The sequence below is a fragment of the Pseudophryne corroboree genome, chromosome 3 (assembly GCF_028390025.1).
Source record: "Pseudophryne corroboree isolate aPseCor3 chromosome 3, aPseCor3.hap2, whole genome shotgun sequence".
NCBI lineage: Eukaryota > Metazoa > Chordata > Amphibia > Anura > Myobatrachidae > Pseudophryne > Pseudophryne corroboree.
In genome coordinates, this window is record NC_086446.1 from 365,573,403 (window position 1) to 365,695,298 (window position 121,896).

At 44.2% G+C, this 121,896-nt stretch overlaps 1 protein-coding gene across 2 annotated transcripts; it reads right to left on the reverse strand.

The window, feature by feature from the left end:
- Positions 1–28,037: 28,037 nt before the first annotated feature.
- TMEM98 (transmembrane protein 98) lies at positions 28,038–116,525 on the reverse strand. 2 transcript variants are annotated; one of them, XM_063959848.1, is made up of 7 exons: positions 116,441–116,525; positions 82,909–83,087; positions 71,563–71,694; positions 61,534–61,567; positions 51,743–51,858; positions 40,555–40,614; positions 28,038–29,939 (listed from the first exon to the last, which is right to left on the reverse strand). In XM_063959848.1, exons 2-7 carry the CDS (start codon positions 83,037–83,039, stop codon positions 29,732–29,734), a joined length of 681 nt encoding a protein of 226 aa, XP_063815918.1. In that variant the 5' UTR covers positions 83,040–83,087; positions 116,441–116,525; the 3' UTR covers positions 28,038–29,731. The 2 variants fall into 2 exon arrangements, with proteins under 2 accessions (XP_063815918.1, XP_063815917.1); XM_063959847.1 differs by lacking the exon at positions 116,441–116,525 and adding an exon at positions 110,216–110,307.
- Between the last annotated feature and the right edge of the window lie 5,371 nt (positions 116,526–121,896).

The following is a 121,896-nucleotide window of genomic DNA, read 5'->3' on the forward strand; positions in this document are numbered from 1 at the left end:
CATGGTCAGAAGAGATTTCAGCTTCTAACTCCAAGGCCCATGCTTCAATAGCCTCTGCAGCCCATGTACTGTAGCTGCGATAGTGGGCCTTTGTGCAGCCCCTGTGAGGGTGTAAATCGCTTTCAGACAACCCTCCACACGTTTATCAGTAGGCTCTTTTAGAAACGTGGCGGTAGTGACAGGTAGAGCTGAGGAAACCACCATCCTAGCCATATGCGAGTCCACTGGAGGGGGCGTTTCCCAATTTTTAGACAGCTCTGGCGCAAGGGGATAGCGAGCCAGCATCTTCTTTTGAGGCACAAACTTCGTACCCGGGTTTTCCCAGGGTTCCTGACGTATATCCACTAGGTGGTCAGAGTGAGGTAAAACTTGTTTAACCACCGTCTGACGCTTGAACCTATCTGGTTTCTTAGGAGGGACGGATGGCTCGGGATCATCCGTAATCTGCAGAATTAACTTAATAGCCTCCAAAAGATCAGGAACATCCACATGTGAACTACCCTCCCCATCAGCCGTATCTGAGTCAGAACCTGAGGGGTCAGTATATGTGCCGTCTTCATCAGACGAGGTGTCAGTGACAGCAGTGGATTGTGAGGAGATAAGTTCGCTTAGAGGACCTCTTGGACCTAGGCGAGCGTTAGTCAGACTTTTTAGTAGTCAAGGACTGGTTCAACTTCTTTAATAGAGCAGATAAATTGTCCGCCCACGGCGGGTTAGCTGCAGGGACCACATACGGTTGTACCGGCATTGGGGGTCCCATAGGGGGTGTCAGTTTATGAACTAGCGTATGCAGAAGCGTGGAAAAAGCAGCCCATGGCGGGTCATTATTTGCCCCCGTTGCCACCGTCCCACTGGGGGGCAAGGAGCCCCCAGAACCAGAGCCCAAAGCTGCTATATTCTCCTCATAGTTATCTGCGGCTTCAGCAACACCGGCAGTGTGTTCAGCCCCAGAACCGTTACCCTCAGAAGCAGACATGATATAACTTGCAGTATGAGGTAACACAGTACAATTATCAGCAGCACTATACCTCTAAACCAAAACCCCTGCACAGTGTAGTCAGCACTAGCAGAGATAAAGGAGAGATATGGTGACTAAATCACAGAGAAAAATACGTAATACAGTATATCTTTGTGAAAATACTATATTAGATAACACCTGACGCACCAAGCCCCCTCAGGTTATGGAATATAGGGATAGCAGGTTGAGTGAAAGACAGAAATGGACACCACTCAGCTATCAAATGCACACACAGAAAGTCACAGTTTGTACAATGCAGAGGTTATTACTGACAATAATACTGCACTGGACTAGCTTACACAGCTAAATAACAATAGATATAACAGTACACAGTAAGAACTGGATGTATATCACAGGGTGATTGTACTATAAAACCCTAACTAAATGCACTCTTTCTTAACTATCACTGTCTAAAAAGGCAGGTAGAATACTTAAGTGTCATGTAAAGGCACAGCGCTGACAACCAGGCGGCTTTCCATAGGAGGATTTGCCCAAGCAGTCCCAGGAACAGTGAGCTGAGGGATAATGGCTCCGCAGACACTGACAGGGAGTGAGGAAAAGACAGATATGCAGCTCCAGGGCGGGAACACTTGCTAGAAATGGCGCCCTGGGGCTGGGGGAGGGGCTTCAGGTCTAAGCCTTATCCCAGGCTTTTTCAACCAGTGTGCCGTGGCACACTAGTGTGCCGCGACCAGTTGCAAGGTGTGCCGCGGAGCCAGAGCAGCTTCCTGCACCTTCAGAGTGAACTGTTGGCCCGGGCTCTTCTTAGTGGATCATTCATGCTCTGGCTGTGACGTATGCCTTGATGATGCGGCGGTGTGATATCATAGGTCTGGCCGCTGCATCTCACCACCCAGCCAGCCCACCCGCCTGCATACACATCTTCCATTTCCCGCCTGCATCGACAGCTTTCCTTGCCCACCCACATCCACACATCTGCAGGACTGCCCGCTGCTCAGTATTCGCAGCACTCCACTATGAACAACCCCCACCAGGGACAGGGGGGAGGACAGCTGACCGGTAGGGGGTAATATTTGTTATGTTATTTCTCCTGTGGGGAGCAATAGGATTTATGGGGGGGAACAATGTGAATAATTCATGTGGGGAGCAATATGATTTATGTGGGGAGAAATGTGATTTATGTGTGAGCAACATGATTTATGAGGGGAGCAATGTGATTGTAGTTTCTGTGTAGGCCAATGTATTACCCCTTTTCCACTAGCTCAAAAAACACGGGTAAATGCACGGGGGCGCGCATTTACCTGTGTTTTTTGCAAGTGGAAAAGGGTCCCCCCAAATAATCCCAGATCAAGTGACCCGTGAATCCTACCTAGGTAACTACCTGGGTAGGACACAGGGATAATCCGGGTAGGGTTGTAGTGTAAACGGGAGCCGTGTCGATGCGACATGACTCCCGTTTACACTGTATGGAAGGGCGGTGCTGGGAGATCATGTGATCTCCCAGCGCCGCCCCTGCCGCGTCACTAGCAGCGTCACCAACCTGGCAATATGCCGGGTTGGTGACTGCTGATGGGAAATGGGGCTGAGCACGGGCCGCAGCCGGGTAGCACCCGTGTCAGGCTCCCGGCTGCGACCCGTGCTCATAGGTGGAAAAGGGGTATAAGTGTAGATTTTTTTATTACTGTGAGGGCCAATGTGTGTTTTTTTTTTTTTTTTTCTGTGGGGAACGGATGGTGTGCCTTGGCAATTATAAAATATTGGGGGTAATTCCAAGTTGATCGCAGCAGGAATTTTGTTAGCAGTTGGGCAAAAACCATGTGCACTGTAGGGGGGGCAGATCTAACATGTGCAGAAAGAGTTAGATTTGGGTGGGTTATTTTGTTTCTGTGCAGGGTAAATACTGGCTGCTTTATTTTTACACTGCAAATTAGATTGCAGATTGAACACACCACACCCAAATCTAACACTCTCTACACATGTTAAATCTGCCTCCCCTGCAGTGCACATGGTTTTGCCCAGCTGCTAACAAAATTCCTGCTGCGATCAACTTGGAATTACCCCCATTATTTGGTGTGCCGCGAGTAAAAAAAGGTTGAAAATCACTGCCTTATCCCCTCTCCTGGCAAAACCACCGGGTACTGTGGGCGATATAAGAATTGGTTTAGAGAGAAAACCTGACCTGCGCCCATGCCCTGGTGATCTAGTGGGATCGCCTGTACTGCCACAGTGTCTACCGCCAGCGCGTGTGGCCCGCCTCCCACTGACCGCGCAGGATCGCGATAAAGACCGGGTCCCGCAAGCGGGACCCACTTACCACCTCTTGAAGCGCGGCCACACGATCCTGGAGAGCCCCAGCCGTGTGTGTCTAACATGAAGAAAACCGGAGCCTCCGCTGTAGGTACCCGGCAACCAGGGCTCGGGGGTGTACAGCGCCGCTGGGGAGAGCTGGAGCTGCAGCAGTGAATGTCACAAGACATTTACCACCGCTGCTGCCCTTGAAGTCTTCACTTTTTACCTTATAAAAAGCTTTTCTTAGGGCTGCTTGGAGCAGCCCCTCTGTTAAGTGCCGGCTTACTGCAGAACCAACTTACAAAACTGAGCTCCTGTGCTGGGAGGCGGGGTGATATAGGAGGAAGAGCTGTGCATTCTGGGAACAGTCAAAGCTTTGAGCCTGTTGGTGCCTTAGATCAAGATCCTACTCTACACCCCATTGTCCAATCCTTGTGGAGCCCAGTGTACCCCGAAGCAGAAAATTAGCATATATTAAAATTACTGCCACTTAGCCTGTGATTGCAGATAATCTAGTGCAGGGGTGGCCAACTAGTCAGAGGCAAAGAGCCAGAAAAGATCTGTAGTCAAGGGCAAGAGCCAGTATCATGCGCGCGCCAAAGGTGCGCGCGCAAAAATGGGGGTGTGGCCTAGTTTTCACAAAGCCACACCCCATTTTGTGCGCACACCTTTCTTTATGACATTTGTAGGAATATGACCTTGTGTCATAACTTCGTTTTTAGTCATGTTGTAAAGTGCCAAATACATATAATGTCCCAGTACAGTGCCACATACATATAAAAGTGTCAAAAAATGGGTGCCTCCACACTGCCAGAAACATATGTCCCCACAGTGCCACATACACATATGTCCCCGCAGTGCCAGATACATATATGCCTCACAGTGCCCGATATACATGTCCCCCCAGTGCCAGATATACATTTCCCCCCAGTGCCAGATATGCCCCCAGTGCCAGATATATATGTCCCCAAAGTGCCTGCTATGCCCCCAATGCCAGATATACATATGTCCCCACACAGTGCCAGCTCTGCCCCCAGTGCCAGATATACATGTCCCCACACAGTGCCAGCTCTGTCCCCAGTGCCAGATATACATGTCCCCACACAGTGCCAGCTCTGCCCCCAGTGCCAGATATACATGTCCCCACACAGTGCCAGCTCTGCCCCCAGTGCCAGATATACATGTCCCCACACAGTGCCAGCTCTGCCCCCAGTGCCAGATATACATGTCCCCACACAGTGCCAGCTCTGCCCCCAGTGCCAGATTCATTGCTTCCTTTCTCGTCCGCAAGTGTCGATACATACAGCGATGCAGGTGCTGGGCCTCATGGTATCAGCATTCGACATGGTGGAGTATGCTCAATTCCATTCTCGCCCCCTCCAGAGGCTGATTCTAGCCAAGTGGGACGGCCTGCCTCATTGGATCAGGTCTCACATGATCTCATTGACTCCGGAGGTCCGTCTGTCGCTACTTTGGCTCCGGGACCAACAGTTGTGCAGGGGCCGTCCCTTCTGGATATCCAACTGGGTCCTGTTGACGACAGATGCCAGTCTAAGAGGTTGGGGCACGGTGCTGGAGCAACACTCCCTTCAGGGTCGGTGGACCAAGGAGGAATCTCTCCTCTCGATCAACATTCTGGAATTGCGGGCGGTCTTCAATGCGTTGAACCTGGCCCAGCATTTAATTCAGTACCGTCCTGTTCAAATACAGTCGGACAACGCCACCACAGTGGCTTACATAAATCATCAAGGCGGCACTCGAAGCCGTTTGGCAATGAAGGAAGTCTCACGGATTCTACGTTGGACGGAACGCCATCTACTGGCCATATCGGCAATATTCATTCTGGGAGTCCTGAATTGGGAAGCAGACTTTCTCAGTCGTCAGGACGTGCACGCCGGCAAGTGGAGCCTCCATCCAGAAGTGTTTCAACTCCTAGTGGAAAAGTGGGGTCTTCCAGATGTAGATCTGATGGCGTCTCGACACAATCACAAGTTTCCGGTCTTCGGAGCAAGGACAAGGGATCCTCAAGCAGCATTCGTGGATGCGCTGGCGGTGCCGTGGAGGTTTCGGCTGCCGTACGTGTTCCCTCCAGTGTCACTCCTGCCCAGGGTAATTCGGAAGTTCAAGCAAGAAAAAGGAAATCTGCTTCTCATAGCACCGGCGTGGCCCAGACGGCCCTGGTTCTCAGACCTGCAAGGCCTATCGTCAGAGCATCCACTTCTGCTTCCACAACGCCCACACCTCCTCGTTCAGGGCCCCTGTGTCTACCAGGACCTAGCCCGGCTGTCTTTGACGGCGTGGCTCTTGAAGTTTCCGTCTTGAGGGCTAAGGGTTTTTCTGAAGAGGTCATTAAAACTATGTTGCGGGCCGGAAACCGGCTTCTGCTCGGATTTACCATAGGGTCTGGCATTCATACTTTGTTTGGTGTGCATCTAATAATTATGACGCTTCCAAGTTTAGTACAGCCAAACTTTTGGCTTTTCTGCAGCAGGGCCTAGATTTAGGCCTGCGTCTGGCCTCCCTCAAGTTTCATATTTCGGCCTTGTCGGTGTGGTTTCAGAGAAAAATTGCGACTTTACCTGATGTTCATACTTTCACTCATGCTGTGTTGCGTATCCAACCTCCCTATGTCCCGCCTGTGGCTCCTTGGGACTTGTCGGTGGTTTTGGAGGTGTTGCAGGAGCCTCCGTTTGAACCCCTGGGTTCAGCTGACCCTAAGTGGCTTTCCCTTAAGGTGGTGTTCTTGCTGGCTATTGCCTCTGCTAGAAGAGTGTCGGATCTGGGTGCCTTGTTTTGTAGTTCCCCATATCTGATTTTTCACCGTGACCGGGCGGTTCTTAGGACTCGTCCCGGATATTTACCTAAGGTGGTTTCTTCGTTCCACCTTAATCAGGAGATTGTCGTTCCTGCCTTTGTCTCTCCTGATTTGTCTCCAAAAGAGCGGTCTTTGGATGTGGTAGGGCTCTCCGTATCTACGTGAAGAGAACTGCTTCTATTCGAAAATCTGATTCTCTCTTTGTTTTTTTGGATTTCACAAACGTGGCTGGCCTGCTCACAAGCAGACCCTGGCCAGATGGATTAGAGTGGTGATTGCACATGCTTATGTGAAGGCTGGTCTGTCAGCTCCTGCTCACATTACGGCCCATTCTACTCGGTCTGTTGGACCTTCTTGGGCGGCCCAACGTGGTGCGACCCTTGAACAATTGTGCAAGACTGCTACGTGGTCCTCCGGGAACACATTCATAAGGTTCTATGCCTTCGATACTGCAGCTTCCCAGGATGCTTCCTTTGGATGCCGGGTTCTTGTGCCCGCTACAGTGTGTCCCCTCCCATAAGGAACTGCTTTAGGACATCCCCATTGTCCAATCCTTGTGGAGCCCAGTGTACCCCGCAGCAGAAAATGAGATTTATGGTAAGAACTTACCTTTGTTAAATCTCTTTCTGCGAGGTACACTGGGCTCCACAAGGCGCCCACCCTGACACACTTAGCTTCTTTGGGTTGGTATGGCATTAGCCGCTGACACTTCTCTTGTCGTGGAAGTGTGGTGTATGTGGCTACTAACTGTTGTCGTCTCTTTTTCTGCTACTGCATTGGACTGGTTAACTAAAACTGAGCTCCTATGCAGGGAGGTGGGGTTATAGAGGAGGCGGCACTGTGCATTCTGGGAACAGTCAAAGCTTTGAGCCTGTTGGTGCCTCGGATCAAGATCCTACTCTACACCCCATTGTCCAATCCTTGTGCAGCCCAGTGTACCTCGCAGAAAGAGGTAAGTTCTTACCATAAATCTCGTTTTATTATTGGTTGTAGCTCTTCTCTGTATATTGTTGTACTTTTTACACACATATATATATATATATATATATATATATATATATATATACAAACAGCACTCACCAAAGTAAACTCACTTATCCTCAACAATTCAATAAATAAATGATGGGGGTTTAGTTGGTGGATTGGCCAATGCACGGAAGCCTGCATACCGATTTTCAAGGTACCCCACCTTCATGCAGGTCCTACACTATCACAGAGTCTTAAAACCTGACTACTTCACTGCTGCATCATCTGCCTGCTAGATGTAATGTGTACCTGCCACAGACTTTATGGCTTTTAAAGGCACACTAGTCACCTATTGCACTGGCTCAAAGATGATTGCTAAAGAACAGCTGAGACAGGTTCAGGATAATAAAGTCCACACAGGGGTGCATGAGAAAGCTAGTGGCCACGGTTAATAAGAGCTAACAATAGATTAACCCCTTCATATACACACAGAGGAAAAACCACAGCACTCACCACACCAGAAGCGGGGCACAGCTATGCACTTACCACTCACAGGGTGGGGTGCATGTAACACTGCACTCTCCACCACAGAAGCGGGGTACACAGCTGTACTTACCACTCACAGGGCGGGGTGCATGTAGCCCATGACCACATCGCTCTAATAAATACAAACAAAGAACCCAGCACTCACCAAAGTAAACTCACTTATCCTCAACAATTCAATAAATAAATGATGGGGGTTTAGTTGGTGGATTGGCCAATGCACGGAAGCCTGCATACCGATTTTCAAGGTACCCCACCTTCATGCAGGTCCTACACTATCACAGAGTCTTAAAACCTGACTACTTCACTGCTGCATCATCTGCCTGCTAGATGTAATGTGTACCTGCCACAGACTTTATGGCTTTTAAAGGCACACTAGTCACCTATTGCACTGGCTCAAAGAAGATTGCTAAAGAACAGCTGAGACAGGTTCAGGATAATAAAGTCCACACAGGGGTGCATGAGAAAGCTAGTGGCCACGGTTAATAAAAGCTAACAATAGATTAACCCCTTCATATACACACAGAGGAAAAACCACAGCACTCACCACACCAGAAGCGGGGCACAGCTATGCACTTACCACTCACAGGGTGGGGTGCATGTAACACTGCACTCTCCACCACAGAAGCGGGGTACACATCTGTACTTACCACTCACAGGGCGGGTTGCATGTAGCCCATGACCACTTCGCTCTAATAAATACAAACCGAGAACCCAGCACTCACCAAAGTAAACTCACTTATCCTCAACAATTCAATAAATAAATGATGGGGGTTTAGTTGGTGGATTGGCCAATGCACGGAAGCCTGCATACCGATTTTCAAGGTACCCCACCTTCATGCAGGTCCTACACTATCACAGAGTCTTAAAACCTGACTACTTCACTGCTGCATCATCTGCCTGCTAGATGTAATGTGTACCTGCCACAGACTTTATGGCTTTTAAAGGCACACTAGTCACCTATTGCACTGGCTCAAAGATGATTGCTAAAGAACAGCTGAGACAGGTTCAGGATAATAAAGTCCACACAGGGGTGCATGAGAAAGCTAGTGGCCACGGTTAATAAGAGCTAACAATAGATTAACCCCTTCATATACACACAGAGGAAAAACCACAGCACTCACCACACCAGAAGCGGGGCACAGCTATGCACTTACCACTCACAGGGTGGGGTGCATGTAACACTGCACTCTCCACCACAGAAGCGGGGTACACAGCTGTACTTACCACTCACAGGGCGGGGTGCATGTAGCCCATGACCACATCGCTCTAATAAATACAAACAAAGAACCCAGCACTCACCAAAGTAAACTCACCTATCCTCAACAATTCAATAAATAAATGATGGGGGTTTGGTTGGTGGATTGGCCAATGCACGGAAGCCTGCATACCGATTTTCAAGGTACCCCACCTTCATGCAGGTCCTACACTATCACAGAGTCTTAAACCTGACTACTTCACTGCTGCATCATCTGCCTGCTAGATGTAATGTGTACCTGCCACAGACTTTATGGCTTTTAAAGGCACACTAGTCACCTATTGCACTGGCTCAAAGATGATTGCTAAAGAACAGCTGAGACAGGTTCAGGATAATAAAGTCCACACAGGGGTGCATGAGAAAGCTAGTGGCCACGGTTAATAAGAGCTAACAATAGATTAACCCCTTCATATACACACACAGGAAAAACCACAGCACTCACCACACCAGAAGCGGGGCACAGCTATGCACTTACCACTCACAGGGTTGGGTGCATGTAACACTGCACTCTCCACCACAGAAGCGGGGTACACATCTGTACTTACCACTCACAGGGCAGGGTGCATGTAGCCCATGACCACATCGCTCTAATAAATACAAACAGAGAACCCAGCACTCACCAAAGTAAACTCACTTATCCTCAACAATTCAATAAATAAATGATGGGGGTTTAGTTGGTGGATTGGCCAATGCACGGAAGCCTGCATACCGATTTTCAAGGTACCCCACCTTCATGCAGGTCCTACACTATCACAGAGTCTTAAAACCTGACTACTTCACTGCTGCATCATCTGCCTGCTAGATGTAATGTGTACCTGCCACAGACTTTATGGCTTTTAAAGGCACACTAGTCACCTATTGCACTGGCTCAAAGATGATTGCTAAAGAACAGCTGAGACAGGTTCAGGATAATAAAGTCCACAAAGGGGTGCATGAGAAAGCTAGTGGCCACGGTTAATAAGAGCTAACAATAGATTAACCCCTTCATATACACACAGAGGAAAAACCACAGCACTCACCACACCAGAAGCGGGGCACAGCTATGCACTTACCACTCACAGGGTGGGGTGCATGTAACACTGCACTCTCCACCACAGAAGCGGGGTACACATCTGTACTTACCACTCACAGGGCGGGTTGCATGTAGCCCATGACCACTTCGCTCTAATAAATACAAACAGAGAACCCAGCACTCACCAAAGTAAACTCACTTATCCTCAACAATTCAATAAATAAATGATGGGGGTTTAGTTGGTGGATTGGCCAATGCACGGAAGCCTGCATACCGATTTTCAAGGTACCCCACCTTCATGCAGGTCCTACACTATCACAGAGTCTTAAAACCTGACTACTTCACTGCTGCATCATCTGCCTGCTAGATGTAATGTGTACCTGCCACAGACTTTATGGCTTTTAAAGGCACACTAGTCACCTATTGCACTGGCTCAAAGATGATTGCTAAAGAACAGCTGAGACAGGTTCAGGATAATAAAGTCCACACAGGGGTGCATGAGAAAGCTAGTGGCCACGGTTAATAAGAGCTAACAATAGATTAACCCCTTCATATACACACAGAGGAAAAACCACAGCACTCACCACACCAGAAGCGGGGCACAGCTATGCACTTACCACTCACAGGGTGGGGTGCATGTAACACTGCACTCTCCACCACAGAAGCGGGGTACACAGCTGTACTTACCACTCACAGGGCGGGGTGCATGTAGCCCATGACCACATCGCTCTAATAAATACAAACAAAGAACCCAGCACTCACCAAAGTAAACTCACCTATCCTCAACAATTCAATAAATAAATGATGGGGGTTTGGTTGGTGGATTGGCCAATGCACGGAAGCCTGCATACCGATTTTCAAGGTACCCCACCTTCATGCAGGTCCTACACTATCACAGAGTCTTAAAACCTGACTACTTCACTGCTGCATCATCTGCCTGCTAGATGTAATGTGTACCTGCCACAGACTTTATGGCTTTTAAAGGCACACTAGTCACCTATTGCACTGGCTCAAAGATGATTGCTAAAGAACAGCGGAGACAGGTTCAGGATAATAAAGTCCACACAGGGGTGCATGAGAAAGCTAGTGGCCACGGTTAATAAGAGCTAACAATAGATTAACCCCTTCATATACACACACAGGAAAAACCACAGCACTCACCACACCAGAAGCGGGGCACAGCTATGCACTTACCACTCACAGGGTTGGGTGCATGTAACACTGCACTCTCCACCACAGAAGCGGGGTACACAGCTGTACTTACCACTCACAGGGCGGGGTGCATGTAGCCCATGACCACATCGCTCTAATAAATACAAACAGAGAACCCAGCACTCACCAAAGTAAACTCACTTATCCTCAACAATTCAATAAATAAATGATGGGGGTTTAGTTGGTGGATTGGCCACTAGTACATGCACCCCACCCTGTGAGTGGTAAGTGCATAGCTGTGCCCCGCTTCTGGTGTGGTGAGTGCTGTGGTTTTTCCTCTGTGTGTATATGAAGGGGTTAATCTATTGTTAGCTCTTATTAACCGTGGCCACTAGCTTTCTCATGCACCCCTGTGTGGACTTTATTATCCTGAACCTGTCTCAGCTGTTCTTTAGCAATCATCTTTGAGCCAGTGCAATAGGTGACTAGTGTGCCTTTAAAAGCCATAAAGTCTGTGGCGGGTACACATTACATCTAGCAGGCAGATGATGCAGCAGTGAAGTAGTCAGGTTTTAAGACTCTGTGATAGTGTAGGACCTGCATGAAGGTGGGGTACCTTGAAAATCGGTATGCAGGCTTCCGTGCATTGGCCAATCCACCAACTAAACCCCCATCATTTATTTATTGAATTGTTGAGGATAAGTGAGTTTACTTTGGTGAGTGCTGGGTTCTCTGTTTGTATTTATTAGAGCGATGTGGTCATGGGCTACATGCACCCCGCCCTGTGAGTGGTAAGTACAGCTGTGTACCCCGCTTCTGTGGTGGAGAGTGCAGTGTTACATGCACCTCACCCTGTGAGTGGTAAGTGCATAGCTGTGCCCCGCTTCTGGTGTGGTGAGTGCTGTGGTTTTTCCTCTGTGTGTGTATATATATATATATATATATATATATATTTAAGTAAATACTGTTGATGTGTTGGACCACAAGATAACCTTTAACTACTGGTGTCGTATTCCATTCTTGTTTGGGGTAAAGTGTATTCAGCTACACGTGTCACTATATTGTGTGCATAACGTGTCGGCGTGTATACGCAACTTTATATACACATTTTAGCGGTTATATGCATATGATTAGCGGCCACAGCGGCTCGAACCACAGTGTGATAACGTATTGCTTTTCCTTGTCATTTAAATTAACTTAACAGATGTCTATCCTTTCCAAGTGGGACAGTCTGCCTCACCAGATCAGGTCTGAAATTATCTCCTTGACTCCGGAGGTTCGTCTGTCACTGAGTTGGTGGCTACAGGACCAACAATTGAGCAGGATCCCTTCTGGATCTCCAACTGGGTCCTCCTAACGATGGATGCCAGTCTGCGGAGTTGGGAAGCGGTGTTGGAGCAACACTCTCTCCAGGGTCAGTGGACAAGGGAGGAATTTTGCCTCCCGATAAACATTCTGGAATTGCGGGCATTGTTCAATGTGTTGACACTGGCCCTGCCTTTTGTACAGAACAGGTCTGTTCAAGTACAATCGGACAACACCACGGTGGCATACATAAATCATCAAGGCGGCACTCGAAGCCGCATGGCAATGATGGAAGTGTCAAGCAATATCGGCAGTGTTCATTCCTCGGGTCCTTAACTGGGAAGCGGACTTCCTCAGTCATCAGGACATACATGCCGGGGAGTGGAGTCTTCATCCAGAGGTCTTCCAACTCACTGTGGAAAGTGGGGTCTAGCAGTGGTAGACCTGATGGTGTCTCGACACAATCACAATGTTCCGGTCTTTGGAGCAAGGACAAGGGATCCTCAAGCAGCGTTTGTGGATGCACTGGCAATTTCATGGAACTTTCGGCTGCCATACGTGTTCCCTCCAATGTCACTTCTGCCCAGGGTAGTACGGAAGTTCAAGCAAGAAGGAAGAATAATGGGGGTCATTCCGAGTTGTTCGCTCGCAAGTGAATTTTAGCAGATTTGCTCATGCTAAGCCGCCGCCTACTGGGAGTTAATCTTAGCATCTTAAAATTGCGAACGATGTATTCGCAATATTGCGATTACACACCTCGTAGCAGTTTCTGAGTAGCTTCAGACTTACTCGGCATCTGCGATCATTTCACTGCTTGTCGTTCCTGGTTTGACGTCACAAACACACCCAGCGTTCGCCCAGACACTCCCCCGTTTCTCCAGCCACTCCTGCGTTTTTTCCGGAAACGGTAGCGTTTTTTCCCACACGCCCATAAAACGGCCTGTTTCCGCCCAGTAACACCCATTTCTTGTCAATCACATTACGATCGCCAGAACGATGAAAATGCCGTGAGTAAAATTCCTAAGTGCATAGCAAATTTACTTGGCGCAGTCGCAGTGCGGACATTGCGCATGCGCATTTAGCGGAAAATCGCTGCGATGCGAAGATTTTTACCGAGCGAATAACTCGGAATGACCCCCAATGTTTCTAGTCGCTCCGGCGTGGACCAGACTGCAATGGTTCTCAGACCTGCAGGGTCTATCGATCGAGCATCCTCTCCTACTTCCTCAGCGCCCAGACCTCCTCGTTCAGGGCCTTTGCGTTTACCAGAACCTGGCAAGACTGACTTTGACGGCTGGCTCTTGAAGATTCACTCCTGAGGGCCAAAGGATTTTCTGAGGTGGTTATTCAAACTATGTTGAAGGCCCGCAAACCGGCTTCTGCACGGATTTATTATAGGGTCTGGAATTCTTACTGCACCTGGTGTGCTGCTAAGAATTACGATGCATACAAGTTTAGTACCTTCAGACTTCTGGCTTTTTTTGCAACAAGGCCTGGATTTAGAAATTCGCCTGGCCTCCCTCGAGGTTCATATTTCTGCCTTGTCGGTGTGGTTTCAGCGAAAAATTGTATCTATTCCTGACGTTCATACACTCACTCAGGGCGTACTAAGGATTCAGCCTCCCTATCTCCCTCCTGTGGCTCCATGGGATCTGTCTGTTGTTCTTATTGCCCTTCAAGAGTCTCTGTTTGAACCTCTTGAGTCTGTGGACCTTAAATGCCTTACGCAAGGTTCTTGAGCCCGCTGCAGTGCATCCTGTTCCATGAGGAACTGCATTAGGACATCCCTGATGTTATTCCCTGTGGAATACCAGTGTACCCCGCTGCAGAAAAGGAGACTTATGGTAAGACTCTTTCTGCGAGGTACACTGGACTCCACAGGGCACCCACCCTGACTCACTTAGCTTCTTTGGGTTTGTTTGGCATTAGCCGCTAGTCCTTTATCCAGTCGTGAGAAAGTGGGTCTATGTGACTAACATCTACCATCTCTCTTACCTGCTACTGCATTGGACTGGTTAACAAAACTGAGCTCCAGTGCCTGGAGGCGGGGCTTTATAGGAGGCGATGCAGTGCATCCTAGGAACAGTCAAAGCTTTAGCCTGTTGGTGCCTCGGATCAAGATCCAACTCTACACCCCCCGATGTTATTCCCAGTGGAATACCAGTGTACCTCGCAGAAAGAGATTTGACAATGGTAAGTCTTACCATAAATCTCCTTCTCACAGTAGGGCGGTTTATGTTCCAGCCCTTAGAGACAGACAGGCAGGCTAGAGCATAGCCGGCCTTAGCTATAGGCAGGCTAGGCATTTGCCTAGGGCATTCAAGCATGTCTAGGGGCATCCAAGCATGTCCCTGCAGAATCTCATGCTGAGAGGGACAGTCCGCAAACTAACTGTTATTTTCCAAATGTATTCAATCAGTACTTGTATACACTGCTGTTTCCATTTGTCAAAAAAAATGCACACTGTGCCTTAAACTTCCTCTGACATGCTTGAATGCCCCTGACTTGTGAGACCTCAGACAGACAGCAGAAGCCCAGTAAATGCAATTCCTGGACCGGTGACATTTTTACTGACTATATAAGGTTATTACTGGATGGCTTCTTATGATAACACATGTGTATTTTGGAAGACTGCTTCACAGAAACCTGACATCACCTATACTGCTTGTGCACATGGGGGAGGGGGACCCTGCCATCCTGTGTGTGTCCCTTATCCCTGTGCAAACCCCAGGTGTCTGCAGGGACATAACATGGGCAGTGTTCTCCCCACACTTTATTTCCTAGTCAGTCCATACCGTAAAATTCCCCTGCCATCCAGGACTGTAACGTGGTCAGTAAGTTGCGTTGTGCTATTTCTATATGAAACATCAGTGCAGCGTGACTTTTGGACACATCAGACTGGAGGGCAGAGCATTTAGCTCCCACAGTATAAAGTAAAGTGCATGCAGTTAACGGGAGTAACAGACACCAGCAAACACACTGAATAGTGAAGAGAATGGACAGTTTCTACATGTTTGATACTGATCTTTTTGTATAACCAGCAAGTGTGGCAGTATCTGTGGCAGTATATGTGTATTATGGGCATTACTAATGTGGGGCATATGTGTAAGGTGCATTACTGTGTGGCATTATGTGTATTATGGGCATTACTAATGTGGGGCATATGTGTAAGGTTCCTTTACTGTGTGGAATTATATGTATTATGGTCATTACTGTGTGGCATTGTGCAGAGTTGAACTGGCCCACAGGGTAACCCCCCGGTGGGCCCCACTACCTGAGCGTTGCAGGTACAGATGCAGAACTAGCGGCGGAGCTAGGGGGCACCAGACAAAATTTTGCCTAGGGCATCAAATTGGCTAGGGCCAGCTCTGGGCTAGAGAGTGTCAGCTCTCCTGCCATAATACTACCAACAGGATTGGGGAGGGGGGGGGGGATTGTCCTGCCAAACAGGTATTTGACAAGTGCCCCTGGAGACAACTATATGCAATAAACACTGTGAGAACAAATTAACTGTTTGATGCCTGGAAAGGGTGGGAGCTACTAGAAGGAGTGTGTTTGTAGAACTATATGACCTAGAAGCACACACTGCTGGATGTGCACTTTCCTGCTACGAAGTAATCCCATCTTCTGCTTTCTGTGGTCTCATTCCATTCAGATCACCTGAAACCTGAGCATAAGACTGTGCATTTTCTGACTTTTATTCTTTTTATTTCCTTGAGGTCAACCTGTGTATATTTCATAATTGTGTATGTCTTACTTATTTGCCATTGTTTTCTCTTTGTAACTTAGCCCTGTAGATATTTATGAATAAATCCAAAGATGTTATTAGTGTTATCTCTGTGCTCTATGACTTCAAATGCCTGGAAAGGTCCATGCTACATGTATGTAGGGGGTAATTCATACTGCATTGCTGCAGCGATCGCAGTCTGAATTACTGTGCGCACTGCGCATGTGCAGCCAGTGAGATGCGAAAGCATCTCACTGGTGTGATTGCCTCTGCCTGATAGGCAAAGGCTGTCACGGGGTGGAAGGGGACATTCCAAGGGCATTTGAACTCTGAGGGCGGGCCCCGGCTGCTGCATGATGTCACACGCAGCAGCTGCGACCTGGGACGCGGGGGATAGCCCCCTGCCAGCGCTGGCAGGGAGCTACTTGTCAGGTCCAAAAGCAATGCCGCCATGCAATGCTTTTGTACCTGGGCGGGGTGGGGGTTGAGGTAGCGCCTGACATGTGGGGCAGACTAGCCCTGTGCTGGACGTCCCCGCGCGTGTCAGACAAAATGATCATAGATGTGCTAAATTTTGCACATCTACGATCAGGTCTGAATTACCCCGTAATAACTGTAGCTCTTGTAAGTGGGATTTCAGTGTCTAAAATATGCAAGAGCACCATCAAAATCAGAGTCAGCTTTATTGGCCAGGTATACTTGCGTATACTAGGAATTTGTCTTCGGCTTGCTATACAACAGCCAAGTAGGTAACAGATAAGCAGATGGGGGTGGGGGGGCAAGTAAAGTCACACAGATAGGCATACCTTAGGGACACAAGTTAGTTACATGTACGTCTAGTCAGTCAATGCTCAGGAGTTCAGCAGGCGGACCGCTAGGGGAAAGAACCTATTGAGGCTTCTGATGGACCTGGCATGGACGGCCCTGTAACGCCTGCCTGAAGGAAGCAAGTTAAACATGCTGTGGCTGGGGTGTAGCTGGTCTTTTACTATCTTCGTTGCCATTCTAATACTCTTAGTTTGGCGGCTTGAGTAACACCCACGTTACTACTGCCAACCTGCATCAGGTTGGTGTATCTGAGCACAGGCTGGGGCGCAGTGTTGTGACAGACCTCTTTAAACTATAGGTTTCTTAATTTCTGTCCGTACAGTGGGGTCTTCATAGAGCACCATGGGGACTATTGCCAGCTCCGGCTGCATGGGAGATCTAGCGACAGTAGTGAGATTTAGCAAATGCGCACTGGAGCTGGCTAGGGGAGAGACACAGTGCTTCGGCACTGAGCTGGTGTGCTGTGTGGGGTCTAGCAGCAATCACTCTCCCACTTTGGTATCTGAAATGTTACTACATCTCTGCACTGTTGCTTGTTGCTTCGCCTCGGTAAAGAGGCAAAGCAGGAGGTGTACCCAAATGATACATGCAGGTATAATACATTTACCTCTTTATTACTATGGTGAACAATATTACTGCTTTCTGGCACCAACGCGAACTGTGGGGTAGATGCAATAAGCATCGATATGGGGGAGAAGCGGTATCAGTGCACTATATGTGCACTGATACCGCTTCTCCCTTATGTATTACAATGGCGTGGCGTGCATAGCTCCCCTGTCTGTATCGTTGCTGCTATCTAAAAGATAGCAAGCCAATATGCAGGGCAATGTACTGTATAAACGGTTAGTAGCCACTGATGGTTCCGACTCCTGCAGCTATCGATTTTGACAGCTGCAGGTGTCATCCTATCTCCACAGCAGGGACAGCTCTGTCCATGGATGTGGCAGGTGCTGGCTCCGGGCTGCATGTGAGATCTCACGTGAGTAGCGAGAGCTTGCGAATGTGCCCTGGAGCCAGCCGGGTTGACACAGTGCATCAGCACTAAGCTGATGTGCTGTGCTCTATAGCGGGAATCGCCAGAGAGGGGCGTTTTCACTCCCCGCTCTGGCAAATGAGATGTTTGTTGACATCTCGTCGATGTATCTTCCTGCTTCGTCATTGTAATATATGCTGCTGGGTTGTTCTATCAAATCAACGAGGTTTCAGACTGACCGTTTCAGATTGTAATGAAATTTGGTATAATAAATGCTGCCGTGGGTGTAAAGAAAACCCCCAATTTTTAGGCTGATATGTTCAACAGTTTTGAAGTTATATGCCTTTAAAGCAGCAATTTTTATTAACGTTTTTTTAAATTGCACTTGCAGCTCGTCTAATCGAGCTAGAGCGTTGGGCAAGGTCCTGAATAAAAAATGTAAATATTGTCAAAAGCTAAATTTTGATTTTCTCAAAAAGCCAATATTTAATAAAAATAAATTAAATCTCAAAAATTGTTCATACTGTTGTTAATCCCTAAAGTTTTATATTGGGATCATGATGGGTTCACATGCTATAAGAGCTTTCATTTTTGAGTGATTCGGGAAAATTGTATTTAAAATTTTTTTCCTTGTAATACACCACCAATTGGTGAATTGTACAATAGCTTGAGAACTGTTCCAATGATAGCCGGGTGACTGAGGATTCTTGTGAGCAGTGTTGCTCCCAGTCTGCTGTGTCTCTCCCTCACAGCATCCATTCTCCAACATGCTGTTGCTTTCTGCTCCCAGCACACATTCTCCCAGTCTGATACTCCTCTATAATTTAAACACTCCACTTTTTCAAATGTGACACAAATGGTCCAGGGACAGGTTAGGTTTGTGTGGGATTAGTTTAGTGACCAATAGGATTTGCTCGTAGTGGTCCAGAAAAATGTAGAAGGCAGGCCTATTTAACACCGTTTTCTATAACCATCTAATAATGCTGATATACATTTGAAAATATGTATTGTGTTGCTTGCCTTTTGCCTGTAGTTCTTTCTGTGGACTTTTTAGAAGTGTTTTTTTCATATAATTGTGCCAGCACATTGGTTTATTGCAGAGCTATATTATATTTAATTTGAGCAGGGTTTGGCATTTATTATATTTATGTACACAGTTGTTGTATTCCATTGTTCTGTAGATCTGTGTAGGGTTGGTTCTATATTGGAGTGGGAGAGGGGACCTTCTGACGTACCTAGGGGAGGAGACCCGTCACCAGGGGGAGGAGCTGCGGCCGAACAAGGTACCCGAAAAGTACCCTCGCGGGCTCGCTTCGCTCGCCACGCTTCGGGCACGGTAGCTCGCTTCGCTCGCCACCTAATTACTAAAGGTTGGTGGTGTGGCTACTAGACCAACTGTACCGCTGGCGTAGCTCCTCCCCCTTGTGTCGTGGCTCCTCCCCCTGATGGAAAAGGTCCCTTAGGCCACTTAGATCTACCCTCTATCATCTGTGTAGCGCAGCGGCTTCCATTTCTATGGTGATGGGAGCACATAATGTGAGTCATTGAGAATGACGTTACTCGTTCTGCGCCACAGTATGAGTCATTGAGAATGACTTCATCCATTCTGTGCCGCCGGCCGGGAGCTTAGTCCTGCTTCCGGGGATGGCGTTCACATGGTTAAAATGTAAGCTTATTTGTATGTTTGTTTAGCCTGATGACAGTGCAGGGAATAAAGCACTGAAATGTTGCTGACCATATGCTGGAGTAAAGAGGTTTTTCTCTGACGTCCTAGTGGATGCTGGGAACTCCGTAAGGACCATGGGGAATAGACGGGCTCCGCAGGAGACTGGGCACTCTAAAAGAAAGATTAGGTACTATCTGGTGTGCACTGGCTCCTCCCACCATGACCCTCCTCCAGACCTCAGTTAGATTTCTGTGCCCGGCCGAGCTGGATGCACACTAGGGGCTCTCCTGAGCTCCTAGAAAGAAAGTTTATTTTAGGTTTTTTATTTTACAGTGAGACCTGCTGGCAACAGGCTCACTGCATCGAGGGACTAAGGGGAGAAGAAGCGAACCTACCTGCTTGCAGCTAGCTTGGGCTTCTTAGGCTACTGGACACCATTAGCTTCAGAGGGATCGACCGCATGGAACTGGCCTTGGTGTTCTTTCCCGGAGCCGCGCCGCCGGCCCCCTTACAGAGCCAGAAGCAAGAAGTGGTCCGGAAAATCGGCGGCAGAAGACTTCGGTCTTCACCAAGGTAGCGCACAGCACTGCAGCTGTGCGCCATTGCTCCTCATGCACACTTCACACTCCGGTCACTGAGGGTGCAGGGCGCTGGGGGGGGCGCCCTGAGGGCAATATATGACACCTTGGCTGGCAAATCTACATCATATATAGTCCTAGAGGCTATATAGATGTAAAATTACCCCTGCCAGTATTCCAGAAAAAGCGGGAGAAAGTCAGTTGAAAAAGGGGCGGGGCTTCTCCCTCAGCACACTGGTGCCATTTTCTCTTCACAGTGCAGCTGGAAGACAGCTCCCCAGGCTCTCCCCTGTAGTTTTCAGGCTCAAAGGGTTAAAAAGAGAGGGGGGGCACAAAATTTAGGCGCAATATTGTATATACAAGCAGCTATTGGGAAAAATTCACTCAATATAGTGTTAATCCCAAAATTATATAGCGCTCTGGTGTGTGCTGGCATACTCTCTCTGTCTCCCCAAAGGGCTGTGTGGGGTCCTGTCCTCAGTCAGAGCATTCCCTGTGGGGTCCTGTCCTCAGTCAGAGCATTCCCTGTGTGTGTGAGCGGTGTGTCGGTACGGCTGTGTCGACACGTTTGATGAGGAGGCTTATGTGATGGCAGAGCAGATGCCGATAAATGTGATGTCGCCCCCTGTGGGGCCGACACCAGAGTGGATGGATAGGTGGAAGGTATAAACCGACAGTGTCAACTCCTTACATAAAAGGCTGGATGACGTAACAGCTGTGGGACAGCCGGCTTCTCAGCCCGCGCCTGCCCAGGCGTCTCAAAGGCCATCAGGGGCTCAAAAACGCCCGCTCCCTCAGATGGCAGACACAGATGTCGACACGGAGTCTGACTCCAGTGTCGACGAGGTTGAGACATATACACAATCCACTAGGAACATCCGTTACATGATCCCGGCAATAAAAAATGTGTTACACATTTCTGACATTAACCCAAGTACCACTAAAAAAGGGTTTTATGTTTGGGGAGAAAAAGCAGGCAGTGTTTTGTTCCCCCATCAAATGAGTGAATGAAGTGTGAAAAAGCGTGGGTTCCCCCGATAAGAAACTGGTAATTTCTAAAAAGTTACTGATGGCGTACCCTTTCCCGCCAGAGGATAAGTTACGCTGGGAGATATCCCCTAGGGTGGATAAGACGCTCACACGTTTGTCAAAAAAGGTGGCACTGCCGTCTTAGGATACGGCCACTTTGAAGGTACCTGCTGATAAAAAGCAGGAGGCTATCCTGAAGTCTGTATTTACACACTCAGGTACTAGACTGAGACCTGCAGATAGTGCTGCTGCAGCGTGGTCTGTAACCCTGTCAAACAGGGATACTATTTTGCGAACATAAGACGTCGTCTTATATATGAGGGATGCACAGAGGGATATTTTGCCGGCTGGCATCCAGAATTAATGCAATGTCCATTCTGTCAGGAGGGTATTAGAGACCCGACACTGGACAGGTGATGCTGACTTTAAAAGGCACACAGAACCTTATACGGGTGAGGAATTGTTTGGGGATGGTCTCTGGTACCTCGTATCCACAGCAACAGCTGGGAAGAAAATTTTTTACCTCATGTTTCCTCACAGCCTAAGAAAGCACTGTATTATCAGGTACAGTCCTTTCGGCTTCAGAAAAGCAAGCGGGTCAAAGGCGCTTCCTTTCTGCACAGAGACGAGGGAAGAGGGAAAAAGCTGCACCAGTCAGCCAGTTCCCAGAATCAAAATTCTTCCCCCGCTTCCTCTGTATCCACTGCATGACGCGGGGGCTCCACAGGCGTAGCCAGGTACGGTTGGGGGCCGCCTCAAAAATTTCAGCGATCAGTGGGCTCGCTCACAGGTGGATCCCTGGATCCTTCAAGTAGTATCTCAGGAGTACAAGCTGGAATTCGAGGCGTCTCCCCCCCGCCGTTTCCTCAAATCTGCCTTGCCGACAACTCCCTCAGGCAGGGAGGCTGTGCTAGAGGCAATTCACAAGCTGTATTCCCAGCAGGTGATAGTCAAGGTGCCCCTACTTCAACAAGGACGGGGTTACTATTCCACACTGTTTGTGGTACCGAAACCGGACGGTTCGGTGAGACCCATTTTAAATTTGAAATCCTTGAACACATACATAAAAAAATTCAAGTTCAAGATGGAATCGCTCAGGGCGGTTATTGCAAGCCTGGAGGAGGGGGATTACATGGTATCCCTGGACATCAAGGATGCTTACCTACATGTCCCCATTTACCATCCTCACCAGGAGTACCTCAGATTTGTGGTACAGGATTGCCATTACCAATTCCAAACACTGCCGTTTGGACTGTCCACGGCACCGAGGGTCTTTACCAAGGTAATGGCAGAAATGATGATACTCCTTCGAAAAAAGGGAGTTTTAATTATCCCGTACTTGGACGATCTCCTTATAAAGGCGAGGTCCAAGGAGCAGTTGTTGGTCGGAGTAGCACTATCTCGGGAAGTGCTACAACAGCACGGATGGATTCTATACATTCCAAAGTCACAGCTGGTTCCTACCACACGCCTACTGTTCCTGGGGATGGTTCTGGACACAGAACAGAAAAAAGTGTTTCTCCCGCAGGAGAAAGCCAAGGAGCTGTCATCTCTAGTCAGAGACCTCCTGAAACCAAAACAGGTATCGGTGCATCACTGCACACGAGTCCTGGGAAAAATGGTAGCTTCTTACGAAGCAAAATTCCATTCGGCAGGTTCCATGCAAGAACCTTTCAGTGGGACCTCTTGGACAAGTGGTCGGGATCGCATCTTCAGATGCATCGGCTGATAACCCTGTCTCCAAGGACCAGGGTATCTCTACTGTGGTGGCTGCAGAGTGCTCATCTTCAAGAGGGCCGCAGATTCGGCATACAGGACTGGGTCCTGGTAACCACGGATGCCAGCCTTAGAGGCTGGGGGGCAGTCACACAGGGAAGAAATTTCCAAGGACTTTGGTCAAGTCAGGAGTCATCCCTACAAATAAATATTTGGAACTGAGGGCCATTTACAATGCCCTAAGTCTGGCAAGGCCTCTGCTTCAAAACCAGCCGGTACTGATCCAATCAGACAACATCACGGCAGTCGCCCATGTAAACCGACAGGGCGGCACAAGAAGCAAGATGGCGATGGCAGAAGCCACAAGGATTCTCCGATGGGCGGAAAATCACGTCTTAGCACTGTCAGCAGTGTTCATTCCGGGAGTGGACAACTGGGAAGCAGACTTCCTCAGCAGACACGACCTACACCCGGGAGAGTGGGGACTTCATCCAGAAGTCTTCCAACTGTTGGTAAACCGTTGGGAAAGGCCACAGGTGGACATGATGGCGTCCCGCCTAAACAAAAAACTAGATATTGCGCCAGGTCAAGGGACCCTCAGGCAATAGCTGTGGACGCTCTAGTGACACCGTGGGTGTACCAGTCGGTTTATGTATTCCCTCCTCTGCCTCTCATACCAAAGGTACTGAGAATAATAAGAAAACGAGGAGTAAGAACGATACTCGTGGTTCCGGATGGGCCAAGAAGAGCTTGGTACCCAGAACTTCAAGAAATGATATCAGAGGACCCATGACCTCTACCGCTCAGACAGGATCTGCTACAGCAGGGGCCCTGTCTGTTCCAAGACTTACCGTGGCTGCGTTTGACGGCATGGCGGTTGAATTCCGGATCCTAAAGGAAAAGGGCATTCTGGAAGAAGTCATTCCTACGCTGATAAAAGCCAGGAAAGAAGTAACCGCAAACCATTATCACCGTATTTGGCGAAAATATGTTGCGTGGTGTGAGGCCAGGAAGGCCCCAACAGAGGAATTTCAGCTGGGTCGTTTTCTGCACTTCCTACAGTCAGGGGTGACTATGGGCCTAAAATTGGGTTCCATTAAGGTCCAGATTTCGGCTCTGTCGATTTTCTTCCAGAAAGAACTGGCTTCACTGCCTGGAGTTCAGACATTTGTAAAGGGAGTGCTACATATTCAGCCCCCTTTTGTGCCTCCTGCGGCACCTTGGGATCTCAACGTGGTGTTGAGTTTCTTAAAATCACATTGGTTTGAGCCACTTAAAACTGTGGATTTGAAATATCTCACGTGGAAAGTGGTCATGTTATTGGCCTTGGCTTCGGCCAGGCGTGTGTCAGAATTGGCGGCTTTGTCATGTAAAAGCCCTTATCTGATTTTCCATATGGATAGGGCAGAATTGAGGACTCGTCCTCAGTTTCTCCCTAAGGTGGTATCAGCTTTTCACTTGAACCAACCTATTGTAGTGCCTGCGGCTACTAGGGACTTGCAGAGCCGGCCTTAGGCATAGGCAAACTAGGCAATTGCCTAGGGCATTTGATATGCCTAGGGGCATCAGCAGCTTCTGCTGATTAAAATGATATGCGGCATGCCTATATTCTGTGTGTAGCATTTCATATGCAGATACAGCCACAGTCGCACACAGAATATAGGCATGCCACATATCATTTTAATCAGCAGAAGCTGCTTGTGTATCCGAGCCACAAAGCAGTGCAAATAAGATGCATTTTTCATAAAAAAGGTGCCCGACGTTAGCATTGAGACAAGATTTATGAGGACACATTTGCATCCAAGCAGTGGCAGAGATCACAGTGTTAGCGGCAGTGTGAGTGTTGTGTGCATGTGAGTGGGTTGGCTGTGCAATAGTGTTCGGAATATGTGTAAGGAGCATTATGTGTGTCATGTAAAAATGCATTAATAATGTGCAACATATGTGTAAGGGGGCACTATGTGTGTCATTATGTGTATAAGGGCATTAATAATGTGCGGCATATGTGTAAGGGACATTATGTGTAAAAGGGCATTAATAAAGGTTGTTATAATGTGTAAGGTGCATTTGTTTATAAGGACATTAATAATGTGTCTCATATGTGTAAGGGGCATTACTGTGTGAAATTATGTGTATAAATGCATTACTAATGTGTGGCATTATGTGTATAAGGTGCTCTACTATGTGGCGTTGTGTATAGAAAGGTCACTACTGTGTTGTCTAATGTCAATGAAGAGCAATACAGTGTGGTGTAATGTGAATAAGGAGCAATTCAGTGTGATGTAATGTGATTAAGGGCCTCTACTGTGAGGAGTAACGTTTAAGGTAAAGTGATACTACTGTGAGATGTAATATGAATTATGGACACTATCACATGATCAAATGTGAATAAAGTTGCAGTACTGTGTGGCGTAATTGGAATTGGGGTTACTATTGTGGGGCTATGCCCCTTGCCAGCAAAAAAACCACCCCTTTTTGGACTGTGCGCAAAATGTGCGAACTGTTCCTATTTAAAATATAGGGGGTACAAACCCCAAATTAAGGACTGCTATGGGTGAGGGGTGATGGTGCTGGGAAAGAGGTGCAAGGTCAGAGGCGGAACCAGAGGTTGTGCTAGGGGGCACCAGACAAAATCTTGCCTAGGGCTCCATATTGGTTAGGGCCGGCTCTGGGGACTTGGAAGATTTCAAGTTACTGGACGTAGTCAGGGCCTTAAAAATGTATATTTCCAGGACGGCTGGAGTCAGGAAAACTGACTCGCTTTTTATCCTGTAGGCACCCAACAAAATAGGTGCTCCTGCTTCTAAGCAGACTATTGCTCGCTGAATTTGTAGCACAATTCAGCTGGAGCATTCTGCGGCTGGATTGCCGCATCCTAAATCAGTAAAAGCCCATTCCACGAGGAAAGTGGGCTCATCTTGGGCGGCTGTCCGAGGGGTCTCGGCTTTACAATTTTGCCGAGCTTCAACTTGGTCAGGGGCAAACACGTTTGCTAAATTCTACAAAATTGATATCCTGGCTGAGGAGGACCTTGAGTTCTCTCATTCGGTGCTGCAGAGTCATCCGCACTCTCCCGCCCGTTTGGGAGCTTTGGTATAATCCCCATGGTCCTTACGGAGTTCCCAGCATCCACTAGGACGTCAGAGAAAATAAGATTTTACTCACCGGTAAATCTATTTCTCGTAGTCCGTAGTGGATGCTGGGCGCCCATCCCAAGTGCGGATTGTCTGCAATACTTGTATGTAGTTATTGCCTAACTAAGGGTTATTGTTGAGCCATCTGTTGAGAGGCTCAGTTATATTTCATACTGTTAACTGGGTATAGTATCACAAGTTATACGGTGTGATTGGTGTGGCTGGTATGAGTCTTACCCGGGATTCAAAATCCTTCCTTATTGTGTCAGCTCTTCCGGGCACAGTATCCTAACTGAGGTCTGGAGGAGGGTCATGGTGGGAGGAGCCAGTGCACACCAGATAGTACCTAATCTTTCTTTTAGAGTGCCCAGTCTCCTGCGGAGCCCGTCTATTCCCCATGGTCCTTACGGAGTTCCCAGCATCCACTACGGACTACGAGAAATAGATTTACCGGTGAGTAAAATCTTATTTTTTTTTATCAAGGAGGATGTATACATACATATAAAAACATAAAAAAATTATATATATATAGGAACGTAACAAAATATTAGTCACATCATAAGTGTCAGTGCATACATTTTACAGAGGCACTGCAGGAGACTGCCACCCCTTCCCTGATCAGCAGCAGCTGCAGCAGCCTGTCGCCGATGATGAGCAGCAGCCAGGTAGCTCAGTCACACTCACAGCCATCAAGGAGGCTTCATGGAGCTGAGTTCGGCTGCAGCACACCAGTTATACATGGGGGCGGAGTTTCTTATGTGATATGTCCAGATGGGAGGTCTCGTCACGGCACTGCTGCTCTTGAGAGACAGGTACTGTGTGCGGCGCAGGGTGGCCTTGTGAAGCCTTCCACTGTGCCACCATTAGCAACATTATTATTTCTGTTTTTTCAACCCCGGGCAGGGAATGGGGAGAGGGGGTTTTGCTGTTTGAGTGGGCAGGCATTAGGCTGCCACTGTAACAGGAAAGAAATATATTCCTGGGTGTAGCACCTCTTATGTTTAGAATTAGGGTGTGCAGTCCAGCCCCCCCCCCCCCCCCCCCTTTCCCCTCCACCCCCCATATATTCTTAATTGCTTACATGGGAAGTCATACTCTGAAAGAGAATCTGCTCATAACATGGAGCTGGTGCAAGGCAAGATGGAGGCACTTGATGTGCCAAGCATGGTATTTATTATACACCCCAACAAAAAAATTGTTTAATTGCCAAGGGTATTTGACTGATTTAGGGTATTGTGGGGTTGCAAAATTCAACAATTAAAGTAGGTTTTTTTTTTGTTTGTTTTTTTAGATTGGATTTAGTTATTGAAATAATGGATTTCCTCTATTAGGATAATTAACCATAAAGTGTGCATATGGGAATCCACTGGAACATTGTAAAAGGTGAGAGATGAGAATAGGGCAGGTGCAAGTTTTAATGGTGCATCTAATGGTAGTGTTCAGAGACACACCAAGTGGGATTGTTGCATCTGACGATGCACCAAGTGGATTTGTTGCATATATAAATACAGAAAGTGGGTATCTCAGTCCATGTACATTCAAACACAAGCTTGTAGTGTAGGTGAAGGACTTCGGTATGATTTACCGGCAGCCGGGATGCCGGTCATCAATATACAGACAGCGGCTTCCTGGCTGGCAGCGGGGTGAGTGCAAGAGTCAGCTTACACGCTCACTGTGCTCGCCATGCTGCGAGCTCATTCTATTCCCACTCTATGGGTGTTGTGGACACACTTGAGTGGGAATAGCCCCCTGATGTCAGCATTGTCGGCTATGAGGATTCCGGTGTTGACTGCCGGCAAATTAACTGCATCCCAGGTGAAGGACTGATACTAGCATTAACATAACTTCACAGATGCTAAAGCAGTTGCAGCAGTATGCGACTGAGTAAGCCCCTTATCCTTTGGTTTTGTTACTGGGAATAATCTTCCAAATGAATGTGATAGGTATAATTATCAGTGACTGACAACAAGGTGTTTCAGGTGACTAAGTATTTTAAATGGCACATAACGCTTTAAACTACATTTAGCACAACCCATTTCCAAAATCAAATCAGACAAATGACAAATGTATTATTCACTCATATATACAGTAGATTTTTATTATGTGAACATTAAAATCTCAACAAACGATTACAGAAACATTTACCTAATAGCACTACAAAATGTGCACATGTGAAAATGTCTAGATGTAATAATGAGTGTAAGCAGTGAGAAAAACAGAATTCTTATTAAACCATGAAATGAAACAGGGTTGGGAAATTGTAGAAACATTATATACATACAGAGAAACAAAATAAAAATGCTAACACAATGGGCAAAGTAGCTAGTTGCTGAAGTGAAGGCAGACTATAAATAATTTTCAGCCTCAGTGTGGCTGTGTCATATTTAGCCATTTGGGTGACTGAACAAATAAATCCGGTCCAGTTACTATCAACTAGTCACTTTACTAAGGGGTTGATACTGTATATCAAGCAGTGGAGAAGTTGCCAATAGCAATGTCAATCAGCATGTAGCTATCATTTTATAGAATGTACTTGAGAAATGCTACCTCCATGCTGATTGGTTACTATTAGCAATTTCTCCACTGGTCCACTTCTCCACTCACTTAGGTGTTGACGTATCAAGCAGTTAACAGGCATATTCCATTATTTGGTGCAGTCTGATTCAACTAGCGGGGATTACCCCACGCATGTATCCCCGATGGTGTAAATGAAACGTCTGTGAGAAAATGACCCCATCGGGGGTTAATGCGTGGGGAAACCCATTCATTATCCAGTTGATGCAGAATTGGTGGCTCTCCACATAGTAAGCCCTGATTTTCAGCGCGGGAAAAAGGCTATTTAATTGAATAGCATTTTCCAGCACTGTGGGGTAATTAGCTGACAATTATCCACAGGGTAATCTCCGCGGCTAATTAAATATGCCATAAGTGCGACATGCTTCAGTGATATTAACAGGTTCCTAGTAATGCAGGCATTCCCAATCTCTGTCCTCAAACACACTAACAGTACAGGTGTTGGTGATATCCATGCTTGAGCACAGGTGACTTAATTAGTACCTTGGGTTATTTTGAATTAACCGTCTGTGCTGAAGCTTGGATATCACTAAAACCTTCACTGTAATACTGCTTTCAGATGGCAAGGCTGGGTCCCACCTGGGAATTGGAAACGGGTCCTTCCCGGGTGGGACCTGGCGTTGGACCCTACACACCGCAATCCCGACCCAGCAATATGCGGGGACGGAGCCGGCATCAGGGGCAGAATGGAGGCGGTGCTCTGACCCAGTAATTACTCGTGAATAACCCTTCTTCTAACCCGGGTTAAATTATTGGGTCAGGCGACCCGGGAATTCATCCATGGCCCCTTTCACACCGCACAGCGACCCGTGTCGACCTGGCAATATACCGTGTTGAAACCAGGTTATTTGTGTGGTATGAAAGGGGTATTAGTGTGCATTGAGAACTGAGCTTGGAAACGCCTGTAGTAATGGAAAGGATGCTTTTTCATAAATATCGGTTTATCTTGCAGAATGGGAGCTAGTAGTGTATGTAGGTGATGGATATACTCCCTTACCCTCTACAATACATGGGATTAGGCAGTAAAATAATGGGCAGGCACAAAATGACACTGATAGCCTTCATTCCAAGTGAGCACAAATTTGACCAATCATTTCCTTCACTGTAGCAATCAAAAATCCATAATGTGAGATAAAACTTTCATATCGCAAAATACTTTTTTTTTTTTAATATCTGTCCTCTTGCTTTTAAATTGTAGATTGCTCTTGCAGAAAGTTTTCTGCTCCTGGGTGCACTCGTTCTGGTTCAGTGGCCATAGCAGCTTCTCTAAGGACTTGCATGTGTTCTTCAGCAGCTGACAGAGATTGATCTATCCAGTCCATCCCAACAGCCAGGTGACATGCATTTTTTGTCACCAAAACAAGATGGCTTACAGACAGAAGAAGAGCAGTGGTTCTGAAAATATGAATACCATAGCTGTTAATGCATTTTTCCTCTTGTCTAAGATGCTAGTTTACTAGTACAGTTATTGTAACGGGTGTGGTTCGTTTTATTGACAGTGTCTAGGTCGACCACTATAGGTCGACAGTCACTAGGTCGACATGGATGGAAGGTCGACAGGGTTTCTAGGTCGACATGTGCTAGGTCGACAGGTCTAAAGGTCGACATGAGGATTTTTTTTTTTTTTCGGTGTCGTTTTCTTCGTAAAGTGACCGGGATCCCAAATTAGTGCACCGCGTCCCCTCGCATGGCTCGCTTCGCTCGCCATGCTTCGGGCATGGTGCCTTCGCTCCGCTACCGCTTCGCTCGGCACACTTTACCGTTCCAATCGTAGTCCACGTGGATCGTTAAGTATGAAAAAAAAAAAAAAACGTGAAAAACTCATGTTGACCTTTAGACCTGTCGACCTAGCACATGTCGACCTAGAAACCCTGTCGACCTTCCATCCATGTCGACCTAGTGACTGTCGACCTAGAAACCCTGTCGACCTTCCATCCATGTCGACCTAGTGACTGTCGACCTATAGTGGTCGACCTAAACATTGTCGACCTAGACACTGTCGATCTTCAGACCGGATCCCATTGTAACATCATGAGAATTTGTGAATATTGGCTCTCAAATCTGTTTGCCCCCTCAACTCAATTTCCAATAAAATATTAAAAAAGAGTGAGGTAAGTACAGGATTGGATTGGCCCACAGAGGGTACAGGGGAAAACCCTCTGAAGTCTGGTCCCACCCCTAAACATGGGCCCCTACCGCTGCATTACCCAGTGGGCCCTTCATGCTCCAGTCATGATACTGTGTAAGTAGAGGCAAGATGCGCATGTTTGAGCTGGAATGGTTACATTGCATTATTTATTAAGTTATTTGTATAGCGCATGACATGTGATGTTCAAGTGATTGACACATGCAGAGAGCCACTGGATTGGACAGTTCTCCAGTGGAATGAAGGAGCCCGGGGTATGGTGACAATGGGAGAGCAGGAAAGCAGCATGTGTGGCCAGCAGTGAGTGGAGCTTTGTAGAACAGAGAAGACTACACATTGGAAGCAGAGACTGCAAACTCTGGTCCCTGTGACAGTGAACTGCTGCAGGGAATCTGTGACTGGTGACGGCAGCGGGAGGCAGAAGAGTGAAAAGTGACCTGGCATGGCTGCTGTCGGAAGATGGCTGTAGCAGACATGCTGCATCCGGAGAACTGTACAGGGAGCTGACATCAGGGGACAGGAGCATGTCTAGAGACTGTGTGGCTGAGACACTGAAGATAGTCTATTACAACTAAGAGGGCTTCTGTCCATGTGGGGTCCTGTACAATACCAAACGCTTGCTGCACAGAGGGCCCCTGCCAGCATTCCAGACTCCCCAGTAGTCATAATCTCACCTAATGACTGTTTTGTATATTGTTCTGTGCCCAAAGAATTATAAGGGACGAAGGGGCTGAATGACCCCAATATAGTTGTCATGGGCGAATAACCCAAGTGGCTGCATAGTTGTGCAACTAAGACTGTACCAGAGACCATTCCCCTGCGGATGAGGAGTTTAGCATAAAGGTAAGTCTGCCCTCCCATGCCTTAATTGCCATCTAGCATTGTGACTGCGATTTCCATATTCTGCCAGTGTATCACCCCACAATCCTTCACATCTGTGTATGATTCTCTGCTATGCTAGCAGAATAATAGGGAGACAAGAAGAGGAATTATCGATCTTTAAGTGGTTGCCCAGTGTCACCTCTAGCTCTGTACCCTATAGTTCTACAAAAGTTGAGGACTCCTCTATATTGGAACCTACTTTGTTGAATGAAGTCCATTGTGGCTCCCAAAGAAGCACTCATATAGAGCTTAACTCCTTTATATATGCATATCTACATACCTAAAAAGTCTGGGACACCTAACCTAGGGATGGCCAGCAGTGTATTCGCCATTGATGGTGAAACTGTCAGTGGCTATCAATGGTCACTAACTATGCTATGGGAGACCATCGATGGTTTCACTCATCGATGGCCATCCCTGTTATTTCTGTGAATGACCTGCTGGCCAATCACAGTCCGGGGGAAGGGCTTAGTTGGTGTCAGGGGCAGAGCTGTGCTCCGTGTCCTGGCATCTTGTAGAAAAATAAAATTAATTGTTTAGGCTAAGCCATCGATGGAGGGAAACCATCTGGTTCTCTCACCCATCGATGGCAAAACCAATCGACATCAGCCTTAAACCATCGATGATTATGATTCATTGATGGTCGATGCCATCCCTAATCCAACCTGTGAACAGGTAATAGAAAAAGGGGACTTATTCTGGGACATTGGTAATTAAACGGGTACCTGATTAAACACCTGCGCAGTAGAAGTTAACTGCATTGTATGTGTTGTATTGAAATGTCTTATTGAAAGGATTATGCAGGATTGTTAAAGTTACTTGAACCTGAGGAAGTAAAGAGATCCTTTGAGAGTTATAATAATAGTGCAGAGGCAATAATATACATATACTGTCGGTGGTGAGACATTGACAACTGTTCTTACAGTATTTTGGTGTGTGATAGTTATATAAAACTTAATAAATGTGAATATTGTGTTACTACATTGTTGCCCTGAACTGTGGTAATAAATACCCTGAAGGGGAGATATCGGAAGCACATCTTGGTGTGAGTTGACGCCCTTCTCCTTCATCTGAAGAGTATTGACGAACCTGTACCAAATAATTTCTCCGACTCCAGGTAAAGGAACCGTAAAGTGTTAAGATAATACATTACCTGTTATACGACCATTGTGCAACAACACCTGCGATCACCAGTGGTTGTGACATCATTCACTTTATCTTTCTCCAAGTCTTAGTACATCTGCCCCATTGTCCCTTAATTTTCTATTAGTTAATTATATTGTTTTTAAAAAAAATGTTTTTACTTATTCTTCAGTGTATTGAACAAAAGATCAAACCGCGTACAATAATAAAAATATTAAAAGACAGATAACATGTAGGGGTAACCTGCATAGACATGTGCAAAGGAAAAAAATATGTACTAAACACATAGGCATTCAATAAAGTACACCAAGTAGAATATAGAAATTGGTGAGAATAATGGTGCGGTGTGGACTATGAAACGCATAGCTAGAATATAGGAAGGTCATTATGAGTCGCAGTGAGGTGCCACGAGGTGATGATATTTTTTATCATTTGCCACCAATAATTATATAAAAAAAGGATAATTCGTACACAGCGCCAATAGTTAATTGCAGCTTTAGTAAGCCTAAACGAGACTCTTCACTAGTCTCAAGATAGTCAAACACACAGAAAATATAGGTATACCAATAGCGCTATTAACACATGTTCACATACATTTGAGATATCTTACATCAAATAGAGTTTTCTATTTCAGCTTGGCCGAAGGAATACTGTGAGTAACGGACCACAGATCGGAAATGTGCTTGTGTCTCAGATGTATTCACCTCACAATGTGAGTAGATGTCACCTTCAAATATTTCAAAAACAAATGGACATGGTGCAAGTACAGCCAGACATTTGAATTAAAAAGGTGATTTAATAATAGACACTCACAAACGACAGAAATACATAAGCATGTAACCACTATTGTGGGTTAGCACATAAGACCAGGCATCCACGCAGTTACCCTCCCAGATCTTTGAAAAGGAAGCAGATCAGAGCTCCGGAAACTCCACACCACTAGTAACAGGAAGCTGTGTTGGTCAAGAATCGTCCCCAAATTTGTCAGTCACCACGCCTAAAGCTTTTCAGACCTTAGTCCTTCATCAGAGGCATGGTGGCTGACTGACCATGCTGCTCCTAAATACCCTCTCTAATCATGCAAATAGCACCAGGTGTGCCTCCCAGTCCCGCCACGTCAATTCCCGCTATTTTCCCAGCGGAAATGACGTTCGCGGAACTTTAACCGGAAGTACACATCGTGCGTTCCACTCGCTACCCCCGCCGGAAGTTAGATTTTTGTATTCCATGGTGCGTTCCAAATGTCCCAATATGGCCCTTTTAAAAGACATAGCGCTTCAATTCACTTGAAAGTCCTTAAAATGTCCATCAATCATGGTATACAGGGAGTCCAAGCCTCTGTAGCAGAGGTCATACAGTCCACAACAGTATATAGCCAAAAAACAAAAACAAACATAAAAATATATTAAAACAATGAAAAATAGAAAAAATACAACAATTTAAAACATCATAAAAACCACTTGAGTTCGAACACAGAATTAAGGCCCTTAGGGGTTAATGAATTTAATTTAAACATCCATTTCATCTCCGCTTTAGCCAGATTGATCTCCAAATCCCGATTTCTCCAATTAGGAGTAATGGCTTGAATAACCATAAATGATTTTAAATATTTGGGGTTACATTGATGCACTTTTTTAAAATGCATAGAGACTGAATATGTCTCTAACCCCTTTCTAATATTATAGGTATGTTCGGCAAGACGAGTCTTGAAGTTCCTACTCGTCTTGCCGACATAAAAAAGGTCACACGTACAGGATAAAACATAAATAACGTTTTTAGTATTACACGTGATGAAATTACGGATATAAAATTTTTCCCCATTAACGTCAAATTCTTTTTGCTTGCTAGGGCCCTTTACCAGATGGCACATGGTACACAGTCCACATCTATGGAACCCATGGCTCCTAGTGCTTGTACGTTTTGTATCATTTATGGCACTGTGTACCAGCTCATCTTTAATATTTTTGGCCCTCCGATAAGTGAATATAGGTTTATCAGGGATTTCTTTTCCTAAAATAGGGTCCTCTTTTAGAATTCTCCAATGTTTCTTGAAGATGGACTCAATTTCCTTATGTTGAATGCTAAAATCACTTACAAAATTCCTTGTTTGAAATTGACTACCTATATCCTGAATTTTCTTATTCCCATCCATCAAGGATTTTCTATCTAACGATTCCACCCGCAATTTAGAACATTCCAGATCTTCCCTCTTGTAGCCCTTTTCAAGAAATCTGTCACTCATCTCAACAATCTGCTGTTCACATACAGTTTCTTCCGTGCAGTTATGTTTCACTCTTAAAAACTCTTAGGATATAGGTAGTCAATTTCAAACATGGAATTTTATAAGTGATTTTAGCATTCAACATAAGGAAATTGAGTCCATCTTCAAGAAACATTGGAGAATTCTAAAAGAGGACCCTATTTTAGGAAAAGATATCCCTGATAAACCTATATTCACTTATCGGAGGGCCAAAAATATTAAAGATGAGCTGGTACACAGTGCCATAAATGATACAAAACGTACAAGCATTAGGAGCCATGGGTTCCATAGATGTGGACTGTGTACCATGTGCAATCTGGTAAAGGGCCCTAGCAAGCAAAAAGAATTTGACGTTAATGGGGAAAAATTTTATATCCGTAATTTCATCACGTGTAATATTAAAAACGCTATTTATGTTTTATCTTGTACGTGTGACCTTTTTTATGTCGGCAAGACGAGTAGGAACCTCAAGACTCGTCTTGGCGAACATACCTATAATATTAGAAAGGGGTTAGAGACACATTCAGTCTCTATGCATTTTAAAAAAAGTGCATCAATGTAACCCCAAATATTTAAAATCATTTATAAGTATTCAAGCCATTACTCCTAATTGGAGAAATCGGGATTTGGAGATCAATCTGGCTAAAGCGGAGATGAAATGGATGTTTAAATTAAATTCATTAACCCCTAAGGGCCTTAATTCTGAGTTCGAACTCAAGTGGTTTTTATGATGTTTTAAATTGTATTTTTTCTATTTTTCATTGTTTTAATACATTTTTATGTTTGTTTTTGTTTTTTGGCTATATACTGTTGTGGACTGTATGACCTCTGCTACTAAGGCTTGGACTCCCTGTATACCATGATTGATGGACATTTTAAGGACTTTCAAGTGAATTGAAGCGCTATGTCTTTTAAAAGCGCCATATTGGGACATTTGGAACGCACCATGGAATACAAAAATATAACTTCCGGCGGGGGTAGCGAGTGGAACGCACCGTGGAACGCACAATGCGTACTTCCGGTTCCGGTGAAAGTTCCGCGAACATAATTTCCGCGGGGAAAATAGCGGGAATTGACGTGGCGGGACTGGGAGGCACACCTGGTGCTATTTGCATGATTAGAGAGGGTATTTAGGAGCAGCATTGTCAGTCAGCCACCATGCCTCTGATGAAGGACTAAGGTCCGAAAAGCTTTAGGCGTGGTGACTGACAAATTTGGGGCCGATTCTTGACCAACACAGCTTCCTGTTACTAGTGGTGTGGAGTTTCCGGAGCTCTGATCTGCTTCCTTTTCAAAGATCTGGGAGGGTAACTGCGTGGATGCCTGGTCTTATGTCCTAACCCACAATAGTGGTTACATGCTTATGTATTTCTGTCGTTTGTGAGTGTCTATTATTAAATCACCTTTTTTAATTCAAATGTCTGGCTGTACTTGCACCATGTCCATTTGTTTTTGAAATATTTGAAGGTGACATCTACTCACATTGTGAGGTGAATACATCTGAGACACAAGCACATTTCCGATCTGTGGTCCGTTACTCACAGTATTCCTTCGGCCAAGCTGAAATAGAAAACTCTATTTGATATAAGATATCTCAAATGTATGTGAACATGTGTTAATAGCGCTATTGGTATACCTATATTTTCTGTGTTTGACCAATAATTATATGATTGTGCCCAAAATATATACAGTCATTGTTTTGTCCCCTTGATTGTGTATATATTAGTGATACTTTATACATGTTTATTGCACCTTTTTATTATGCCTAGTTGGATAGATAGTTCAAACTGCACACAGTTCTAACAATGGAGCAGATGTATTAACCTTGAGAAGGCATAAGGAAGTGATAAACCAGTGATATGTGCAAGGTGATAAAGGCACCAGCCAATCAGATCCTAACTGTTAATTTACATATTGGAGCTGATTGGCTGGTGCATTTATCACCTTGCACATATCACTGGTTTATCACTTCCTTATGCCTTCTCCAGGTTAATACATCTACCCCAATGTCACTGGTCAGAGCAATTTTCTGTCATTTATTTCTTTTTTTTACTCCGATCTATAATGATATTTGTCCTTCAAACCCACCACGCATTGCCAGCAATTTGCATTTGAACCTTCCGAAAGGCTGAATAATTTGCTGGCAAATCACAGATACTTTACGGCGGGTAAAACTGCACTTCTGTTAAATTACCGCTAGCAACTTTTGCTGTTTGAATTAAAAAAATACAAATATTTACTGAATGTTACTTATTTAAGCTCAAATAAGGACTATTTCATAGTTTAGTTTAATGTATTTTAACTCCTACTACGATTCAATCTTCAACATGCAAATTTGATAAGATGTTCAGTGACGGAGCAAATGGCACCAACATAGACGTATTTATAATGGGTGCAGTGTGTGCGGTGAACATGGGCCTTTGGATCCGGAGTGGCTCCACATTGCACATCCTTTCTTCCAGGTACCAGCAAGTGCGGCACCACAATCCCAATGATATTTTTGGAAAGATGATGCTACCATGAAAGCTAAGACTCTGGCACTGTGCCAGAGTCTTGGCTATATTGAGTGCTTGCGCTATCTTCACAAGTTTTACAAAAAAAATAAGGTGTTGCAGGGACATTAAGGGAGGGGATGACTTCGGAGCTGGAGGGTTTGTAACAAGGCCCGGGGTCAGTTACTAAGCAGCGACGCTTGCCATAGTATTTTCGCTTAAAACAAATGGAGATGGTATGGCCCCAATTCCTGAATTTTGAAGAACCCCCCTCCAGTACCCTGATGCCACATAGGAGAGAGAACTCATTTGCCAGAGAGGCAGGATAGGCACTGCTCAAAGGAGGATCCCACTTCTCATGGCACCCCTTAGGCGTTAAAATGTCCCTGGCAGCCATCAATCCTAAACTAAAATCGAACTAACCCAAAAATCATAATCATAGAGTACTTAAAATTGAGGTCCAAAATCCAATCAAATTTCAAAGGTGTTCAAATAATTTAAGCATTGCTTGTCTTGAATCACTGTCCATGCAATCCTCATGCAGATGCATACATAACTACAATTTAAGTTACTCTCCAAGACACTTTACAGCCAGCTAGTTGCATCTAAACAAGCAAAATCCCATGTGTATTCTATCTGAATTTATAATGGTGGACTATATCATAACATGTTTACTGAAATTGATTTCAAATGCTTCCTTTCAAATAACATAAAGTCCAGAGAAAAAGAACAGCCTGAAATCTACATTCAGAAAATAGTTAGAAATTTATATTGCGCAGTTGATCATTACTTAATTAGCGATTCCTCCAGTCTTTAAATCAGGAATGTATTCAGAAACTATGGTCATGTGCCAACTATTCAGTTGAGCAACATCTATATGTACTAATCCTGATTACTGGTAAGTAAATAAAACCAATATTGGATATTAATATTTATGAAAGGAGTATATTACTGAGCTGAATAATACATGACCTAAATATAGGGTTTACTAACTGTCCATCATGCTCTCTTTCACTCCTTTGCAGAAGGTTGTAACGTTAAGAGCAGTGGTGGCTGCTGCCCGTGAGTTGCTGCGCAGACCACACATTGTATGGGGGGGTAATGGATAGGAAATATAAACCTGATTCATGAAATATTGTGCTGGCTCCCTTACCTCGGGGATCAGCAGCACTGTGTTTCAGTGAGCCATCACTGCACCTTGGTTGCAGAACTCAGCTTGTGTTTCCTTTATAAGCCCGCCCCCAGACTCTGGTAAAATTAGCCAATGGGAGTCTGGGGGTGGGCTTAGGAAGAAGTGAAGCTGAATTATGCATTCCAGGTGCAGCAGCAGCTGTGAAACTCAGGGCACTGCTGATTCCTGACGTAAGGCAACCAGCACATATATTACATACAACATTACATGCCCACTGAGGAAGTCGTAAGACGAAACCGAAGTGGGTGACCTGATGACAAAGCGGAAGTGACGCCTGCACTGCCGAGACAGAGGCTTGAACCACGAGCTACTTCCGGGACGGCGCCGTGGATCTCCAGGACTCTGACATGATGAGAGCCTTCACATGGAGCTGAGAGTCCGGTGTTAGCCGTTGTTTTGTGAGATGCTTATATCATATGCTAAATTGTGAGTGCATGTGCTGTTTGAATACACTTATTTTATTGGAGATATACTTCACTATTGTGCGCCTCCTTATTTCTTTCAACATTACATGTATGTTTATAAAGTGTCAAATGCCCCCTTCCCATGCAGTGGTATCATGGAGAGGGGGCAGTTAACATGGGGAGTAGCCGCCACTGGTTATAACGGAAGTACTTCTCTTACTATTTAGGCACTGTGGATCTGATTCAGAGGTGGACGCTACTGTGCTCAAAGTAGCTGCCGCCGCTGGAACACAGGGGGATCCATAATATGCAAATGCTAATGTCCTTATTCACCAGTGTGCTACAGAGAGAACAAGCACTGAGACGCCCATGTTTAGTGTCCATGGACAGTGCAACTGCGTTGGCGGTACTGAACACTCCACCATCTGTGCTTCATCAATGCTTGTGACAGCCTATGGACTACTCAATATTACCTTCTCAAGTTTGTCAGCCTCTGTGACTGTAGATCTGCGCTTGGGAACTCCCATAATATATCCCATGAGGCAACCTTTTTTTGCAAACAGTCCTGGCCATCTCCCAGTCTTGACCAGGAACACCCACGGCTGTGTGCCCCAGCTCAATTGCAAGCGACTCCATATGCAACAGTCAGGGAAGAGCATGCACGTATGGGTTTTCAGGACTTTTTGCGGATGCACAGAAGCAGCTAATCACTTATTTGCGCAAACATCAGCATTTCATCCAATTGAATGAGGCCCATAATGCCTAAAAGCTTGGCAGATTTGCTTTACAGAAATATAGGTGAGTTGTTACATAGGGTTAGGATAAATACTGTCATATAATTTGAAGAATCAGCTTTTGGACCTGCAGCAGATACCGTTAGGACATGGTCCTAAAACTGTGTTGAATTTGGAAAATAATATTTGAATTTTAATAAATATGTGGTCAGGGTCGGACTGGCCTAATGAATCCACGCTGGGCCCCAGTGCTTCTGAGTCCTGCCCACTACTGGTGGTGGGTGTGGCCCAGATGGACCTTCCTCACTCGATTGCCAGGCCCCAGGTGGCCTCTCTGCTGCCACTATAAACAGGCAGCAGAAGGGGATCTTACTTCCGACGGCCATGCTGTGTGATCATAGGGTTACTCAGATGTGTTCCGATGTCTGCATATTTGCACACACATGTCGGAACTCCAGTAGCAGCTCCCAGCGGCTGCAACATTTGCCTATTCTGCACAGCTGCTGGCACTAACTCACAAAAATCTGAAAAGTTTCTCTGGGTAAATGCTTAAACTTGTGAGTGAAGTGCAATCTGCTAACTTACAAGCACCATTTTCCATTGATTTATTTTACTTTCTAAAACACTTTGATTTAGCTTCAGTCATGATTTATGCTTGTCATGGGAGGAGATTTGGGACTATGCTATATGTGTGTTTGCCCCTTCTTATAACATTGGGTAACAACTAGAAGCTTGATTTCCATGAAATACAACATACCTTGCATCAAGTAGTTTGGGGTCTAGCGGAGGATACATGGAACGCACCACATCATCAACTCTAAATGTAGGAGAGAAAGACATTGGATTCTTTAATATTTGAATGCAATATACATCATAGGTATACTTTAATTATGTAATGGAACCACTAGGCATATAAAATGGGATGTAGTTATGTGACAGACGGTCAAGAGACCGACGGTCACATAACCTCCCCATGCATCCCGGACAATGAAAATGCTGACAGTCGGCATGCCAACTAGAAGGGACTATTCCCACTCATGGGTGTCCATGACATCCACAGAGTGGGAATAGAACCAGTGGCGAGCGCAGCTCGCCACTGAGCCCGCAAGGCGCTTTGTTCCGCTCGCCCCCACTGCCGGCATTCTGCTGCCGGGATCCTGACATAGGGATGCTGACCACCGGTAACGTGGCCCTAACCCTAGAAAAACTTGCACAACCTAAATTTGAGACAACCGGTTGCTAGGTAGAAGCTGACTGAGATGTGGGAGATGTGAATAGATTGTACAATGCCTGATGTGATTTATATAGTATAATTTATGAAACCATACTAATACTTCCCACAGTGCAATCCTATTAACTTAAAAAAAAAATCACCTATTTCTGTGCCTTTAGCATACTTACTGTAGGTACATTCCTAAGAATCATGTTTGGTAGAGTTTAAACACTCTAGACCAGAGGTTCCCAAACGCGGTCCTCAAGGACCCCAACAGTCCAGGTTTTAGGTATATCCATGGCTCAGCACAGATGGTTAAATGAAATTGACTAAGCTGCTAATTGAGTCACCTGTGGCCAAGCATGGATACATTTAAAACCAGGACCGTTAGGGTGCCTTGAGGACCACATTTGGGAACCTATCCCCTAGGCATCACTGAGATATGTGAGTGTTTTCAAACATCAAACACTCAAATTTACTAAGAATGATGTTTGTCTGAATCATGTTTACCAATGGTCTATGCAGTCATGTTTAGTCATGTGCGAGTTCAGTCGTATTTGGCCGAATTCAATAGATCTGACCAGGAGTGTTTCAAAAGAGGAGGGGACCCGCGTGCAGCCTCCTTTGTGGTCCCCCTCCTCTCCAGCAGTTTGTCTACTACGCAGGCATGGCGCCCGCACCTTGTTCCCAGGAAAATCTTTATTGTGCATGCGCAAATCACTCGGTAATGGGCGCGGTGGCCATTTTCCACTTGATTTGTGCCCGCACTGCAGGGATGCTGCCGCGGGACTCCGGAGGGATAAGTATTAGAGATGAGCGGGTTCGGTTTCTCTGAATCCGAACCCGCACGAACTTCATGTTTTTTTCACGGGTCCGAGCAGACTCGGATCCTCTCGCCTTGCTCGGTTAACCCGAGCGCGCCCGAACGTCATCATGACGCTGTCGGATTCTCGCGAGACTCGGATTCTATATAAGGAGCCGCGCGTCGCCGCCATTTTCACACGTGCATTGAGATTAATAGGGAGAGGACGTGGCTGGCGTCCTCTCCATTTAGATTAGGGTTGAGAGAGAGAGAGAGAGATTGACCTGAGGCTGTGATACTGTAGAAGAGAGTGCAGAGTTTAGTGACTGACGACCACAGTGACCACCAGACAGTGCAGTTGTTTGTTTTATTTAATATATCCGTTCTCTGCCTGAAAAAAACGATACACACAGTGACTCAGTCACATACCATATCTGTGTGCACTGCTCAGCCCAGTGTGCTGCATCAATGTATATATATATCTGACTGTGCTCAGCTCACACAGCTTATAATTGTGGGGGAGACTGGGGAGCACTGCAGTGCCAGTTATAGGTTATAGCAGGAGCCAGGAGTACATAATATTATATTAAAATTAAACAGTGCACACTTTTGCTGCAGGAGTGCCACTGCCAGTGTGACTAGTGACCAGTGACCTGACCACCAGTATATATAATATTAGTAGTATACTATCTCTTTATCAACCAGTCTATATTAGCAGCAGACACAGTACAGTGCGGTAGTTCACGGCTGTGGCTACCTCTGTGTCGGCACTCGGCAGCCCGTCCATAATTGTATATACCACCTAACCGTGGTTTTTTTTTCTTTCTTTATACATACATACTAGTTACGAGTATACTATCTCTTTATCAACCAGTCTATATTAGCAGCAGACACAGTACAGTGCGGTAGTTCACGGCTGTGGCTACCTCTGTGTCGGCACTCGGCAGCCCGTCCATAATTGTATATACCACCTATCCTTGGTTTTTTTTTCTTTCTTTATACATACATACTAGTTACGAGTATACTATCTCTTTATCAACCAGTCTATATATTAGCAGCAGACACAGTACAGTGCGGTAGTTCACGGCTGTGGCTACCTCTGTGTCGGCACTCGGCAGCCCGTCCATAATTGTATATACCACCTAACCGTGGTTTTTTTTTCTTTCTTTATACATACATACTAGTTACGAGTATACTATCTCTTTATCAACCAGTCTATATTAGCAGCAGACACAGTACAGTGCGGTAGTTCACGGCTGTGGCTACCTCTGTGTCGGCACTCGGCAGCCCGTCCATAATTGTATATACCACCTAACCGTGGTTTTTTTTTCTTTCTTTATACATACATACTAGTTACGAGTATACTATCTCTTTATCAACCAGTCTATATATTAGCAGCAGACACAGTACAGTGCGGTAGTTCACGGCTGTGGCTACCTCTGTGTCGGCACTCGGCAGCCCGTCCATAATTGTATATACCACCTAACCGTGGTTTTTTTTTCTTTCTTTATACATACATACTAGTTACGAGTATACTATCTCTTTATCAACCAGTCTATATATTAGCAGCAGACACAGTACAGTGCGGTAGTTCACGGCTGTGGCTACCTCTGTGTCGGCACTCGGCAGCCCGTCCATAATTGTATATACCACCTAACCGTGGTTTTTTTTTCTTTCTTTATACATACATACTAGTTACGAGTATACTATCTCTTTATCAACCAGTCTATATTAGCAGCAGACACAGTACAGTGCGGTAGTTCACGGCTGTGGCTACCTCTGTGTCGGCACTCGGCAGCCCGTCCATAATTGTATATACCACCTAACCGTGGTTTTTTTTTCTTTCTTTATACATACATACTAGTTACGAGTATACTATCTCTTTATCAACCAGTCTATATATTAGCAGCAGACACAGTACAGTGCGGTAGTTCACGGCTGTGGCTACCTCTGTGTCGGCACTCGGCAGCCCGTCCATAATTGTATATACCACCTAACCGTGGTTTTTTTTTCTTTCTTTATACATACATACTAGTTACGAGTATACTATCTCTTTATCAACCAGTCTATATATTAGCAGCAGACACAGTACAGTGCGGTAGTTCACGGCTGTGGCTACCTCTGTGTCGGCACTCGGCAGCCCGTCCATAATTGTATATACCACCTAACCGTGGTTTTTTTTTCTTTCTTTATACATACATACTAGTTACGAGTATACTATCTCTTTATCAACCAGTCTATATTAGCAGCAGACACAGTACAGTGCGGTAGTTCACGGCTGTGGCTACCTCTGTGTCGGCACTCGGCAGCCCGTCCATAATTGTATATACCACCTAACCGTGGTTTTTTTTTCTTTCTTTATACATACATACTAGTTACGAGTATACTATCTCTTTATCAACCAGTCTATATATTAGCAGCAGACACAGTACAGTGCGGTAGTTCACGGCTGTGGCTACCTCTGTGTCGGCACTCGGCAGCCCGTCCATAATTGTATATACCACCTAACCGTGGTTTTTTTTTTTCTTTATACATACATACTAGTTACGAGTATACTATCTCTTTATCAACCAGTCTATATTAGCAGCAGACACAGTACAGTGCGGTAGTTCACGGCTGTGGCTACCTCTGTGTCGGCACTCGGCAGCCCGTCCATAATTGTATATACCACCTAACCGTGGTTTTTTTTTCTTTCTTTATACATACATACTAGTTACGAGTATACTATCTCTTTATCAACCAGTCTATATATTAGCAGCAGACACAGTACAGTGCGGTAGTTCACGGCTGTGGCTACCTCTGTGTCTGCACTCGGCAGGCAGTCCATAATTGTATACTAGTATCCATCTCCATTGTTTACCTGAGGTGCCTTTTAGTTGTGCCTATTTAAATATGGAGAACAAAAATGTTGAGGTTCCAAAATTAGGGAAAGATCAAGATCCACTTCCACCTCGTGCTGAAGCTGCTGCCACTAGTCATGGCCGAGACGATGAAATGCCAGCAACGTCGTCTGCCAAGGCCAATGCCCAATGTCATAGTACAGAGCATGTCAAATCCAAAACACCAAATATCAGAAAAAAAAGGACTCCAAAACCTAAAATAAAATTGTCGGAGGAGAAGCGTAAACTTGCCAATATGCCATTTACGACACGGAGTGGCAAGGAACGGCTGAGGCCCTGGCCTATGTTCATGGCTAGTGGTTCAGCTTCACATGAGGATGGAAGCACTCAGCCTCTCGCTAGAAAAATGAAAAGACTCAAGCTGGCAAAAGCAGCACAGCAAAGAACTGTGCATTCTTCGAAATCCCAAATCCACAAGGAGAGTCCAATTGTGTCGGTTGCGAAGCCTGACCTTCCCAACACTGGACGTGAAGAGCATGCGCCTTCCACCATTTGCACGCCCCCTGCAAGTGCTGGAAGGAGCACCCGCAGTCCAGTTCCTGATAGTCAGATTGAAGATGTCAGTGTTGAAGTACACCAGGATGAGGAGGATATGGGTGTTGCTGGCGCTGGGGAGGAAATTGACCAGGAGGATTCTGATGGTGAGGTGGTTTGTTTAAGTCAGGCACCCGGGGAGACACCTGTTGTCCGTGGGAGGAATATGGCCGTTGACATGCCAGGTGAAAATACCAAAAAAATCAGCTCTTCGGTGTGGAGGTATTTCACCAGAAATGCGGACAACAGGTGTCAAGCCGTGTGTTCCCTTTGTCAAGCTGTAATAAGTAGGGGTAAGGACGTTAACCACCTCGGAACATCCTCCCTTATACGTCACCTGCAGCGCATTCATAATAAGTCAGTGACAAGTTCAAAAACTTTGGGTGACAGCGGAAGCAGTCCACTGACCAGTAAATCCCTTCCTCTTGTAACCAAGCTCACGCAAACCACCCCACCAACTCCCTCAGTGTCAATTTCCTCCTTCCCCAGGAATGCCAATAGTCCTGCAGGCCATGTCACTGGCAATTCTGACGATTCCTCTCCTGCCTGGGATTCCTCCGATGCATCCTTGCGTGTAACGCCTACTGCTGCTGGCGCTGCTGTTGTTGCTGCTGGGAGTCGATGGTCATCCCAGAGGGGAAGTCGTAAGCCCACTTGTACTACTTCCAGTAAGCAATTGACTGTTCAACAGTCCTTTGCGAGGAAGATGAAATATCACAGCAGTCATCCTGCTGCAAAGCGGATAACTGAGGCCTTGACAACTATGTTGGTGTTAGACGTGCGTCCGGTATCCGCCGTTAGTTCACAGGGAACTAGACAATTTATTGAGGCAGTGTGCCCCCGTTACCAAATACCATCTAGGTTCCACTTCTCTAGGCAGGCGATACCGAGAATGTACACGGACGTCAGAAAAAGACTCACCAGTGTCCTAAAAAATGCAGTTGTACCCAATGTCCACTTAACCACGGACATGTGGACAAGTGGAGCAGGGCAGGGTCAGGACTATATGACTGTGACAGCCCACTGGGTAGATGTATGGACTCCCGCCGCAAGAACAGCAGCGGCGGCACCAGTAGCAGCATCTCGCAAACGCCAACTCTTTCCTAGGCAGGCTACGCTTTGTATCACCGCTTTCCAGAATACGCACACAGCTGAAAACCTCTTACGGCAACTGAGGAAGATCATCGCGGAATGGCTTACCCCAATTGGACTCTCCTGTGGATTTGTGGCATCGGACAACGCCAGCAATATTGTGTGTGCATTAAATATGGGCAAATTCCAGCACGTCCCATGTTTTGCACATACCTTGAATTTGGTGGTGCAGAATTTTTTAAAAAACGACAGGGGCGTGCAAGAGATGCTGTCGGTGGCCAGAAGAATTGCGGGACACTTTCGGCGTACAGGCACCACGTACAGAAGACTGGAGCACCACCAAAAACTACTGAACCTGCCCTGCCATCATCTGAAGCAAGAAGTGGTAACGAGGTGGAATTCAACCCTCTATATGCTTCAGAGGTTGGAGGAGCAGCAAAAGGCCATTCAAGCCTATACAATTGAGCACGATATAGTAGGTGGAATGCACCTGTCTCAGGCGCAGTGGAGAATGATTTCAACGTTGTGCAAGGTTCTGATGCCCTTTGAACTTGCCACACGTGAAGTCAGTTCAGACACTGCCAGCCTGAGTCAGGTCATTCCCCTCATCAGGCTTTTGCAGAAGAAGCTGGAGACATTGAAGGAGGAGCTAACACGGAGCGATTCCGCTAGGCATGTGGGACTTGTGGATGGAGCCCTTAATTCGCTTAACAAGGATTCACGGGTGGTCAATCTGTTGAAATCAGAGCACTACATTTTGGCCACCGTGCTCGATCCTAGATTTAAAGCCTACCTTGGATCTCTCTTTCCGGCAGACACAAGTCTGCTGGGGTTGAAAGACCTGCTGGTGACAAAATTGTCAAGTCAAGCGGAACGCGACCTGTCAACATCTCCTCCTTCACATTCTCCCGCAACTGGGGGTGCGAGGAAAAGGCTCAGAATTCCGAGCCCACCCGCTGGCGGTGATGCAGGGCAGTCTGGAGCGACTGCTGATGCTGACATCTGGTCCGGACTGAAGGACCTGACAACGATTACGGACATGTCGTCTACTGTCACTGCATATGATTCTCTCAACATTGATAGAATGGTGGAGGATTATATGAGTGACCGCATCCAAGTAGGCACGTCACACAGTCCGTACTTATACTGGCAGGAAAAAGAGGCAATTTGGAGGCCCTTGCACAAACTGGCTTTATTCTACCTAAGTTGCCCTCCCACAAGTGTGTACTCCGAAAGAGTGTTTAGTGCCGCCGCTCACCTTGTCAGCAATCGGCGTACGAGGTTACATCCAGAAAATGTGGAGAAGATGATGTTCATTAAAATGAATTATAATCAATTCCTCCGCGGAGACATTGACCAGCAGCAATTGCCTCCACAAAGTACACAGGGAGCTGAGATGGTGGATTCCAGTGGGGACGAATTGATAATCTGTGAGGAGGGGGATGTACACGGTGATATATCGGAGGGTGATGATGAGGTGGACATCTTGCCTCTGTAGAGCCAGTTTGTGCAAGGAGAGATTAATTGCTTCTTTTTTGGGGGGGGTCCAAACCAACCCGTCATATCAGTCACAGTCGTGTGGCAGACCCTGTCACTGAAATGATGGGTTGGTTAAAGTGTGCATGTCCTGTTTTGTTTATACAACATAAGGGTGGGTGGGAGGGCCCAAGGATAATTCCATCTTGCACCTCTTTTTTCTTTTCTTTTTCTTTGCATCATGTGCTGATTGGGGAGGGTTTTTTGGAAGGGACATCCTGCGTGACACTGCAGTGCCACTCCTAAATGGGCCCGGTGTTTGTGTCGGCCACTAGGGTCGCTAATCTTACTCACACAGTCAGCTACCTCATTGCGCCTCTTTTTTTCTTTGCGTCATGTGCTGTTTGGGGAGGGTTTTTTGGAAGGGACATCCTGCGTGACACTGCAGTGCCACTCCTAGATGGGCCCGGTGTTTGTGTCGGCCACTAGGGTCGCTAATCTTACTCACACAGCTACCTCATTGCGCCTCTTTTTTTCTTTGCGTCATGTGCTGTTTGGGGAGGGTTTTTTGGAAGGGACATCCTGCGTGACACTGCAGTGCCACTCCTAGATGGGCCCGGTGTTTGTGTCGGCCACTAGGGTCGCTAATCTTACTCACACAGCTACCTCATTGCGCCTCTTTTTTTCTTTGCGTCATGTGCTGTTTGGGGAGGGTTTTTTGGAAGGGCCATCCTGCGTGACACTGCAGTGCCACTCCTAGATGGGCCCGGTGTTTGTGTCGGCCACTAGGGTCGCTAATCTTACTCACACAGCTACCTCATTGCGCCTCTTTTTTTCTTTGCGTCATGTGCTGTTTGGGGAGGGTTTTTTGGAAGGGACATCCTGCGTGACACTGCAGTGCCACTCCTAGATGGGCCCGGTGTTTGTGTCGGCCACTAGGGTCGCTTATCTTACTCACACAGCGACCTCGGTGCAAATTTTAGGACTAAAAATAATATTGTGAGGTGTGAGGTATTCAGAATAGACTGAAAATGAGTGTAAATTATGGTTTTTGAGGTTAATAATACTTTGGGATCAAAATGACCCCCAAATTCTATGATTTAAGCTGTTTTTTAGTGTTTTTTGAAAAAAACACCCGAATCCAAAACACACCCGAATCCGACAAAAAAAATTCGGTGAGGTTTTGCCAAAACGCGTTCGAACCCAAAACACGGCCGCGGAACCGAACCCAAAACCAAAACCCGAAAAATTTCAGGCGCTCATCTCTAATAAGTATACTATCCGGGTGCAGTGTGCCCATCCCTGTGTCCATCGCACACACTGCACCCATTATGGAAATGCCTGTGAATCTGCGTGTTCTGCAGAAGCCTGCACAGATCATTGTAATATGTGCAGGACTTCTCTGTGTCCGTGTGTAATTAAATGGTTAAAACATAGAATTTTTGTTTTTACATATTGTATATTTCAACATTAGCTGGTTTACTAGGATATGTTGATTAACTGATGCATATCGTTCTTTGGCCCTCATTCCGAGTTGTTCGCTGGCTAGCTGCTTTTAGCAGCATTGCACACGCTAGGCCGCCGCCCTCTGGGAGTGTATCTTAGCATTGCAGAATTGCGAACGAAAGAATAGCAGAATTGCGAATAAATAATTCTTAGCAGTTTCTGAGTAGCTCGAGACTTACTCCTATACTGCGATCAGCTCAGCCTGTTTCGTTCCTGGTTTGACGTCACAAACACGCCCTGCGTTCGACCACCCACTCCCCCGTTTCTCCAGACACTCCTGCGTTTTATCCTGGCACGCCTGCGTTTTTCCACACACTCCCAGAAAACGGTCATTTTCCGCCCAGAAACACCCACTTCCTGTCAATCACACTCCGATCACTTCAACGATTAAAATTCTTTGTTCGGACGTGAGTAAATCTACTAAGTTTTGTGCTAAAATACTTAGCGCATGTACACTGTGTACCATGCGCATGCGCATTTTTACCTTAATCGCTCCGTTGCGAAAATCGGCAACGAGCGAACAACTCGGAATGACCCCCTTTATGAAGCACTGTAACTATGTCTCATGCAATTCAATAGAAAGTTAGAAAGAAAGTGCTGCCTTAGACATCCATACAAAATGTAAAATAAAATTAACAAACCCATCATAAAGCTACAATTACTCTGTTATTATACACATGAGAGTGCAGCTGTGGTGTAGCTACAGGTATGCTGATAGGCCATACTGAAAGTTGTAGTTTCATTGCATTTAGCAGACCACAAATTTCCAGCCTCTGAATTAAATCTGTTTGAAGTCATTTTGCTTTTTGTAATATATGAAACAGAGCTTTTCTTAATTTTCCATAAATGTTCAGTAAAATATATGGTAAATGTTATTATTATAATGTAGCTGCCTGTTTGTATTATTTGAATGAGTTGCAACTGCTGTATTCCTTGATCATTCAATGAAAAAAAAAAAAAAATGGTCCATAGATGCTGACACTTTGATATTAGTGGCTGAATTATCAGATACGCTATTAGAATAACTACTTGGGTGTTTTACACTGAAAAAGGAGATCTTTGTAGGAAATAATATTTTAACAAAATAATATTTTAACAAAATAAATTTTAATGTTGTGTTAAAAAGCCACAATACAGTAGAAATTATTTTTTCTTTGTTTTCCGTGACCGTCTACACCTGAAAAGGTTACGTTGTGGTTTGGACCAACACATAAGAGGGAAAACTTTCAATTTGCAAGAAGTATTAACATTATAAAGGCAGTTTATGGTTCATGTTGAAGTAATTGTCTTCATTCATATGCATAATGAGTCACTTCCATTGTGTGTGCAATAGGGGGCAGGCACTACTGTCCTGTGTGTACGCTCCATACATGCTTGCTGGAATTGTTAGAGGTAAATTAATCCATATGTAACATGATCCACGTGGATGGTGACCTTAGCAGCAAGAATTCTCAAAAATTACAGTAACCCCACTTCTCCTTCCAGCAAAGAGCTGAAGACTCTTTCCCCTAAAGAACCTTTGGTTCCCAGGGGTTAGAGACAAATGGGCCTGTCTAAATATTCATCTCTGGCACCCAGGAGAAATCTAGGACTATTGGAGTACCCAAGAAATTTATTTAAGGTTTACCGTGTGCACTGCAGTTGTCATAGCCTAAATCAGAGGTTCCCAAACTGTGTGCCATGGCTCCCTGGGGTGCCTCGGGTTGGTGGTCCAGGACCAATTCAAATTATACATATAGATTGGTAAATGCTCAATTAGCTTAGTGATATCATTCAGGTGCTCGAAAGGAAGGGGTATTTCTGAGCAAGAAAAAAAGCAATTGTTTCCCCAGCACACTGAATGGATAACAGTAACCAGATGGTTACTGTTATCCATTCAGTGTGCTGGGGAAACAATTGCCAATTCAAATTATTCATGGTCAATATAATAGGCAAAACCAGTGATGGTGGCTGCCAGTCATAAAATATGTGGCCAAATAGAAGCAAATTTTGTCCCTCACCACACAACTGACCCTAAGGATGACATATAAACGCGATCTACTTAATGTAATATTTCTTTCTAAATTTCTCAATAAGAAATTTTTGGCCTAGGGGTGCCGTGAAAAAAATTCTGATATTCTAGAGTGCCGTGATTCAAAAAAGTTTGATAACCACTGGCCTAAATATTTATCAATGGCATAATACTAGACTTTACTCTGAAAGGAGCAGCAAACTTGCATAAAGTACTCACCCTACAAAAAATGTATTTAGGTCTAGTAAGATGTAATTTTACTACTATAGACATATTAGTTATGAGAAGATGTAATGTTTACTTTATGTTTCAAATTTTTTTCTATTTTGTTCTAATGAAATTGTCTGTGAATAAATGTTGCACATATGAAATGTAGTATTATATTATCAGCGGAGCACAAATGTTTCTCACCTTGGACTGATTCTCTTTGCAACAATAATGATGTCACTGAGACTTGAGGAAGATTTCATTTTAGCGCCTGATCCCATAGTCATAGCTACCAGCTTTTCTGTCAATGTATGACATATCTATGAAGATGCAAATAATTAATATGGTAAGCTTATAATACACAAATAACATTTGTATATGTACAGTATATACTTCAGGAAAAAAAATATTGTTGTTTATTTTTGGTCAATTTTGAGGTCATCACTGCAGTGTTCATTGGGAACATCAGCATTATATTAATACTGTACCGCCATATTGTAAATTATTACATTTATTAAAAGTCAAACAATTAGGAAGCTGCTCAATCATACCTGGAGGTAATTATATATCAGGTGCTGGAAGGGGGAGGGGTAACAGACAAACAACAGACAAAGAGGAAGGGGGGTGCAAATCCCCAACCCCCAAATTCCCTTCCGCACACTGAGAATTACCTGTAACAATCCCTGAACCTATCTGGTAATAAAATTCAGAGAATTCGTCACAAATGTTTGCAAACACATGTTTAGCTGCTGGCCACTTCACGGCTTCTCTGATACAGCAGTCCTAACCTACATAATAGCAGTGCCCACATAGGGCCATGTAATTTGTCACAGTACGCCTCATGATAAAGGCTTTTACTAAAACACTTCCAAACAGAGAGCTAACTTACCCGGGAGCCACCCCCAGGATCTCCCATTGGCACTACAAGGAACAGCATGCCTTCCAAATGCTGCTCCCATTCAATGCCTCATGCACACAAGCAGACAAACAATTAGGAAGCTGCTCAATCATACCTGGAGGTAATTATATATCAGGTGCTGGAAGGGGGAGGGGTAACAGACAAACAACAGACAAAGAGGAAGGGGGGTGCAAATCCCCAACCCCCAAATTCCCTTCCGCACACTGAGAATTACCTGTAACAATCCCTGAACCTATCTGGTAATAAAATTCAGAGAATTCGTCACAAATGTTTGCAAACACATGTTTAGCTGCTGGCCACTTCACGGCTTCTCTGATACAGCAGTCCTAACCTACATAATAGCAGTGCCCACATAGGGCCATGTAATTTGTCACAGTACGCCTCATGATAAAGGCTTTTACTAAAACACTTCCAAACAGAGAGCTAACTTACCCGGGAGCCACCCCCAGGATCTCCCATTGGCACTACAAGGAACAGCATGCCTTCCAAATGCTGCTCCCATTCAATGCCTCATGCACACAAGCAGACAAACAATTAGGAAGCTGCTCAATCATACCTGGAGGTAATTATATATCAGGTGCTGGAAGGGGGAGGGGTAACAGACAAAGAGGAAGGGGGGTGCAAATCCCCAACCCCCAAATTCCCTTCCGCACACTGAGAATTACCTGTAACAATCCCTGAACCTATCTGGTAATAAAATTCAGAGAATTCGTCACAAATGTTTGCAAACACATGTTTAGCTGCTGGCCACTTCACGGCTTCTCTGATACAGCAGTCCTAACCTACATAATAGCAGTGCCCACATAGGGCCATGTAATTTGTCACAGTACGCCTCATGATAAAGGCTTTTACTAAAACACTTCCAAACAGAGAGCTAACTTACCCGGGAGCCACCCCCAGGATCTCCCATTGGCACTACAAGGAACAGCATGCCTTCCAAATGCTGCTCCCATTAAATGCCTCATGCACACAAGCAGACAAACAATTAGGAAGCTGCTCAATCATACCTGGAGGTAATTATATATCAGGTGCTGGAAGGGGGAGGGGTAACAGACAAACAACAGACAAAGAGGAAGGGGGGTGCAAATCCCCAACCCCCAAATTCCCTTCCGCACACTGAGAATTACCTGTAACAATCCCTGAACCTATCTGGTAATAAAATTCAGAGAATTCGTCACAAATGTTTGCAAACACATGTTTAGCTGCTGGCCACTTCACGGCTTCTCTGATACAGCAGTCCTAACCTACATAATAGCAGTGCCCACATAGGGCCATGTAATTTGTCACAGTACGCCTCATGATAAAGGCTTTTACTAAAACACTTCCAAACAGAGAGCTAACTTACCCGGGAGCCACCCCCAGGATCTCCCATTGGCACTACAAGGAACAGCATGCCTTCCAAATGCTGCTCCCATTCAATGCCTCATGCACACAAGCAGACAAACAATTAGGAAGCTGCTCAATCATACCTGGAGGTAATTATATATCAGGTGCTGGAAGGGGGAGGGGTAACAGACAAACAACAGACAAAGAGGAAGGGGGGTGCAAATCCCCAACCCCCAAATTCCCTTCCGCACACTGAGAATTACCTGTAACAATCCCTGAACCTATCTGGTAATAAAATTCAGAGAATTCGTCACAAATGTTTGCAAACACATGTTTAGCTGCTGGCCACTTCACGGCTTCTCTGATACAGCAGTCCTAACCTACATAATAGCAGTGCCCACATAGGGCCATGTAATTTGTCACAGTACGCCTCATGATAAAGGCTTTTACTAAAACACTTCCAAACAGAGAGCTAACTTACCCGGGAGCCACCCCCAGGATCTCCCATTGGCACTACAAGGAACAGCATGCCTTCCAAATGCTGCTCCCATTCAATGCCTCATGCACACAAGCAGACAAACAATTAGGAAGCTGCTCAATCATACCTGGAGGTAATTATATATCAGGTGCTGGAAGGGGGAGGGGTAACAGACAAACAACAGACAAAGAGGAAGGGGGGTGCAAATCCCCAACCCCCAAATTCCCTTCCGCACACTGAGAATTACCTGTAACAATCCCTGAACCTATCTGCCTATGTGGGCACTGCTATTATGTAGGTTAGGACTGCTGTATCAGAGAAGCCGTGAAGTGGCCAGCAGCTAAACATGTGTTTGCAAACATTTGTGACGAATTCTCTGAATTTTATTACCAGATAGGTTCAGGGATTGTTACAGGTAATTCACAGTGTGCGGAAGGGAATTTGGGGGTTGGGGATTTGCACCCCCCTTCCTCTTTGTCTGTTGTTTGTCTGTTACCCCTCCCCCTTCCAGCACCTGATATATAATTACCTCCAGGTATGATTGAGCAGCTTCCTAATTGTTTGTCTGCTTGTGTGCATGAGGCATTGAATGGGAGCAGCATTTGGAAGGCATGCTGTTCCTTGTAGTGCCAATGGGAGATCCTGGGGGTGGCTCCCGGGTAAGTTAGCTCTCTGTTTGGAAGTGTTTTAGTAAAAGCCTTTATCATGAGGCGTACTGTGACAAATTACATGGCCCTATGTGGGCACTGCTATTATGTAGGTTAGGACTGCTGTATCAGAGAAGCCGTGAAGTGGCCAGCAGCTAAACATGTGTTTGCAAACATTTGTGACGAATTCTCTGAATTTTATTACCAGATAGGTTCAGGGATTGTTACAGGTAATTCCCAGTGTGCGGAAGGGAATTTGGGGGTTGGGGATTTGCACCCCCCTTCCTCTTTGTCTGTTATTTATTAAAAGTCACCATGGAGTTACGAGACCGATTTACCTTGGTAATATATTCCATATAAACTCTCCCTTTATCTACTCCCTTTAATTGCTCTATATCACCTCTCTGTAAAACTCCCTTAAAAAAGGGGAGTTTATTTTCCCTCCTCTTATTAACCTCATATTCCTAAAGCAAATGTATAATTTTAACCATTTAGTGACTTATAATAATGAATCACTAATTATATACCTTTTTAATAATGTATTTGCAAGGTAACCTCTAAAATCAACAGTATAATCATATTCAAGAAAGATTTGCACACATGATTTTGCGCTAGATAACCTCTCTGTAAAACACCCTATACTCCATAAAACATCTTACGTTGGGGGTCTATGTACTAAGCCTTGGAGAGAGATGAAGTGGACAGAGATCAAGTGACAGCCAAAAAGCTATTAACTGTCATGTTTTAATGACAGGAGCTGATTAGTTGGTACATTGGGCCTAATTCAGTGCAGGGGGGGCAGATATAACGTGCAGGGAGTTAGATTTGGGTGGGGTGTGTTTAAACAATTCTAAGTTGCAGTGTAAAAATAAAGCAGCCATTATTTACCCTGCACAGAAACAAAATAACCCACCTAAATCTAACTCTTTCTGCATGTTATATCTGCCCCCCCCCCCCTCACTCCTGCAGTGCACATAGTTTTGCCCATCTGCTAACAAATTTGCTGCTACGATCAGGTCTGAATTAAGGGGGTCATTCCGACCCGATCGTCGCTGCAGTTTATCGCAGTGATCGGGTCGGAACTGAGCATGCGCTGGCACCGCAGTGCGCTGGCGCATGCCGGACGGCATGCCTGATTGCTGGCGCATGCCTGATTTACAGGCAGAGGCGGTCGCTGGGCGGGAGGGGGCGGCACGGCAGAATTTGGCTGGCGTTTTGGGGGCACGGTCCAGCCAACACAGGCGTGGCCGGACCGTGCGGGTGGCGGGCCGCAGCGGCTGCGTGACGTCACACGCAGTCTCTGCGACCAGGGGCAGCAAAGAGCAACTCCCAGTCAGCCACAGGAGCTGCGCTGGCCGAGAGTTACTCAACAAGTACAAAAGCATTGCCGCTGTGTGATGCTTTTGTACTTGTGCGGGGTGGGCTAGCCCTGTGCTGGGCGTCCCCCCGCATGTCTGGGAACATGATCGTAGCTGTGCTAAATTTAGCACAGCTACGATCAACTCGGAATGACACCCTAAGCCCATTGTCTCTGTCCACTTTATGTCTGTCCAGGGCTTAGTAGATAGACCCCACATGCAACTGTTATTACCCCATATAACCTCTCCTGCTGCTCCTAATTTGCAGTGGGAGAAATTCATCAATATCTGAGTAAGATTGGCAACCACAGTCACTCATAACATTTAGGGGGAGATTCATGAAAGATAGGAGAGAGAGATAAAGTAAAGAGAGATAAAGTACTAACCAATCAGATCCTAACTGCCATTTTACTGACTCAGTTTGAAAAATTACATTTATATCCCTTTCACACTGAATCCCTGCCAACGACTTGGATACTAAACACGAGTCAGAGCTGGGACTCATGTGTGTAATGTTTAGAGATGAGCAGGTTCAGTTCTCCGAGATCCGAACCCCCCCGAACTTCACCTATTTTACACGGTTCCGAGGCAGCCTCGGATCTTCCCGCCTTGCTCGGTTAACCTGAACGCGCCCGAACGTCATCATCCCGCTGTAGGATTCTCGTGAGATTCGTATTCTATATAAAGAGCTGCGCGTCACCGCCATTTTCACTCGTGCATTGGAGATTGAATGGAGAGGACGTGGCTGCGTTCTCTCCCTGAAAAGCTCTGTATCTGTGCTCAGTGTGCTGCAAATATCTGTGCTTAGTGTGCTGCAAATATCTACGTTCTCTGCCTGAAAACGCTCCATATCTGTGCACAGTGTGCTGCAAATATCTGTGCTCAGTGTGCTGCATTGTGGGGACCACCAGTATATAATTATAGTAGTACAGTACAATAGGCCATTGCTGTATCTTGCAGCTCTGTGTCAAGTATACTATCCATATCTGTGCTGCATTATTGTGAGCAGTATATAGTAGGACAGTGCTGCATTTTGGTGACCAGCAGTATACATATAGTACAGTACAGTAGGCCATTGCTGTATCTTGCAGCTCTGTGTCAAGTATACTATCTATATCTGTGCTGCATTATTGTGAGCAGTATATAGTAGGAGAGTGCAGCATTGTGATGACCAGTATACTACAGTACAATAGTCCAGTGCTGTTCTCGCTGCTCAGTGTCAGTTCCCTGTAGTATCATCAGTGCTCAGTAAAATCAGTGATCAGTATAATCCGTTCTCAGCATAATCAGTGCGCTGTTAGACGTGCGGCCGTTTTCCACCATTAGTGCATTGCGATTTAGACAATTGATTAAGTTATTGTGTCCCCGGTACAAAATCCCATCTAGATTCCACTTCACTAGGCAGGCGATAGCGAGATTTTACCAATTAATATCAGTGATTTATAATGAATTATTAATTACAGTGATCTTGCCAAATGATTCCAGTGATTTTGTAATTTTCTTCCAGTGATTTGGACCAATAATACCATTGGTTAGAACGAATAATTCCTGTGATTTTGTCATTTTTTTCCAGTGATTTGGACCAATAATACCATTGATTAGAACGAATAATTCCTGTGATATTGAGGTGTTTGCGTCACTTAGCTTAGCCATCCAGCTACCACAGTGCACCTCTTTTTCTTTTTTCTTTGCATCATGTGCTGTTTGGGGCCAATTTTTTTAAGTGCCATCCTGTCTGACACTGCAGTGCCACTCCTAGATGGGCCAGGTTTTTGTGCTGCCCTCTTGGGTCGCTTAGCTTAGTCATCCAGCAACCTCAGTGCAAATTTTAGGACTAAAAATAGTATTGTGAGGTGTGAGGTGTTCAGAATAGACTGGAAATGAGTGGAAATTATGGTTATTGATGTTAATAATACTATAGGATCAAAATTACCCCCAAATTCTATGATTTAAACTGTTTTTGAGGGGGTTTTAGAAAAAAACACCCAAATCCAAAACACACCCGAATCCGACAAAAAATTTTCAGGGAGGTTTTCCAAAACGTGTCCGAATCCAAAACACGGCCGCGGAACCGAATCCAAAACCAGAACACAAAACCTGAAAAATTTCCGGTTCACATCTCTAGTAATGTTCTGTATTTCATTCCAAAACTCAAACCTGTTTTTGTGACATGAAGTTTATCACCGTACATCTCGACAAGTTGACGATGAATTTCAACGTGCCTCAATGTTTGACCATGTTTCTACCAGCCCCGCCATCTTATAACTGATGTTGGGCCAGTATGGGCGGGATTCAATTCTTTTTACCCCTTTCCACACCCATTCTGTTTCTGCCCTCAGGGACGTTGTATCATTATTTCAGCTCGCTACCCCCGGAGTAGCGAGGCACCCGACCCTTTACACAGCTAAACCTGATTACTATGGGCGCAATATGCCCGATAACGGAGATCATTTTAGAAAGGATATTGGGCGTGATATATCATTTGAATCTCACCCTATGACTGATATGAGGTGCAGTCAAATGGTCATGAGGGGAAGCAGTGGTCTACCTTCTCTGGCCTGGTGGGAAAGTAGACTGAAATAGAGAACATTACACAGATGACAGGGCTTGTTACTTTACTTATTGAACCACCTTTCACACCGCCACTGGGACCTGGGTCATCGCCGCTCACACAGAATGCTAGGAGATTATGTTCTCTCCATGCGCTTCTGACCTAGCCAATCAGAAGCCTTTTAGGCATGACCTGGGTCATGGTCTGTCTTTCACACTGCACCCAATTTGGGTGAGACCTGGTAATAACCGTTGGCGCGGACACGGATCAGACTGGGGATTCTAGACCTGGGTTCAACCTTTCACATTGAGCTTGTACCAGGGTCACATTGGCTTGCCCTGACAATAACCCGGGTTCTCTGCTCTGGTGAAAGGGATATAAGGAGCTGATTGGTTAGTGCTTTATCTGCACTTTATATCTTCAAGCTTTTTTACCTCTCGCCCTTTGTAACCTCTATGTATAACTGCTCCTAAAACTCCATATAACCTCTTCAAGTAAATCCTTCTATTATGCTATAAAACTTCTTCCTATAATTCCTGCTTTTACTGCATACAACCTCTCCCTATAACTCCTCCTATTATGTTTGCTATATCATATTCTTTCTAGACATACAGATGTGTCCCCGCTCATTTTGCAAATCAGTCACAGTAAACGCGAACCGTTTGCCATCAATAGTATGCGCTCAACTATTCATGGGCACGTCCATATGTATCCGCTCCCATTGAAATCATTGGGTGAGGTTGCACGCTGCGACTAGCCGCAGCAATCTGCATATAGATGCTGTGCTTATTTGTCTACCTGTTGTAGTGACCTCTTAAAAACAGAATCAGCCATGGAAAATGCACAGAGGAGCCCAGTTTAGCAATCTGCAAGTGTGCAGAATACACTTCTGGGTGAACAAAATGTGGTGGAAGATGTGGTATTGACAATGGCTATTTTAATCATCATTTTAATAATCATTATCACCTGTATAATACATAATAAAAACAAAAAAAAAACACCTGTTACTCAATTAGCTAATTATTTTTAAATAAAACTAAGAATTATTGTTTGACTGGGCGGTGGGGCGCCGAGACGACCAGAGACAAAATGTGACTTTAAATTAGGTGTTTACAGTTGCACTACAGTCCAAAATGAGAATATAACCTGCAAAATGTCCACCGCCATTATGACGGAGACTTTCTTTAAATGGAAACAATTACAACAAGGTACTTACCCAACTCTTACATAGTACAGGACAGCTTTTATATTACACAGTTGGCACTAGTGTCCACAGACGGCACAAGCTCAGATGTGTGGAAAGACCCATCAGCATTCACATTGCGCATATGTGACCATCTGGGAGCTAGAGGGCAGAGGGCACCTCTAGTGTTCATATGTGACCATCTGGGAGCTAGGGGACAGAGGGCACCTCAAGTGTTCAGTTAGGGCTAAGGGGGTAATTCCAAGTTGATCGCAGCAGGATTTTTTTTAGCAGTTGGGCAAAACCATGTGCACTGCAGGGAGGGGCAGATATAACGTGCAGAGAGAGTAAGATTTGGGTGGGTTATTTTATTTCTGTGCAGGGTAAATACTGGCTGCTTTATGTTTACACTGCAAATTAGATTGCAGATTGAACACACCCCACCCAAATCTAACTCTCTGCACATGTTATATCTGTCCCCACCTGCAGTGCACATGGTTTTGCCCAACTGCTAAAAAAAAATCCTGCTGCGATCAACTTGGAATTACCCCCTAAGTGCAAACAGCAAACCCAGAAGTGTCAGGATCATTGCAAGCTGGCGCCAAAACAATGTAATGGAATTGTATATAAACCCTGGCAATGAGCAAGTACGCATCTGCCATTGAAAAAGTCTCTACTAAGGGATAAAACGTGTTTGGCCAGCATTCTTTAACTCCTTCATGCTAGTGCAATTAACCTATTGTACTTGGAATCTTATTGTTGGCCTTATTTACCTCCCACTACACCAGAACTTACCTGCATGCACCTCCGGAAGACCAGCAAGGCACCGGGATATGCTACATCAGTGAAACAGACATCACAGACTACTGATTCGCACTGCCCTGGGACTAACTACATTTCTGTATCTCCTTTTCCTACGGGATGTAGTTATGTGACCGGCGGTCAGGAGACTGCCAGTCACAATACTGATGGCGGATCCCGCCCCCTCACAATCCCGACATTCGGCATGCCGATTGTCAGGGACTATTTCCACTTGTGGGTGTCCACGACACCCATACAGTGGGAATAGAACCTGTGGCGAGTACAGCATGCCACTGAACCCGCAGCGTGGTGAGCGCAGCAAACCCACAAGGGGTTCGTTGCACTTGCCCCCCTGCTGGGCATCTAAATGCTGGTATCCCGGAATCGGTATGGTGACATGGTATGGTCACACATACCCAACCCATTCCTACATATCCCTGATATGGTTTACGTTTGTGGTGTTTTAGGTGACTATAAGGAGGTGTAGCGGTGAGGTGAGGGAGTCTTGAAACATTGGGAGTAGATCTGAGCAGATAAGAGGAGTGGGTATCTTCATCTTCCCCATCCCTGCCAGAGAAATATCATCCAATAATATGACGGGGGTTGGGGGTGACAAAAATCCTAGTTTTGGACCTGCTTTCCACCCCCAATTTTCATTTCATTTTTATTTCATATTGTTTTCTTATGACTTTTTACCTGAACGTTGTGTTAAAATGTCCATAATATACATACCTTTAGGATTGAGATGCAGTGAGACACGAGACCACTATGAAAATATAAAAAATAATTGTCAAATTATTCTTTATTCTAGTGATTATTTTGCAAACATAAAATTTTATATACATGTTACTTAGTATAGTAAAAGTGACTTATTGTGTATATTTAATCAACCAAAATGTGATGAACTATATTAATATATATCTCATACTATAGAGCAGTGTTTCTTAAACTCCATCCTCAGGACCCCAAACAGTTCTTGTTTTCCAGCTCACCCAGCATGTGCACAGGTCTATTCATTACTCATTGGCACATTTGAAAAAATCAACAGGTGGAGCTTATTATTTCACTTGCAATTCTGTGAGGACACCTGGAAAACATGAACTGTTTGGGGTCCTGAGGAACGAGTTTGAGAACCTCTGCTATAGAAATATACGAAGGGTAGTGGTTCCTCTGTAGCTTCTCTGCTGCCGGGGGGTATATTTGCTAAAATTCAAATTTGAGATCACTATTATGAATCTACAAAATCAACTGAAATCGATTCTATTTGATTTTCTAAATACCTGAAAAAAATCCCTTTTACTAAAATCGATTTTGCATTCGATTGTAAAAACAAATTTGATTTTGATTAATATTTAGAAGGGATTTTGGGTTGAGATTTTGAAATCCCTTTCAAAATGAAACCTCAAATTAACATTAAAATCCCCAGCAAAATCGAATGCAAACTCGAAACAGAACTTACTCAATGCTTCCTATTGGACCAAATGTATCACATGCACACTAAGTAAAGAAGAAGCTCTTTTTTTACACTGTTTTATACATCAGAGTGCAATCAGAGCCAGAGACAAATCCCCACTATGGATAGGCTGATCTGTAACCCACCAAATACACTGTGTATTTGGTGGGTTACATATCAGCCTATACATAGTGGGGATTAAATAGCAATTGATATCCGGGTGCATTGCTATCAGCTGAATACCACCTTTGTCTTTCCCCATATGGTATGGCTTTTTTGTTTACCTTTTACTCTACTCTGAAAATAAAAAGAGTGTTCTTGTCCTAATTGGATTGTATCTCTGGCTCTGATTTGTCACGAGGGTTATCGGGGTTCATCTGCTTGTGTGAAGAGAGTTTAAAAGATCGCAAAAGAAACCTTTATGTTTCTTCAACACGCCTTACAGAAGTAAGCATACATGTAAGAGTTCATCACCATAATTCCTGTATACCACGTTGGGTGCCTTTGGAAAGGAGGTGGATGCATGAACTTTCTATCTGGGACTGTACTAACACCTCCATTCTCCATGTCACACAGCGGTGAAAGACTCATCATCATTGCAGTATTACACTATGTTGTGTTTCTTATTTTTCTTTTCATATTGATTGGATTACACCTGTCCATTGGGACAAATCTGGATTTCTGGGACATTGAGCGCAAAGTGAGATTGTACCTTTTCTTTTTTGCAAGTTGATATAGATTGGTGGTCTATTTAGTACTTTCCATTGCAGCTCTTTATTGCAGCGCCAAGAGAGGAAATTATTTTTCTATTGCTTTAAATCAGTGTCATTTACTTAAAGTAGCCACACAGTTAGGATGCCCAACTTTTATAAATTAAATTCCATTCCTGAACAACACCTTCTATTTATTTGATCCCACAAATTAAGCTGAAGTATCTACACTCTTCTCATCTGCCTACTCTACTACCTCTCCTCTTGATTATATACCCTCACAAATAAGTGAAGCTCTGTGCTCATTCCAACCTTAACTAAAATTTGTAATCTCTCTCTCTCTGTCTACTGGTATCTTTCCATCCCTGTTCAAACATGCAGTGATTACTCCAATTCCTAAAAAAACAAAATTTTCACCCTATCTCTCAAATTACTGTCTGAATTCTCAGCTCCCATGTCCCTCCAAGCTACTTGAAAGACTTGCCTACATTTGCCTCACACACTTTCTTAACTCAATAACTTATTGGACCCACTTCCATCAGGCTTTCTGGCCCAGCACTCCACAGAGACGGCACTAAGGTAATGAATGAATTGGTCACTGCTAAATCTAAAGGTCATTACTCGCTTTTTCTCATTCAGCTCTCTGCTACTTTTGACACTGTTGACCACTCTCTTCCCATACAAACACCACAATCCATAGGTCTCCAGGGCACAGCTCTTCATTGGCTCTCAACCTAACTATCTAATCACTCTTTCAGTATTCGTTTCTGTGAATATACCTACTCTTTGCTACCTCTATCAGTTAGAGCACTGCAAAGCTTTGTTTTAGGTCCTCTGCTTTTCTCAATTTATACCACATCTCTTGGCAAACTAATCAGCACTTTTGGAATTCAGTATCATCTGCATGCGGATAATACTCAGATCTACCTATCCTCCCCAGATTTGTCACCATCTGTATTGGGCCATGTCACTGATTGCATTTCTGCCATTTCATTTTGGATTTCATCTTGTTACCTCAAACTTTATATTTTCAAAATAGAATTAATTCTATTTCCACATGCCAATAATAGTTACCGACCCTGGCCCTCATTCCGAGTTGTTCACTCGCTAGCTGCTTTTAGCAGCCGTGCAAACTCTAAGCCGCCGCCCCCTGGGAGTGTATCTTAGCTTAGCAGAAGTGCGAACAAAAGGATCGCAGCGCTGCTGCAAAATAAGATTGTGTAGTTTCTGAGCAGCTCCAGACCTACTCCTAGCTTGCAATCACTTCAGACTATTTTGTTCATGTTTTGATGTCACAAACACGCCCTGCGTTCGGCCAGCCACGCCCACGTTTCTCCAGACACGCCTGCGTTTGTATCTGACACGCCTACGTTTTTCCACACACTCCCCGAAAATGGTCAAGTTACCTCCCAGAAACACCCACTTCCTGTCAATCACTCTGCGGCCAGCTGTGCGACTGAAAAGCATCGCTAGACCTTGTGTGAAACTGCATCGGCTTTTGTGAAAGTACGTGCGCATTGTGCCGCATACGCATGAGCAGAAGTGCCGCTTTCTTACCTAATCGCTGCGCTGTGAACGAAAACAGCTAGTGAACAACTTGGAATGACCCCCCTGATCTCTATCACTGTTGATAACTCTACAATCAACCCTAAACCACAAGCTTGCTGCCTAGGTGTCATTCTTGACTCTGAACTGTCCTGTGTTACCCACATTAACATCTGTCTCAATATCATGTTACATACATCTAAGAACATATCCAAAATATGACCATATCTTACACAAGACACAGCAAAAACTCTAATCCATGCTCTCATTATCTCCTGCATTGATTATTGCAATAGTTTTCTGACTGGTCTTCACAAAAATAAGCTCTCATCACTACAGTCCATTTTGAATGCAGCTGCAAGGCTGATTTTCCTCGCTATATGATTATCGTCTGCATATGTACTCTGTTTCTACCGTATTCAATATAAAATATTCTTTTTTTAAATGTGTTTATTCAAGAAAAGCATGTAAACATCCAACATTACAGGCATAAAAAAGAGTACACAAAATGGCAGATATCAGCAAGACAGGTGCATCATGGTACATATCATGAGGACAATAATCCACATATGCAGGTGTAGACCGTCAAACTGCAGACTCAGTAAAATGTAATACAAAAACAAGTAAAAGAGATATATGGCTAAAAATTTTCGAAGGGAGCCTGAAGACTGACATAATTAAAAGATCTATCTAGGAGTTCTAGATTGTACCAAGTGGACAGTCTTACAGCGCTCCGCGCCGACTCTTTAGTCAAATATGGTAAGGTGCGTAAGTAAGCTAACCATATATCAAAAAATTTGTTTGCTTTAGATTCAATGTCCAGAAAACACTCCGACCAATCCACCTGGTACAAATAAAGAAGTCGAGGAGTCATAAGAGAGAAGGAAACAGGTTCAGGCTTAATCCACCGCAAATTTTTACGACGCTGCAGCAACCCTGGCAAATAGAAGGTGATTACCTTTAGAAATGGAGAGGGGAGTAGAAGAAGGATAGTGGTTCCACAGAGCCCAGGCCATATGAATCGTAAAAGGGATATGCAATACATTATTAATGTAGGATCCCACAGCATTCCATTAAGTTTGTACTACATCGCACGACCACATACAGTGGATCAGGTCTGCCTCTGGCGTAGAACATTTGAAACAATTGGAGGTGTCTGAAGCACCCGTCAAAAGGCGAAGTCTTTGGGTGTAATATGCCCTGTGAAGCAATTTATAATTCATCTCTGCATATGATGCAGAGACCAGTTGCTTATTCAATGAGTTGCAGGATGCTATAATAGTTTTCAAAGAAATAACTGGGAATGTGGTTGACCATTTGGCCATGCCGGTAGTGAGGGTAGAAATATCTAAATTCTTCCTGGTGTGCATATAAATAAGGGAAGTAGGAGCTGGGGAACTTAATCTAGTCCGTGTTATCGAATCCAAGACATTAGATCTATCCGCTACAGTCAATTGGGACAAAAGTTTAGTAATGTAGCTGCAAATTTGAAAATAAACAAAGAGGGGTCAGGGAAGCGGTCTTGAAGTAAGGATAGAGAAAGAATAGAGGAGAAATCCTTGTCCAAGAATTGATACAGCATTCGTAAACCCCGGAAGTGCCACAGTCCAACCACCCTATCAGGCTCACCATGTTGAAAATCATAATTATGCAGCAGCGGGAGAAATATAGTTCGGGAGGGGGAAAGAGCATGTTTTTTCCGCAGCAACCGCCAAGCATAACAAGGAGTATTAATTAAAGGGTTGGTCCTTATCGAGAGGGGAATAGATGTTGGGGATCTATGTAATAGAGGCACTAAATTACAATCAGTGATGAATGCATGATCCAGGGCCATGTCAGTATAAGAACTGCTTCCTCCTATCCAGTCCAGAGGAAAGCGATAATTTGCAGCTAAAGCATAATCTTGTATGCAAGGTAGGTTAATTCCACCCAAGGACAAAGACTGCTGTAGTTTGAGCAAGGAAATTCTGGGACGTTTTCTGGCCCAAATACATTTAGAGAGGGCAGCATTAATAATGTTTGCATCTCTCTTCAAAAAAGTGAAAGGAAGCATCTGTACTAGGTAGAGCAAACAAGGAAAGGAAATCATCTTATATAAATTACACCGTCCCAAATAGGAGAGCGGGAGGTGTTTCCACTTTTCAAAATCAGCCAACATTTGATCAATAAAAAAGGGTACATTTACCAAATAAAAGTCTGCCGATGCAGAGGGTATGCGCAAACCTAGATAAACAATAAAAGCACGAGCCCAAACGAAAAGGAAATCTAGACCCCCAACCTAATTTAGCAGCATCATACAAGGCCAGGGCTTCAGTCTTGACAAAGTTAATCAGAAACCCAGAGATGTCATGAAATAGCTTCATTGTGTTCAACAACGATGGAAAGGCAGTTTGTGGATCACTGAAATAAAGAAGTAAGTCATCGGCAAAGGTGATACCTTAATCTCATGTGTGCCAACAAAAATGCCTCTCCATGTTGCGTCTCTAAGGAATGTACGAATTAAGGAATCTAGTACAAGATTAAAAAGCAAGGGAGAGAGGGGACATCCCTGCCGTGTCCCTCTCTGTAAAGTAAAGGAGGGGGAAATAACACCATTAATAGTTAAGCAAGCAGTCGGCTGGGCACAGAGCATACGAAATATACTAGCGAACCGTGATCCAAACGGTTGAGCATGTAGCACACGTAGGATATGTGACCAAGAAATCTGATCGAACACTTTATCTACGTCACAGCTGACCACTATGGCCTTTTTATTATTAGAGTAGCTATTACTTAAATAAATAAGGTTAGGAGATGGGGCTTTAAATGAGATGAGAGAAGTTGATAATATTCAGCTCCAAAGCCATCTGGGCCAGGAGACTTGCCTTTAGGCAGTGAGTTGATTAGGGATTGGAATTCAGATTCCGTAACCGGAACAACCAGATAGTCTCTTTCCTCATCAGTTAAAGTAGGAAGTTGTGCAGCAGTAATAAATTGCATACCCAGAATAGTAGAGTCTGGAGGGGCTCCTGATAATAATGTAGGAAGTGTTCTGAGATAGGCGAGGCGTCTGTAATAGGGGCGTGGGAATCCGCATTAAGCTTCAGGATATAAGAAGATGAATTATATGTTCTCACCAGTTTGGCCAGCAACCTACCAGGTTTATTAAAACCCCTGAAATATCTATTACGTTGAGCATTGTGTGCATAATGAGCACGTTCCGTGCATAGGGTATCAAACGCATGTTTCGCGGCAAGATAAGTTTGTTGAGTATCTGAGGACTCATTAAGCAACAGTGTGTCATAAGCTTTAGCTAAGTCACGACTCAATTCATCTAATTTAGCAGTCAACAATTTGCGCTTCATAGACACACATTCGATAATCTGGCCACGGATCACTGGCTTTGATGCTGCCCAAAACAAATTAATATCATCTAAATGAGTGGCATTGTCAGTCATGTAACTCAAAAAGGCCTGTTCAATATGGTGACGAAAATCAGTTGACTTATGGATATAGCTAGGGAATCTCCAATTGTACGATGTCGAGAGGGGGGTTTCTAATAATAGGGTGAACCAAATAGGGGCATGGTCAGAGATATCAATAAGTGCTATACCCGAGTCCATTACATGCTGATATAGAGAGAGAGAAATCAACCAAAAATCTATCCGTGAGGATGTGTGATGGGGATTGGAATAGAAGGAATATTTGCGCGCGGTAGGCACCTCCAGAGATCACAGAGCTGCAGGGAATCAGACAGTAGTTGTAAGGAAGGTGCGTATGTGCGTCTATCACCGCCAGTAGGAGAGGATCTATCCAAACCCAGGGAAAGCATATTATTGAAATCCCCTCCCAATATAAGCGGTCCCTCCACCCAATCCTGCAGTTTTACAAAGCGTTCAGTAAAGAAAAGATCATTCGGGGTAGTAGGGGCGTAAATAGTAGCTAGAGTATATAATGAACCACATAGTATTATTTTGAGAAATAGAAAGCGACCCTCAGTATCAATCCACGTATCACGAATAGTAAAATTTAAATGTTTTCTAAACAAGACAAGGACTCCCCTACATTTGGTTGTAAACGAGGCAGCCTGGTAATCACCCAAACATTTGTCTCGTAAAACATTAGGCTCTTTTACATCCCAGTGAGTCTCTCAAGAAACGCCACATCAGGTTTTAGACGTTTGAGATGCGTCAAAACCTTACGCCTCTTGATCAGGGAGTTCACCCCCGCCACATTCCATGATACAAATGTAAGCAATTTTTGCATCCTTGTGGTATTATCGTAGGAATCAGCCATATCAGCCTATACCTGCCCTAGGCCAAGAAAAAGTTAAATTGTGATCATCCCATACCCGTCCCAGTGAGCGGGCAGTGGGGACACAGTAACAGCCGATAATACCGTAATATTATTAAAAAATTAGAACAACACATGCCTGTAACATACCAAATAAATGTAAGGAACAGTAATTTTAACTTTTTTAGAACCTGAGAAGGCGAACCAGAGGGACGCCCACACAACCCATAAACATTAAACAGACAAGAAAAAAAAAAAGGAAGAAGAAAGGTAGGAAGAAGAAGTGAAGAAGAGACCCAAGGCAAGTCAAGAACCATCCAGTAGGACAATAACAGGAGAGAAAAAAAGAGTGTAGAGTGATAAAGTATAATCAGTCCTTCCATAGACGAAAAGACACCACATAAAGACAGCAGAAAAACGACAATATTAAATGGACAAGAAAACATACGCAATATCGGTAAAAGCCATACCCGAGACAACCTGAATGTAAAACAAGTATAGGATACAATGAGGTCACATAACGATTACTCGTCTCCGACACACGTGTCTGAGAGGCAGATGAGAGCGAGCCACAAAGTTCTTTGCAGCATACGGAGATTAAAAAAAAAACATTTTGCCATGGTTGGACACCCTCAATTTTGTAGGAGATAACAAGGCGAAACAGTGATTCATGGCAAACAGGCGCTTACAAACTAGAGCATATTCTCTTCTCTTCATGGCGACCATGTAGGAAAAGTCTTGAAACAGTAACAATTTGGCATCGTGATAACGTAATTCTGAGTGTTTCCTGTATGCCTCAAAAAGTTGGACCTTGTCAGCATAGTATAGCAACTTCATTATTACCGGGAGAGGTCTATCATGAGAGGCCTGTCTTTCAGGGCCGATTCGGTGGACATGCTCCACAATTAGTGAGCCAGTACTGAAGGTGGTGCCTAGCTCCTGCTGGATCCAATCCGAAACCAGTTTCATAAGTTCAACGGGTTTGACCGATTCTGGGAGGCCAATGATGCGGACATTGTTTCGTAATTTCTATTCTTCAAGTCTTCCAGCTTGTCCTGCATGGACGCTACTGCTTTTTCATGTTTAGATATGGTAGTGTGCACAGTGGTCAACTCGTCTTCTAAGTCTGAAATCCTCTGTTCCGCCTCAGATAGGCGTTGCTCATGTTGTGTGAGCTGGGCGAGGACAGAGTCCAACGAACTTTGTAGGGAGCCAATTTTTGATCAAGCAAAGTAGCAAGAAGGCGTGTAAGTTCTTGCGGGGAAAATGAACTAACCGTCTCTGATTTGGGAGCGATCAATTCCGTTCATTTAGGACCACAGCTGGAACCTGCGGCAGGTGACGCAGGAGAGCTAGGAGCAGAAAGTTCCTTACCACGTCTCTTCCCAGTCTGGTTACCTCTAAGGCCCCGTACAGGCTTCGCCACAAACTTATCCATGAGGGCTGCAGTAGGAAAATCAGAGCCAGGCAGTCAGAGATAATGAAACGTTGAGAAATCCAAACAATGCCAATATAAAAGTGTATGCATAACAATGAGAAACATAGCAAATCTCCAATGACAAGTATAGTCAGTGTTTAGGGGAAGCAGGGAGACCAGTAATGTAGTGTGTCGCCAGCAAAAAGCCCCAGCAGGACACATCAGAATGTGGTTGGAGGAGGAGAGCCCCTGTATTGTATGCATGTATTGTATGCAGCTGTGAAAACGCTGGTCTGCCAGCGATGTGTGAATAGCAGGGGGGTTGCCAAACATGCACCTCTACACCCCTTATTCTTATGCTGCAGAGGGGGGCAAGAGGAGAGAAGCCGCAGCGCAGCTGAGGCAGAGAGAGGGGGAGAATTGCTGCAGCAGCAGCGCCAGGCCAATCCAAAATGGCGGCAGCGCCCCACTGAAGCAGGGCTGGAGATCCGGTGTTCTGGGGAGCGGGGAGATGGTGAGTCCCAGCAGCCAATCCCTGGACTCTTACTGGCGCCGGGGGTGGTGTTGTCCGGGGTCTCCCGCACTCTACCGCTCGCGGGTGGTTGCCGAGCCGGGAGTCAGCGAGTAGCTCAGGAAACCAGCGGCCGTGCAGCGCGGTCCGCCCACCGGAAGTCCAATATAAAATACTTTTACTTACATACAAGGCTATTAACCAAATTGCACCAACATACATCTCTACACTCATCTCAAAATATCTCCCTACCCGACCTCTCTGCTCTGCACAAGATCTGCATTTCTCATCCACTCACATTACTCGCTTCCACTTAAATTGACAGTACCCACTCTGTGGATTGCCCTCCAATGCACAATAAGACTCGCCTCTAGTCTACAAACCTTCAAGCATTCCCTGAAAACTCACCTCTTCAGACAAGCTTATCACATTCTGGACCCACCCACATAACCTCCCTATCTAATTACATCCTCTCTGTACAGTCCACACATAACCTCACATATTTTGTCTTTCCTTCACTTTCACATCCTCCTGAACCTTGGCCAACATTGCTGAGTGACCATATTATACAGCCCATTAAGAACCTTTGCAATCTGGCAGGTCCATTGTACAATACTTAGCACCTATCCTTGTGTACACATGCCTATTTCCCTATAGATTGTAAGCTTGCAAGCAGGGCCTTCCTACCTCTATGTCTGTGTGTTATTACCCAGGTTTGTTCTATTACTATTGTTCTAATTGAAAAGCGGAATATGCTGCGACATACAAGAAACTGTTCATCAAATACTGTAAATAAATTAATCACTTTGCATCTATGAAATATAAATGTCATATATATGTAACATTAACTTACGATGCATCTTCAATCCAGTCTTCATCTTCCAAAATTGCCTCAATTTGTGGGTTTGTAATGACAACATCATCCAGTTCTAGGTCTGATGGTTCAGACTGAGTTTCCATTGCTCCAATTAAATCCACTGTTGGCCTTTTAAAAATACACGTTAATAGAGAAAAAAAATCATGAAAGAGCATAAGCTGATTTAGTAGGATTAGTAGGACTGGCAAAATACTTGATCATAGTGAAAATAATAATAATAATAATAATAATAATATAATCATATATTACTAGCTGATTTGTCTGGTTTTAACCAGGCAAAGATTTGCTGGGTGGAACATTTTAGCCCTTTTCAAACCCTTAGGAGTAAAATTTAAAAAAATCCCTGCTTAGTGGATGGCTGCAAATACCTGTCACAGTTTCCAAGCCATCCAGCAGGTCACATGTTCCAGGCCACCCGGCAGGTGCACAGGGAGAGTTCACCACCTGTCACATTTTCCAGAGCACAATGGTAATGCATTGTAAATGGCAGGCACATGTTTTGTCACATAACTCCGGAACAAAGCAACCAATTAAAATTGTTCAAAAAGTTCATATTTGTCTGCAAATCTAAGGACCAAGTCCTTTAATTTGGCATATGATGCGCCCTGCTTAGACAATGGCATCATAAAAATATGTCAGTCATAAAACTCCTTCTGCTATTTATATATAGATTTTCCCATTTGATTAATAGCGTGTCACAAAGTATCAACAGCACCGTACCATAAGAAGACAATTACATAAACTTTGCATAAATACATAGGATATACAAAAACAGAATGAAAAAATCAGACAGCTCAGTTGGTGGGATAGGACAGTTGCGAGTAGAGAGTACACATTACTTAGTGAACCTGCACCAACAAAGTGGCTGACAAATAGGATCAGAGTCACCAGTGGGAAAAATGGAGATTGAAACAAAGGTGCAGTATTGATCGCAACAGTGCTAGAAGGAGAGATTGAAGCAAGTGACCTGCCTTTGATGGCTTACGTTCTAACAGGGAAATGTGCAACAAGGTGGCTGATCTAGGAGAGATGGGTGGTCAGTGGTGTGTCGGAGAACTGATATCCTTGTATAAAGAAGTAAGACTGACATGTCATTATTATCATCATGTCTCATTATTTCCTGTTTAGTGTCAAAAAGGGCCTTGATTGTCTGGTGATGGTTCTGTGATCAAAGCAATAGAAAACCTTGCAGTCTAGATAAAAATCAGCTAAGTTAGGGAAGCTTAGGATAGTACTTCAGGATGTTCTTTATGAGGATCTTTCCATACAGGGTATATCATAACTTCTACTACTACTACACAAGTGTCAGTTTTCCCATATATGCAATGTTCCCTTGTATGGATCACCTCCCACAGTGTAACCTTCGTAGTGCGCCCAATATGGCTACCTCATCTGGTACGCTTGTGGACAGGATGAAAAATACATGGACCTGGTGGTTTTGTCGGGACCCTACTCTGAGCGTTAGGATGCTACAATATGTCCTCTCTTCTAGGGGTAGACTATTCCACCCAGGGTAATCCTACGCAGTGCGCCCAAGATGACTGCCTCACCTGGTACCTTGGGAGGGTGGATTACACAACTCTTCAAAGTTATTACCCAAAATGCTTACACCAATTCTCAATTATGCTTACTGTGTGCTCAAGGTTTTCTTTTGCTGTGGTTTGTCTATTGCTGTATTACATAAATATTCTGTACAGGTACAACATTGATTATCTGGCACCTCTTTTAATCTGGACACATCAGGCACCATGGGGAGTTAGGCTGCGGGAGGGCTCAGTTAGGCTGCAGGGGGAGTCAGGCTTCGGGAGGTATAGGTGCTACATAGGGGTGTGGAGTTAGGCCATGGGAGGGCTTACTTAGGCTGTGGTTTGGCTTGGTTAGGCAGTGTGAGGAAGTCAGGCTGCAGGAGGTTTAAGATTAGGTGGTGTGGTGTGGTGTGGGGGGGGGGGGGGCGGTAAACCATTGGGATACTGCTGTTTGTACCACCGATAATCTGGCAAAATGGATAATCTGGCACAGTGCTGGAACTAGAGATGTATGTGCGGCGGATACTTTTCGTGTTTTATATTTGGTTTCGGATCTGGATCTCCGCTCATGTTTTGGATCTGGATTGGTTTTGCCAAAACCATCCTTTCAGGTTTTAGTTTTGGATCTGGATGATTTTTATAAAAACATAAAAACAGCTAAAATCACAGAATTTGGGGGTAATTTTGATCCTGTGGTATTATTAACCTCAATAACATTCATTTCCACTAATTTTCAGTCTATTCTGAACACCTCACACCTCACAATATTGTTTTTAGGCCAAAAGGTTGCACCGAGGTCACTGGATGACTAAACTAATCTGAAAAAGTGGGCGGCACAAACAACTGGCCCATCTAGGAGTGGCACTGCAGTGGCAGACTGGATGGCAGTTTTAAAAACTAGGCCCCAAAGAGCACAAAATGCAAAGAAAAAAGAGGTGCAAGATGGAATTGTCCTTGGGCCCTCCCACCCACTCTTATGTTGTATAAACAGGACATTCATACCTTAACAAACCAATCATTTCAGCAACAGGGTCTGCCACATGACTGTGGCTGAAATGATTGGTTTCTTTGGGCCCCCTACAAAAAAAAAAGCAATTAATCCCCCTACCAAAAAAGCAATTAATCTCCACTTCCACAAACTGGCTCTATAGAGGCAAGATGTCGTCCTCATCCTCACCCTCCGATTCCTCACATAGTATTTATTTGTCCCCACTGGAATCCACCATCACATGTCCCTGTGTACTTTCTGGAGTCAACTGCTGGTCAAGGTCTTCTGGAGGAATTTATAATTCATTTTGATGAACATCATCTTCTCCACATTTCGTGGAAGTAACCTCCTACACCAATCGCTGACAAGGTTACCAGCTACACTAAACACTCTTTCAGAGTACACACTGGAGGAGGGGCAACTTAAGTAAAATAAAGCCAGTTTGTGCAAAGGCATCCAAATTGCCTCTTTTTCCTGTCAGTATACATATGGACTGTCTGACATGCCTACTTGGATGCTGTCACCAATATAATCCTCCACCATTCTTTCAATGGTGACAGCATCATATGCAGTGACCGTAGACATGTCAGTAATTGTTGGCAGGTCCTTCAGTACGGACCAGATGTCAACACTTGCTCCTAACTGCCCTGCATCACTGCGGGTGGGCTAGGAAATTTAATAATTTTCCTTGCAGTCCCAGTTGCAGGAGAAAATTAAGGAGGATCTGTTGACGGGTCATGTTCCGCTTGAGTTGACAATTTTCTCACCAGCAGGTCTTTGCACCTCTGCAGACTTGTGTCTGCCAGAGAGATACAACGTAGGCTTTAAACCTAGGATCGAGAATGGTGGCCAAAATGTAGTGCTCTGATTTCAACAGATTGACCACCCTTGAATCCTGGCAAAGCCATATACTTAGTGGAATCGCTCCATCTTAGCTCCTCCTTCAATTCCTCCAGCTGCTTCTGCAAAATCCTGATGAGGGGAATGACCTGACTAAAGCTGGCAGTGTCTGAACTGACTTCACGTGTGGCAAGTTTGAAGGGTTGGAAAACCTTGCACAACACGGAAATCATTCTCCACTGCGCTTGAGTCAGGTGCATTCCCCCTCCTTTGCCTATATTGTAGGTGGATGTATAGGCTTTAATGATGGCCTTTTGCTGCTCCTACAACCTCTGAAACATATAGAGTGTTGAATTCCGCTTCGTTACCACCTCTTGCTTTAGGTGATGGCAGGGCAGGTTCAGGAGTGTTTGCTGGAGCTCCAGTCTTTAGCACGCAGTCGCTGAATGTCGAAAGTGGCCCACTATTTCTCGGGCCCCTGACAGAATCTCCTGCATGCCCCTGTAATTTTTCAAAAAATTCTGCACCACCAAATTAATTGTATGTGCAAAACATGGGATGTGCTGGAAATTGCCCAGATGTAATGCATGCACAATATTGCTGGCGTTATCAGATATCACAAATCCCCAGGATAGTCTAAGTTGGGTAAGCCATTGTGTGATGATGTCCCTTAGTTTCTGTAAGAGGTTGTCAGTGGTGTGCCTCTTATGGAAACCGGTGATACACAGCATAGCCTGCCTAGGAATGAGTTGGTGTTTGTGAGATGCTGCTACTGGTGCCGTTGCTGTTGTTGCAGCAGAAGGCAATACATATACCCAGTGGGCTGTCACGGTCATGTAGTCCTTAGTTTGCCCTGCTCCACTTGTTTACATGTCCATGGTTAAGTGGACACTGGGTACAACTGCATTTTTCAGGACACTGAGGACACTTTTCTTAATGTCCCTGTACCGTCTGGGAATCGCTTGCCAAGTGAAGTGGAATCTAGATGGGATTTGGTACTGGGGACACAGTACATCCATCAACTGTCTAAATCCCACTGCACTAATTGCGGATACCGAACACATATATAACACCAGCATAGCCAGTAATCCGCTTTGCAACAGGGTGACTGCTGTCATATTTCATCTTCCTCGCAAAGGACTGTTGGACAGTCAGTTGCTTAGTTGAAGTAGTACAAATGGTCATCCTCTGGGATGACGATCGACTCCCAGCTGCAACAACAGCAGTAGGCGTACCACTCAAGGATCCTCCGGAGGATTCCTGGTTAGGAGAGGACTCGTCAGTCATGCCAGTGACATGGTCTGCAGGACTACTTATGTTTCTGACTGAGGAGTAAATTGACGTTGAGAGAGTTGGTGGTCTGGCTTGCAGGAGCTTGGATACAAGAGGAAAAAGGGATTTAGGTGTCAGTTGACTGCTTACACTCTTACCCAAAGTTTATGAACTCGACAATGACTTCTGATGAATGCGTTGCGGGTGACATATAAGGGAGGATGATCCTAGGTGGTTAATGTCCTTACCCCTACTTATTACGGATTGACAAAGGCAACACATGGCTTGACACCTGTTGTCCGGATTTGTGGAGAAATAATTCCACACAGATGAGGTGGCTTTTTTGGTATTTTGCCCAGGCATGACAATGGGCTTTTTCTCCCTCTCTCATTATCATATGCAGCTCATACTTATAGTAATCTGTCATTGATGGCCCAATGTATACGTATTCCTCCAGTTTCATTCTTTTACTCCACCCACCACGGTCCGCAGTTCCTATTACATCATCACAGGCTTCTATTCTCCAATACCTTGGCATTTATTTTTTAAAAAAGGTGCATTCGTGGGAAGCGAGCAGGCTGGAAATTTATTTTTCCCAGTAACCACCTAAGTCCTTTGCCCACCTGCTCATCCCAAGTTTCAAAGAACAATCAAATAGAAGTGATACCAAAAAGACGGCCCTGTGCTTGGAAGAACAGAACTGTCAACTCTCGCTTTGTGAACCTCATACCCAGAGCTCCTGCACTTAACATAAAGAAAACTGAAGGCCCTCTGGTATGCCCAATCAGGTCAGTCCTTTGTAATGCCAGATCTAAAAGAAACAAGACTGCAACAATTGCTGACCTTATTGAATCTGCAGATCTAGCCTGTATTACAGAGACCTGGCTAGATGAAAATGCAGCACCTATATTGGAGGTTGCGGTCCCAACACACTACTCTGTCATCCACAACCCAAGACTGGACCGCAGGGGTGGTGGGGTGGCTACTTGCTTCAAAAAAGAACTTAAACTTAGGGTCCACCCTAATGAATTACTCGCTCATTCGAGTGCATTGCTGCCTTGGGTTCGACAGAATTAGGTTTCAGAGTACTTCTCACTTACCGGCCCCCTGGAGATGGAAAGATATTTCTACAAGAAATTGCAGGCACTGTTGCTGGGCTGGTTCTGGAGCATCAAAGATGGCTCATCCTTGGGGATTTCAATGCATTGGTGGATGATGAGCTCTCACGCCTTGGCCAAGACCTCCTGTGCACAATGAATGGTCTGGGCTTCACACAGGTCATTCCTTCTGCCACACATAAAAGTGGTCACACTCTTGATCTTGTCTATCATATTGGATTAGAAGTCACTGACCTAAAAATAAACCCAGTCATCTGGTCAGACCACCACTCCCTTTGGTTCTCAGTTGCAACTAGAGATGAGCGGATTCGGTTTTACTCGGTTTTACTCGGTTCTCAAAACCGAATCTTATTGGCTATCCAAAACACGTGACATCCGTGAGCCAATAAGATTCGGTTTTGAGAACCGAGTAAAACCGAGTAAAACCGAATCCGCTCATCTCTAGTTGCAACCCCTCAAATAAGATCTCTGTCCATGGAGTTGACCAGGTATCGTCCAAGGAGGGGTATGACCCCAGGCTCTTGCAGCAAATCTGGATCTCTCTGCTATACTGGGTGCCTGTGAAGATCCCTTTTCCTTAGTCCATTATTATAATAGGGATGTTATGGCTGCAATTTATATTATCTCCCCTGTGCGTGTAAGACCTCATTAACCACAATGTCGAGCTCCCTGGTTCAACAACAGTGTTAGTGAGCTCAAGAAAAGGGGGCGTAGACGGGAGAGACGATGGAGGAAGACTAACCTAGTGGATGACAAAATAAAACTAATACAGCATAACAAAGAATATCAATCGACAATCACTCATAAGAAATAACAGTTCCTGTCAAATGAAATCACAGCAACAAACAATAGGCCAGCTCAACTTTTCCGCACAGTGGAGATGCTTTGCAAACCAGCATGCCTGCAGACTGATGAAACCCTCTCCCAGGCAAGATGCAATAAGTTTGCAAACTTCTTTGCAGATAAAATATCCGCCATCCGGGCTGGAATCTCCACCGTGCCATCAAAGGAGTGCCAAACTACAAAGCCTGCCAATATAAGCCACCTGCCTTCATGAACCAGCTTTAACCCAGTGGATGTAAAGGACACTACTGAAATTACACGGATTTTGCGTCCCACCACCTGTGATCTGGACCCGGCCTCAACCAAGCTTCTAATAGGTTGTATGGATATAATTGGTCCTGTCTTTGCAAAAATTGTTCAATGCTCTTTGCATACGGGCATTTTCACTGGACCCCTAAAGGAAGCAATTGTTAGGCGTCTTCTTAAACAACCTAATTAAAATCCTGACTCCATGACCAACTACAGACCGGTATCAATTCTTCCTTTCCTAGGAAAGGTTATTGAGAAAGTGGTTGCAAATCAGCTGGAAACCTGCCTGACAACCTATGATATTTATGATCCATTCCAATCAGGATTCAGGAGAAGACATAGCACTGAAACAGCCCTTGTGTGTGTGTTAAATGAACTTCTGATGGCAAGAGACAGAGGTGACTGTTCAATATTAATCCTTCTGGATCTCTCTGCAGCATTTGATCTGATTCTGATTGAGCGACTGATACATTTTTGTGGACTGGATGGCACAGTCCTAAGCTGGTTCAAGTCAGGTCTCACAGGCAGGTAACAGAGAGTATCGTGTGGAGTATACTCATCATCATCAGTGCCATTGCCATGCGGTGTCCCACAAGGTTCTATACTATCCCCTATGCTTTTTGCAGTATACATGCTCCCGCTGGGTTAAATAATCAGGCACCCTGGCCTGGTCTACCACTGCTATGCAGATGATACACAACTGTACTTGTCCTTTGCTCCGGGCACTGATAACCCAATAGCAACCCTAAATGGCTGTCTAGCTGAACTCCAGGAGTGGATGAGCCCCAGTTGTCTGCAGCTGAACCTGGATAAAATGAGGTCCTTATGATAGGATCGCATCATCAAAGGACAAGACTGCAGCATAGCCAACCAACTGGACTTACACTCAGGGATTCAGAATTACAAGCCACTGATCATGTGCGGAATCTTGGCATTGTCCTGGATAGTGGCTTAACACTTAAACATCAAATATCATCCACAATCAAATCCTCATTCTTTCACCTGAGACACATAGCTAGAATCCAGCACTTAATTCCCTCAAATGATCTGCCAAAAGTCATTTGTATCATCTTGATTAGACTGCTGTAATGCCCTCTACCTTGGTCTCCCAGCAAAAGAATTGCACCGCTTATAGCTGGTGCAAAACACAGCTTCCAGGCTGTTAACCAAACAGCCACATTCTAGCCACATAACACCCATCCTCTACTCTAGGCATTCCCAACCACGGTCCTCAAGGCACACCAACAGTGCATGTTTTAGTGATATCCAGGCTTCAGCACAGGTGACTTAATTAGTAGCTCAGTTATTTTGATTTAACCATCTGTGCTGCAGCCTGGATATCACTAAAACCTGCACTGTTGGTGTGCCTTGAGGATCGTGGTTGGAAATGCCTGCTCTACTCCCTTCACTGGCTGCCTGTAAGATGGCGAATCATCTTCAAGATTGGCTTACTGAATTTAAAAGCACTACATGACCAGGGCCCATGGTACCTGAAGCAGCTTCTGATCCCATACTGTCCCACTTGATTACTGCGATCTGTAGATGAAGGACTTTTAGCAGCACCTAGAATCTCCCGTAATTCATCTGGGGGTCGAGCTTTTAGTCATGCGGCTCTGACTCTATGGAACTCACTTCCCCGCACAGTGCGAGAGGCTCCAACTATAGAATCCTTCAAAAGTAGACTCAAGACTTTCCTGTTTACTCAAGCATTTCCATAATGTCCCTTTAGTATCTTCAAGCTTCTGTATTTTATGAAATGCTGTTCTGTACTACATTATTTTCTGTACTTTATTATGCTATGTATCTGTTAAGCGCCTTGATTCCTATTGGAGAAAGAGCGCTATATAAATAAAATTATTATTATTATTATTATTATTATTATTATTATTATTATTATTATTCAAACAAACCATATCACCATCAGAATCCTCATTGTCAACTTCCTCCTCAGCGCCAGCTACACCAATATCCTCCTCATCCTGGTGTACGTCTACAGTGACATCCTCAATCTCAATATGGACTGGCGGTGCTCCTCCCAGCACTTGCAGGGGGCGTGCAAATGGTGGTAGGAGCCTCCTCTTTCCATACAGTCTTGTATTATTAATTTTTGCTTCTTGGATTTTACATGCCCTCTATGATATTGGACATCAGCCTTAGCAGATGACGTTGATGGAATTGCATTGTCAATGTCATGACTGGTGGCAGCAGCAGCTTCATCACTAGTACTAGGAACTGGAAGTGGTTCCTGATCTTCCGCTATTTTTTCCTCCAAATTGTTGTTCTCAATTTCACAGGACAGCACCCCTTTACATTACAGCACCCCTATATTTTTACAGCATACAGGACCAGTATGCTTTTATTTTAACAACAGCAGCACACCTGAATTTTTACAGCATACAAGACTGGGACAGCACCCCTGTATTTTCACAACATACAGGACCAGTTTGCTTTTATTTTAACAATTGCACCCCTGAATTTTTACAGCATACAGGACCAGTGTGCTTTTATTTTAACAACAGCAGCACCCCTTAATATTTACAGCATACAAGATAGGGTCAGCACCCCTATATTTTCACAGCATACAGGACCAGTGTGCTTTTATTTAAACAACTGCACCCCTGAATTTTTACAGCAAACAGAGCCAGTGTAATACTGTTTTATCAGCAGCACCCCTGTATTTTTACAGCATACAGGATCAGTGTGCTTTTATTTTAACAACTGCACCCCTGAAGTTTTACAGCATACAGAACCAGTGTGCTTTTATTTTAACAACAGAAGCACACCTGAATTTTTACAGCATACAAGACTCGGCCAGCACCCCTGTATCTTCACAGCATACATGACCAGTGTACTTTTATTTTAATAACAGCATCCCTGAATTTTTACAGCGTACAGGACCAGTATGCTTTTACTTTAACAGCTACACCCCTGAATTTTTACAACATACAGGACCAGTGTGCTTTTATTTTAACAACAGAAGCACCCCTGAATTTTTACAACATACAGGACCAGTGTGCTTTTATTTTAACAACAGAAGCACCCCTGAATTTTTACAGCATTCAAGACTGGGCCAGCTCCCCTGCATTTTCACGGCATACAGGAGCAGTGTGCTTTTATTTTAACAACTGCACCCCTGATTTTTTACAGCATAACAGGAGAACAGTGCCCCTGCTTCCTGTACAACACAGTGACAGCCAGGACAGCAACACCCATGTACAGCTGCAGCACCCCTAACAGCACATGAAACACCAGCGAAACCAAGGACACCACCCCTAACAGCACAGGTACACCACAGTGACAGGAGCAGCACCCCTACAGAGCACACACTGACCCCCCCGATGCCACCACCCACAGAGAGACAGAGGTCTGTCTCCCTCACTCTCCAAGTCAAGAGTGAAAATGGCGGCGACGCATGGCTGATTATATGGAATCCAAAACCCGCGAGAATCCGACAGTGGGATGATGATGTTTTGCCTCGTTCTGGTTTCCGAGTCTGGCAGGAAGTCCAGAGAGACTCGTCTCTAGCTGGATCCAAGGGTGCCAGATTATCTGTAGAGGACCTGTATTATGTGCACTGTTGACACTGTAAAGCACCTTGAGTCCTGTTGGAGTGCTATATAAATAAAATTATTATTATTATATTATTATTATTATTATTATTATTATTATTAACTAGTGGGACAACTTGGTTTCTAATAGTGTCATAGTATCATGATGTATGACCATAATGTAAAGTATAATCATATAATAATAGTTTATTATTCATTATTATTCCTTATAGTGTTTGTGTGTGTTTCATGTTTGTTAGTTCAAGTTGCTAATCTTTACCAATTATATACTGTATGTTAGGAAAGATATCAGTAGACAATTATAGCCTTGTGTACTGATGTTGTGTTTAAGCTGGTATAATGCTTGGTTAACCCAAGTCTTTGTCCATACCAACAAAGGGACTATTAATAGTGAAATATGGCAAACCTCTGGTGTAGATGCAGTACTGTAGCAGAATGACAGAGAAAGAGAGGGGCAGAAAGTGTGAGAGAAAGGAAGATAGGGAGTGAGAAAGATAGAATGGTGGAAGACAGTCAGTTTTGACTAGTAGTATAGGTCCAAATAGAAAATAGCTGTTCGGGCCTGAGATCAGTAACCTTATTCCAACAGTACTTAGTGAGGAATGCATATGTCAGACGCATGCTGGCTGTCACTATACTGCTTTAGGCCCGGTGGCTCGCTTCACTCGCCACAGGTTATATTCCCACTTGGTTGGTGGGTGGACCAAACCAACCAAATGGGAATTACCCGCATTTGTCGGGATTCCAGCCGGCAGCATTCCACTGGCTGTCGGGATTCCAGCGTCTGATCCCGACAACCGGTATGTAAACTGCATCCCTTAGTAGGCATCTGATTTTATAAATTGCATTGGCTAAATATGACATGACAGCAGCTTGTTAGTGATTTCACCTTCACTACTTAATTCACATATACTCACTTGTTGTTGTAGTGCGTCAGGAGATTTTTTGTCCGGCAGTACCTCTGTCTGCATACCACAACCAGGGCCAAAAAGGAAGCCAGAAAAATAGTGGCCAAGACACCAATAGCCACAATGACCACAGTCTCCATTTCTTTACTGGGTGAGCAGGCCAGTCACATGAACTGAAGCAAAATCATCTGAAACATTGATGAAGAACAAATAAAGATGGTTAAACTGTTACTAGGATTAATTAATATTTGTGAACAGTTTTAAAAATTTGGTAATGATATTTCTTATTCAAATTTTCATTCATAGATATGCCTTGTGACAGGACGGTACCGTACGAAAGCACTTGCCGCTTTCGCGTCCCGTTGACTGCGCACAGATTGGAAGGTCAAGCCACACGAGGCCTGACCACATAGGGGATTCCCGCTTACCGTCAGTAACCGCCTGTTACTGACTCCACCCACTGCGTTGTGGGCGGGTTTTTGCTGCCACCACCAAACTCCTAACCTGCCGTGGCGTTTGGAACCACGGTTCTGCTATGTATGTGCCGACGCACTGCCTTACCACACCTGTGTGGTGTTGACGAATCCCCACTAGCCACTTGCTAGGCCTCTACCGGTAGCTGGCAGAAGGCGGAGCTTGGAGACGCTAGGTACTTCCCTGGACAGCCGGAGGACGGGGCTAGGTTTGGCCTAACCCTGTTGGTCACAAGATGAAGCAGTCTTCTTGAGGCAAAGATGTTTATTGCTCAAATAACCTTTAAAAAGGCTCCTCCCTATTGCTAGGGGTAACAGCATACAATCAGATGTTTTCAGCAGAATAAGATGGAATAATACACCCTCCTATGGGCCAGCTGCCCTTCTTTTATCCCTCTCCAAGACCCCTTACCACAGGGGGTAAGCCCGCCCTGTGGTGCACAACCAATCAATGTTTACCCATGAGCTGTGCATGCTCTGGTCTCATGCACAGCTAACAATGTTCCCTATGGACAGTGGGGAGTGGTCGGTCTCCTTTGACTCTCCCATCTTGGAGAATCAGGATACTCCCCGGTGCCGTTCAGTCTGGCTGGGGGGAAGTTTTCCCTCCTAAATCTGACCTCCAGAAACCTGCCCGGGACCCAGCTCACTGCCTGCAGCCTGGATTTGGGCTCCAGAGCTGGGCAGCCTGGCCCCCCGGTCCAGGTCTCTAGTCCACTACGGTTGATCTCCATGGAGCTCCAAGAAACCACTCAGCTTGTTTCATAGCTGAGCTGCTTCTCTTTCTCCCTGTGCCCCTTGGAAATGTGAGGCTGGATGGGAAAGCATTCCGTTTTTGGGGAAAAGGTCTGGGAGAATACATCAGCCTGCACAGCCATGGATTCCTCCCTCCTGGGACACACAATCAAGTAAGTGCAATTTACCTTTAAATACATCACATTTAAATCACACTGTACATTTCCCTTTAAATATACACTGAGCCTGTGCCCCGCACAGACTCTACATACTCAGGCACTGCAGTGCCTTACAACACTCTGTATGTCATTACATTTTTTTTACACAATGTCTTGTTGTTTAACTACTGTGCCCAGCGCTCAGCGCTGGGCTTCCCTAGCCCTGCAGCCTGGCTGCTAGGGCTCTCTCTCAGTGCTGGAGGTATGGGGCTGGCTTCCCCCATCCTCCAGCCTGCCTTCCTGCCTCTGGGGTCCAGGGAGCTGACTCTCCCTGTCCCCCCAGCGTGGCACTACTCAGTGGCCTCGCCGCACGCAGCGGCGCACCCCCCTGTACCGAAGCCCGGCGGCCCGGGACACTTGTCCTGGCCGCCGTGACTCTGGCTTGTTTCAGCGCTGAGGCGCCGGGAGCGTAGCTCCCGGACCCCAGCGCTCACCATCCTAATTCACCCGTGCTGGGCTGAGGCGCCGGGAGCAGAGCTCCCGGCCCCCAGCGGTGGCTCTCACAGAGAGCACTGCAGCGGGAGCCGAGCTCCCAGCCGCAGCGCTCACCCTTCTCCCCGGCGCGCACACTCCAGTGCGCCCGGGGCTTCACTGACCGCTGCCGGGAGCGGAGCTCCCGGACTCCGGCGGTCAGCGGCTGCCTTCTCTCCCTCACACACTGCTGAGCGCGCCGGGGGGCTGTCCTCCCTGCCGTGGTCTCCGGAGAGGTCCGGGACCACGGCACATTCAAAAATACAATATTAGCACATTTTTATAACACGGCGCCTAGCGCCCACAGCATTTTCAAATCTGGCGCCAAGCGCCCTTTGTCCTTTAAAATGGCGCCGGGCACTAGGGGTTAACCCCTTCAGTGCCGCAGGCGGCCATTCTCCTCGTGGCTGGGGGCCTCTCCGGCCACATGCCTATACTTGATGGTTATAAGGACAATTAGGCTGATCTCTGCTTGCACCTGCTTAGGCTGTAAACAGAAATTAGACACGCTGGAAGCCATTCTGGTGACACATGTCATTGAATCTCCCCCAAACAGGAAAGTCATTTTGATGGACTTAATCACTTCTCAGTAGTATTATACAAAGTAATTACATCACAAATGCACATGGCTGCATCCACTTGCAAGATGTGCAGATTTCTTGCAGCTATGGTCTAGAGCCATATAGGAGAGTTCTCAGGGCCAGAAAAGAGACATTGCTTTACACGGATTTCAGGGTGTACCTCCTACAGTACAATACAGCAGTCTGTAACTTCACTTCAAATACATAAATTCAGCTCCAGGTTAGTTTTTTTCCACAAATAGACACTTCTACTAAACTCTCTGCCTCTCACAGGATCAAATTAACACTCCCTTAATTCACCTACAAAGTCCTTAACAACTACTGTCCTTCCAATATCTCCATCCTCAATTTCACTTACACTCCATACAAAAAGGACAAAACGTTAAAATAGAGGACCCTTCCTACTGTAGTAATAATGAACAGTTAGTGGCTATGCTGCACACTTGCATACTTTGATGTTTCCTCACATCGGGAGAAGCCCAGAGAGGAGATGCAGGTGGGCAATGATGGGGGCGGGGCAGGGCTATAAACGTCATTATCCCAGGCCTCTCATGCTAAAATGACGTTATTAGCACATATTTGAAATTTTGCATAAGACTGAGGATTCTTATATTATTCTCCCCATTCTGCCCACTTCACTAGGAAGTGGGAGGGATGTGGGGAGGGGTGCACACTCTTCTTGGGGTGTGAGGTACTAGCCTGAAAAGTAGGGAGTCTCCTGTAGGTTCTAGCAGAGTTGGCAAGTATGCTATACTGTGCACTAAAATCCTGCAGACACAAATATGTCTTATTAATTCCTTACGATGGACAGCATTATTCTTCAGATATTTTCCACACAACAATAATACAGTAGCTATCTTTTCACCAGATTCTGGGATCTATTAGTATTTTTACATTGCATAATGCAGTTTCAACTATCATGTTCTTCTGTAGCCTATTTTGATATTGAAAGCGCTCGTAGTCACCTGATCTCCCAAATTCAGCCGATTTATAACCAATCATTCTCTTTACCTGGTGCCAGCTTCTTTCTTTACTTAGTTACCCCTTCTCTGGACTTCTTACTCCTGCACTGTACTCATTACACCCTCACTGTACTTGGACAGATGCACACAAAAACACTGAACAGAAAAATTAAAATGTGCAGATTACAAAGCCTGCCTGCCTGCCTGACCACTCTGTGCCTCCACTCTTCCCTATTACTAGTGTTACTAGCAGAAGCGTACAGCATCTAAGTGCTGTAGAGTGATACAAGAGGCAGTGCAGCTGCTCCCTGGCATCAATGTGATGTGTAACAGGGAAGTGATGCACAGTCACGCCCACTTATTGTACGCACACCATCTTTCTCTTCTAAACTGTTGGCAGGTACGCTTTTTGGATATACGTATATGGGAGAGACGTCCAGTTGCATACTTGCAAATAGGAAAGTTACATTTGCACACAAACACTCAGGCAAGAAATAGTTTCTTTCAATGACTACTTCACATATGGACTGGGATGTAATGAAGTCCGAGTTCGACAGCCATGCGGGATTCTGGCCGAACTTGGACTTTTTTTTAAAGTTGCAATCATGTACAAGGCATGGTTTAGCCTTATACATGATTTCCCCTTTAAAAAAACAGCATCTCGCATGGCCGCTGAACTCGGACTTCATTACATCAGGCCCTTATTGTGCTATCACTTTTCCTAGTCCGGATAGAATAGATAGATACTTTGTTAAAAAAACACAGTGATTTTAGTAAACAAACCTATAAAAATATCAATACTTAACTGTCCCAGCAAGCAAGGACTTCATAGGTAATTTATAAAAGCACAAGACAAATTACATAATTAATGTTATCAAGGATGACATCACATAAACCATTTTCGATATTATTACATCACGCAATGACTAATATTATTGACCAAATTACAATAAGAAAATATATCTAGATTGATTCTGGATAGTTAATCTTATACTTGTACTCTAAAAAGTAGGGGTGTGCACAGGGCCATTTTTTGGGTTGTTTTTTGGTTTTGGATCTGTAATTCCTTCATGTTTTGGATCTGTAGTGGTTTTGCCAAAACCACCCTTGTGGGTTTTGGATTTGGTCCTGGATCTGGATTTTTTTTTTGAAAAATCCTAAAAACAGCTAAAATAACAGAATTTGGGGGTGTTTTTGTTCTTACAGTAGTATTAACCTCAATAACATTAGATTCCACTATTTTCCAGACTATTCTGAACACCTCACAGCTCACAATTTTGTTTGCATCCAGTTTAGGTTACACCGAGTTAGCTGGACGGAGCAGCAGCAGCAGCCCTTGGATGTATATACTGGGAAGACAAAATCTTAAAAAAAGAATGTATTTTAGAAAAATGACACATAAGTCAATGCTCAAGATTTCAGTTCGCAAAAAGATGATTAAGACAAAGAAGAATAAAAAAGACAATATTTTAGATTTCATTTATTTAATTTATTTTAACTTCAATTTAATTTATTTTACTTATTTAGAATCAAATTCTTCATTTCCTAAGAGATATCTTCGATATGCAGAAAGTTCAGTATATGAGTGTGGAGAGTTTATTTATATGTATTTAATTTAAATGTATGTAATTTATAATTATTAATATCAATTTGAATTAATCACAATGTGGTGATAAGAAGAATTATAAAAATAGGACAATAAGTTATAACATAAGAATATGAGCTGCAGACACCGCACCCTGAAATGGACGGAGCATGCCTGGATGTATTCAGGGAGGATACAGCACAAAATATTAAAAAAAGATGTATTTTATTTTGAGTAGACTGACAGAATACCCCTAGAAGGACGTAGAAGCTACAGTCACTTGATGTTTACTGGGATAACACAGCACAAAATATTAATTGAAATCAAAATATATATATAATTTTTTTATATCACACACTGCGGTTACAGTGTCATACAAATGAGGAAAAAATATGTAGAAGTATTTTTTATATCAAACACCGGCAGTTACAGTGTTGCACAAATTAATCAGAAATATATATAATAATTACACACTGTGGTTGATTATACCAACAGCATCGCACAATGCGTTTCTGAGTAGGAAATAATATACACTGCTCAAAAAAATAAAGGGAACACTTAAACAACACAATGTAACTCCAAGTCAATCACACTTCTGTGAAATCAAACTGTCCACTTAGGAAGCAACACTGATTGACAATCAATTTCACATGCTATTGTGCAAATGGAATAGACAACAGGTGGAAATTATAGGCAATTAGCAAGACACCCCCAATAAAGGAGTTGTTCTGCAGGTGGTGACCACAGACCACTTCTCAGCTCCTATGCTTTCTGGCTGATGTTTTGGTCACTTTTGAAAGCTGGCGGTGCTTTCACTCTAGTGGTAGCATGAGACGGAGTCTACAACCCACAGAAGTGGCTCAGGTAGTGCAGCTCATCCAGGATGGCATATCAATGCGAGCTGTGGTGAGAAGGTTTGCTGTGTCTGTCAGGAGACAGGCCAGTACATCAGGAGTTGTGGAGGAGACCGTAGGAGGGCAACAACCCAGCAGCAGGACCGCTACCTCCGCCTTTGTGCAAGGAGGAACAGGAGGAGCACTGCCAGAGCCTTGCAAAATGACCTCCAGCAAGCCACAAATGTGCAGAAACAGACTCCATGAGGGTGGTATGAGGGCCCGACGTCCACAGGTGGGGGTTGTGTTTACAGCCCAACACTGTGCAGGATGTTTGGCATTTGCCAGAGAACACCAAGATTGGCAAATTCGCTACTGGTGCCCTGTGCTCTTCACAGATGAAAGCAGGTTCTCACTGAGCACATGTGACAGACGTGACAGAGTCTGGAGACGCCAAGGAGAACGTTCTGCTGCCTGCAACATCCTCCAGCATGACCGGTTTGGCAGTGGGTCAGTAATGGTGTGGAGTGGCATTTCTTTGGGGGGACGCACAGCCCTCCATGTGCTCGCCAGAGGTAGCCTGACTGCCATTAGGTACCGAGATGAGCTCCTCAGACCCCTTGTGAGACCATATGCTGGTGCGGTTGGCCCTGGGTTCTTCCTAATGCAAGACAATGCTAGACTTCATGTGGCTGGATTGTGTCAGCAGTTCCTGCAAGATGAAGGCATTGATGCTATGGACTGGCCTGCCCGTTCCCCAGACCTGAATCCAATTGAGCACATCTCGGACATCATGTCTCACTCCATCCACCAACAGACTGTTGCACCACAGACTGTCCAGGAGTTGGCGGATGCTTTAGTCCAGGTCTGGGAGGAGATCCCTCAGGAGACCATCCGCAACCTCATCAGGAGCATGTACAGGCATGAGGAGGGCACACACACTACTGAGGCTTATTTTGACTTGTTTTAATGACATTACATCAAAGTTGTATCAGCCTGTAGTGTGTTTTTCCACTTTAATTTTGAGTGTGACTCCAAATCCAGACCTCCATGGGTTAATAAATTTGATTTCCATTGATTATTTTTGTGTGATTTTGTTGTCAGCACATTCGACTATGTAAAGAACAAAGTATTTAATAAGAATATTTCATTCATTCAGCTCTAGGATGTGTTATTTTAGTGTACCCTTTATTTTTTTGAGCAGTGTACTATGGTCTGTCCATCTGTTTCACAGTACTTATGAAAATAAAATAAAAATTGTATAGTACACTAGGGTACAGCACAAACAAAACAAATGATTATCTTGTAATTATAATTTTAGGATTTTTTTATTTTATTTTATTATATTAATTTTACACTGGGGCAGAGCCCCTGGATTGATGGACAGAGTACCCCTTAATGGACGGAGCAGCCCCTTGATGGACAGACACAGCAGCAGCCTTTGGATGTATACTGGGGCAAATCAGTGCCGTAACTAGACATTTTAGTGCTGTGTGCAAGAAACGGCATTGGAGCCCCCCTTCTATGTAAAACAGGGGCAGTGCGCACCGTAGGCGCACTCCAAAAATATAGGGGAAAGGCCACAAAATAATACCAATTCATATAACGCTGCACAATAGTCTCCATTATTCAAATTACGCCGCACAGTAGCACCACTACACCAGGTAGAGCCCCTTTTACACATTACGGCAGACAGCGTCCCCTTTTTACACATTACGGCAGACAGCGTCCCCTTTTTACACATTACGGCAGACAGCATCCCCTTTTTACACATAACGACAGACTTTTTTACACATTACGGCAGACCGTCTCCTTTTTACACATTACGGCAGACAGCGTCCCCTTTTTACACATTATGGCAGACGGCGTCCCCTTTTTACACATTACGGCAGACAGCGTCCCTTTTTTACACATAATGGCAGACTTTTTTACACATTACGGCAGACAGTGCCCCCTTTTTACAGATTACGGCAGACAGCGTCCCCTTTTTACACATTACGGCAGACAGCGTCCCCTTTTTTATACATTATAGCAGACAGGAGGGTGGAAGGGTGGGGTCAACACAGGCTGTGACCCTTCCCCCCCCACCTGTCAGCACCTCAGCCATGTGAGAGTTAGTGGAGACAGTTACTTAATTCAGGGCACTCACCCATCGATGGTCTGATCTGCTCTTCTTTGGAAGTGCGGGCGGCCATGGCAGCGGCAGGGGAAGTCTCCATGTAGGTGATGCACATCCTCCGCGCGGCTCCCTGCCAGAAGGAGCCGGAGGCGCGTCCTGGCTGTTTTAAGTGTCCGCTGGAGTCAAGGGGGGGAAGCGGGGGAACGCTGCTGCTGCCGCCTGTAAGTATATCAGCAGCGCTGCGTCCAGCAGAGAAGGAGCTGGGCACAGCGCTGCTTTGATATTAGGTAGTGCTGCTTGGGGTGGCCAAACGTGGTGGATGTTGATGGTGCGCCCACAGCACAAATGCGCTGTGGGCAACTCACCATCCGCCCACACCTAGTTACAGCACTGGGGTAAAGCACAAAATAGAATTAAATATATATCTATATATATATCTATATATATCTATATATATATCTACATATAAATATATCTATATGTATATCTCTCTCTCTCTATATATATATATATATATATATACTGAACAGTAGTGCAAATGGTGCCCTAAGGAACTAGTATAGGCTCCCTATTCTAATTGCAGAAATAAAATAATTTGACATAACCATTATGAACTTCATAAAATGAACAATCATTTCCAAAACATATATTTTATTTTAAAAAATGATAAAACATATGAGCATCGGCAGTGTTCATATAAATCTAGAATATTTTCAATTTATCAGCCCTTATACATATACCATCGGTGGGGGTCTGATATTTACAGAGATACATAAAAGCTTCTTTTGTGATATCCTCCTTCCAATATTGTAGATTGGAGGTCACTTGAGAACAAGATAGAGAACCCACGCATTTTGTCTCAAAGAGACTTCATCAGGGGCGTATCTATAATGTCAGAACATAATCATTTAGACAGTTTTTTAGCCCTAGCAATTAGAATAGGGAACCTATACTAGTTCCTCTGGGCACCATTTGCACAACTGTTCTGTATATTGCTTATCCCGGCTCTGCCTAACAGAGAGCATAAGTGTAAGAAGGCAGCCCATTACGCAATTTTTCTTAATTATTACATTGAACTTAAAGCGCAACAGGGGAGTTTACGATATATATATATATATATATATATATATATAAAATTATATATTTATATAATTTTATATATATATATATATATATATATATATATATTAACACTGGGGCAGAGCCCCTGGATGGATGGAGCAGCCCCTTGATGGACCCATAGCAGCAGCCTCTGGATGTATACTGGGGTACAGCACAAGATGTTAATGTATATTTTTTTTAACACTGGGGCAGAGCCCCTGGATGGACGGACGGATGCGGCAGCCCCTTGATGGACTAACGCAGCAACAGCCTCTGGATGTATACTGGACTAAACTATACCACACAAAATAGAATTTAATAGTGAGTGGGGACGGCAGCGCAGCACCGCAGATTGGATCGGAAGACATATCCGATCTGTGGTGTGGCAGGGGTCCCTTTTGGAAAGGGGGGCCCGGGGTATGTATCCCCCGTGCCCCCCCCCCTACTTCCTTAATCTGGCTCTGGTGACAGCGGCATTACAACCACCATAATACCGTCATGTTGAATTGAATTAATTAACCTTCCTCCCAAGTTCCCAGCAGCCTAACCCAAACCCTTCCCAACATACTAACATTCAGGATGCCGACTGTCGGGATTGCGATGTCAGCATTCTGACAGGGGTCAGGATTCCAGCGCTGGTATTCTGAACATCGGCATCCCGTCTGCCATGATGCCAACTACATGCCTTTAATTGTATATATATATATATATATATATATGGGGCAAAGAATGGTGTACAGGTGCGCTGGTTAGTCTTAGTAATGGTTTGCAGTCCACAGGTAATTCCACACCTTGGCTGTTAACACTGATGAACTACCACCGCTGCACTTCTCCAAAGCACTCAGGACTCCTTGAGTGAATTTCTGGAAAAAAAGGATTCAGGAGAATGCGCCCATAGTGTAAATCTGATTTATTTATAAAAACATATCAGTAAAACCAAGTCACAGGTATAGATATAATAATACCTTTTTAGACCCACACTTTGGGCCAGTTTATACATATAGGAAAATCCACAAGGCTGATGCACCAACCGCCGTGTCCAGAAGCCGGGACCGTGCACCGTGCTGCGCTCAGAAGCCCGTCCGGCCACCCGCAGCGATCACAGGGAGATGCAGAACCGAGTGAGTGAGACGTCTAGCAAGCTCCGCTAGACGTCTCACTCACTCGGTTCTGGACACGGCGGTTGGTGCATCAGCCTTGTGGATTTTCTTATATGTATAAAGTTAAACTGGCCCAAAGTGTGGGTCTAAAAAGGTATTATTATATCTATACCTGTGACTTGGTTTTACTGATATGTTTTTATAAATAAATCAGATTTACACTATGGGCGCATTCTCCTGAATCATTTTTTTCCATATATATATATATATATATATATCTATGCCCAGATATGCATATATTTGTATGCTCCTTTTTGTGTTCCATCCCCATGTCTGTAATTTCATTACTGACCCACATACAGTGACAGCCTTCAATTTTTTTGCTAGATGAATTCAGTGTAGCCCTCCAGTGTCCGGCGCCACTAGCCTAAAGCTGCCTAATGGTAGAGCCAGCCCTGGACACAGCAGCCCCTAAATGTGAGCCCACAGAAGCCCCTTACATGTCACACCAGCCCCTAAATGCATACCTCCCAACTTTAACATCTGAGAAAGAGGGACCATTGCGTGACGAAGCCGTGCCCGCCAGGAAAAGGGGCGTGGCTTTATAAAAGGGTGTGTGGATTCAGATAAAGGGGTGTGGCTATGCCGCAATCGCAATCCATGGCCCCCGTTTCTCGTCACTACGGGGGCATGGCCAGCGCTCTGTGAGCTGCTGGTATTCCCCCACTCCCTCCGTGAATAGATGCTGTGTGTGCATGCGCACAGCATCTATTCACCGCTGCTCTGCTAAGCAGGTCAGCGAGTACAGGAGCCTCCCAACTGCCCACCCCCTCCCCACCGCGGGACACTGCTACCCACAGGTGTGACAGCGGGACAATGCCAAAAAAAGGGACTGTCCCGTGAAAATCAGGACAGTTGGGAGGTATGTAAATGTGAGCCCACAGCAGTAGACAGCACGGACACATCCGTGCTGTACAACATCCAAAGCCGGAGTGAAGATGGCACCGATCACCGGGACTTATATAGAATCCAAACCCTGCAAGAATCCAACAGCGGGATGATAATATTTTGCCTCATTTTGGGATCCGAGGAAGGCAGTAAGTCGCTCATCTCTATTAAAAGGTAATGAGAATATTAAAAATGTTTTTTTTCTATCATAAGTATGAATGTGGTACAGTAACAGATGATACTATAATAAACAGTGACAGGAATCTCCTGTATTGTTTTGAAAGATAGGAATATTCCTCTTCAATACATATTGATATGAATCTTCATGTCTGTGTTGGGGTACAACAACATACACTGTTTCTGCATCAGGGTACATTGGTTTCCACAGGGAAACATCGGATGTAGAGTGGATCTTGATCCAGAGAGGCACCAACAGACTAAAGCTTTAGGCTGTCCCAGGATGCATTGTGGGGTCTTCTCTATAACCCTGCCTCCAGGCACTGTGAGCTCAGTTTTGAGTTGGTGCCTGCAGAAGCAGTCACTAACAGGAGGGCTCCACTGGGCAGCCCTGAAAAAGCATTTCCTGACAGAAAATTTCTTCAAAACTGAGCTGTCAGCCACTGTATGTCATGGCGACACTTCAGCGCTGCAGCTCCATCACCTAACAAGCGGCTTCGCATACTCTCGAGGCCTGTTCCCAGGTACTTGCAGTGGAGATGCTACGGCTCTAGGCACACAGTCGGAGACGCTCTCCTGGTTCACGTGGCTGCTACTAGGAGGAGGTAAGAGGGTCCCCCAGGTGGGACCCGACACTAAATCACGTTCCTGTCGCAGTCTAGAGAGATGGACTGCGATGCTGGCATGGACACTGTAACCAAGCAGGGACCCCACTATATCCACCAGGGCATAGGAGCTTGACCTGTAACCTGTCCCCCGGCCCAGGGCGCCATGTACTGCTGGTGTTCCCATACTGGAGCTGCCTCACACTCTCCCTCACTTCCTGACTGAGACGCTGGGTGCCATTTTCTAAAATAGATGCGACTGGTCTTCAGGACTGCAGGGCAAGGTCTACTTTGTAAATCCGCCTGTACATCTGCACCGTGGTTTTACAAGCATGCAAGTATTCTACATGTCAATACAGGTTGAGTATCCCATATCCAAATATTCCGAAATACGGAATATTCCGAAATACGGACTTTTTTGAGTGAGAGTGAGGTAGTGAAACTTTTGTTTTTTGATGACTCAATGTACACAAACTTTGTTTAATACACAAAGTTATTAAAAATATTGTATTAAATGACCTTCAGGCTGTGTGTATAAGGTGTATATGAAACATACATGAATTGTGTGAATGTAGACACACTTTGTTTAATGTACAAAGTTATAAAAAATATTGGCTAAAATGAGCTTCAGGCTGTGTGTATAAGGTGTATATGAAACATAAATGCATTCTGTGCTTAGATTTAGGTCCCATCACCATGATATCTCATTATGGTATGCAATTATTCCAAAATACGGAAAAATCCGATATCCAAAATACCTCTGGTCCCAAGCATTTTGGATAAGGGATACTCAACCTGTATTAAGACAGCGTTAGTTAAAAACAAGTGTACCTTTGCCAGAATATATTGTACAAGTATTCTGATATATACATCCTGTCTCAGAACATGCATTGTTATATATAATATACATATACTAGTCCAGTGCAGTATTATTGTATTACTAAAATAATTATCTACATTGTCACTGTGACTGTGTGTGCCTGTATCTTTCAGTGTATTCCAGCTATATCTATCACTGTATTCTGTACCCCAAGGGACTAGGTGCGTCAGGGTCCATATGTAGTGCTTCACAGTATTTACTGTCAATCACACTACGATCGCCAGAGCGAAGAAAAAGCCGTGAGTAAAAATCCTAACTTCATAGCAAATTTACTTGGCGCAATCGCAGTGCGGACATTGCGCATGCGCACTAAGCGGAAAATCGCTGCGATGCAATGAAATTTACTGAGCGAACAACTCGGAATGAGGGCCTATGTTTATATGTATGACTGATACTGTTTGAGACATTGTTATTTGCCTGGTTTAATAAATGCATATCTAATTTTATATATATATATACAAATACACACACACACACACACACACACACACACGCACACACACACACACACACACACACACACACACACACACACACACACACACACAGAAGTGGTAATAAATGGGAAGACATTTAAAATAAACGGATTTATCACATGTAATGTAAAAAATGTGATTTATGGTATAGAATGTACCTGCGGACTTTTCTACATTGGTCGAACGTCAAGGGCTCTTAAAGTTCGTGTAGGTGAACACCTACGAAATATAAAGAATGGCCTACAGACTCATGCCTTGTCGGAACACTTCAGACAGAAACATGGTAGTAATACATCAGGGATAAAAGCTTCTTTGGTCTGAAGTGGGTTTCAGGACATTGGAGACATAGAGACTTGGCCAGTCAGTTAGCCAAGTCTGAAATGCAAACCATTTTTGAGTTGGGAAGACTGAAACCCGGTGGACTCAACAATGACTTTGAAATAAAGTGGTTTCTGTGAAATTGGGTCCTTACCATGACAATCTTATATATAATTCATGATTTCTGATAATATAATTTATTCATTTTTTTTACCTCGGTTCTGAAACAAATTTGTTCCGAGAAGGGCTGATATATAATCTTAGGGATAGGATTCTTGTGAGGATATTACAGGGGGAGATTTTGTTTACATTTATGATGTCTATTGGATTATATATTGATAACATGTTTTGCCTTTTAGTATCCTGATGCTATGGATATATTATGATATTTATATATGGAAGTTCTGGACTGTGACAATGTATCCTGATCCTATCTTATAATGGAATACATGGATATATGATGGATTACACAAATGCAGAATAACCATGGGATTGAAGATGGATAATTTATAACAGGACCGATGGGTTTGCAAAAGTAACTATGAGATCTTGGAGGAAAGCGATCCCTTTATTAGATCATGCAAAAACTATATGGACAGATGCATGGGGCAGATTATGTTGATAATTGTACTGGCATCAAATGAATTGAAACGGACAATGACGGGATGGACATGAGGGACAAGATCATGTTTGTTATGTATATTCATGTCTGAAATAGGAGGTGTCATCACTGCACGGTAGATGCATATTTTTATTGCATATTCTTATTGAGTATCAGAAAGGTGAAGACGGCCCAGGGTATCGAGTCCGCCACGATCGCGTAGGGTGGTTGCCAGGGCAACCAAAGCGGAAATGACGCGACGAGCGGTTCATGCGGTTGCCATGGCAACACACACTGGGGCGATAAAAAAAAATTTGTTTTAGATTAGCAACTGTGTAGATAAGAGTTTGAAGTCATGCAACATCCATATTATCAAACCAGCCTATATATATGGATACATCGAGTCTGCCACGGTCCGATATAACGGTTGCCTAGGCAACCAAACCGGAAATGACGTGACGGACGAAGAGTAATAATGCTATTATAACGAGTACTGTAGCATGGAGAAGCTTACATTTATTACTAGTCACACTTTTGTTTATAGATAGGTAGCACCTGTATAACTATACTGGGCTTTGTATTTTGGGTGGAGGTCAAAGATTATTTTATAACCATTTGCACAGAGACCCAGGCGGAAGTGATGTAATGGATAGGAAACAGCATCATTAAAATGAAGGTAGATAGTCAGCACTAGAAGCATCATGGGAAATGTAGTTTCATTATTTTATTAACATCAGCTGGGAAACGAGGGTTTCTATTGGGTGATTCCCTTTTAAATAGTTGGTTGGGATTGCTTCACACATACATCCTGGAATTCCTTGAAAAAGACCCCAGTGCAGGGGTGGAAACACGTTGGAAGCAGGGACATTTACAACTTGGACAGCTGGACGTGACTGTGATTAATGAGATCCAGATAAGCTGATCCGGCGTGGTTATAACATCGGTGGGAGCCCGGAACTCACATTATACATGCTGTGACTGAACTGTTTTGTCAGTTTGCTGCTTCTGGTAATTTCATTATAAATCACAGACATTAAGGCTAACACTTGTTTTATGTTGTTATGTGTGAAGCTTTTATGTGATTTTTATTGCGACATTTCATTGTGTCATTGTTTTATGTAACATTCAGCGCAACATATATTAAAAACTGTACTTCACTATATCCAACTCCATTTTGTTTTTGGGTGGATACGAATTGAACGATTGAATTATTGGAGGACTAATGACAAAGGAAATCAAGTTAACAGTAGCGCCAGATAAATTTACCCTTTCTTTATTCTGTGTGTACTGATTCTTGGTGGAGGTGACGGGAAATCCTCCGTTTTGGGTACGACTGTCCGGCTGCACACTGTCCTCTAGCGCACCTGCTGTGATCACATCACGATTATATTTATCCATTTGTTTTTATTTCCCATTGGGGTCATCTGGGTGCTGCTATAAATATGTTTAAATGTAGAGAAAATAGAAAGTCCACCTTTCATTATGTTTTTAGAGAGGACGGTAATTCAATAGTCCTAGTAGAGGAGGACTTGAATAGCATTATGAAAAAATTGGAACAAACTCTTCTGAGGGAGAGTAGAATCTGGTGGGAGACGGTAACATTGGAAAGGTATCTATCCCACCAGATAATCCCTAAAGGATTAAGAATAAAGAAAATGGCTTCCTTTGCATCATCAAACGATGAATTTAAGGATAATTGGGACAAAATTTTAGAGACATGTTCCTTCTCCCTTACAAAATTAATTATAGAGGATCGGTAGAGAGAACTGGTTGTTCTGGAATCCGAGATATCTAAATTCAGGGAAACTATCATTCCCCTGAAAGATAACCCGGAATTCAAAGAGCTGGAGAAAAGGGTGGAGTTGAGCGTAAAGAAGAATGAGAAGAATATCATAGAGAAAAAAGTACGCAAATTCAACCGGGATAAAAACTACTCACACATGTCAGACGAGGAGGAGGAGGAAGTGGTGGAGGAGAATATATCAGAGGCACCTTCTGAGGATGAAAGTGAAAGTGAATATATGTCCCCACGTAGATGGAGAGATGGAAGGAGAAATGACAATCATGTCTGCCCCCCTAGGGAGAGAGATCCTATATACAGTCAGAAAAGGGTACATTTCCAACGGGGAAAAACATATGAGAGGGTAAATAACACCAATAGACCAAGATATAGAGATTATAATGATTGGAAAGAAAACCACAAAGGAAATTACACTGGAGACAGTAGGTTACATCAAAAGCGACATGGAACAAAACAGATAAGAGAGCACCAGGTATTCCATGGTAAAAAGAGCAAAAGTAGGAATGAAAGGGAAACGGTGGGCCCCAAAACAAAGAGAGAATAGATATCAGGTACTGTCAGAAGTAGGGGAATCTCCGTCTTTTTTGGATCGGGGAAGGGATCGCAGATTCATAAGATAAATCATATAAGGGGGGTAAGGGGAGGGAAAACATCCAAAAAAATAAAGAAATATCAAAAGAAAAAAATTATAAAACGATCAAATACTATCAAAGAAAAGGAGAGAAAATTAGCCATTCAGAATGAGGGGAAGACTAAAATATTCAACCTCACTTCACATATTCTGGCAAAGGAGTAGATCAGTGTGTTAGAAAAGGGCCTCAAATATGCCCCATCATTACCCCTAAATAAATTTACCACATTTGTCGATCTAAACAAATATATAAGAAAGTTGTCCATAAAAAAGTTTTTCATCAATAAGGAACAAATGGGAGAACCTAGTGAGGGGGTAGTAGATAACATCCACTTCAAACCGAAGTCAATATTCAACCCCACTCATATGAGGGGCAATTTTCTGGAGACATTCCTCAACTTGTGTATTAATGATATCCAAAGTCTCAGTAATAAAGACATCAAACAGAACTTAACCAGGAAAGAGAGGGAGGCGCTAAAAAATCTAAGGGAAAATACGGAATTGATCATCAAGCCAGCGGATAAGGGGGGGGGGGGGATTGTGTTAATGTCCAGATTATGGTACGAACAAGAAGTACTTCGACAATTGGAGGATAAAAACACGTACCACAGGTTACGCTTAGATCCCACTAATGGAATATTGAACAATTTAAGAACTTTATTGGACAAATATAGAGATTTGGAAGTGATAGGAGAAAAGGAATATAAATTTCTATTGAATGAGGAACCCACCACACCTGTAATATATATCCTTCCGAAGATCCATAAAAATCCAACAAACCCCCCAGGCAGGCCAATTGTGTCGGGCATTGGTTCTGTAACATCAAACTTGTCCGAATACATAGATCACTATTTACAACCCCTTGTGTTATCTAATCCATCCCATCTGAAGGATACAAGAGATATATTAAACTTTATCAATACTATCAGATGGGAGGAGGGTATGGTTCTGGTCACTGCGGACGTCCGATCTTTATATACCATCATAGCACATGATAAAGGAGAAAAAGCCATAAAGTCTTTCTTAGAGAATAGCACATTGAATGAGAAATTACAGGACTTTCTTTTAGAATCGGTACATTTCATCTTGTCCAACAACTATTTTTTATTTAATGACACATTTTTTCTCCAAAAAGTTGGAACAGCCATGGGCACCAGGTTCGCCCCAAGTTACGCTAATATCTTTATGGTTGATTGGGAGAACGAGCATATTTGGAAACATAACCCATTTGGGGCGAACCTGGTGGCATGGCGAAGATACATCGATGATGTATTTTTTATTTGGAGAGGAGGGCAGGACACACTTATGGATTTTTACATGTATCTCAATCATAATGAGCTAAATATTGAATTTACGTTTGAAAATAGTACCACTGCCGATAATTTTTTGGATGTGACTATATATGTCGAGGATAATACTCTACAGACAAAATGTTACACTAAACCCACAGACTCAGGGACTTTTCTGAGAGCAGATAGTTGTCATCATCCTAATTGGATAAGTGCCATCCCTGGGGGACAACTTAGAAGAATCAAGCGTAATTGCTGCAAACCTCAGAGTTACAATGAAGAGGCATCTCGGATGAAGAATAAATTCACGGCTTCAGGATATGGGGAAACAAACTTAGACAAAACTATAAATATAGTAGAAACCCTAAATAGAGAAGATCTGCTGATTGAGAAAACTAAAACGTCCACCAAGAATGTCAACCAAGATTGGGCATTTATAACAACTTTCAACAGTCAATATAGAACTTTGGAAGGAATTCTTAATAAACATTGGGGCATACTTAGAGGCGATCCTATCATAGGAAAAATAATACCGGCCAAACCTAAATGTATTTACAGAAAGGCACCCAACATAGGTTCAAAAATAGTAAGAAGTATGTGCCCACCAAAGAAAATGGGACAGATGGTGAGAACAAAAGGCTTTTTCAGGTGCGGATCCTGTTTAGGATGCAAAAGTATAAAGGGAGACAGTAGGAAATTAACAGAAGTGGTAATAAATGGGAAGACATTTAAAATAAACGAATTTATCACATGTAATGTAAAAAATGTGATTTATGGTATAGAATGTACCTGCGGACTTTTCTACATTGGTCGAGCGTCAAGGGCTCTTAAAGTTCGTGTAGGTGAACACCTACGAAATATAAAGAATGGCCTACAGACTCATGCCTTGTCGGAACACTTCAGACAGAAACATGGTAGTAATACATCAGGGATAAAAAGCTTCTTTGGTCTGAAGTGGGTTTCAGGACATTGGAGACATAGAGACTTGGCCAGTCAGTTAGCCAAGTCTGAAATGCAAACCATTTTTGAGTTGGGAACACTGAAACCCGGTGGACTCAACAATGACTTTGAAATAAAGTGGTTTCTGTGAAATTGGGTCCTTACCATGACAATCTTATATATAATTCATGATTTCTGATAATATCATTTATTCATTTTTTTTACCTCGGTTCTTAAACAAATTTGTTCCGAGAAGGGCTGATATATAATCTTAGGGATAGGATTCTTGTGAGGATATTACAGGGGGAGATTTTGTTTACATTTATGATGTCTATTGGATTATATATTGATAACATGTTTTGCCTTTTAGTATCCTGATGCTATGGATATATTATGATATTTATATATGGAAGTTCTGGACTGTGACAATGTATCCTGATCCTATCTTATAATGGAATACATGGATATATGATGGATTATCATTACACAAATGCAGAATAACCATGGGATTGAAGATGGATAATTTATAACAGGACCGATGGGTTTGCAAAAGTAACTATGAGATCTTGGAGGAAAGCGATCCCTTTATTAGATCATGCAAAAACTATATGGACAGATGCATTGGGCAGATTATGTTGATAATTGTACTGGCATCAAATGAATTGAAACGGACAATGACGGGATGGACATGAGGGACAAGATCATGTTTGTTATGTATATTCATGTCTGAAATAGGAGGTGTCATCACTGCACGGTAGATGCATATTTTTATTGCATATTCTTATTGAGTATCAGAAAGGTGAAGACGGCCCAGGGTATCGAGTCCGCCATGATCGCGTAGGGTGGTTGCCAGGGCAACCAAAGCGGAAATGACGCGACGAGCGGTTCATGCGGTTGCCATGGCAACACACACTGGGGCGATAAAAAAAAAATTGTTTTAGATTAGCAACTGTGTAGATAAGAGTTTGAAGTCATGCAACATCCATATTATCAAACCAGCCTATATATATGGATACATCGAGTCTGCCACGGTCCGATATAACGGTTGCCTAGGCAACCAAACCGGAAATGACGTGACGGACGAAGAGTAATAATGCTATTATAACGAGTACTGTAGCATGGAGAAGCTTACATTTATTACTAGTCACCCTTTTGTTTATAGATAGGTAGCACCTGTATAACTATACTGGGCTTTGTATTTTGGGTGGAGGTCAAAGATTATTTTATAACCATTTGCACAGAGACCCAGGCGGAAGTGATGTAATGGATAGGAAACAGCATCATTAAAATGAAGGTAGATAGTCAGCACTAGAAGCATCATGGGAAATGTAGTTTCATTATTTTATTAACATCAGCTGGGAAACGAGGGTTTCTATTGGGTGATTCCCTTTTAAATAGTTGGTTGGGATTGCTTCACACATACATCCTGGAATTCCTTGAAAAAGACCCCAGTGCAGGGGTGGAAACGCGTTGGAAGCAGGGACATTTACAACTTGGACAGCTGGACGTGACTGTGATTAATGAGATCCAGATAAGCTGATCCGGCGTGGTTATAACATCGGTGGGAGCCCGGGACTCACATTATACATTCTGTGATTGAACTGTTTTGTCAGATCGCTGCTTCTGGTAATTTCATTATAAATCACAGACATTAAGGCTAACACTTGTTTTATGTTGTTATGTGTGAAGCTTTTATGTGATTTTTATTGCGACATTTCATTGTGTCATTGTTTTATGTAACATTCAGCGCAACATATATTAAAAACTGTACTTCACTATATCCAACTCCATTTTGTTTTTGGGTGGATACGAATTGAACGATTGAATAATTGGAGGACTAATGACAAAGGAAATCAAGTTAACAGTAGCGCCAGATAAGTTTACCCTTTCTTTATTCTGTGTGTACTGATTAAAGTGTACTCTACTGTGTACTCAGTCACCTAATGCCGGATTTGTTCTCTGGTGTTGTGTACTGCGGGCTCAGTCGCATAATACCGGACTTATTCGCTGCTGTTGTGTTTGTGTACGCAGTCGCATACTAGGGAATTTATTTGCAGGTATTGTACTCTGTCTGGCTGTATCGTACTAATATACTCTGCAGTTGCAATCACTAATAATGTCTAACACAAAGGACGGGAAATCCGAGGACGCTCCTGCATCCTGCAGCGCATGTGCCAAGGATTTGCCTGAGGGGGAAGTTTTGTATGACGGTCTGTGTACTATGTGCCATACATTTCCCGCTCAGTCCACGGATCCTGTAACCAATCAGGAGCCACCTTGGGCGGAGTTCTCAACTATGCTCAATACGCTTGTGACACGCCTTATGCCCCCTATGGTACCTCCTGTGCAATTACAGCCACATATTGAGGGTAATTCCAAGTTGATCGCAGCAGGAATTTGGTTAGCAGTTGGGCAAAACCATGTGCACTACAGGGGGGGCAGATATAACATGTGCAGAGAGAGTTAGATTTGGGTGGGTTATTTTGTTTCTGTGCAGGGTAAATACTGGCTGCTTTATTTTTACACTGCAATTTAGATTGCAGATTGAACACACCACACCCAAATCTAACTCTCTCTGCACATGTTATATCTGCCTCCCCTGCAGTCCACATGGTTTTGCCCAACTGCTAACCAAATTCCTGCTACGATCAACTTGGAATTACCCCCATTGTCCCTAATGTAAATCCGCCTTGGGCGGATAATTTGTCTACCTGGTTGCAGCAATGGAGTCACTCCTTGGTTAGACATAAAACTGCCCCAAGTCACTCTTGTGTCATGGGGTCATCTAAGTGGGCTACTTCCTCCTCACAATCCACTAATCTCTCAGAAGATTCTTCTGATGAGGATGGGGAGTATACTGTCCCGTCAGACACTGACCAGCTGCTTCTGACGAGGAATCCACTACTCAGGTTGATGTCCCTCACTTAGTGGTTGCTATCAAGCAGATCCTACAAATCACTGATGATGACGAGAATTCCACTACGTTGTCTAAGAAACCTGATAAGTTTGAACGTCAGAGGGTAACTAAAACGTTATTACTTCTGACCATCTAGTGGACATACGACAAGAACCCTGGTCATTTCCAGAAAGGAAATTCTCCCTGTCTAAAAGGATGGTAGCTTGCTATCCTCTCCCTACAGAGTTGTGTAACAAGTGGGAAAATTCACCACCGTCACCCGTCTAGTGGTGTCATCTACTCTGCCTGTCACCACTGTCACCTCATTGAAGGAACCGACAGATAAGTGTGTGGAAGGATGCCTGAAGTCTGTATACCCCCTTACAGGTGCTGTACATAGACCCACTATAGCAGCCTCTTGGGCTGCAAAAAGGAATTGAAGCATGAGTTCAGGCATTAGAGGAAGAGCTGCCTCAGGATATATCTGACATTGCCAGACAGTATCTGTCTCACATGACCACCACCGCCTATTACATTCAGGAGTCGTCCTCTGAGGTAGGTGTGTTGGTGGCCAAGGCATCAACTATGTCCATCCTGGCTCGCCGTATTCTGTGGTTGAGGTCATGGAAGGTGGACCTGGACTCCAAAAAGACCTTGGAGGTACTCCCTTTTAAGGGAGACATCTTGTTTGGGGAATACCTCAATAAAATTGTGGGTGACTTGGCGGCTGCTAAGACTGCCTTTCTCCCTAACCCTACTCCTTCTTCTCAGAAGGCAAAAGGTACCACTTTTCCCTCCTTCTGGCCTCAGGGGAAAGCAAAAGGTCAGGCATACCTGTGACAATTTTGTGCTTACAAAACCACAAAGCCCAAGGCTAAACAATCCTGGGCATCCCGTCAGCCTGCATCTAAACACGAAAAGGCTGCTGCATGACAGGACAAGCCTCCCCCTGGGGGATCCCAGGGTGGGAGGCCGACTTCTGTGATTCACCCAGGTCTGGTTAAAGACCACTTCAGACACATGGGTGCAAGAAGTCTCTTTCAAGAGGCATCCCCTCGCCAGTTCTGCACAATGGTTATCACTTCGGATCCATTACAGGCGCAAGCTCTACAAATGGTGGTGAGTTCCCTCTTGGATACAGGAGTGGTGGTGCCGGTACCTCTATCCAAAAGAGACAGAGGATACTACTCGACCCTGTTTCTAGTACCGAAACCAATGGGTCTTTCCGGCCTATACTCAACCTCAAATCACTGAACAAGTTTGTGAGAGTATCCACGTTCCGTATGGATACACTGCGCTCAATTGTACTGGCCATGGAACCTGGAGATTATATAATATCCCTGGATATACAAGATGCTTACTTGCATATACCTATTGCCATATCGCATCCGCAATACCTGCGGTTTGATATTGGCAACCTTCACTATCATTTCCACGCTCTGCCATTTGGACTAGCCACGGCCCCTCGGATCTTCCCCAAGGTTATGGCCGTGATGACGGCTCATCTCCGTCGCCAAAGGGAGTAAGGATCCTGCCATATCTGGACGACTTGCTGATCCTGGCAAACTCCCACGATGTCCTCCTCAGTCATCTGCAACTGACAGTAAGCTTCCTACAAGCCCACAGATGGCTCATCAACTGGAAGAAATCCTTGCTGGTCCCTGATCGGAGCATGGTGCACCTGGGGGCACTGCTGGACACACACAGTCAATGGCTGTTTCTGTCTCCAGAGAAGGTCCTGAAGCTTCAGGACAGGATAAGATACTTTCTCTCTCACCCAAGAGTGTCGATACACTCGGTGATGTAAGTACTTGGCCTGTCGGTGTTGGCTTTCGACATGGTAGAGTATGCTCAATTTCATTCTCGCCCTCTGCAGAGGTTAATCCTTTCCAAGTGGGATAGCCTACCTCATTGGATCAGTTCTCGCATTAACTCATTGATTCTGGAGGTTCGTTTATCGCTGACCTGGTGGCTACAGGACCAGCAGTTCAACAGGGGCAATCCCTTCTGGATCCCCAACTGGGTCTTACTGACTACAGATGCCAGTCTGAGGGGCCGGGGTGCAGTGTTGGAGCAACACACTTTCCAAGGTCGGTGGACCAGGAGGAATCACTCCTCCCGATAAACATTCTGGAATTGCGGGCAGTGGGCCTAATTCTGAGTTGATCGCAGCAGCAAATATGTTAGCAGTTGGGCAAAACCATGTGCACTGCAGGGGGGACAGATATAACATGTGCATAGAAAGCTAGACTTGGGTGGGGTGTGTTCAAACTGAAATCTAACTTGCAGTGTAAAAATAAAGCAGACAGTATTTACCCTGCACAGAAACAAAATAACCCACCCAAATCTAACTCTCTCTGCAAATGTTATATCTGTTCCCCCTGCAGTGCACATGGTTTTGCACATGGTTTTGCCTAATTGCTAACAAACTTGCTGCTGCGATCAACTCAGAATTACCCCCCAGTGTTCAATGCTTTGTCTCTTGCCCTGCCTCTGTTAAAGAACAGGCCTGTTCAAGTACGGTCAGACAATGCCAGCACGGTGACATACACAAACCATTAAGGAGGCACTCGAAGCTGAATGGCAATGATGGAAGTATCAAAAATCCATTAAAGGGCGGAACGCCATCTGCCAGCAATATCGGCAGTGTTCATTCTGGGAGTTCTCAACTGGGAAGCGGATTACCTCAGTCGTCAGGATGTGCACGCTGGAGAGTGGAGTCTTCATCAGGAAGTCTTTCAACTCCTAGTGGACAAGTGGGGCCTACCAGATGTAGACCGGATGTCGTCTCGACACAATCACAAAGTTCCGGTCTTTGGATCAAGGACCAGGGATCCTCAAGCAGCTTTTGTGGATGCACTGGCAATTCCATGGAACTTTCAGCTGCCATACGTGTTCCCTCCAGTGTCATTCCTGCCCAGGGTACTGCGGAAGTTCAAACAAGATGGAGGAATACTACTTTTAGTCGCTCCAGCATGGCCAAGACAGCATTGGTTCTCACACCTGCAGGGTCTATCGATAGAGTGTCCTCTTTTACTTCCTCAACGCCCAGACCTCCTTGTTCAGGGCCCTTGTGTCTACCCAGACAAGGCCAGACTGGCTTTGACAGCGTGGCTCTTGAAGCATCATTCCTGATGGTCAAAGGATTCTCCAAGGCGGTTATCCAAACTATGCTAAAGGCCCAAAACCGGCATTTCCACAGATATATTACAGGGTCATGAATTCTTACTTCACCTGGTGTGCTGCTAAGAATTAGGATGCATACAAATTCGGAACTGCCAGACTTCTGGCTTTTCTGCAACAAGGCCTGGACCTCGGCTTTCGTCTGGCCTTCCTCAAGGTTCATATATCTGCCTTGTCGGTGTGGTTTCAGAGAAAACTTGTGTCTATTCCTGAAGTTCATACTTTCACTCAAAGTGTTTTATGGATTCAGCCTCCCTATGACCCTCCTGTGGCTACATGGGATCTCTCTGTTGTCCTGAATGCCCTGAAAGAGTCTCCATTTGAACCTCTTGAGTCAGTGGATCTTAAATGGCTCACGGTCAAAGTCCTGTTCCTACTTGCTATTGCCTCTGCTAGGAGGATGTCAGACCTAGGCACTTTTTCCTGTCATCCACCCTTCCTGATATTTCACCGTGACCGGGCAGTTCTTAGAACTAGCCCTGGTTATTTACCTAAGGTGGTGTCATCTTTCACCTAAACTAAGAGATTGTGGTTCCGACCTTCATCTCTTCTGGTTTGTTCTCCAAAGAGCGGTCTTTGGATGTGATACGGGCTCTCCGTATATACGTGGAAAGGACTGCCTCTATCTGGAGGTCAGATTCCCTTTTTGTCTGGTTTGCTTTTCACAAATGTGGCTGGCCTGCAAATAAGCAATCCCATGCCAGATGGATTAGAATGGTGAATGCACAAACTTAAGCACAGGCTGGACTCCCAGTTCCTGCTGCTATTATTGCCCATTCTACTCAGTCTGTTGGACCTTCTCGAGCGGCCCGCTGTGGCGCGTCCACTGAAAAATTGTGCAAGAGGGCTAAATGGTCCTCAGTGAACACGTTCATCAGGTTCTATGCCTTTGATACTTCCGACCTCCCAGGATGCTTCCTTTGGGCGCCGGGTTCTCATACCCACTAAGTCGCGTCCCCTCCCATGAGGAACTGCTTTCGGACATCACCCGATGTTTCCCTGTGGAAACCAATGTACCCTGATGCAGAAAAGGAGATTTATGGTAGACTTACCACATTGGGTTCCACAGGGCACCCACCCTGACGCACCTAGCTTCTATGGGTTTGTATGGCATTAGCCGCTGATCCCTTCTCCTGTCATGAGAATCTGGTTCTATGTGACTAACATCTGCCTTCTCTTTTGCCTGCTCCTACATTGGACTGGTTAACAAAACTGAGCTCACAGTGCCTTGAGGCGGGGTTATAGAGGAGGCCCCACAATGCATCCTGGGACAGCCTAAAGCTTTAGCCTGTTGGTGCCTCTCTGGATCAAGATCCACTCTACACCCGATGTTTCCCTGTGGAAACCAATGTATTTCACAGAAAGAGATTTAACAATGGTAAGTCTACCATAAATCTCCTATTTTTATGAGTACCAATGTTTAATGTCCTAACCTGACAGCCGACTAAGGGGAACATGTACTAAGCAGTGATAAAAGTAAAGAAGTGAGCCAGTGGAGAAGTTGCCCATGGCAACCAGTCATCTGCTCTGTATACATTTATAGTGTGCAAATTATAAATGTTACATCAATGCTGATTGGCTGCCATGGGCAACTTCTCCACTGGCTCACTTCTCCACTTTTATCACTGCTTAGTACATGTCCCCCTAAAGCATTACTTCCTCATCTTGCTCACATCTGAGAGTTCGGACTGACAAGTAAACAAATGCAGATATACTTTATTACCCTATTCCTTTATAATAGTGCTTTTCACACATGAAAACACTGCAAACAGCTGAAATAATATGAAAAATATTGTAGTTGTAATCATTCATTTTGTCCAGGTCAAACTCAACATTCATAACATACTTGCAGCAGACCTAATGTAATTCTTCTATAGAGGATAGAAGTTATAGCCACATGAATATCTCAAACATGAAGAAAAAAATGCAATAATCCCTGAGCTAAAAGCCGGATGTTAATGGTGGGTGTGAAGGAACACTCACTGATGCCGAATTGCAGCTAGCTAGGTAATGTACAATTCATAGCAATTACATTTATTTATTTATGCAGCAATAAACTGTAATCTCCCAAATTAGGTAATAATAATAATTATAATTATAGAGGTATTAATAAGGCAACACTTTCCTGGCGAGGCTGAAAAGCTTCCAGAGTTGTAGCTACCAACAAGAACCCACGTTTTCTACATATATGTAAACCATTCCATGTTAATATATGAGAAAAGCACACTTGCAGCCTTCCACGTTTTACATGCTAATAATGAGAAATATCTGTTCTTAGTCCATATATAATTAAATAGATTGTCTTCCTGTCTATTGCCATTTGGCAAATTTACCCTCACGCCTAAATTCCTTACAGTTGATTAGTGGTATTATGTTTAATTCAAATGTTCTTACCTAGATTTAGACATCGATGCTGAGTTTTATTGATAATTACTTCCGTGTAGGCCTTACACTGATACATAAGTGGGTAAACATTTCTGCCTACGTTTGTCTTTTCCTAAATCATTAACAGGCTTTACAAAGGGGCGTGAGTAACATTTTACTTCAACCTTACAATGTGTATTTGCCATTTGTTTGAGACATTTCAGTTATCTGTCCCTCCTTCCATAGTGCTGCAATATAATTGCAGAGTTCAGTGTTCTAGAAAATGTTGACTTCAAATTTATAATAGTTTGAAATAAAGACACTATAAATGTCAGCAGCAGGTGTTATGGGTATGCAGAAGAGCAGGAAGCCCTGCAAAATGTATTCGTGTGTTTTAGAATTAATAAAAAACTATGACAGAAATTGTTTTTGCGGGTTTAGAGATAGAAGAAAGCTTATGATGTATTTATAGACATACATTTTGCTTTACATTTACACACGCTGACTTCAACTATTTCTGAACATGGCATTTTTCAGTCATACTGAAGTAGTGTAACAAGCAGTCCCCATGATTTTTAAACGTTGCCTCCTATGAGAGAGGAGTCATTGGGACTGTATTATATTTTTGTGGGTTTGAGACTTTGGGGGACATGTACTAAGCTGTAATAAAAGTGGAGAAGTCAGTGGAGAAGTTGCCCATGGCAACCAATCAGCTGCTCTGTATACTTTTATAGTATGCACACTATAAATGTTACGTCAGTGCTGATTGGTTGCCATGGGCAACTTCTCCACTGGCTCACTTCTCCACTTTTATCACTGCTTAGTACATATCCCCCTTATTAGTTTTATATAGAGAAAAGTTGTCTTCTCTGCTGAACTGACATGAAGTGTCGAATGAATCTCCATTAGCTTTAAGCCAGTCTGGTACAAAAATCTTTTTCAGAATGAAAACAGCTGTGCATCCGTAAAAATCAACCTTTCTATTAATTTCAACACAATTTCTAAAAACAAGGCACATTGTCACAACTATTCTGTATTTAGCAAAGAGTACCCTCATACCCCTTTCACATCGCACTAAAAACCCGGTATCGACACAGCATATTGCCGTGTCGAAACGGGTCAGTGTGCGATGTGAAAGCTCCTTTTCAGAATTAGCGGGTCACCTGACCCGGTAAGTCAACCCGGTAAAAAAGAAGGGTTATTACCGGGTTGATTACCGGGTCAGGCGCAGTGTGAATGGGAGCCGTTCCGATGCGACACGGCTCCCATTCACAGCATAGGGAGAGGCGGCGCAGGAGATGAGCTGATCTCCCAGCAACGCCTCCACCCCCGCCCCTGCTGCTGCTGCGCCCTCCGCTGCTATGGCAACCAACCCGGTATATTGCCGGGTCAGAAAGCCAGCAACGGAGCGCAAATGCCGGATCCCACCCGGTAAGTACACGTTTCTCTTACCGGGTAGGATCCGGCATTTGCGATCTGAATGCAGCATCAGTTTACTAAATGTTTCCATTAGCCAGTGCAAATGTCTACATACCCAAAACCACCACCGTCATGGTCTGCAAACCCATGTATATGGGTGCAAGCCCTGAACACACTTGGGCAATCGCTAGGTCATATGCACAGCACTACTATTGAGGGTATTTTTCTGTGTTTTGGCCTTTTTGCTCTTCACAAATGAAGCCCTTTGTGGTTTATATGCAGATGTGTCCTCATACACCTAGCCTCAATATGCCATGTGCTGCAAGATGCCCGGCATGAGTCAGCTGCGTTGAACAGTGTAATGCATACCTCCCAACTTTGCGCGGCATAGCCACGCGCTTGTCCGAAAGGGGGCGTGACCTCTCTGTGATGGGCGTGGCCTCCTCCTCAGAGTGGGCGTGGCCTCACCAAACGGGGCATTTTCCTGCCTTTTGGGGCCGTGTCCAGCGCTCCCCGAGCAGCTGGGCAGCCCCCGCTCCCCTCCTAGCACTGAATGCATGCAGTGCTCGTGCGCCCAGCATGTTTTCAGTGATCACCGGCTGCTCTGCAGAGCAGAGCAGCGGGTGATCAAAGGCTCTCTCAACTGCCCCCCTGCCCGCGGGACACTGCTGCCCGCGGGTGGGACAGCAGGACAGGGTCCGAATAGCGGGACTGTCCCGCTGAAAGCGGGACAGTTGGGAGGTATGGTAGTGTAGCGACTTTTTGTTTAATTTTGTGTCTTATTCACACAGTAGACACTGCGAAACAACACTCAATCTGCACCAGAGGTGTCGGCATGTGACTTTAACTGCACAGAAAGCAGTAATAATGATATGATTTAAAGAAAGACGATTTGTGCTTATACAGTATATTCTAGTGCATAAGTAGAGATCAAGTACTCTGCATCTAGTAGAAAGCTTTAAATCAATAATAGGATTAAAATTCCTGCTATTTCTAGACTAGCTGGATTGAAATAAAAGAAATTTTTTAAAGTGGAAAAAGCTTGATAACAGGCACAGCAAAAAAAATAAAAAATAAAATATATATATATATATATATATATATAAAACAGACACACAGTATGTATATACAGTACACACACACAAATAAATATATATATATATATATATATATATATATATATACGAATATCACCACATCATGAGGCTCCAGCTGGGGCTATGTTGTGGATGAGACCAGCACTCCAAAATAGTCAAACAGTTTGTGCCATTTATTGTGCAAATTCAGCAATAATGTACCATCACAAGCGGGTTTGTCTGTGCAAATTCAGCAGTTTTGTAAACATCATTCAGATATATTCAAAGTATCTCACATATCCTGTTAGTGCTGGGGATCCAAATCCTACCCAGCCTGATCTCCCAACAGCTGTTTCGGCTGTCGCCGTCGTCAGGGGAGTGTTACCGCCAGTCTGCTACCCTTGTCACTTTATAACCCCTAAATAATTAAAAACCCGTGCTCACCTGTTTCCGTATTCTTCATTATCCCCGCCAGCTGGAGCCGAAAGGCGCGTCCGCCCCGCCGCCCGGACACCCCGGCGCTCAGTGCTGATGTCATCCGGCTCAGTCCCCTGTTGCCGGGCCACTCCCACTGTTTAGCTCCGTCGCCTCGGTAACAGAGAACACTGTCTTGCCGTGCCACCCCTTCGTGACGCAAGTCCAGTGTTCCCCGCCCTTTTGACGAACGGAGGCAAGCTCATTGGTCCGCCTTTACAAGGGATCCGCCTTTAGTGACGTCAGTCCCCCGCCTCCTCGTATCTAGGCAACAGAGCCCCAGCGCCTGGCGATACCTTCAGCGGGGATTTAGAAAAGAAGAATAACGGAAACATAGTAGTATCTGCATCCATAAAAATCTAAATATTGAACAATATGTTTCCCTCAAAAATAACTATATACACCATATGGCCAGAATTATTGAATACCCTGTTCATATCAAGTATTTGGCTGAATATTGGTAATCTATAATCCCATCACTATATATCATCAGTCATACATTGTATCTCATGAAATGGGATTTACTGTCCCCACTATTTGACCATCATGTTATCCCATATAGACAACACTCCCGACCATATCGGTAAATAGGTATACATTATATCTTATGTGGAGAAGGTATCCGCTCAAGGAATTCAGCTACCTTGAACAGCAGGCCTGATCCAGACCCACATTGTTTACAAAAAACAAGACAAAATTAATTCCTCATTTAACCCCGCTGGGGCCATTGCATTCAATTGGTAGATCCACCGACCCTCTTGTTTCAGTAACAACTTGTTACGATCACCGCCTCTCCTGAGCGGTGGTATATGGTCCAGCGGCATACACTTAAAGTCCTTTAATTTGTGTCCACAACTCGCAAAATGTCTGGCTACCGGTGGTGTGTTAGTTTCCACTAATTGAAGAGCTTTTTTAATTGAAGACCGATGCATGGAAATTCGTTCTTTTAGCATGCGAATCGTTTTGCCCACATAGATCTTTTTACATGGACATACAATGATGTAGGTCACATATCGGGTTTCACATGTCATCCTGTGTCTCAACACATATTTATCACCCATTGATGGGTGTATAAATTCGTTCCCCGTCAGCATAAAAGTGCAGTTAGCACAACTGCCACATTTAAAGGCTCCCTTTTGCAAGCTGAGCCAGTTGCTATTAGACACCGTTCCAGGACTGACATCTGAATGTGAGATACGTTCCTTCAGATTCCTACTCCTCTTATAGCTGAAGAGGGGTGTATTGGCGCAGAATCTATTTAAGGACGGGTCAGTCTGGACTATGTGCCAATGCTTGAGTATCGATTTCTTGACCAAACCCGATGTGATGGCATAGGTGCTTGTGAATACCAGCCGCTCAGCTTCTCCTTGTTTGATCTTTGGGATCAATAGATCCTCCCGTTTCAGTCCCAAACATTTGGTCACAGCCTCTTTTACCTCCACCGGATTATATCCACGGTCAATGAACTTCTGCCCCATATTCGCCAGAGCCTCCGGCAGTTTGGTTCGATCGCTCAGGAGAGGCGGTGATCGTAACAAGTTGTTACTGAAACAAGAGAGTCGGTGGATCTACCAATTAAATGCAATGGCCCCAGCGGGGTTAAATGAGGAATTAATTTTGTCTTGTTTTTTGTAAACAATGTGGGTCTGGATCAGGCCTGCTGTTCAAGGTAGCTGAATTCCTTGAGCGGATACCTTCTCCACATAAGATATAATGTATACCTATTTACCGATATGGTCGGGAGTGTTGTCTATATGGGATAACATGATGGTCAAATAGTGGGGACAGTAAATCCCATTTCATGAGATACAATGTATGACTGATGATATATAGTGATGGGATTATAGATTACCAATATTCAGCCAAATACTTGATATGAACAGGGTATTCAATAATTCTGGCCATATGGTGTATATAGTTATTTTTGAGGGAAACATATTGTTCAATATTTAGATTTTTATGGATGCAGATACTACTATGTTTCCGTTATTCTTCTTTTCTAAATCCCCGCTGAAGGTATCGCCAGGCGCTGGGGCTCTGTTGCCTAGATACGAGGAGGCGGGGGACTGACGTCACTAAAGGCTGATCCCTTGTAAAGGCGGACCAATGAGCTTGCCTCCGTTCGTCAAAAGGGCGGGGAACACTGGACTTGCGTCACGAAGGGGTGGCACGGCAAGACAGTGTTCTCTGTTACCGAGGCGACGGAGCTAAACAGTGGGAGTGGCCCGGCAACAGGGGACTGAGCCGGATGACATCAGCACTGAGCGCCGGGGTGTCCGGGCGGCGGGGCGGACGCGCCTTTCGGCTCCAGCTGGCGGGGATAATGAAGAATACGGAAACAGGTGAGCACGGGTTTTTAATTATTTAGGGGTTATAAAGTGACAAGGGTAGCAGACTGGCGGTAACACTCCCCTGACGACGGCGACAGCCGAAACAGCTGTTGGGAGATCAGGCTGGGTAGGATTTGGATCCCCAGCACTAACAGGATATGTGAGATACTTTGAATATATCTGAATGATGTTTACAAAACTGCTGAATTTGCACAGACAAACCCGCTTGTGATGGTACATTATTGCTGAATTTGCACAATAAATGGCACAAACTGTTTGACTATTTTGGAGTGCTGGTCTCATCCACAACATAGCCCCAGCTGGAGCCTCATGATGTGGTGATATTCGTATTGAAAAGTTTCTGACCGAGCACCCTCTTGAAAATTCTCGGTGTTGTGCGGCCCACGCTGTCTATTATATATATATATATATATATATATATATCTTACTTTATATAGATAGTGCATCACCCAGGGCATAAAAAGGAGGCAGACAAGTTCCACCTAGCTGCATATTATGAGTTGGGACATACCCACGGGGATGGCAATGGTACTAGTTGGATTAAACAGCAAATAAGGACAGAGAGCATTGTTATCTAGTACATCGGCAGTTATAATATGAAACGTTTATAAGTGAAATCATACCAAGATGAATGAATGAATTAATATATTTTATGTGGTGATATAGATTTAGAAGGCTTGAAAATAAAGCGGGGAAACCTCACTTTCTAAAAGACGCTTGAAGTTCAAGAAGAAAAAAGTAATTTTCAGATAATTCACTCCCCTTCCCCCAAACAGGATATTCAAAACATACTATTTTAACCAGTACAGGTTTACACTATTCTATAGTACATTTTGTTCCTGATTTAATTACGTTAAGGAACATATTTATATATATATTTGTAACATTAGTCAAAGAGAGAGCTGCAGTAAAAATAATAATAATGTAAAACTCACCTTTTGTTCTTACTTTTCTCCTTTGCCACATTCCAGTTCTTATCTGGGACGCAGGGAGTAGAACACATTCCAGTCTGACAGATTACAGAGAACCAGGCCCATTGCATTATGGGATTAGTATACTCTGAAAAAAAAAACACAAAGTAGATAACTTTTTTAACCATCCCCTATATTTAAATATGGATCTGTAATCTCTAAATAAAGTAACTTTTATGTGTTTAAATAATTAACTACATATTTTTCTGTATGTATGTGTGCATTGTAAATAAAATTATATTAATTGAAATTCCTTATATTTCAACTCTTTGAGGCCATGTTTGTTACAAACATGCTTCTATTTAAACTAATATAGTAGTTAATGCTTTGTGCATTTACATTAGCATGGGGCTTTCTGCAAAGGAAAAGAAAGAGCTAACAATTATTTTAAAACATAGTAACTCTTCCAGAAATTTTTAGCACAATAAACAGAGTTTATGGCACTAACAAAATAGAAAAAAGGTGATCAAGATTTGAGATTTTAAAAATGAAGAGACTTCCTCTGCTTTCATTTCAATGTAAAGTCATCTGGTGAAGGGCCTGGGTCCAGAGGAATAAGGGCCACATCTGCCAATTCAGCAAAGCTATGTATAGGCTACAGACATAGTGGCATGCCTGGATTCTGAGGGATCCAGGTTCCTCTGGCCAGTGCAGCAGGGTCCTGTGGTGGTGGTTTTCCATCACTGCCCTACATGTACATTGGTGGACCTGAATCTGAAGAGATTCAGATCCCATTAATCCCAGAGGCACCTTTTGAAAATAACTCACTTCAAGCAAGCCAATCAAGATTCGCCATGTTGTACCCCGCATGCCCCACCCCCCAGCCCCACAAACATGTGAGTGCATCACACGACGACGATGGTCTTGCATGTTTAGGGTTGCCCTCTGCCTACGCAGCCTATCTGCTAAGGCAGATGGCAACCTGCCATCTTTTGGGTTGCAGCATCTGCGTGTGACATTACACAGCCCACCCTGAAAACTGTCTGGACACACCTTTGATGTCCATCCGCATCCCCCCAATGCCTCACAATGCCCCCTTTCTCACTCCACGAATGCCTCTGCCTGTCAATCAGGCAGGGGCTCTCGCACATGTGAGATCCCGTTGTGTCACACTGTGAATCCAAAATACACCCGAATCCGACAAAAAAAATTCAGGGAGGTTTTGCCAAAACGCGTCCGAATCCAAAACACGGCCGCGGAACCGAATCCAAAACCAAAACACAAAACCCAAAAAATGTCCGGTGCACATCACTACGATAAACTAGCTAATAAACTTTAACCTTACATTTTACAGACTGTTTGAAAAATAACATTTAGAAGCTGATTGATTGGTATTTTATCTGTCACAATTTTGTCGCTATATGAGCTTTGATAGATATCCCCCTTAGAATGTTTATGGTGATATTTTGTCAAATGTTATTGCATGTTTATTTTGTCTGGCTGCATTTAACTCTTAAGGGGGTATTTATCGAAGCCCAGAGCAATATAAAATTGTGAGAGATAAAGTACCACCCAAATAATTTCCGCCTTACATTTTACAGGCTGTGTTTGAAAAATAACAGGAGCTGATTGGTTGGTACTTTATATCTCAGAATTTTATCTCACTCCAAGCTTTAGTAAATACCCCCTTAAATATTTGTGTTATGTTCTAATGTTTTCTTTACAGGGACTGGCTGCTTTGTTATTAATATTGTTATTATTATTTTTTTAAGAAGAATTTTATTGGTCAATTCACAGTTATACACAAGATCAGTATTATACATAACAGAAAAATCACAGTACAAAGATATATACAAAAATAAAACAGCGAGCATATACTGTAAGTAAACTTTTTTTTCATTTTGTATGACAGAAATAGTGCAAAGAAAGAGAGAAACCTCTAGGTCTACAGCGTGACCAGCCAACAAAGAGGATTAAGAGACAAAATGAAGAGAAACAGAAAGAAAAGGAAACAAGAGTGAGGGCAAAAAATGATATAGAGAAAAAAGGAGGGGGCTCCAAGTGGTGGGGTCCAGACAGGTTACACAAAAAGAAGGATATACAACTTAATTAACTACAGAATGGGGAGGGGGCATTTTGAGAAGCAAACCAAGTTGCCCAGACTTTATCCAACGCCATGGCAGATTGCCTGATACTGGTCATATATTCCATTCTATAGACGTACCAAATGTGAGCAATGTATTATTATTATTGTTATTATTGTTTATTTATATGGCACCACAAGAGTTACATAGTTACATAGTTAATGAGGTTGAAAAGAGGCAAAATGCCCATCGGGTTCAACCTGTAATCTGTCTTACGACGAGTTCATTATAATGTCCCAATTGAAATAATGATTTATGTTTAGTTAACAACTGAAAATCATGTTCCTCCAAGAATAAAAATGTCAATATTTTAAATGTTATAATCTTGGACATCTATTTCTGTCAGGAATTTATCCAATCCGTTTTTAAATGCATATATAGTGTCCACCATTATTGCCCTAACAGTGAAAAACCCTTTCCTACGTAGCGTATGGAATTTTCTCTCCTCTAGTCTCAGCGAATGACCTCGCGTCTTATACAGAGTTCTTTTAATAAACAATTCCTCTGATAACTCTTTGTAATTTCCCTTTATATATTTGAAGACATTGATAATATCTCCTCTTAGACACCTCTTTTCTAGTGTATACAGTTCCAACCTAGCGAGCCTTTCGTCATAGTCCCTCTAGCCCTTTAATCAATTTAGTAGCACGCCTTTGAATCCTTTCGAGTTCACAGATATCTTTTTTTATAATGTGGTGCCCAAAACTGAACACAATATTCCAGGTGCGGACGTACCAATGATTTGTACAGCGGCAGGATTATACTCTCGTCCCTTGTCTCAATTCCTCGTTTTATGCACGCTAGCACTTTACTTGCCTTCTTTGCTGCACTTTGACATTTAGCCTATTATCAATCAGTACCCCCAAATCTTTTTCCAAGACTATTACCCCTAGATTTTCCCCATTTAATATATAGGTTGTGATGCAGCACCTAACAAAGGGCCTAATTCAAGGTTGATTGCAAAAGCAAAATCTTCCACTAATGGGAAAAACCATGTGCACTGCAGGTGGGGCAGATGCAACATGTGCAGAGAGAGTTATATTTGGGTGTGGTGTGTGCAAACGGAAATCCAGATTGCAGTCTAATTGTAATTGCTGTGATAATGCATTTTACGATAAATCATTGCAAATACTATAAGTCACTATCCTATTAGCGGCGATAAGTTATAATAATAATTTTACTTATTATGCGCTCTTTCTCTAGTAGGACTCAAGGTGCTTAACAGATACATAACATAATATAGTACAGAAACAATGAAGTAAAGAACAGTTTTTCATACAGAAGCATGTAGATACTAAAAAGACATTACGGAAATACTTGAGTAAACAGGAAAGTCTTGAGTCTGTTTTTGAAGGATTCTATAGTTGGGACCTCTCGCACTGTGCGATACGTGATTTCCATAATGTCGGAGCCGCATGACTAAAAGCTCGATCCCCAGATAAATTACGGGAGCTTCTAGGTACTGCTAAAAGTCCTTCATCTACAGATCGCAGTAATCAAGTGGGGCAGTATGGGGTCAGAAGCTGCTTCAGGTACCTTGGCAGCCAGTGAAGGGAGTAGAGGATGGGAGTTATGTGGCTAGAACGGGGCTGGTTGGTTAACAACCTGGCAGCTGTGTTTTGCACCAGCTCTAAGCGGTGCAATTCTTTTGCTGGGAGACCAATGTAGAGGGCATTACAGTAGTCTAATCAAAATTATACAAATGCATGTATGACTTTTGGCAGATCTTCTGAGGGAAATAAGTGCTTTAATCTGGCTATTTTCCTCAGTTGAAAGAATGAGGATTTGATTGTGGCTGATATTTGATGTCTCCATAGGGTTTATCACGGATTTCTCTTTACCATCTCTGAGCAAGTGAAAAGCAGTGCAAAATCCCTATTTTAAGGTAATAATTTCAAAATTTGGTTCAGAACCCATGGGACACCCCCCTAATGCCTAATTAGGCATTTTGACGGTTTTTATTATTTTTAATTGGCCAATAATGACATTGGGGTGTTTTATGAGTGGGCCAAGTGTTTTTAGACCTGCAGGTTGGAATAATCGGTCCGGTTCCACTTTAAAAAAAAAAAGTCCCCTAAAATAACCCAAATATATACTTATACCCATTTTTATGTACCCCCAAAGAGAGCACTTATTTTTAGAGAACTTTTCGTGTTTTGTGTTTTAGTTCTAATTCCACTTTCGTGTTTTGGTTTTTGGTTTGGTTTTGCCAAAACCATCCTTTCGTGTTTTGGTTTTAGTTTTGGATATGGATGATTTTTAAAACAAACAAACATAAAAACAGCTAAAATCACAGAATTTTGGGGTAATTTTGCTCCTACGGTATTATTAATCTCAATAACAATCATTTCCACTCATTTCCAGTCTATTCTGAACACCTCACACCTCTCAATATTGTTTTTAGGCCAAAAGGTTGCACCAAGGTTGCTGGATGACTAAGCTAAGCGACACAAGTGGACAACACAAACATCTGGCTCATCTAGGAGTGGCACTGAAGTGTCAGACAGAAGGGCAGATATAAAAAAAGGCCCCAAACAGCACATCATGCAAAGAATAAAAAGAATTGCAGTGAGATAGTTGTATGACTAAGCCAAGTGACACAAACAATTGGCCCATCTAGGCATGGCACTGCAGTGGAAGACAGGAGGGCAGATATAAAAAAAAGGCCCCAAACAGCACATCATGCAAAGATGTAGAAGAGGTGCAATGAAGTAGCTGTATGACTAAGCCAAGAGACACAAACAATTGGCCCATCTAGGCGTGGCACTGCAGTGGCAGACAGGATATAAAAAAAAGGTCCCAAACAGCATATGATGCAAAGATGAAAAAAAGGTGCACCGAGGTTGCTGTATGACTAAGCTACGCGACACAACCACCTGGCCCATCTAGTAGTGTCACGCAGTAGCTGAATGTCGAGAGTGGGCTTATACAGCAGTACACCAGGTCTAATACAGCAGTGCCCCTGGACTCATACGGCAGTGTCAGACTGGATGGCACTTTTCAAAAACTAGGCCCCAAACAGCACCTCATGCAAAGATGTCGAAGAGATGCAATAAGGTAGCTGTATGACTAAGCCTAGCGACACAAACAATTCCAACTGGAATTATACGTCCAAATTCCTGGAATTATACGTCCAAATCACTGGAATTAATTGGCAAAATCACTGGAATTAATAATTATACGTCCAAATCACTGGAATTATACTGCAAAATCACTGGAATTATACGTCCAAATCACTGGAATTAATTAGCAAAATCACTGTAATTAATAATTATACATCCAAGTAACTGGAATTAATTGGCAAAATCACTGTAATTAATAATTATATGTCCAAAT

What these genes read in the sequence shown, in the direction of transcription:
- TMEM98 (XM_063959848.1), bottom strand. Translation starts at nt 83,039, where the DNA reads ATGGAGACTGTGGTCATTGTGGCTATTGGTGTCTTGGCCACTATTTTT. An exon ending in ACTGCATCTCAATCCTAAAG is followed by an intron (nt 51,859 to 61,533) that starts GTATGTATATTA and finishes GCATCTTCATAG; the next exon opens with ATATGTCATACATTGACAGA. An exon ending in CCCAAACTACTTGATGCAAG is followed by an intron (nt 29,940 to 40,554) that starts GTATGTTGTATT and finishes TCATATTTTCAG; the next exon opens with AACCACTGCTCTTCTTCTGT.